Raw genomic sequence first — 144,179 nt, 5'->3', positions numbered from 1 at the left:
GCTAGCACAAACCGTGTTGGATTTAGAGTTCCAAATTCATCTATCAATATAGGAGAAAACAGAGTGAAACCTAAAAATTCAAACTGTTACTGCAGAGGAATGCTTCAAGCTATAAGAACGAAATTTGGTGAGTCAAGTGGGAATGGTGTACTGATCATTACCTCCAAGTATCATCAAGATTGGGTGAATTAACATTTGCTGAGATTTCAGGAAACTCGTAGTTTTTTGGAAGCTAGGCAACCCCTTTCAGACGAATTTGGTTTTCATCAGTCTCTGCTTAGGGCTACTTGAATAGGAAACAAACAGTACAGACAGAACTTAGAACTGCTTTATTTTGTCAAGTTTCAAGGAGCTAGCACAAACCGTGTTGGATTTAGAGTTCCAAATTCATCTATCAATATAGGAGAAAACAGAGTGAAACCTAAAAATTCAAACTGTTACTGTAGAGGAATGCTTCAAGCTATAAGAACGAAATTTGGTGAGTCAAGTGGGAATGGTGTACTGATCATTACCTCCAAGTATCATCAAGATTGGGTGAAATAACATTTGCTGAGATTCAGGAAACTCGTAGTTTTTTGGAACCTAGGCAACCCCTTTCAGACAAAAGTGGTTTTTCTCAGGCTGTGCTTAGGGTTACTTGAATAGGAAACAAACTGTATAGTTAGAACTTAGAACTACTTTATTGTGTCAAGTTTCAAGGAGCTAGCACAAACCGTGTTGGATTTAGAGTTCCAAATTCATCTATCAATATAGGAGAAAACAGAGTGAAACCTAAAAATTCAAACTGTTACTGCAGAGGAATGCTTCAAGCTATAAGAACGAAATTTGGTGAGTCAAGTGGGAATGATGTACTGATCATTACCTCTCAGTATCATCAAGATTGGGTGAAATAACATTTGCTGAGATTTCAGGAAACTCGTAGTTTTTTGGAAGCTAGGCAACCCCTTTCAGACGAATTTGGTTTTCATCAGTCTCTGCTTAGGGCTACTTGAATAGGAAACAAACAGTACAGACAGAACTTAGAAGTGCTTCATTTTGTCAAGTTTCAAGGAGCTAGCAGAAACCGTGTTGGATTTAGAGTTCCAAATTCATCTATCAATATAGGAGAAAACAGAGTGAAACCTAAAAATTCAAACTGTTACTGCAGAGGAATGCTTCAAGCTATAATAAAGAAATTTGGTGATTCAAGTGGCAATGGTGTACTGATCATTACCTCGAAGTATCTTCAAGATTGGGTGAAATAACATTTGCTGAGATTCAGGAAACTCGTAGTTTTTTCTAAGCTAGGCAACCCCTTTCAGACGAAAGTGGTTTTTCTCAGACTGTGCTTAGGGTTACTTGAATAGGAAATAACTGTATAGTTAGAACTTAGAACTGCTTTATTTTGTCAAGTTTCAAGGAGCTAGCACAAACCATGTTGGATTTCGAGTTCCAAATTCACCTATCAATATAGGAGAAAACAAAGTGAAACCTAAAAATTCAAACTGTTACTGCAGAGGAATGCTTCAAGCTATAAGAACGACATTTGGTGAGTCAAGTGGGAATGATGTACTGATCATTACCTCCAAGTATCATCAATATTAGGTGAAATTACTTTTGCTGAGATTTCAGGAAACTCGTAGTTTTTTGGAAGCTAGGCAACCCCTCTCAGACGAATTTGGTTTTCATCAGTCTCTGCTTAGGGCTACTTGAATAGGAAACAAACAGTACAGACAGAACTTAGAACTGCTTTATTCTGTCAAGTTTCAAGGAGCTAGCACAAACCGTGTTGGATTTAGAGTTCCAAATTCATCTATCAATATAGGAGAAAACAGAGTGAAACCTAAAAATTCAAACTGTTACTGCAGAGGAATGCTTCAAGCTATAAGAACGAAATTTGGTGAGTCAAGTGGGAATGGTGTAGTGATCATTACCTCCAAGTATCATCAAGATTGGGTGAAATAACATTTGCTGAGATTCAGGAAACTCGTAGTTTTTTGGAAGCTAGGCAACCCCTTTCAGATGAAAGTGGTTTTTCTCGGGCTGTGCTTAGGGTTACTTGAATAGGAAACAAACTGTACAGACAGATCTTAGAACTACTTTATTGTGTTAAGTTTCAAGGAGCTAGCACAAACCGTGTTGGATTTAGAGTTCCAAATTCATCTATCAATATAGGAGAAAACAGAGTGAAACCTAAAAATTCAAACTGTTACTGCAGAGGAATGCTTCAAGCTATAAGAACGAAATTTGGTGAGTCAAGTGGGAATGATGTACTGATCATTACCTCCAAGTATCATCAAGATTGGGTGAAATAACATTTGCTGAGATTTCAGGAATCTCGTAGTTTTTTGGAAGCTAGGCAACCCCTTTCAGATGAAAGTGGTTTTTCTCGGGCTGTGCTTAGGGTTACTTGAATAGGAAACAAACAGTACAGACAGAACTTAGAACTACTTTATTGTGTCAAGTTTCAAGGAGCATGCACATACCGTGTTGGATTTAGAGTTCCAAGTTCATCTATCAATATAGGAGAAAACAGAGTGAAACTTAAAAATTCAAACTGTTACTGCAGAGGAATGCTTCAAGCTATAAGTACGAAATTTGGTGAGTCAAGTGGGAATGATGTACTGATCATTACCTCCCAGTATCATCAAGATTGGGTGAAATAACATTTGCTGAGATTTCAGGAAACTCGTATTTGTTTGGAAGCTAGGCAACCCCTTTCAGACGAATTTGGTTTTCATCAGTCTCTGCTTAGAGCTACTTGAATAGGAAACAAACAGTACAGACAGAAGTTAGAAGTGCTTCATTTTGTCAAGTTTCAAGGAGCTAGCCCAAACCGTGTTGGATTTAGAGTTCCAAATTCATCTATCAATATAGGAGAAAACAGAGTGAAACCTAAAAATTCAAACTGTTACTGCAGAGGAATGCTTCAAGCTATAAGAAAGAAATTTGGTGATTCAAGTGGGAATGGTGTACTGATCATTACCTCCAAGTATCTTCAAGATTGGGTGAAATAACATTTGCTGAGATTCAGGAAACTCGTAGTTTTTTCTAAGCTAGGCAACCCCTTTCAGACGAAAGTGGTTTTTCTCAGACTGTGCTTAGGTTTACTTGAATAGGAAATAAACTGTATAGTTAGAACTTAGAACTGCTTTATTTTGTCAAGTTTCAAGGAGCTAGCACAAACCGTGTTGGATTTAGAGTTCCAAATTCAACTATCAATATAGGAGAAAACAGAGTGAAACCTAAAAATTCAAGCTGTTACTACAGAGGAATGCTTCAAGCTATAAGAACGACATTTGGTGAGTCAAGTGGGAATGATGTACTGATCATTATCTCCAAGTATCATCAATATTGGGTGAAATTACTTTTGCTGAGATTTCAGGAAACTCGTAGTTTTTTGGAAGCTAGGCAACCCCTTTCAGACGAATTTGGTTTTCATCAGTCTCTGCTTAGGGCTACTTGAATAGGAAACAAACAGGACAGACAGAACTTAGAACTGCTTTATTTTGTCAAGTTTCAAGGAGCTAGCACAAACCGTGTTGGATTTAGAGTTCCAAATTCATCTATCAATATAGGAGAAAACAGAGTGAAACCTAAAAATTCAAACTGTTACTGCAGAGGAATGCTTCAAGCTATAAGAACGAAATTTGGTGAGTCAAGTGGGAATGGTGTACTGATCATTACCTCCAAGTATCATCAAGATTGGGTGAAATAACATTTGCTGAGATTCAGGAAACTCGTAGTTTTTTGGAAGCTAGGCAACCCCTTTCAGATGAAAGTGGTTTTTCTCGGGCTGTGCTTAGGGTTACTTGAATAGGAAACAAACTGTACAGACAGATCTTAGAACTACTTTATTGTGTCAAGTTTCAAAGAGCTAGCACAAACCGTGTTGGATTTAGAGTTCCAAATTCATCTGTCAATATAGGAGAAAACAGAGTGAAACCTAAAAATTCCAACTGTTACTGCAGAGGAATGCTTCAAGCTATATGAACGAAATTTGGTGAGTCAAGTGGGAATGATGTACTGATCATTACCTCCAAGTATCATCAAGATTGGGTGAAATATCATTTGCTGAGATTTCAGGAATCTCGTAGATTTTTGGAAGCTAGGCAACCCCTTTCAGATGACAGTGGTTTTTCTCGGGCTGTGCTTAGGGTTACTTGAATAGGAAACAAACAGTACAGACAGAACTTAGAACTACTTTATTGTGTCAAGTTTCAAGGAGCTTGCACAAACCGTGTTGGATTTAGAATTCCAAGTTCATCTATCAATATAGGAGAAAACAGAGTGAAACTTAAAAATTCAAACTGTTACTGCAGAGGAATGCTTCAAGCTATAAGAACGAAATTTGGTGAGTCAAGTGGGAATGATGTACTGATCATTACCTCCCAGTATCATCAAGATTGGGTGAAATAACATTTGCTGAGATGTGAGGAAACTCGTAGTTTTTTGGAAGCTAGGCAACCCCTTTCAGACGAAAGTGGTTTTTCTAAGGCTGTGCTTAGGGCTACTTGAATAGGAAACAAACAGTACAGACAGAAGTTAGAAGTGCTTCATTTTGTCAAGGTTCAAGGAGCTAGCACAAACCGTGTTGGATTTAGAGTTCCAAATTCATTTATCAATATATGAGAAAACAGAGTGAAACCTAAAAATTCAAACTGTTACTCCAGAGGAATGCTTCAAGCTATAAGAACGAAATTTGGCGAGTCAAGTGGGAATGGTGTACTGATCATTACCTCCAAGTATCATCAAGATTGGGTGAAATAACATTTGCTGAGATATCAGGAATCTCGTAGTTTTTTGGAAGCTAGGCGACCACTTTAAATGAAAGTGGTTTTTCTCAGGCTGTGCTTAGGGTTACTTGAATAGAAAACAAACAGTACAGACAGAACTTAGAACTACTTTATTGTGTCAAGATTCAAGGAGCTAGCACAAACCGTGTTGGATTTAGAGTCCCAAATTCATCTATCAATATAGGAGAAAACAGAGTGAAACCTCAAAATTCAAACTGTTACTGCAGAGGAATGCTTCAAGCTATAAGACGAAATATGGTGAGTCAAGTGGGAATGGTGTACTGATCATTACCTCCAAGTATCATCAAGATTGGGTGAAATAACATTTGCTGAGATTCAGGAAACTCGTAGTTTTTTTGAAGCCAGGCAACCCCTTTTAGATGAAAGTGGTTTTTCTCAGGCTGTGCTTAGGGTTACTTGAATAGGAAACAAACTGTATAGTTAGAACTTAGAACTACTTTATTGTGTCAAGTTTCAAGGAGCTAGCACAAACCGTGTTGGATTTAGAGTTCCAAATTCATCTATCAATATAGGAGAAAACAGAGTGAAACCTAAAATTTCAGACTGTTACTGCAGAGGAATGCTTCAAGCTATAAGAACAAAATTGTGAGTCAAGTGGGAATGGTGTACTGATCATTACCTCCAAGTATCATCAAGATTGTGTGAAATAACATTTGCTGAGGTTTCAGTAATCTTGTAGTTTTTTGGAAGCTGGGCAACCCCTTTCAGTTGAAAGTGTTTTTCTCGGGCTGTGCTTAGGGTTACTTGAATAGGAAATGAACAGTACAGACAGAACTTAGAACTACTTTATTGTGTCAAGTTTCAAGGAGCTAGCACAAACCGTGTTGGATTTAGAGTTCCAAATTCATCTATCAATATAGGAGAAAACAGAGTGAAACCTAAAAATTCAAACTGTTACTGCAGAGGATTGCTTCAAGCTATAAGAACAAAATTTGGTGAGTCAAGTGGGAATGGTGTACTGATCATTACCTCAAAGTATCCTCAAGATTGGGTGAATTAAGATTTGCTGAGATTTCAGGAAACTCGTAGTTTTTTGGAAGCTAGGCAACCCCTTTGAGACGAATTTGGTTTTCATCAGTCTCTGCTTAGGGCTACATGAATAGGAAAAAAACAGTACAGACAGAACTTAGAACTGCTTTATTTTGTCAAGTTTCAAGGAGCTAGCACAAACCGTGTTGGATTTAGAGTTCCAAATTCATCTATCAATATAGGAGAAAACAGAGTGAAACCTAAAAATTCAAACTGTTACTGCAGAGGAATGCTTCAAGCTATAAGAACAAAATTTGGTGAGTCAAGTGGGAATGGTGTACTGATCCTTACCTCCAGGTATCATCAAGATTGGGTGAAATAACATTTGCTGAGATTTCAGGAATCTCGTAGTTTTTTGGAAGCTAGGCGACCCCTTTAAATGAAAGTGGTTTTTCTCAGGCTGTGCTTAGGGTTACTTGAATAGGAAACAAACAGTACAGACAGAACTTAGAACTACTTTATTGTGTCAAGATTCAAGGAGCTAGCACAAACCGTGTTGGATTTAGAGTTCCAAATTCATCTATCAATATAGGAGAAAACAGAGTGAAACCTCAAAATTCAAACTGTTACTGCAGAGGAATGCTTCAAGGTATAAGAACGAAATTTGGTGAGTCAAGTGGGAATGGTGTACTGATCATTACCTCCAAGTATCATCAAGATTGGGTGAAATAACATTTGCTGAGATTCAGGAAACTCCTAGTTTTTTTGAAGCTAGGCAACCCCTTTTAGATGAAAGTGGTTTTTCTCAGGCTGTGCTTAGGGTTACTTGAATAGGAAACAAACTGTATAGTTAGAACTTAGAACAACTTTATTGTGTCAAGTTTCAAGGAGCTAGCACAAACCGTGTTGGATTTAGAGTTCCAAATTCATCTATCAATATAGGAGAAAACAGAGTGAAACCTAAAATTTCAGACTGTTACTGCAGAGGAATGCTTCAAGCTATAAGAACAAAATTGTGAGTCAAGTGGGAATGGTGTACTGATCATTACCTCCAAGTATCATCAAGATTGTGTGAAATAACATTTGCTGAGATTTCAGTAATCTTGTAGTTTTTTGGAAGCTGGGCAACCCCTTTCAGATGAAAGTGTTTTTCTCGGGCTGTGCTTAGGGTTACTTGAATAGGAAACGAACAGTACAGACAGAACTTAGAACTACTTTATTGTGTCAAGATTCAAGGAGCTAGCACAAACCGTGTTGGATTTAGAGTTCCAAATTCATCTATCAATATAGGAGAAAACAGAGTGAAACCTAAAAAATTCAAACTGTTACTGCAGAGGAATGCTTCAAGCTATAAGAACGAAATTTGGTGAGTCAAGTGGGAATGATGTACTGATCATTACCTCCAAGTATCATCAATATTGGGTGAAATGACATTGGCTGAGATTTCAGGAAACTCGTAGTTTTTTGGAAGCTAGGCAACCCCTTTCAGATGAATTTGGTTTTCATCAGTCTCTGCTTAGGGCTACTTGAATAGGAAACAAACAGTACAGACAGAACTTAGAACTGCTTTATTTTGTCAAGTTTCGAGGAGCTAGCACAAACCGTGTTGGATTTAGAGTTCCAAATTCATCTATCAATATAGGATAAAACAGAGTGAAACCTAAAAATTCAAACTGTTACTGCAGAGGAATGCTTCAAGCTATAAGAACAAAATTTGGTGAGTCAAGTGGGAATGGTGTACTGATCATTACCTCCAAGTATCATCAAGATTGGGTGAAATAACATTTGCTGAGATTTCAGGAATCTGGTAGTTTTTTGGAAGCTAGGCAACCCCTTTCAGATGAAAGTGGTTTTTCTCGGGCTGTGCTTAGGGTTACTTGAATAGGAAACAAACAATACAGAGAGAACTTAGAACTACTTTATTGTGTCAAGTTTCAAGGACCTAGCACCAACCATGTTGGATTTAGAGTTCCAAATTCATCTATCAATATAGGAGAAAACAGAGTGAAACCTAAAAATTCAAACTGTTACTGCAGAGGAATGCTTCAAGCTATAAGAACAAAATTTGGTGAGTCAAGTGGGAATGGTGTACTGATCATTACCTCCAAGTATCATCAAGATTGGGTGAAATAACATTTGCTGAGATTCAGGAAATTCGTAGTTTTTTGGAAGCTAGGCAACCTCTTTCAGACGAAAGTGGTTTTTCTCAGGCTGTGCTTAGGGTTACTTGAATAGGAAACAAACTGTATAGTTAGAACTTAGAACTACTTTATTGTGTCAAGTTTCAAGGAGCTAGCACAAACCGTGTTGGATTTAGAGTTCCAAATTCATCTATCAGTATAGGAGAAAACAGAGTGAAACCTAAAAATTCAAACTGTTACTGCAGAGGAATGCTTCAAGCTATAAGAACGAAATTTGGTGAGTCAAGTGGGAATGATGTACTGATCATTACCTCCAAGTATCATCAAAATTGGGTGAAATAACATTTGCTGAGATTTCAGGAAACTCGTAGTTTTTTGGAAACTAGGCAACCCCTTTCGGACGAATTTGGTTTTCATCAGTCTCTGCCAAGGGCTACTTGAATAGGAAACAAACAGTACAGACAGAACTTAAAACTGCTTTATTTTGTCAACTTTCAAGGAGCTAGCACAAACCGTGTTGGATTTAGAGTTCCAAATTCATCTATCAGTATAGGAGAAAACAGAGTGAAACCTAAAAATTCAAACTGTTACTGCAGAGGAATGCTTCAAGCTATAAGAACGAAACTTGGTGAGCCAAGTGGGAATGGTGTACTGATCATTACCTTCAAGTATCATCAAGATTGGTAGAAATGACATTTGCTGAGATTTCAGGAAACTCGTAGTTTTTTGGAAGCTAGGCAACCCCTTTCATATGAAAGTGGTTTTTCTCAGGCTGTGCTTAGGGTTACTTGAATAGGAAACAAACTGTATAGTTAGAACTTAGAAGTACTTTATTGTGTCAAGTTTCAAGGAGCTAGCACAAACTGTGTTGGATTTAGAGTTCCAAATTCATCTATCTATATAGGAGAAAACAGAGTGAAACCTAAAAATTCAAACTGTTACTGCAGAGGAATGCTTCAAGCTATAAGAACGAAATTTGGTGAGTCAAGTGGGAGTGGTGTACTGATCATTACCTCCAACTATCATCAAGATTGGGTGAAATAACATTTGCTGAGATTTCAGGAAACTCGTAGTTTTTTGGAAGCTAGGCAACCCCTTTCAGACGAATTTGGTTTTCATCAGTCTCTGCTTATGGAACTTGAATAGGAAACAAACAGTACAGACAGAACTTAGAACTGCTTTATTTTGTCAAGTTTCAAGGAGCTAGCACAAACCGTGTTGGATTTAGAGTTCCAAATTCATCTATCAATATAGGTGAAAACAGAGTGAAACCTAAAAATTCAAACTGTTACTGCAGAGGAATGCTTCAAGCTATAAGAACGAAATTTGGTGAGTCAAGTGAGAATGGTGTACTGATCATTACCTCCAAGTATCATCAAGATTGGGTGAAATAACATTTGCTGAGATTTCAGAAAACTCGTAGTTTTTTGGAAGCTAGGCAACACCTTTCAGACTAATTTGGTTTTCATCAGTCTCTGGTTAGGGCTACTTGAATAGGAAACAAACAGTACAGACAGAACTTAGAACTGCTTTATTTTGTCAAGTTTCAAGGAGCTAGCACAAACCGTGTTGGATTTAAAGTTCCAAATTCATCTATCAATATAGGAGAAAACAGAGTGAAACCTAAAAATTCAAACTGATACTGCAGAGGAATGCTTCAAGCTATAAGAACGAAATTTGGTGAGTCAAGTGGGAATGGTGTACTGATCATTACCTCCAAGTATCATCAAGATTGGGTGAAATAACATTTGCTGAGATTTCAGGAAACTCGTAGTTTTTTGGAAGCTGGGCAACCCCTTTCTGACGAAAGTGGTTTTTCTCAGGCTGTGCTTAGGGTTACTTGAATAGGAAACAAACTGTATAGTTAGAACTTAGAACTACTTTATTGTGTCAAGTATCAAGGAGCTAGCACAAACCGTGTTGGATTTAGAGTTCCAAATTCATCTATCAATATAGGAGAAAACAGAGTGAAACCTAAAAATTCAAACTGTTACTGCAGAGGAATGCTTCAAACTATAAGAACGAAATTTGGTGAGTCAAGTGGAAATGGTGTACTGATCATTTCCTCCAAGTATCATCAAGATTGGGTGAAATAACATTTGCTGAGATTTCAGGAAACTCGTAGTTTTTTGGAAGCTAGGCAACCCCTTTCAGACGAATTTGGTTTTCATCAGTCTCTGCTTAGGGCTACTTGAATAGGAAACAAACAGTACAGACAGAACTTAGAACTGCTTTATTGTGTCAAGTTTCAAGGAGCTAGCACAAACCGTGTTGGATTTAGAGTTCCAAATTCATCTATCAATATAGGAGAAAACAGAGTGAAACCTAAAAATTCAAACTGTTACTGCAGAGGAATGCTTCAAGCTATAAGAACGAAATTTGGTGAGTCAAGTGGGAGTGGTGTACTGATCATTACCTCCAACTATCATCAAGATTGGGTGAAATAACATTTGCTGAGATTTCAGGAAACTCATAGTTTTTTGGAAGCTAGGCAACCCCTTTCAGACGAATTTGGTTTTCATCAGTCTCTGCTTATGGAACTTGAATAGGAAACAAACAGTACAGACAGAACTTAGAACTGCTTTATTTTGTCAAGTTTCAAGGAGCTAGCACAAACCGTGTTGGATTTAGAGTTCCAAATTCATCTATCAATATAGGTGAAAACAGAGTGAAACCTAAAAATTCAAACTGTTACTGCAGAGGAATGCTTCAAGCTATAAGAACGAAATTTGGTGAGTCAAGTGAGAATGGTGTACTGATCATTACCTCCAAGTATAATCAAGATTGGGTGAAATAACATTTGCTGAGATTTCAGAAAACTCGTAGTTTTTTGGAAGCTAGGCAACACCTTTCAGACGAATTTGGTTTTCATCAGTCTCTGGTTAGGGCTACTTGAATAGGAAACAAACAGTACAGACAGAACTTAGAACTGCTTTATTTTGTCAAGTTTCAAGGAGCTAGCACAAACCGTGTTGGATTTATAGTTCCAAATTCATCTATCAATATAGGAGAAAACAGAGTGAAACCTAAAAATTCAAACTGTTACTGCAGAGGAATGCTTCAAGCTATAAGAACGAAATTTGGTGAGTCAAGTGGGAATGGTGTACTGATCATTACCTCCAAGTATCATCAAGATTGGGTGAAATAACATTTGCTGAGATTTCAGGAAACTCGTAGTTTTTTGGAAGCTAGGCAACCCCTTTCTGACGAAAGTGGTTTTTCTCAGGCTGTGCTTAGGGTTACTTGAATAGGAAACAAACTGTATAGTTAGAACTTAGAACTACTTTATTGTGTCAAGTATCAAGGAGCTAGCACAAACCGTGTTGGATTTAGAGTTCCAAATTCATCTATCAATATAGGAGAAATCAGAGTGAAACCTAAAAATTCAAACTGTTACTGCAGAGGAATGCTTCAAACTATAAGAACGAAATTTGGTGAGTCAAGTGAAAATGGTGTTCTGATCATTACCTCCAAGTATCATCAAGATTGGTTGAAATAACATTTGCTGAGATTTCAGGAAACTCGTAGTTTTTTGGAAGCTAGGCAACCCCTTTCAAACGAATTTGGTTTTCATCAGTCTCTGCTTAGGGCTACTTGAATAGGAAACAAACAGTACAGACAGAACTTAGAACTGCTTTATTGTGTCAAGTTTCAAGGACCTAGCACAAACCGTGTTGGATTTAGAGTTCCAAATTCATCTATCAATATAGGAGTAAACAGAGTGAAACCTAAAAATTCAAACTGTTACTGCAGAGGAATGCTTCAAGCTATAAGAACGAAATTTGGTGAGTCAAGTGGGAATGGTGTACTGATCATTACCTCCTAGTATCATCAAGATTGGGTGAAATAACATTTGCTGAGATTTCAGGAAACTCGTAGTTTTTTGGAAGCTAGGCAACCCCTTTCTTACGAAAGTGGTTTTTCTCAGGCTGTGCTTAGGGTTACTTGAATAGGAAACAAACTGTATAGTTAGAACTTAGAAGAATTTTATTCTGTCAAGTTTCAAGGAGCTAGCACAAACTGTGTTGGATTTAGAGTTCCAAATTCATCTATCAATATAGGAGAAAACAGAGTTAAACTTAAAATTCAAACTGTTACTGCAGAGGAATGCTTCAAGCTATAAGAACGAAATTTGGTGAGTCAAGTGGGTATCGTGTACTGATCATTACCTCCAAGTATCATCAAGATTGGGTGAAATAACATTTGCTGAGATTTCAGGAAACTCGTAGTTGTTTGGAAGCTAGGCAACCCCTTTCAGAGGAATTTGGTTTTCATCAGTCTCTGCTTAGGGCTACTTGAATAGGAAACAAACTGTATAGTTAGAACTTAGAACTGCTTTATTGTGTCAAGTATCAAGGAGCTAGCACAAACCGTGTTGGATTTAGAGTTCCAAATTCATCTATCAATATAGGAGAAAACAGAGTGAAACCTAAAAATTCAAACTGTTACTGCAGAGGAATGCTTCAAACTATAAGAACGAAATTTGGTGAGTCAAGTGGAAATGGTGTACTGATCATTACCTCCAAGTATCATCAAGATTGGTTGAAATAACATTTGCTGAGATTTCAGGAAACTCGTAGTTTTTTGGAAGCTAGGCAACCCCTTTCAGACGAATTTGGTTTTCATCAGTCTCTGCTTAGGGCTACTTGAATAGGAAACAAACAGTACAGACAGAACTTAGAACTGCTTTATTTTGTCAAGTTTCAAGGAGCTAGCACAAACCGTGTTGGATTTAGAGTTCCAAATTCATCTATCAATATAGGACAAAACAGAGTAAAACCTAAAAATTAAAACTGTTACTGCAGAGGAATGCTTCAACCTATAAGAACGAAATCTGGTGAGTCAAGTGGGAATGGTGTATTTATAATTACCTCCTAGTATCATCAAGATTGGGTGAAATAACATTTGCTGAGATTTCAGGAAACTCGTAGTTTTTTGGAAGCTAGGCAACCCCTTTCTTATGAAAGTGGTTTTTCTCAGGCTGTGCTTAGGGTTACTTGAATAGGAAACAAACTGTATAGTTAGAACTTAGAAGTACTTTATTGTGTCAAGTTTCAAGTAGCTAGCACAAACTGTGTTGGATTTAGAGTTCCAAATTCATCTATGAATAGAGGAGAAAACAGAGTGAAACCTAAAAATTCAAACTGTTACTGCAGAGGAATGCTTCAAGCTATAAGAACGAAATTTGGTGAGTCAAGTGGGAATGGTGTACTGATCATTACCTCCAAGTATCATCAAGATTGGGTGAAATAACATTTGCCGAGATTTCAGGAAACTCGTAATTTTTTGGAAGCTAGAGAACCCCTTTCAGACTAATTTGGTTTTCATCAGTCTCCGCTTAGGGCTACTTGAATAGGAAACAAACTGTATAGTTAGAACGTAGAACTACTTTATTGTGTCAAGTTTCAAGGAGCTAGCACAAACTGTGTTGTATTTAGAGTTCCAAATTCATCTATGAATATAGGAGAAAACAGAGTGAAACCTAAAAATTCAAACTGTTACTGCAGAGGAATGCTTCAAGCTATAAGAACGAAATTTGGTGAGTCAAGTGGGAATCGTGTACTGATCATTACCTCCAAGTATCATCAAGATTGGGTGAAATAACATTTGCTGAGATTTCAGGAAACTCGTAGTTTTTTGGAAGCTAGGCAACCCCTTTCAGAGGAATTTGGTTTTCATCAGTCTCTGCTTAGGGCTACTTGAATAGGAAACAAACTGTATAGTTAGAACTTAGAACTACTTTATTGTGTCAACTATCAAGAGTCTAGCACAAACCGTGTTGGATTTAGAGTTCCAAATTCATCTATGAATAGAGGAGAAAACAGAGTGAAACCTAAAAATTCAAACTGTTACTGCAGAGGAATGCTTCAAGCTATAAGAATGAAATTTGGTGAGTCAAGTGGGAATGGTGTACTGATCATTACCTCCAAGTATCATCAAGATTGTGTGAAATAACATTTGCTGTGATTTCAGGAAACTCGTAGTTTTATGGAAGCTAGGCAACCTCTTTCAGTCGAAAGTGGTTTTTCTCAGGCTGTGCTTAGGGTTACTTGAATAGGAAACAAACTGTATAGTTAGAACTTAGAACTGCTTTATTTTGTCACCTTTCAAGGAGCTAGCACAAACCGTGTTGGATTTAGAGTTCCAAATTCATCTATCAATATAGGAGAAAACAGAGTGAAACCTAAAAATTCAAACTGTTACTGCAGAGGAATGCTTCAAGCTATAAGAACGAAATTTGGTGAGTCAAGTGGGAATGGGGTACTGATCATTTCTTCCAAGTATCATCAAGATTGGGTGAAATAACATTTGCTGAGATTTCAGGAAACTCGTAGTTTTTTGGAAGCTAGGCAACCCCTTTCTGTCGAAAGTGGTTTTTCTCAGGCTGTGCTTAGGGTTACTGGAATAGGAAACAAACTGTATAGTTAGAACTTAAAACTACTTTATTGTGTCAACTATCAAGGAGCTAGCACAAACCGAGTTGGATTTAGAGTTCCAAATTCATCTATCAATATAGGAGAAAACAGAGTGAAATCTAAATATTCAAACTGTTACTGCAGAGGAATGCTTCAAGCTATAAGAATGAAATTTGGTGAGTCAAGTGGGAATGGTGTACTGATCATTACCTCCAAGTATCATCAAGATTGGGTGAAATAACATTTGCTGAGATTTCAGGAAACTCGTAGTTTTTTGGAAGCTAGGCAACCCCTTTCAGAGGAATTTGGTTTTCATCAGTCTCTGCTTAGGGCTACTTGAATAGGAAACAAACTGTATAGTTAGAACTTAGAACTACCTTATTGTGTCAGGTATCAAGGAGCTAGCACAAACCATGTTGGATATAGAGTTCCAAATTCATCTAGCAATATAGGGGAAAACAGAGTGAAACCTAAAAATTCAAACTGTTACTGCAGAGGAATGATTCAAGCTATAAGAACGAAATTTGGTGAGTCAAGTGGGAATGGTGTACTGATCATTACCTCCAAGTATCATCAAGATTGGGTGAAATAACATTTGCTGAGATTTCAGGAAACTCGTAGTTTTTTGGAAGCTAGGCAACCCCTTTGAGACGAATTTGGTTTTCATCAGTCTCTGCTTATGGCTACTTGAATAGGAAACACACAGTACAGACAGAACTTAGAACTGCTTTATTTTGTCAAGTTCCAAGGAGCTAGCACAAACCGTGTTGGATTTAGAGTTCCAAATTCATCTATCAATATAGGAGAAAACAGAGTGAAACCTAAAAATTCAAACTGTTAATGCAGAGGAATGATTCAAGGTATAAGAACGAAATTTGGTGAGTCAAGTGGGAATGGTGTACTGATCATTACCTCCAAGTATCATCAAGATTGGGTGAAATAACATTTGCTGAGATTTCAGGAAACTCGTAGTTTTTTGGAAGCTAGGCAACCCCTTTCAGAGGAATTTGGTTTTCATCAGTCTCAGCTTAGGGCTACTTGAATAGGAAACAAACAGTACAGACAGAACTTAGAATTGCTTTATTTTGTCAAGTTTCAAGGAGCTAGCACAAACCTGTTGGATTTAGAGTTCCAAATTCATCTATGAATAGAGGAGAAAACAGAGTGAAACCTAAAAATTCAAACAGTTACTGCAGAGGAATGCTTCAAGCTATAAGAACGAAATTGGGTGAGTCAAGTGGGAATGGTGTACTGATCATTACCTCCAAGTATCATCAAGATTCTGTGAAATAACATTTGCTGAGATTTCAGGAAACTCGTAGTTTTATGGAAGCTAGGCAACCCCTTTCTGTCGAAAGTGGTTTTTCTCAGGCTGTGCTTAGGGTTACTTGAATAGGAAACAAACTGTATAGTTAGAACTTAGAACTGCTTTATTTTGTCACCTTTCAAGGAGCTAGCACAAACCGTGTTGGAGTTAGAGTTCAAAATTAATCTATCAATATAGGAGAAAACAGAGTGAAACCTAAAAATTCAAACTGTTACTGCAGAGGAATGCTTCAAGCTATAAGAACGAAATTTGGTGAGTCAAGTGGGAATGGTGTACTGATCATTTCCTCCAAGTATCATCAAGATTGGGTGAATAACATTTGCTGAGATTTCAGGAAACTCGTAGTTTTTTGGAAGCTAGGCAACCCCTTTCTGTCGAAAGTGGTTTTTCTCAGGCTGTGCTTAGGGTTACTTGAATAGGAAACAAACTGTATAGTTAGAACTTAAAACTACTTTATTGTGTCAACTATCAAGGAGCTAGCACAAACCGTGTTGGATTTAGAGTTCCAAATTCATCTATCAATCTAGGAGAAAACAGAGTGAAACCTAAAAATTCAAACTGTTACTGCAGAGGAATGCTTCAAGCTATAAGAACGAAATTTGGTGAGTCAAGTGGGAATGGTGTACTGATCATTACCTCCAAGTATCATCAAGATTGGGTGAAATAACATTTGCTAAGATTTCAGGAAACTCGTAGTTTTTTGGAAGCTAGGCAACCCCTTTCAGAGGAATTTGGTTTTCATCAGTCTCTGCTTAGGGCTACTTGAATAGGAAACAAACTGTATAGTTAGAACTTAGAACTAACTTATTGTGGCAGGTATCAAGGAGCTAGCACAAACCATGTTGGATTTTGAGTTCCAAATTCATCTATCAATATAGGAGAAAACAGAGTGAAACCTAAAAATTCAAACTGTTAATGCAGAGGAATGATTCAAGCTATAAGAACGAAATTTGGTGAGTCAAGTGGGAATGGTGTACTGATCATTACCTCCAAGTATCATCAAGATTGGGTGAAATAACATTTGCTGAGATTTCAGGAAACTCGTAGTTTTTTGGAAGCTAGGCAACCCCTTTCTGACGAAAGTGGTTTTCATCAGTCTCTGCTTATAACTACTTGAATAGGAAACACACAGTACAGACAGAACTTAGAACTGCTTTATTTTGTCAAGTTTCAAGGAGCTAGCAAAAACCTGTTGGATTTAGAGTTCCAAATTCATCTATGAATAGAGGAGAAAACAGAGTGAAACCTAAAAATTCAAACTGTTACTGCAGAGGAATGCTTCAAGCTATGAGAACGAAATTTGGTGAGTCAAGTGGGAATGGTGTACTGATCATTACCTCCAAGTATCATCAAGATTGTCTGATATAACATTTGCTGAGATTTCAGGAAACTCGTAGTTTTATGGAAGCTAGGCAACCCCTTTCTGTCGAAAGTGGTTTTTCTCAGGCTGTGCTTAGGGTTACTTGAATAGGAAACAAACTGTATAGTTAGAACTTAGAACTGCTTTATTTTGTCACCTTTCAAGGAGCTAGCACAAACCGTGTTGGATTTAGAGTTCCAAATTCATCTATCAATATAGGAGAAAACAGAGGGAAACCTAAAATTTCAAACTGTTACTGCAGAGGAATGCTTCAAGCTATAAGAACGAAATTTGGTGAGTCAAGTGGGAATGGTGTACTGATCATTACCTCCAAGTATCATCAAGATTGGGTGAAATAACATTTGCTGAGATTTCAGGAAACTCGTAGTTTTTTGGAAGCTAGGCAACCCCTTTCAGAGGAATTTGGTTTTCATCAGTCTCAGCTTAGGGCTACTTGAATAGGAAACAAACAGTACAGACAGAACTTAGAACTGCTTTATTTTGTCAAGTTTCAAGGAGCTAGCACAAACCTGTTGGATTTAGAGTTCCAAATTCATCTATGAATAGATGAGAAAACAGAGTGAAACCTAAAAATTCAAACTGTTACTGCAGAGGAATGCTTCAAGCTATGAGAACAAAATTTGGTGAGTCAAGTGGGAATGGTGTACTGATCATTACCTCCAAGTATCATCAAGATTGTGTGAAATAACATTTGCTGAGATTTCAGGAAACTCGTAGTTTTATGGAAGCTAGGCAACCCCTTTCTGTCGAAAGTGGTTTTTCTCAGGCTGTGCTTAGGGTTACTTGAATAGGAAACAAACTGTATAGTTAGAACTTAGAACTGCTTTATTTTGTCACCTTTCAAGGAGCTAGCACAAACCGTGTTGGATTTAGAGTTCCAAATTCATCTATCAATATAGGAGAAAACAGAGTGAAACCTAAAAATTCAAACTGTTACTGCAGAGGAATGCTTCAAGCTATAAGAACGAAATTTGGTGAGTCAAGTGGGAATGGTGTACTGATCATTACCTCCAAGTATCATCAAGATTGGGTGAAATAACATTTGCTGAGATTTCAGGAAACTCGTAGTTTTTTGGAAGCTAGGCAACCCCTTTCTGTCGAAAGTGGTTTTTCTCAGGCTGTGCTTAGGGTTACTTGAATAGGAAACAAACTGTATAGTTAGAACTTAAAACTACTTTATTGTGTCAACTATCAAGGAGCTAGCACAAACCGAGTTGGATTTAGAGTTCCAAATTCATCTATCAATATAGGAGAAAACAGAGTGAAACCTAAAAATTCAAACTGTTACTGCAGAGGAATGCTTCAAGCTATAAGAACGAAATTTGGTGAGTCAAGTGGGAATGGTGTACTGATCATTACCTCCAAGTATCATCAAGATTGGGTGAAATAACATTTGCTAAGATTTCAGGAAACTCGTAGTTTTTTGGAAGCTAGGCAACCCCTTTCAGAGGAATTTGGTTTTCATCAGTCTCTGCTTAGGGCTACTTGAATAGGAAACAAACTGTATAGTTAGAACTTAGAACTAACTTATTGTGGCAGGTATCAAGGAGCTAGCACAAACCATGTTGGATTTTGAGTTCCAAATTCATCTATCAATATAGGAGAAAACAGAGTGAAACCTAAAAATTCAAACTGTTAATGCAGAGGAATGATTCAAGCTATAAGAACGAAATTTGGTGAGTCAAGTGGGAATGGTGTACTGATCATTACCTCCAAGTATCATCAAGATTGGGTGAAATAACATTTGCTGAGATTTCAGGAAACTCGTAGTTTTTTGGAAGCTAGGCAACCCCTTTCTGACGAAAGTGGTTTTCATCAGTCTCTGCTTATAACTACTTGAATAGGAAACACACAGTACAGACAGAACTTAGAACTGCTTTATTTTGTCAAGTTTCAAGGAGCTAGCAAAAACCTGTTGGATTTAGAGTTCCAAATTCATCTATGAATAGAGGAGAAAACAGAGTGAAACCTAAAAATTCAAACTGTTACTGCAGAGGAATGCTTCAAGCTATGAGAACGAAATTTGGTGAGTCAAGTGGGAATGGTGTACTGATCATTACCTCCAAGTATCATCAAGATTGTCTGATATAACATTTGCTGAGATTTCAGGAAACTCGTAGTTTTATGGAAGCTAGGCAACCCCTTTCTGTCGAAAGTGGTTTTTCTCAGGCTGTGCTTAGGGTTACTTGAATAGGAAACAAACTGTATAGTTAGAACTTAGAACTGCTTTATTTTGTCACCTTTCAAGGAGCTAGCACAAACCGTGTTGGATTTAGAGTTCCAAATTCATCTATCAATATAGGAGAAAACAGAGGGAAACCTAAAATTTCAAACTGTTACTGCAGAGGAATGCTTCAAGCTATAAGAACGAAATTTGGTGAGTCAAGTGGGAATGGTGTACTGATCATTACCTCCAAGTATCATCAAGATTGGGTGAAATAACATTTGCTGAGATTTCAGGAAACTCGTAGTTTTTTGGAAGCTAGGCAACCCCTTTCAGAGGAATTTGGTTTTCATCAGTCTCAGCTTAGGGCTACTTGAATAGGAAACAAACAGTACAGACAGAACTTAGAACTGCTTTATTTTGTCAAGTTTCAAGGAGCTAGCACAAACCTGTTGGATTTAGAGTTCCAAATTCATCTATGAATAGATGAGAAAACAGAGTGAAACCTAAAAATTCAAACTGTTACTGCAGAGGAATGCTTCAAGCTATGAGAACAAAATTTGGTGAGTCAAGTGGGAATGGTGTACTGATCATTACCTCCAAGTATCATCAAGATTGTGTGAAATAACATTTGCTGAGATTTCAGGAAACTCGTAGTTTTATGGAAGCTAGGCAACCCCTTTCTGTCGAAAGTGGTTTTTCTCAGGCTGTGCTTAGGGTTACTTGAATAGGAAACAAACTGTATAGTTAGAACTTAGAACTGCTTTATTTTGTCACCTTTCAAGGAGCTAGCACAAACCGTGTTGGATTTAGAGTTCCAAATTCATCTATGAATATAGGAGAAAACAGAGTGAAACCTAAAAATTCAAACTGTTACTGCAGAGGAATGCTTCAAGCTATAAGAACGAAATTTGGTGAGTCAAGTGGGAATGGTGTACTGATCATTACCTCCAAGTATCATCAAGATTGGGTGAAATAACATTTGCTGAGATTTCAGGAAACTCGTAGTTTTTTGGAAGCTAGGCAACCCCTTTCTGTCGAAAGTGGTTTTTCTCAGGCTGTGCTTAGGGTTACTTGAATAGGAAACAAACTGTATAGTTAGAACTTAAAACTACTTTATTGTGTCAACTATCAAGGAGCTAGCACAAACCGAGTTGGATTTAGAGTTCCAAATTCATCTATCAATATAGGAGAAAACAGAGTGAAACCTAAAAATTCAAACTGTTACTGCAGAGGAATGCTTCAAGCTATAAGAACGAAATTTGGTGAGTCAAGTGGGAATGGTGTACTGATCATTACCTCCAAGTATCATCAAGATTGGGTGAAATAACATTTGCTGAGATTTCAGGAAACTCGTAGTTTTATGGAAGCTAGGCAACCCCTTTCAGAGGAATTTGGTTTTCATCAGTCTCTGCTTAGGGCTACTAGAATAGGAAACAAACTGTATAGTTAGAACTTAGAACTAACTTATTGTGTCAGGTATCAAGGAGCTAGCACAAACCATGTTGGATTTAGAGTTCCAAATTCATCTATCAATATAGGAGAAAACAGAGTGAAACCTAAAAATTCAAACTGTTACTGCAGAGGAATGATTCAAGCTATAAGAACAAAATTTGGTGAGTCAAGTGGGAATGGTGTACTGATCATTACCTCCAAGTATCATCAAGATTGGGTGAAATAACATTTGCTGAGATTTCAGGAAACTCGTAGTTTTTTGGAAGCTAGGCAACCCCTTTCTGACGAAAGTGGTTTTCATCAGTCTCTGCTTATGGCTACTTTAATAGGAAACACACAGTACAGACAGAACTTAGAACTGCTTTATTTTGTCAAGTTTCAAGGAGCTAGCAAAAACCTGTTGGATTTAGAGTTCCAAATTCATCTATGAATAGAGGAGAAAACAGAGTGAAACCTAAAAATTCAAACTGTTACTGCAGAGGAATTCTTCAAGCTATGAGAACAAAATTTGGTGAGTCAAGTGGGAATGGTGTACTGATCATTACCTCCAAGTATCATCAAGATTGTGTGAAATAACATTTGCTGAGATTTCAGGAAACTCGAAGTTTTTTGGAAGCTAGGCAACCCCTTTCTGTCGAAAGTGGTTTTTCTCAGGCTGTGCTTAGGGTTACGTGAATAGGAAACAAACTGTATAGTTAGAACTTAGAACTGCTTTATTTTGTCACCTTTCAAGGAGCTAGCACAAACCGTGTTGGATTTAGAGTTCCAAATTCATCTATCAATATAGGAGAAAACAGAGTGAAACCTAAAATTTCAAACTGTTACTGCAGAGGAATGCTTCAAGCTATAAGAACGAAATTTGGTGAGTCAAGTGGGAATTGTGTACTGATCATTACCTACAAGTATCATCAAGATTGGGTGAAATAACATTTGCTGAGATTTCAGGAAACTCGTAGTTTTTTGGAAGCTAGGCAACCCCTTTCAGAGGAATTTGGTTTTCATCAGTCTCAGCTTAGGGCTACTTGAATAGGAAACAAACAGTACAGACAGAACTTAGAACTGCTTTTTTTTGTCAAGTTTCATGGAGCTAGCACAAACCGTGTTGGATTTAGAGTTCCAAATTCATCTATGAATATAGGAGAAAACAGAGTGAAACCTAAAAATTCAAACTGTTACTGCAGAGGAATGCTTCAAGCTATAAGAACGAAATTTGGTGAGTCAAGTGGGAATGGTGTACTGATCATTACCTCCAAGTATCATCAAGATTGGGTGAAATAACATTTGCTGAGATTTCAGGAAACTTGTAGTTTTTTGGAAGCTAGGCAACCCCTTTCAGAGGAATTTGGTTTTCATCAGTCTCTGCTTAGGGCTACTTCAATAGGAAACAAACTGTATAGTTAGAACTTAGAACTACCTTATTGTGTCAGGTATCAAGGAGCTAGCACAAACCATGTTGGATTTAGAGTTCCAAATTCGTCTATCAATATAGGAGAAAACAGAGTGAAACCTAAAAATTCAAACTGTTACTGCAGAGGAATGATTCAAGCTATAAGAACGAAATTTGGTGAGTCAAGTGAGAATGGTGTACTGATCATTACCTCCAAGTATCATCAAGATTGGGTGAAATAACATTTGCTGAGATTTCAGGAAACTCGTAGTTTTTTGGAAGCTAGGCAACCCCTTTGAGACGAATTTGGTTTTCATCAGTCTCTGCTTATGGCTACTTGAATAGGAAACACACAGTACAGACAGAACTTAGAACTGCTTTATTTTGTCAAGTTTCAAGGAGCTAGCACAAACCGTGTTGGATTTAGAGTTCCAAATTCATCTATCAATATAGGAGAAAACAGAGTGAAACCTAAAAATTCAAACTGTTACTGCAGAGGAATGCTTCAAGCTATAAGAACGAAATTTGGTGAGTCAAGTGGGAATGGTGTACTGATCATTTCCTCCAAGTATCATCAAGATTGGGTGAAATAACATTTGCTGAGATTTCAGGAAACTCGTAGTTTTTTGGAAGCTAGGCAACCCCTTTCTGTCGAAAGTGGTTTTTCTCAGGCTGTGCTTAGGGTTACTGGAATAGGAAACAAACTGTATAGTTAGAACTTAAAACTACTTTATTGTATCAACTATCAAGGAGCTACCACAAACCGAGTTGGATTTACAGTTCCAAATTCATCTATCAATATAGGAGAAAACAGAGTGAAACCTAAAAATTCAAACTGTTACTGCAGAGGAATGCTTCAAGCTATAAGAACGAAATTTGGTGAGTCAAGTGGGAATGGTGTACTGATCATTACCTCCAAGTATCATCAAGATTGGGTGAAATAACATTTGCTGAGATTTCAGGAAACTCGTAGTTTTTTGGAAGCTAGGCAACCCCTTTCAGAGGAATTTGGTTTTCATCAGTCTCAGCTTAGGGCTACTTGAATAGGAAACAAACAGTACAGACAGAACTTAGAACTGCTTTATTTTGTCAAGTTTCAAGGAGCTAGCACAAACCTGTTGGATTTAGAGTTCCAAATTCATCTATGAATAGAGGAGAAAACAGAGTGAAACCTAAAAATTCAAACTGTTACTGCAGAGGAATGCTTCAAGCTATAAGAACGAAATTTGGTGAGTCAAGTGGGAATGGTGTACTGATCATTACCTCCAAGTATCATCAAGATTGTGTGAAATAACATTTGCTGAGATTTCAGGAAACTCGTAGTTTTATGGAAGCTGGGCAACCCCTTTCTGTTGAAAGTGGTTTTTCTCAGGCTGTGCTTAGGGTTACTGGAATAGGAAACAAACTGTATAGTTAGAACTTAGAACTGCTTTATTTTGTCACCTTTCAAGGAGCTAGGACAAACCGTGTTGGATTTAGAGTTCCAAATTCATCTAACAATATAGGAGAAAACAGAGTGAAACCTAAAAATTCAAACTGTTACTGCAGAGGAATGCTTCAAGCTATAAGAACGAAATTTGGTGAGTCAAGTGGGAATGGTGTACTGATCATTTCCTCCAAGTATCATCAATATTGTGTGAAATAACATTTGCTGAGATTTCAGGAAACTCGTAGTTTTTTGGAAGCTAGGCAACCCCTTTCTGTCGAAAGTGGTTTTTCTCAGGCTGTGCTTAGGGTTACTTGAATAGGAAACAAACTGTATAGTTAGAACTTAAAACTACTTTATTGTGTCAACTATCAAGGAGCTAGCACAAACCGATTTGGATTTAGAGTTCCAAATTCATCTATCAATATAGGAGAAAACAGAGTGAAACCTAAAAATTCAAACTGTTACTGCAGAGGAATGCTTCAAGCTATAAGAACGAAATTTGGTGAGTCAAGTGGGAATGGTGTACTGATCATTTCCTCCAAGTATCATCAAGATTGTGTGAAATAACATTTGCTGAGATTTCAGGAAACTCGTAGTTTTTTGGAAGCTAGGCAACCCCTTTCTGTCGAAAGTGGTTTTTCTCAGGCTGTGCTTAGGGTTACTTGAATAGGAAACAAACTGTATAGTTAGAACTTAAAACTACTTTATTGTGTCAACTATCAAGGAGCTAGCACAAACCGAGTTGGATTTAGAGTTCCAAATTCATCTATGAATATAGGAGAAAACAGAGTGAAACCTAAAAATTCAAACTGTTACTGCAGAGGAATGCTTCAAGCTATAAGAACGAAATTTGATGAGTCAAGTGGGAATGGTGTACTGATCATTACCTCCAAGTATCATCAAGATTGGGTGAAATAACATTTGCTGAGATTTCAGGAAACTCGTAATTTTTTGGAAGCTAGGCAACCCCTTTCTGTCGAAAGTGGTTTTTCTCAGGCTGTGCTTATGGCTACTTGAATAGGAAACAAACAGTACAGACAGAACTTAGAACTGCTTTATTTTGTCAAGTTTCAAGGAGCTAGCACAAACCGTGTTGGATTTAGAGTTCCAAATTCATCTATGAATATAGGAGAAAACAGAGTGAAACCTAAAAATTCAAACTGTTACTGCAGAGTAATGCTTCACGCTATAAGAACGAAATTTGGTGAGTCAAGTGGGAATGGTGTACTGATCATTACCTCCAAGTATCATCAAGATTGGGTGAAATAACATTTGCTGAGATTTCAGGAAACTTGTAGTTTTTTGGAAGCTAGGCAACCCCTTTCAGAGGAATTTGGTTTTCATCAGTCTCTGCTTAGGGCTACATGAATAGGAAACAAACTGTATAGTTAGAACTTAGAACTACCTTATTGTGTCAGGTATCAAGGAGCTAGCACAAACCATGTTGGATTTAGAGTTCCAAATTCATCTATCAATATAGGAGAAAACAGAGTGAAACCTAAAAATTCAAACTGTTACTGCAGAGGAATGATTCAAGCTATAAGAACGAAATTTGGTGAGTCAAGTGAGAATGGTGTACTGATCATTACCTCCAAGTATCATCAAGATTGGGTGAAATAACATTTGCTGAGATTTCAGGAAACTCGTAGTTTTTTGGAAGCTAGGCAACCCCTTTGAGACGAATTTGGTTTTCATCAGTCTCTGCTTATGGCTACTTGAATAGGAAACACACAGTACAGACAGAACTTAGAACTGCTTTATTTTGTCAAGTTTCAAGGAGCTAGCAAAAACCTGTTGGATTTAGAGTTCCAAATTCATCTATGAATAGAGGAGAAAATAGAGTGAAACCTAAAAATTCAAACTGTTACTGCAGAGGAATGCTTCAAGCTATGAGAACGAAATTTGGTGAGTCAAGTGGGAATGGTGTACTGATCATTACCTCCAAGTATCATCAAGATTGTGTGAAATAACATTTGCTGAGATTTCAGGAAACTCGTAGTTTTATGGAAGCTAGGCAACCCCTTTCTGTCGAAAGTGGTTTTTCTCAGGCTGTGCTTAGGGTTACTTGAAAAGGAAACAAACTGTATAGTTAGAACTTAGAACTGCTTTATTTTGTCACCTTTCAAGGAGCTAGCACAAACCGTGTTGGATTTAGAGTTCCAAATTCATCTATCAATATAGGAGAAAACAGAGTGAAACCTAAAATTTCAAACTGTTACTGCAGAGTAATGCTTCAAGCTATAAGAACGAAATTTGGTGAGTCAAGTGGGAATCGTGTACTGATCATTACCTCCAAGTATCATCAAGATTGGGTGAAATAACATTTGCTGAGATTTCAGGAAACTCGTAGTTTTTTGGAAGCTAGGCAACCCCTTTCAGAGGAATTTGGTTTTCATCAGTCTCAGCTTAGGGCTACTTGAATAGGAAACAAACAGTACAGACAGAACTTAGAACTGCTTTATTTTGTCAAGTTTCAAGGAGCTAGCAAAAACCTGTTGGATTTAGAGTTCCAAATTCATCTATGAATAGAGGAGAAAACAGAGTGAAACCTAAAAATTCAAACTGTTACTGCAGAGGAATGCTTCAAGCTATGAGAACGAAATTTGGTGAGTCAAGTGGGAATGGTGTACTGATCATTACCTCCAAGTATCATCAAGATTGGGTGAAATAACATTTGCTGAGATTTCAGGAAACTCGTAGTTTTTTGGAATCTAGGCAACCCCTTTCTGTCGAAAGTGGTTTTTCTCAGGCTGTGCTTAGGGTTACTTGAATAGGAAACAAACTGTATAGTTAGAACTTAAAACTACTTTATTGTATCAACTATCAAGGAGCTAGCACAAACCGAGTTGGATTTACAGTTCCAAATTCATCTATCAATATAGGAGAAAACAGAGTGAAACCTAAAAATTCAAACTGTTACTGCAGAGGAATGCTTCAAGCTATAAGAACGAAATTTGGTGAGTCAAGTGGGAATGGTGTACTGATCATTACCTCCAAGTATCATCAAGATTGGGTGAAATAACATTTGCTGAGATTTCAGGAAACTCGTAGTTTTTTGGAAGCTAGGCAACCCCTTTCAGAGGAATTTGGTTTTCATCAGTCTCAGCTTAGGGCTACTTGAATAGGAAACAAACAGTACAGACAGAACTTAGAACTGCTTTATTTTGTCAAGTTTCAAGGAGCTAGCACAAACCTGTTGGATTTAGAGTTCCAAATTCATCTATGAATAGAGGAGAAAACAGAGTGAAACCTAAAAATTCAAACTGTTACTGCAGAGGAATGCTTCAAGCTATAAGAACGAAATTTGGTGAGTCAAGTGGGAATGGTGTACTGATCATTACCTCCAAGTATCATCAAGATTGTGTGAAATAACATTTGCTGAGATTTCAGGAAACTCGTAGTTTTATGGAAGCTGGGCAACCCCTTTCTGTTGAAAGTGGTTTTTCTCAGGCTGTGCTTAGGGTTACTGGAATAGGAAACAAACTGTATAGTTAGAACTTAGAACTGCTTTATTTTGTCACCTTTCAAGGAGCTAGCACAAACCGTGTTGGATTTAGAGTTCCAAATTCATCTAACAATATAGGAGAAAACAGAGTGAAACCTAAAAATTCAAACTGTTACTGCAGAGGAATGCTTCAAGCTATAAGAACGAAATTTGATGAGTCAAGTGGGAATGGTGTACTGATCATTACCTCCAAGTATCATCAAGATTGGGTGAAATAACATTTGCTGAGATTTCAGGAAACTCGTAATTTTTTGGAAGCTAGGCAACCCCTTTCTGTCGAAAGTGGTTTTTCTCAGGCTGTGCTTATGGCTACTTGAATAGGAAACAAACAGTACAGACAGAACTTAGAACTGCTTTATTTTGTCAAGTTTCAAGGAGCTAGCACAAACCGTGTTGGATTTAGAGTTCCAAATTCATCTATGAATATAGGAGAAAACAGAGTGAAACCTAAAAATTCAAACTGTTACTGCAGAGTAATGCTTCACGCTATAAGAACGAAATTTGGTGAGTCAAGTGGGAACGGTGTACTGATCATTACCTCCAAGTATCATCAAGATTGGGTGAAATAACATTTGCTGAGATTTCAGGAAACTTGTAGTTTTTTGGAAGCTAGGCAACCCCTTTCAGAGGAATTTGGTTTTCATCAGTCTCTGCTTAGGGCTACTTGAATAGGAAACAAACTGTATAGTTAGAACTTAGAACTACCTTATTGTGTCAGGTATCAAGGAGCTAGCACAAACCATGTTGGATTTAGAGTTCCAAATTCATCTATCAATATAGGAGAAAACAGAGTGAAACCTAAAAATTCAAACTGTTACTGCAGAGGAATGATTCAAGCTATAAGAACGAAATTTGGTGAGTCAAGTGAGAATGGTGTACTGATCATTACCTCCAAGTATCATCAAGATTGGGTGAAATAACATTTGCTGAGATTTCAGGAAACTCGTAGTTTTTTGGAAGCTAGGCAACCCCTTTGAGACGAATTTGGTTTTCATCAGTCTCTGCTTATGGCTACTTGAATAGGAAACACACAGTACAGACAGAACTTAGAACTGCTTTATTTTGTCAAGTTTCAAGGAGCTAGCAAAAACCTGTTGGATTTAGAGTTCCAAATTCATCTATGAATAGAGGAGAAAATAGAGTGAAACCTAAAAATTCAAACTGTTACTGCAGAGGAATGCTTCAAGCTATGAGAACGAAATTTGGTGAGTCAAGTGGGAATGGTGTACTGATCATTACCTCCAAGTATCATCAAGATTGTGTGAAATAACATTTGCTGAGATTTCAGGAAACTCGTAGTTTTATGGAAGCTAGGCAACCCCTTTCTGTCGAAAGTGGTTTTTCTCAGGCTGTGCTTAGGGTTACTTGAAAAGGAAACAAACTGTATAGTTAGAACTTAGAACTGCTTTATTTTGTCACCTTTCAAGGAGCTAGCACAAACCGTGTTGGATTTAGAGTTCCAAATTCATCTAACAATATAGGAGAAAACAGAGTGAAACCTAAAAATTCAAACTGTTACTGCAGAGGAATGCTTCAAGCTATAAGAACGAAATTTGATGAGTCAAGTGGGAATGGTGTACTGATCATTACCTCCAAGTATCATCAAGATTGGGTGAAATAACATTTGCTGAGATTTCAGGAAACTCGTAATTTTTTGGAAGCTAGGCAACCCCTTTCTGTCGAAAGTGGTTTTTCTCAGGCTGTGCTTATGGCTACTTGAATAGGAAACAAACAGTACAGACAGAACTTAGAACTGCTTTATTTTGTCAAGTTTCAAGGAGCTAGCACAAACCGTGTTGGATTTAGAGTTCCAAATTCATCTATGAATATAGGAGAAAACAGAGTGAAACCTAAAAATTCAAACTGTTACTGCAGAGTAATGCTTCACGCTATAAGAACGAAATTTGGTGAGTCAAGTGGGAACGGTGTACTGATCATTACCTCCAAGTATCATCAAGATTGGGTGAAATAACATTTGCTGAGATTTCAGGAAACTTGTAGTTTTTTGGAAGCTAGGCAACCCCTTTCAGAGGAATTTGGTTTTCATCAGTCTCTGCTTAGGGCTACTTGAATAGGAAACAAACTGTATAGTTAGAACTTAGAACTACCTTATTGTGTCAGGTATCAAGGAGCTAGCACAAACCATGTTGGATTTAGAGTTCCAAATTCATCTATCAATATAGGAGAAAACAGAGTGAAACCTAAAAATTCAAACTGTTACTGCAGAGGAATGATTCAAGCTATAAGAACGAAATTTGGTGAGTCAAGTGAGAATGGTGTACTGATCATTACCTCCAAGTATCATCAAGATTGGGTGAAATAACATTTGCTGAGATTTCAGGAAACTCGTAGTTTTTTGGAAGCTAGGCAACCCCTTTGAGACGAATTTGGTTTTCATCAGTCTCTGCTTATGGCTACTTGAATAGGAAACACACAGTACAGACAGAACTTAGAACTGCTTTATTTTGTCAAGTTTCAAGGAGCTAGCAAAAACCTGTTGGATTTAGAGTTCCAAATTCATCTATGAATAGAGGAGAAAATAGAGTGAAACCTAAAAATTCAAACTGTTACTGCAGAGGAATGCTTCAAGCTATGAGAACGAAATTTGGTGAGTCAAGTGGGAATGGTGTACTGATCATTACCTCCAAGTATCATCAAGATTGTGTGAAATAACATTTGCTGAGATTTCAGGAAACTCGTAGTTTTATGGAAGCTAGGCAACCCCTTTCTGTTGAAAGTGGTTTTTCTCAGGCTGTGCTTAGGGTTACTTGAAAAGGAAACAAACTGTATAGTTAGAACTTAGAACTGCTTTATTTTGTCACCTTTCAAGGAGCTAGCACAAACCGTGTTGGATTTAGAGTTCCAAATTCATCTATCAATATAGGAGAAAACAGAGTGAAACCTAAAATTTCAAACTGTTACTGCAGAGGAATGCTTCAAGCTATAAGAACGAAATTTGGTGAGTCAAGTGGGAATCGTGTACTGATCATTACCTCCAAGTATCATCAAGATTGGGTGAAATAACATTTGCTGAGATTTCAGGAAACTCGTAGTTTTTTGGAAGCTAGGCAACCCCTTTCAGAGGAATTTGGTTTTCATCAGTCTCAGCTTAGGGCTACTTGAATAGGAAACAAACAGTACAGACAGAACTTAGAACTGCTTTATTTTGTCAAGTTTCAAGGAGCTAGCAAAAACCTGTTGGATTTAGAGTTCCAAATTCATCTATGAATAGAGGAGAAAACAGAGTGAAACCTAAAAATTCAAACTGTTACTGCAGAGGAATGCTTCAAGCTATGAGAACGAAATTTGGTGAGTCAAGTGGGAATGGTGTACTGATCATTACCTCCAAGTATCATCAAGATTGGGTGAAATAACATTTGCTGAGATTTCAGGAAACTCGTAGTTTTTTGGAAGCTAGGCAACCCCTTTGAGACGAATTTGGTTTTCATCAGTCTCTGCTTATGGCTACTTGAATAGGAAACACACAGTACAGACAGAACTTAGAACTGCTTTATTTTGTCAAATTTCAAAAATCTAGCACAAACCGTGTTGGATTTAGAGTTCCAAATTCATCTATCAATATAGGAGAAAACAGAGTGAAACCTAAAAATTCAAACTGTTACTGCAGAGGAATGCTTCAAGCTATAAGAACGAAATTTGGTGAGTCAAGTGGGAATGGTGTACTGATCATTACCTACAAGTATCATCAAGATTGGGTGAAATAACATTTGCTGAGATTTCAGGAAACTCGTAGTTTTTTGGAAGCTAGGCAACCCCTTTCAGAGGAATTTGGTTTTCATCAGTCTCAGTTTAGGGCTACTTGAATAGGAAACAAACAGTACAGACAGAACTTAGAACTGCTTTATTTTGTCAAGTTTCAAGGAGCTAGCACAAACCTGTTGGATTTAGAGTTCCAAATTCATCTATGAATAGAGGAGAAAACAGAGTGAAACCTAAAAATTGAAACTGTTACTGCAGAGGAATGCTTCAAGCTATAAGAACGAAATTTGGTGAGTCAAGTGGGAATGGTGTACTGATCATTACCTCCAAGTATCATCAAGATTGTGTGAAATAACATTTGCTGAGATTTCAGGAAACTCGTAGTTTTATGGAAGCTAGGCAACCCCTTTCTGTCGAAAGTGGTTTTTCTCAGGCTGTGCTTAGGGTTACTTGAATAGGAAACAAACTGTATAGTTAGAACTTAGTACTGCTTTATTTTGTCACCTTTCAAGGAGCTAGCACAAACCCTGTTGGATTTAGAGTTCCAAATTCATCTATCAATATAGGAGAAAACAGAGTGAAACCTAAAAATTCAAACTGTTACTGCAGAGGAATGCTTCAAGCTATAAGAACGAAATTTGGTGAGTCAAGTGGGAATGGAGTACTGATCATTTCCTCCAAGTATCATCAAGATTGGGTGAAATAACATTTGCTGAGATTTCAGGAAACTCGTAGTTTTTTGGAATCTAGGCAACCCCTTTCTGTCGAAAGTGGTTTTTCTCAGGCTGTGCTTAGGGTTACTTGAATAGGAAACAAACTGTATAGTTAGAACTTAAAACTACTTTATTGTGTCAACTATCAAGGAGCTAGCACAAACCGAGTTGGATTTAGAGTTCCAAATTCATCTATCAATCTAGGAGAAAACAGAGTGAAACCTAAAAATTCAAACTGTTACTGCAGAGGAATGCTTCAAGCTATAAGAACGAAATTTGGTGAGTCAAGTGGGAATGGTGTACTGATAATTACCTCCAAGTATCATCAAGATTGGGTGAAATAACATTTGCTGAGATTTCAGGAAACTGGTAGTTTTTTGGAAGCTAGGCAACCCCTTTCAGAGGAATTTGGTTTTCATCAGTCTCTGCTTAGGGCTACTTGAATAGGAAACAAACTGTATAGTTAGAACTTAGAACTAACTTATTGTGTCAGGTATCAAGGAGCTAGCACAAACCATGTTGGATTTAGAGTTCCAAATTCATCTATCAATATAGGAGATAACAGAGTGAAACCTAAAAATTCAAACTGTTACTGCAGAGGAATGATTCAAGCTATAAGAACGAAATTTGGTGAGTCAAGTGGGAATGGTGTCCTGATCATTACCTCCAAGTATCATCAAGATTGGGTGAAATAACATTTGCTGAGATTTCAGGAAACTCGTAGTTTTTTGGAAGCTAGGCAACCCCTTTCTGACGAAAGTGGTTTTCATCAGTCTCTGCTTATGGCTACTTGAATAGGAAACACACAGTACAGACAGAACTTAGAACTGCTTTATTTTGTCAAGTTTCAAGGAGCTAGCAAAAACCTGTTGGATTTAGAGTTCCAAATTCATCTATGAATAGAGGAGAAAATAGAGTGAAACCTAAAAATTCAAACTGTTACTGCAGAGGAATGCTTCAAGCTATGAGAACGAAATTTGGTGAGTCAAGTGGGAATGGTGTACTGATCATTACCTCCAAGTATCATCAAGATTGTGTGAAATAACATTTGCTGAGATTTCAGGAAACTCGTAGTTTTATGGAAGCTAGGCAACCCCTTTCTGTTGAAAGTGGTTTTTCTCAGGCTGTGCTTAGGGTTACTTGAAAAGGAAACAAACTGTATAGTTAGAACTTAGAACTGCTTTATTTTGTCACCTTTCAAGGAGCTAGCACAAACCGTGTTGGATTTAGAGTTCCAAATTCATCTATCAATATAGGAGAAAACAGAGTGAAACCTAAAATTTCAAACTGTTACTGCAGAGGAATGCTTCAAGCTATAAGAACGAAATTTGGTGAGTCAAGTGGGAATCGTGTACTGATCATTACCTCCAAGTATCATCAAGATTGGGTGAAATAACATTTGCTGAGATTTCAGGAAACTCGTAGTTTTTTGGAAGCTAGGCAACCCCTTTCAGAGGAATTTGGTTTTCATCAGTCTCAGCTTAGGGCTACTTGAATAGGAAACAAACAGTACAGACAGAACTTAGAACTGCTTTATTTTGTCAAGTTTCAAGGAGCTAGCAAAAACCTGTAGGATTTAGAGTTCCAAATTCATCTATGAATAGAGGAGAAAACAGAGTGAAACCTAAAAATTCAAACTGTTACTGCAGAGGAATGCTTCAAGCTATGAGAACGAAATTTGGTGAGTCAAGTGGGAATGGTGTACTGATCATTACCTCCAAGTATCATCAAGATTGGGTGAAATAACATTTGCTGAGATTTCAGGAAACTCGTAGTTTTTTGGAAGCTAGGCAACCCCTTTGAGACGAATTTGGTTTTCATCAGTCTCTGCTTATGGCTACTTGAATAGGAAACACACAGTACAGACAGAACTTAGAACTGCTTTATTTTGTCAAATTTCAAAAATCTAGCACAAACCGTGTTGGATTTAGAGTTCCAAATTCATCTATCAATATAGGAGAAAACAGAGTGAAACCTAAAAATTCAAACTGTTACTGCAGAGGAATGCTTCAAGCTATAAGAACGAAATTTGGTGAGTCAAGTGGGAATGGTGTACTGATCATTACCTACAAGTATCATCAAGATTGGGTGAAATAACATTTGCTGAGATTTCAGGAAACTCGTAGTTTTTTGGAAGCTAGGCAACCCCTTTCAGAGGAATTTGGTTTTCATCAGTCTCAGCTTAGGGCTACTTGAATAGGAAACAAACAGTACAGACAGAACTTAGTACTGCTTTATTTTGTCAAGTTTCAAGGAGCTAGCACAAACCTGTTGGATTTAGAGTTCCAAATTCATCTATGAATAGAGGAGAAAACAGAGTGAAACCTAAAAATTGAAACTGTTACTGCAGAGGAATGCTTCAAGCTATAAGAACGAAATTTGGTGAGTCAAGTGGGAATGGTGTACTGATCATTACCTCCAAGTATCATCAAGATTGTGTGAAATAACATTTGCTGAGATTTCAGGAAACTCGTAGTTTTATGGAAGCTAGGCAACCCCTTTCTGTCGAAAGTGGTTTTTCTCAGGCTGTGCTTAGGGTTACTTGAATAGGAAACAAACTGTATAGTTAGAACTTAGTACTGCTTTTTTTGTCACCTTTCAAGGAGCTAGCACAAACCCTGTTGGATTTAGAGTTCCAAATTCATCTATCAATATAGGAGAAAACAGAGTGAAACCTAAAAATTCAAACTGTTACTGCAGAGGAATGCTTCAAGCTATAAGAACGAAATTTGGTGAGTCAAGTGGGAATGGAGTACTGATCATTTCCTCCAAGTATCATCAAGATTGGGTGAAATAACATTTGCTGAGATTTCAGGAATCTCGTAGTTTTTTGGAATCTAGGCAACCCCTTTCTGTCGAAAGTGGTTTTTCTCAGGCTGTGCTTAGGGTTACTTGAATAGGAAACAAACTGTATAGTTAGAACTTAAAACTACTTTATTGTGTCAACTATCAAGGAGCTAGCACAAACCGAGTTGGATTTAGAGTTCCAAATTCATCTATCAATCTAGGAGAAAACAGAGTGAAACCTAAAAATTCAAACTGTTACTGCAGAGGAATGCTTCAAGCTATAAGAACGAAATTTGGTGAGTCAAGTGGGAATGGTGTACTGATAATTACCTCCAAGTATCATCAAGATTGGGTGAAATAACTTTTGCTGAGATTTCAGGAAACTGGTAGTTTTTTGGAAGCTAGGCAACCCCTTTCAGAGGAATTTGGTTTTCATCAGTCTCTGCTTAGGGCTACTTGAATAGGAAACAAACTGTATAGTTAGAACTTAGAACTAACTTATTGTGTCAGGTATCAAGGAGCTAGCACAAACCATGTTGGATTTAGAGTTCCAAATTCATCTATCAATATAGGAGAAAACAGAGTGAAACCTAAAAATTCAAACTGTTACTGCAGAGGAATCATTCAAGCTATAAGAACGAAATTTGGTGAGTCAAGTGGGAATGGTGTACTGATCATTACCTCCAAGTATCATCAAGATTGGGTGAAATAACATTTGCTGAGATTTCAGGAAACTCGTAGTTTTTTGGAAGCTAGGCAACCCCTTTCTGACGAAAGTGGTTTTCATCAGTCTCTGCTTATGGCTACTTGAATAGGAAACACACAGTACAGACAGAACTTAGAACTGCTTTATTTTGTCAAGTTTCAAGGAGCTAGCAAAAACCTGTTGGATTTAGAGTTCCAAATTCATCTATGAATAGAGGAGAAAATAGAGTGAAACCTAAAAATTCAAACTGTTACTGCAGAGGAATGCTTCAAGCTATGAGAACGAAATTTGGTGAGTCAAGTGGGAATGGTGTACTGATCATTACCTCCAAGTATCATCAAGATTGTGTGAAATAACATTTGCTGAGATTTCAGGAAACTCGTAGTTTTATGGAAGCTAGGCAACCCCTTTCTGTCGAAAGTGGTTTTTCTCAGGCTGTGCTTAGGGTTACTTGAAAAGGAAACAAACTGTATAGTTAGAACTTAGAACTGCTTTATTTTGTCACCTTTCAAGGAGCTAGCACAAACCGTGTTGGATTTAGAGTTCCAAATTCATCTATCAATATAGGAGAAAACAGAGTGAAACCTAAAATTTCAAACTGTTACTGCAGAGGAATGCTTCAAGCTATAAGAACGAAATTTGGTGAGTCAAGTGGGAATCGTGTACTGATCATTACCTCCAAGTATCATCAAGATTGGGTGAAATAACATTTGCTGAGATTTCAGGAAACTCGTAGTTTTTTGGAAGCTAGGCAACCCCTTTCAGAGGAATTTGGTTTTCATCAGTCTCAGCTTAGGGCTACTTGAATAGGAAACAAACAGTACAGACAGAACATAGAACTGCTTTATTTTGTCAAGTTTCAAGGAGCTAGCACAAACCTGTTGGATTTAGAGTTCCAAATTCATCTATGAATAGAGGAGAAAACAGAGTGAAACCTAAAAATTCAAACTGTTACTGCAGAGGAATGCTTCAAGCTATGAGAACGAAATTTGGTGAGTCAAGTGGGAATGGTGTACTGATCATTACCTCCAAGTATCATCAAGATTGTGTGAAATAACATTTGCTGAGATTTCAGGAAACTCGTAGTTTTATGGAAGCTAGGCAACCCCTTTCTGTCGAAAGTGGTTTTTCTCAGGCTGTGCTTAGGGTTACTTGAATAGGAAACAAACTGTATAGTTAGAACTTAGAACTGCTTTATTTTGTCACCTTTCAACAGCTAGCACAAACCGTGTTGGATTTAGAGTTCCAAATTCATCTATCAATATAGGAGAAAACAGAGTGAAACCTAAAATTTCACACTGTTACTGCAGAGGAATGCTTCAAGCTATAAGAACGAAATTTGGTGAGTCAAGTGGGAATGGTGTGCTGATCATTACCTCCAAGTATCATCAAGATTGGGTGAAATAACATTTGCTGAGATTTCAGGAAACTCGTAGTTTTTTGGAAGCTAGGGAACCCCTTTCAGACGAATTTGGTTTTCATCAGTCTCTGCTTAGGGCTACTTGAATAGGAAACAAACTGTATAGTTAGAACTTAGAACTACTTTATTGTGTCAAGTATCAAGGAGCTAGCACAAACCATGTTGGATTTAGAGTTCCAAATTCATCTATCAATATAGGAGAAAACAGAGTGAAACCTAAAAATTCAAACTGTTACTGCAGAGGAATGCTTCAAGCTATAAGAACGAAATTTGGTGAGTCAAGTGGGAATGGTGTACTGATCATTTCCTCCAAGTATCATCAAGATTGGGTGAAATAACATTTGCTGAGATTTCAGGAAACTCGTAGTTTTTTGGAAGCTAGGCAACCCCTTTCTGTCAAAAGTGGTTTTTCTCAGGCTGTGCTTAGGGTTACTGGAATAGGAAACAAACTGTATAGTTAGAACTTAAAACTACTTTATTGTATCAACTATCAAGGAGCTAGCACAAACCGAGTTGGATTTACAGTTCCAAATTCATCTATCAATATAGGAGAAAACAGAGTGAAACCTAAAAATTCAAACTGTTACTGCAGAGGAATGCTTCAAGCTATAAGAACGAAATTTGGTGAGTCAAGTGGGAATGGTGTACTGATCATTACCTCCAAGTATCATCAAGATTGGGTGAAATAACATTTGCTGAGATTTCAGGAAACTCGTAGTTTTTTGGAAGCTAGGCAACCCCTTTCAGAGGTATTTGGTTTTCATCAGTCTCAGCTTAGGGCTACTTGAATAGGAAACAAACAGTACAGACAGAACTTAGAACTGCTTTATTTTGTCAAGTTTCAAGGAGCTAGCACAAACCTGTTGGATTTAGAGTTCCAAATTCATCTATGAATAGAGGAGAAAACAGAGTGAAACCTAAAAATTCAAACTGTTACTGCAGAGGAATGCTTCAAGCTATGAGAACGAAATTTGGTGAGTCAAGTGGGAATGGTGTACTGATCATTACCTCCAAGTATCATCAAGATTGTGTGAAATAACATTTGCTGAGATTTCAGGAAACTCGTAGTTTTATGGAAGCTAGGCAACCCCTTTCTGTCGAAAGTGGTTTTTCTCAGGCTGTGCTTAGGGTTACTTGAAAAGGAAACAAACTGTATAGTTAGAACTTAGAACTGCTTTATTTTGTCACCTTTCAAGGAGCTAGCACAAACCGTGTTGGATTTAGAGTTCCAAATTCATCTATCAATATAGGAGAAAACAGAGTGAAACCTAAAATTTCAAACTGTTACTGCAGAGGAATGCTTCAAGCTATAAGAACGAAATTTGGTGAGTCAGGTGGGAATCGTGTACTGATCATTACCTCCAAGTATCATCAAGATTGGGTGAAATAACATTTGCTGAGATTTCAGGAAACTCGTAGTTTTTTGGAAGCTAGGCAACCCCTTTCAGAGGAATTTGGTTTTCATCAGTCTCAGCTTAGGGCTACTTGAATAGGAAACAAACAGTACAGACAGAACTTAGAACTGCTTTATTTTGTCAAGTTTCAAGGAGCTAGCAAAAACCTGTTGGATTTAGAGTTCCAAATTCATCTATGAATAGAGGAGAAAACAGAGTGAAACCTAAAAATTCAAACTGTTACTGCAGAGGAATGCTTCAAGCTATGAGAACGAAATTTGGTGAGTCAAGTGGGAATGGTTTACTGATCATTACCTCCAAGTATCATCAAGATTGTGTGAAATAACATTTGCTGAGATTTCAGGAAACTCGTAGTTTTATGGAAGCTAGGCAACCCCTTTCTGTCGAAAGTGGTTTTTCTCAGGCTGTGCTTAGGGTTACTTGAATAGGAAACAAACTGTATAGTTAGAACTTAGAACTGCTTTATTTTGTCACCTTTCAACAGCTAGCACAAACCGTGTTGGATTTAGAGTTCCAAATTCATCTATCAATATAGGAGAAAACAGAGTGAAACCTAAAATTTCACACTGTTACTGCAGAGGAATGCTTCAAGCTATAAGAACGAAATTTGGTGAGTCAAGTGGGAATGGTGTGCTGATCATTACCTCCAAGTATCATCAAGATTGGGTGAAATAACATTTGCTGAGATTTCAGGAAACTCGTAGTTTTTTGGAAGCTAGGGAACCCCTTTCAGACGAATTTGGTTTTCATCAGTCTCTGCTTAGGGCTACTTGAATAGGAAACAAACTGTATAGTTAGAACTTAGAACTACTTTATTGTGTCAAGTATCAAGGAGCTAGCACAAACCATGTTGGATTTAGAGTTCCAAATTCATCTATCAATATAGGAGAAAACAGAGTGAAACCTAAAAATTCAAACTGTTACTGCAGAGGAATGCTTCAAGCTATAAGAACGAAATTTGGTGAGTCAAGTGGGAATGGTGTACTGATCATTTCCTCCAAGTATCATCAAGATTGGGTGAAATAACATTTGCTGAGATTTCAGGAAACTCGTAGTTTTTTGGAAGCTAGGCAACCCCTTTCTGTCGAAAGTGGTTTTTCTCAGGCTGTGCTTAGGGTTACTGGAATAGGAAACAAACTGTATAGTTAGAACTTAAAACTACTTTATTGTATCAACTATCAAGGAGCTAGCACAAACCGAGTTGGATTTACAGTTCCAAATTAATCTATCAATATAGGAGAAAACAGAGTGAAACCTAAAAATTCAAACTGTTACTGCAGAGGAATGCTTCAAGCTATAAGAACGAAATTTGGTGAGTCAAGTGGGAATGGTGTACTGATCATTACCTCCAAGTATCATCAAGATTGGGTGAAATAACATTTGCTGAGATTTCAGGAAACTCGTAGTTTTTTGGAAGCTAGGCAACCCCTTTCAGAGGAATTTGGTTTTCATCAGTCTCAGCTTAGGGCTACTTGAATAGGAAACAAACAGTACAGACAGAACTTAGAACTGCTTTATTTTGTCAAGTTTCAAGGAGCTAGCACAAACCTGTTGGATTTAGAGTTCCAAATTCATCTATGAATAGAGGAGAAAACAGAGTGAAACCTAAAAATTCAAACTGTTACTGCAGAGGAATGCTTCAAGCTATAAGAACGAAATTTGGTGAGTCAAGTGGGAATGGTGTACTGATCATTACCTCCAAGTATCATCAAGATTGTGTGAAATAACATTTGCTGAGATTTCAGGAAACTCGTAGTTTTATGGAAGCTAGGCAACCCCTTTCTGTTGAAAGTGGTTTTTCTCAGGCTGTGCTTAGGGTTACTGGAATAGGAAACAAACTGTATAGTTAGAACTTAGAACTGCTTTATTTTGTCACCTTTCAAGGAGCTAGCACAAACCGTGTTGGATTTAGAGTTCCAAATTCATCTAACAATATAGGAGAAAACAGAGTGAAACCTAAAAATTCAAACTGTTACTGCAGAGGAATGCTTCAAGCTATAAGAACGAAATTTGGTGAGTCAAGTGGGAATGGTGTACTGATCATTTCCTCCAAGTATCATCAAGATTGTGTGAAATAACATTTGCTGAGATTTCAGGAAACTCGTAGTTTTTTGGAAGCTAGGCAACCCCTTTCTGTCGAAAGTGGTTTTTCTCAGGCTGTGCTTAGGGTTACTTGAATAGGAAACAAACTGTATAGTTAGAACTTAAAACTACTTTATTGTGTCAACTATCAAGGAGCTAGCACAAACCGAGTTGGATTTAGAGTTCCAAATTCATCTATCAATATAGGAGAAAACAGAGTGAAACCTAAAAATTCAAACTGTTACTGCAGAGGAATGCTTCAAGCTATAAGAACGAAATTTGGTGAGTCAAGTGGGAATGGTGTACTGATCATTACCTCCAAGTATCATCAAGATTGTGTGAAATAACATTTGCTGAGATTTCAGGAAACTCGTAGTTTTATGGAAGCTAGGCAACCCCTTTCTGTCGAAAGTGGTTTTTCTCAGGCTGTGCTTAGGGTTACTTGAAAAGGAAACAAACTGTATAGTTAGAACTTAGAACTGCTTTATTTTGTCACCTTTCAAGGAGCTAGCACAAACCGTGTTGGATTTAGAGTTCCAAATTCATCTATCAATATAGGAGAAAACAGAGTGAAACCTAAAATTTCAAACTGTTACTGCAGAGGAATGCTTCAAGCTATAAGAACGAAATTTGGTGAGTCAGGTGGGAATCGTGTACTGATCATTACCTCCAAGTATCATCAAGATTGGGTGAAATAACATTTGCTGAGATTTCAGGAAACTCGTAGTTTTTTGGAAGCTAGGCAACCCCTTTCAGAGGAATTTGGTTTTCATCAGTCTCAGCTTAGGGCTACTTGAATAGGAAACAAACAGTACAGACAGAACTTAGAACTGCTTTATTTTGTCAAGTTTCAAGGAGCTAGCAAAAACCTGTTGGATTTAGAGTTCCAAATTCATCTATGAATAGAGGAGAAAACAGAGTGAAACCTAAAAATTCAAACTGTTACTGCAGAGGAATGCTTCAAGCTATGAGAACGAAATTTGGTGAGTCAAGTGGGAATGGTTTACTGATCATTACCTCCAAGTATCATCAAGATTGTGTGAAATAACATTTGCTGAGATTTCAGGAAACTCGTAGTTTTATGGAAGCTAGGCAACCCCTTTCTGTCGAAAGTGGTTTTTCTCAGGCTGTGCTTAGGGTTACTTGAATAGGAAACAAACTGTATAGTTAGAACTTAGAACTGCTTTATTTTGTCACCTTTCAACAGCTAGCACAAACCGTGTTGGATTTAGAGTTCCAAATTCATCTATCAATATAGGAGAAAACAGAGTGAAACCTAAAATTTCACACTGTTACTGCAGAGGAATGCTTCAAGCTATAAGAACGAAATTTGGTGAGTCAAGTGGGAATGGTGTGCTGATCATTACCTCCAAGTATCATCAAGATTGGGTGAAATAACATTTGCTGAGATTTCAGGAAACTCGTAGTTTTTTGGAAGCTAGGGAACCCCTTTCAGACGAATTTGGTTTTCATCAGTCTCTGCTTAGGGCTACTTGAATAGGAAACAAACTGTATAGTTAGAACTTAGAACTACTTTATTGTGTCAAGTATCAAGGAGCTAGCACAAACCATGTTGGATTTAGAGTTCCAAATTCATCTATCAATATAGGAGAAAACAGAGTGAAACCTAAAAATTCAAACTGTTACTGCAGAGGAATGCTTCAAGCTATAAGAACGAAATTTGGTGAGTCAAGTGGGAATGGTGTACTGATCATTTCCTCCAAGTATCATCAAGATTGGGTGAAATAACATTTGCTGAGATTTCAGGAAACTCGTAGTTTTTTGGAAGCTAGGCAACCCCTTTCTGTCGAAAGTGGTTTTTCTCAGGCTGTGCTTAGGGTTACTGGAATAGGAAACAAACTGTATAGTTAGAACTTAAAACTACTTTATTGTATCAACTATCAAGGAGCTAGCACAAACCGAGTTGGATTTACAGTTCCAAATTAATCTATCAATATAGGAGAAAACAGAGTGAAACCTAAAAATTCAAACTGTTACTGCAGAGGAATGCTTCAAGCTATAAGAACGAAATTTGGTGAGTCAAGTGGGAATGGTGTACTGATCATTACCTCCAAGTATCATCAAGATTGGGTGAAATAACATTTGCTGAGATTTCAGGAAACTCGTAGTTTTTTGGAAGCTAGGCAACCCCTTTCAGAGGAATTTGGTTTTCATCAGTCTCAGCTTAGGGCTACTTGAATAGGAAACAAACAGTACAGACAGAACTTAGAACTGCTTTATTTTGTCAAGTTTCAAGGAGCTAGCACAAACCTGTTGGATTTAGAGTTCCAAATTCATCTATGAATAGAGGAGAAAACAGAGTGAAACCTAAAAATTCAAACTGTTACTGCAGAGGAATGCTTCAAGCTATAAGAACGAAATTTGGTGAGTCAAGTGGGAATGGTGTACTGATCATTACCTCCAAGTATCATCAAGATTGTGTGAAATAACATTTGCTGAGATTTCAGGAAACTCGTAGTTTTATGGAAGCTAGGCAACCCCTTTCTGTTGAAAGTGGTTTTTCTCAGGCTGTGCTTAGGGTTACTGGAATAGGAAACAAACTGTATAGTTAGAACTTAGAACTGCTTTATTTTGTCACCTTTCAAGGAGCTAGCACAAACCGTGTTGGATTTAGAGTTCCAAATTCATCTAACAATATAGGAGAAAACAGAGTGAAACCTAAAAATTCAAACTGTTACTGCAGAGGAATGCTTCAAGCTATAAGAACGAAATTTGGTGAGTCAAGTGGGAATGGTGTACTGATCATTTCCTCCAAGTATCATCAAGATTGTGTGAAATAACATTTGCTGAGATTTCAGGAAACTCGTAGTTTTTTGGAAGCTAGGCAACCCCTTTCTGTCGAAAGTGGTTTTTCTCAGGCTGTGCTTAGGGTTACTTGAATAGGAAACAAACTGTATAGTTAGAACTTAAAACTACTTTATTGTGTCAACTATCAAGGAGCTAGCACAAACCGAGTTGGATTTAGAGTTCCAAATTCATCTATCAATATAGGAGAAAACAGAGTGAAACCTAAAAATTCAAACTGTTACTGCAGAGGAATGCTTCAAGCTATAAGAACGAAATTTGGTGAGTCAAGTGGGAATGGTGTACTGATCATTACCTCCAAGTATCATCAAGATTGGGTGAAATAACATTTGCTGAGATTTCAGGAAACTCGTAGTTTTTTGGAAGCTAGGCAACCCCTTTCAGAGGAATTTGGTTTTCATCAGTCTCTGCTTAGGGCTACTTGAATAGGAAACAAACTGTATAGTTAGAACTTAGAACTACCTTATTGTGTCAGGTATCAAGGAGCTAGCACAAACCATGTTGGATTTAGAGTTCCAAATTCATCTATCAATATAGGAGAAAACAGAGTGAAACCTAAAAATTCAAACTGTTACTGCAGAGGAATGATTCAAGCTATAAGAACGAAATTTGGTGAGTCAAGTGGGAATGGTGTACTGATCATTACCTCCAAGTATCATCAAGATTGGGTGAAATAACATTTGCTGAGATTTCAGGAAACTCGTAGTTTTTTGGAAGCTAGGCAACCCCTTTGAGACGAATTTGGTTTTCATCAGTCTCTGCTTATGGCTACTTGAATAGGAAACACACAGTACAGACAGAACTTAGAACTGCTTTATTTTGTCAAATTTCAAAAATCTAGCACAAACCGTGTTGGATTTAGAGTTCCAAATTCATCTATCAATATAGGAGAAAACAGAGTGAAACCTAAAAATTCAAACTGTTACTGCAGAGGAATGCTTCAAGCTATAAGAACGAAATTTGGTGAGTCAAGTGGGAATGGTGTACTGATCATTACCTACAAGTATCATCAAGATTGGGTGAAATAACATTTGCTGAGATTTCAGGAAACTCGTAGTTTTTTGGAAGCTAGGCAACCCCTTTCAGAGGAATTTGGTTTTCATCAGTCTCAGCTTAGGGCTACTTGAATAGGAAACAAACAGTACAGACAGAACTTAGAACTGCTTTATTTTGTCAAGTTTCAAGGAGCTAGCACAAACCTGTTGGATTTAGAGTTCCAAATTCATCTATGAATAGAGGAGAAAACAGAGTGAAACCTAAAAATTGAAACTGTTACTGCAGAGGAATGCTTCAAGCTATAAGAACGAAATTTGGTGAGTCAAGTGGGAATGGTGTACTGATCATTTCCTCCAAGTATCATCAAGATTGTGTGAAATAACATTTGCTGAGATTTCAGGAAACTCGTAGTTTTATGGAAGCTAGGCAACCACTTTCTGTCGAAAGTGGTTTTTCTCAGGCTGTGCTTAGGGTTACTTGAATAGGAAACAAACTGTATAGTTAGAACTTAGAACTGCTTTATTTTGTCACCTTTCAAGGAGCTAGCACAAACCGTGTTGGATTTAGAGTTCCAAATTCATCTATCAATATAGGAGAAAACAGAGTGAAACCTAAAAATTCAAACTGTTACTGCAGAGGAATGCTTCAAGCTATAAGAACGAAATTTGGTGAGTCAAGTGGGAATGGTGTACTGATCATTACCTCCAAGTATCATCAAGATTGGGTGAAATAACATTTGCTGAGATTTCAGGAAACTCGTAGTTTTTTGGAAGCTAGGCAACCCCTTTTAGACGAATTTGGTTTTCATCAGTCTCTGCTTATGGCTACTTGAATAGGAAACACACAGTACAGACAGAACTTAGAACTGCTTTTTTTTGTCAAGTTTCAAGGAGCTAGCACAAACCGTGTTGGATTTAGAGTTCCAAATTCATCTATCAATATAGGAGAAAACAGAGTGAAACCTAAAAATTCAAACTGTTACTGCAGAAGAATGCTTCAAGCTATAAGAACGAAATTTGGTGAGTCAAGTGGGAATGGTGTACTGATCATTACCTCCAAGTATCATCAAGATTGGGTGAAATAACATTTGCTGAGATTTCAGGAAACTCGTAGTTTTTTGGAAGCTAGGCAACCCCTTTCTGTCGAAAGTGGTTTTTCTCAGGCTGTGCTTAGGGTTACTTGAATAGGAAACAAACTGTATAGTTAGAACTTAAAACTACTTTATTGTGTCAACTATCAAGGAGCTAGCACAAACCGAGTTGGATTTAGAGTTCCAAATTCATCTATGAATATAGGAGAAAACACAGTGAAACCTAAAAATTCAAACTGTTACTGCAGAGGAATGCTTCAAGCTATAAGAACGAAATTTGATGAGTCAAGTGGGAATGGTGTACTGATCATTACCTCCAAGTATCATCAAGATTGGGTGAAATAACATTTGCAGAGATTCAGGAAACTCGTAGTTTTATGGAAGCTAGGCAACCCCTTTCAGACGAAAGTGGTTTTTCTCAGGCTGTGCTTAGGTTTACTTCAATAGGAAACAAACTGTATAGTTAGAACTTAGAACTACTTTATTGTGTCAACTATCAAGGAGCTAGCACAAACCGTGTTGGATTTAGAGTTCCAAATTCATCTATCAATATAGGAGAAAAAAGAGTGAAACCTAAAAATTCAAACTGTTACTGCAGAGGAATGCTTCAAGCTATAAGAACGAAATTTGGTGAGTCAAGTGGGAATGGTGTACTGATCATTACCTACAAGTATCATCAAGATTGGGTGAAATAACATTTGCTGAGATTTCAGGAAACTCTTAGTTTTTTGGAAGCTAGGCAACCCCTTTCAGACGAATTTGGTTTTCATCAGTCTCAGCTTAGGGCTACTTGAATAGGAAACAAACAGTACAGACAGAACTTAGAACTGCTTATTTTGTCAAGTTTCATGGAGCTAGCACAAACCGTGTTGGATTTAGAGTTCCAAATTCATCTATGAATATAGGAGAAAACAGAGTGAAACCTAAAAATTCAAACTGTTACTGCAGAGGAATGCTTCAAGCGATAAGAACGAAATTTGGTGAGTCAAGTGGGAATGGTGTACTAATCATTACCTCCAAGTATCATCAAGATTGGGTGAAATAACATTTGCTGAGATTTCAGGAAACTCGTAGTTTTTTGGAAGCTAGGCAACCCCTTTGAGACGAATTTGGTTTTCATCAGTCTCTGCTTAGGGCTACTTGAATAGGAAACAAACAGTACAGACAGAACTTAGAACTGCTTTATTTTGTCAAGTTTCAAGGAGCTAGCAAAAACCGTGTTGGATTTAGAGTTCCAAATCCATCTATCAATATAGGAGAAAACAGAGTGAAACCTAAAAATTCAAACTGTTACTGCAGAGGAATGCTTCAAACTATTAGAACGAAAATTGGTGAGTCAAGTGGTAATGGTGTACTGATCATTACCTCCAAGTATCATCAAGATTGGTTGAAATAACATTTGCTGAGATTTCAGGAAACTCGTAGTTTTTTGGAAGCTAGGCAACCCCTTTCAGATGAAAGTGGTTTTTCTCGGGCTGTGCTTAGGGTTACTTGAATAGGAAACAATCAGTACAGACAGAACTTAGAACTACTTTATTGTGGCAAGTTTCAAGGAGCTAGCACAAACCGTGTTGGATTTAGAGTTCCAAATTCATGTATCAATATAGGAGAAAACAGAGTGAAACCTAAAAATTCCAACTGTTACTGCAGAGGAATGCTTCAAGCTATAAGAACGAAATTTGGTGAGTCAAGTGGGAATGGTGTACTGATCATTACCTCCAAGTATCATCAAGATTGGGTGAAATAACATTTGCTGAGATTTCAGGAAACTCGTAGTTTTTTGGAAGCTAGGCAACCCCTTTCAGACTAATTTGGTTTTCATCAGTCTCTGCTTAGGGCTACTTGAATAGGAAACAAACAGTACAGACAGAACTTAGAACTGCTTTATTTTGTCAAGTTTCAAGGAGCTAGCACAAACCGTGTTGGATTTAGAGTTCCAAATTCATCTATCAATATAGGAGAAAACAGAGTGAAACCTAAAAATTAAAACTGTTACTGCAGAGGAATGCTTCAAGCTATAAGAACGAAATTTGGTGAGTCAAGTGGGAATGGTGTACTGATCATTACCTCCAAGTATCATCAAGATTGGGTGAAATAACATTTGCTGAGATTTTAGGAAACTCGTATTTGTTTGGATGCGAGGCAACCCCTTTCAGATGAACGTGGTTTTTCTCAGGCTGTGCTTAGGGTTACTTGAATAGGAAACAAACTGTATTGTTAGAACTTTGAACTACTTTATTGTGTCAAGTTTCAAGGAGCTAGCACAAACCGTGTTGGATTTAGAGTTCCAAATTCATCTATCAATATAGGAGAAAGCAGAGTGAAACCTAAAAATTCAAACTGTTACTGCAGAGGAATGCTTCAAGCTATAAGAACGAAATTTGGTGAGTCAAGTGGGAATGGTGGACTGATCATTACCTCCAAGTATCATCAAGATTGGGTGAAATAACATTTGCTGAGATTTCAGGAATCTCGTAGTTTTTTGGAAGCTAGGCAACCCCTTTCAGATGAAAGTGTTTTTTCTCGGGCTGTGCTTAGGGTTACTTGAATAGGAAACAAACAATACAGACAGAACTTAGAACTACTTTATTGTGTCAAGTTTCAAGGAGCTAGCAAAAACCGTGTTGGATTTAGAGTTCCAAATTCATCTATCAATATAGGAGAAAACAGAGTGAAACCTAAAAATTCAAACTGTTACTGCAGAGGAATGCTTCAAGCTATAAGAACGAAATTTGGTGAGTCAAGTGGGAATGGTGTACTGATCATTACCTCCAAGTATCATCAAGATTGGTTGAAATAACATTTGTTGAGATTTCAGGAATCTCGTAGTTTTTTGGAAGCTAGGCAACCCCTTTCAGATGAAAGTGGTTTTTCTCGGGCTGTGCTTAGGGTTACTTGAATAGGAAACAAAAAATACAGAAAGAACTTAGAACTACTTTATTGTGTCAAGTTTCAAGGAGCTAGCACAAACCGTGTTGGATTTAGAGTTCCAAATTCATCTATCAATATAGGAGAAAACAGAGTGAAACCTAAAAATTCAAATTGTTACTGCAGAGGAATGCTTCAAGCTATAAGAACGAAATTTGGTGAGTCAAGTGGGAATGGTGTACTGATCATTACCTCCAAGTATCATCAAGATTGGGTGAAATAACATTTGCTGAGATTTCAGGAATCTCGTAGTTTTTTGGAAGCTAGGCAACCCCTTTCAGATGAAAGTGGTTTTTCTGGGGCTGTGCTTAGGGTTACCTGAATAGGAAACAAACAGTAGAGACAGAACGTAGAACTACTTTATTGTGTCAAGTTTCAAGGAGCTAGCACAAACCGTGTTGGATTTAGAGTTCCAGATTCATCTATCAATATATGAGAAAACAGAGTGAAACCTAAAAATTCAAACTGTTACTGCAGAGGAATGCTTCAAGCTATAAGAACGAAATTTGGTGAGTCAAGTGGGAATGGTGTACTGATCATTACCTCCAAGTATCATCAAGATTGGGTGAAATAACATTTGCTGAGATTTTAGGAAACTCGTATTTGTTTGGATGCGAGGCAACCCCTTTCAGATGAACGTGGTTTTTCTCAGGCTGTGCTTAGGGTTACTTGAATAGGAAACAAACTGTATTGTTAGAACTTTGAACTACTTTATTGTGTCAAGTTTCAAGGAGCTAGCACAAACCGTGTTGGATTTAGAGTTCCAAATTCATCTATCAATATAGGAGAAAGCAGAGTGAAACCTAAAAATTCAAACTGTTACTGCAGAGGAATGCTTCAAGCTATAAGAACGAAATTTGGTGTGTCAAGTGGGAATGGTGGACTGATCATTACCTCCAAGTATCATCAAGATTGGGTGAAATAACATTTGCTGAGATTTCAGGAAACTCGTAGTTTTTTGGAAGCTAGGCAACCCCTTTCAGAGGAATTTGGTTTTCATCAGTCTCTGCTTAGGGCTACTTGAATAGGAAACAAACTGTACAGACAGAACTTAGAACCTCTTTATTTTGTCAAGTTTCAAGGAGCTAGTACAAACCTTGTTGGATTTAGAGTTCCAAATTTATCTATCAGTATAGGAGAAAACAGAATGAAACCTAAAATTCAAACTGTTACTGCAGAGGAATGCTTCAAGCTATAAGAATGAAGTTTGGTGAGTCTAATGGGAATGGTGTACTGATCATTACATGCAAGTATCATCAAGATTGGGTGAAATAACATTTGCTGAGATTTCAGGAATCTCGTAGTTTTTTGGAAGCTAGGCAACTTCTTTCAGATGAAAGTGGTTTTTCTGGGGCTGTGCTTAGGGTTACTTGAATAGGAAACAAACAGTACAGACAGAACTTAGAACTACTTTATTGTGTCAAGTTTCAAGCAGCTAGCACAAACCGTGTTGGATTTAGAGTTCCAAATTCATCTATCAATATAGGAGAAAACAGAGTGAAACTTAAAAATTCAAACTGTTACTGAAGAGGAATGCTTCAAGCTATAAGAACGAAATTTGGAAAGTCAAGTGGGAATGGTGTACTGATCATTACCTCCAAGTATCATCAAGATTGGGTGAAATAACATTTGCTGAGATTCAGGAAACTCGTAGTTTTTTGGAAGCTAGGCAACCTCTTTCAGACGAAAGTGGTTTTTCTCAGGCTGTGCTTAGGGTTACTTTAATAGGAAACAAACTGTAGAGTTAGAACTTAGAAATAATTTATTGTGTCAAGTTTCAAGGAGCTAGCACAAACCGTGTTGGATTTAGAGTTCCAAATTCATCTATCAATATAGGAGAAAACAGAGTGAAACCTAAAAATTCAAACTGTTACTGCAGAGGAATGCTTCAAGCTATAAGAACGAAATTTGGAGAGTCAAGTGGGAATGGTGTACTGATCATTACCTCCAAGTATCATCAAGATTGGGTGAAATAACATTTGCTGAGATTTAAGGAAACTCGTAGTTTTTTGGAAGCTAGGCAACCCCTTTCAGACGCATTTTGTTTTCATCAGTCTCTGCTTAGGGCTACTTGAATAGGAAACAAACAGTACAGACAGAACTTAGAACTGCTTTATTTTGTCAAGTTTCAAGGAGCTAGCAGAAACCTTGTTGGATTTAGAGTTCCAAATTCATCAATCAATATAGGAGAAAACAGAGTGAAACCTAAAAATTCAAACTGTTACTGCAGAGGAATGCTTCAAGGTATAAGAACGAAATTTGGTGAGTCAAGTCGGAATGGTGTACTGATCATTACCTCCAAGTATCATCAAGATTGGGTGAAATAACATTTGCTGAGATTTCAGGAATCTCGTAGTTTTTTGGAAGCTAGGCAACCCCTTTCAGATGAAAGTGTTTTTTCTCGGGCTGTGCTTAGGGTTACTTGAATAGGAAGCAAACAATACAGACAGAACTTAGAACTACTTTATTGTGTCAAGTTTCAAGGAGCTAGCAAAAACCGTGTTGGATTTAGAGTTCCAAATTCATCTATCAATATAGGAGAAAACAGAGTGAAACCTAAAAATTCAAACTGTTACTGCAGAGGAATGCTTCAAGCTATGAGAACGAAATTTAGTGAGTCAAGTGGGAATGGTGTACTGATCATTACCTCCAAGTATCATCAAGATTGGTTGAAATAACATTTGTTGAGATTTCAGGAATCTCGTAGTTTTTTGGAAGCTAGGCAACCCCTTTCAGATGAAAGTGGTTTTTCTCGGGCTGTGCTTAGGGTTACTTGAATAGGAAACAAAAAATACAGAAAGAACTTAGAACTACTTTATTGTGTCAAGTTTCAAGGAGCTAGCACAAACCGTGTTGGATTTAGAGTTCCAAATTCATCTATCAATATAGGAGAAAACAGAGTGAAACCTAAAAATTCAAATTGTTACTGCAGAGGAATGCTTCAAGCTATAAGAACGAAATTTGGTGAGTCAAGTGGGAATGGTGTACTGATCATTACCTCCAAGTATCATCAAGATTGGGTGAAATAACATTTGCTGAGATTTCAGGAATCTCGTAGTTTTTTGGAAGCTAGGCAACCCCTTTCAGATGAAAGTGGTTTTTCTGGGGCTGTGCTTAGGGTTACCTGAATAGGAAACAAACAGTAGAGACAGAACGTAGAACTACTTTATTGTGTCAAGTTTCAAGGAGCTAGCACAAACCGTGTTGGATTTGGAGTTCCAGATTCATCTATCAATATATGAGAAAACAGAGTGAAACCTAAAAATTCAAACTGTTACTGCAGAGGAATGCTTCAAGCTATAAGAACAATATTTGGTGAGTCAAGTGGGAATGGTGTACTGATCATTACCTCCAAGTATCATCAAGATTGGGTGAAATAACATTTGCTGAGATTTCAGGAAACTCGTATTTGTTTGGAAGCTAGGCAACCCCTTTCAGACGAATTAGGTTTTCATCAGTCTCTGCTTCGGGCTACTTGAATCGGAAACAAACAGTTCAGACAGAACTTAGAATTGCTTTATTTTGTGATGTTTCAAGGAGCTAGCACAAACCGTGTTGGATTTAGAGTTCCAAATTCATCTATCAATATAGGAGAAAACAGAGTGAAACCTAAAAATTCAAACTGTTACTGCAGAGGAATGCTTCAAGATATAAGAAAGAAATTTGGTGAGTCAAGTGGGAATGGTGTACTGATAATTACCTCCAAGTATCATCAAGATTGGGTGAAATAACATTTGCTGAGATTTCATGAAACTCATAGTTTTTTGGAAGCTAGGCAACCCCTTTCAGACGAATTTGGTTTTCATCAGTCTCTGCTTAGGGCTACTTGAATAGGAAACAAACAGTCCAGACAGAACTTAGAACTGCTTTATTTTGTCAAGTTTCAAGGAGCTAGCAGAAACCGTGTTGGATTTAGAGTTCCAAATTCATCAATCAATATAGGAGAAAACAGAGTGAAACCTAAAAATTCAAACTGTTACTGCAGAGCAATGCTTCAAGGTATAAGAACCAAATTTTTTGAGTCAAGTAGGAATGGTGTACTAATCATTACCTCCAAGTATCATCAAGATTGGGTGAAATAACATTTGCTGTGATTTCAGGAATCTCGTAGTTTTTTGGAAGCTAGGCAACCCCTTTCAGATGAAAGTGGTTTTTCTCGGGCTGTGCTTAGGGTTACTTGAATAGGAAACAAATACTACAGACAGAACTTAGAACTACTTTATTGTGTCAAGTTTCAAGGAGCTAGCACAAACCGTGTTGGATTTAGAATTCCAGACTCATCTATCAATATATGAGAAAACAGAGTGAAACCTAAAAATTCAAACTGTTACTGCAATGGAATCCTTCAAGCTATTATAACAAAATTTGGTGAGTCAGGAGGGAATGGTGTACTGATCATTACCTCCAAGTATCATCTAGATTGGGTGAAATGACATTGGCTGAGATTTCAGGAAACTCGTAGTTTTTTGGAAGCTAGGCAACCCCTTTCAGACGAATTTGGTTTTCATCAGTCTCTGCTTAGGGCTACTTGAATAGGAAACAAACAGTACAGACAGAACTTAGAACTTCTTTATTTTGTCAAGTTTCAAGGAGCTAGCAGAAACCGTGTTGGATTTAGAGTTCCAAATTCATCAATCAATATAGGAGAAAACAGAGTGAAACCTAAAAATTCAAACTGTTACTACAGAGGAATGCTTCAAGCTATAAGAACGAAATTTGGTGAGTCAAGTGAGAATGGTGTCCTGATCATTACCTCCAAGTATCATCAAGATTGGGTGAAATAACATTTGCTGAGATTTCAGGAAACTCATAGTTTTTTGGAAGCTAGGCAACCCCTTTCAGACGAATTTGGTTTTCATCAGTCTCTGCTTAGGGATACTTGAATAAGAAACAAACAGTACAGACAGAACTTAGAACTGCTTTATTTTGTCAAGTTTCAAGGAGCTAGCACAAACCTTTTTGGATTTAGAGTTCCAAATTCATCAATTTATATAGGAGAAAACAGAGTGAAACCTAAAAATTCAAACTGTTACTGCAGAGGAATGCTTCAAGCTATAAGAACGAAATTTGGTGAGTCAAGTGGGAATGGTGTACTGATCATTACCTCCAAGTATCATCAAGATTGGGTGAAATAACATTTGCTGAGATTTCAGGAATCTGGTAGTTTTTTGGAAGCTAGGCAACCCCTTTCAGATGAAAGTGGTTTTTCTCGGGCTGTGCTTAGGGTTACTTGAATAGGAAACAAACAATACAGAGAGAACTTAGAACTACTTTATTGTGTCAAGTTTCAAGGAGCTAGCACAAACCGTGTTGGATTTAGAGTTCCAAATTCATCTATCAATATAGGAGAAAACAGAGTGAAACCTAAAAATTCAAACTGTTACTGCAGAGGAATGCTTCAAGCTATAAGAACAAAATTTGGTGAGTCAAGTGGGAATGGTGTACTGATCATTACCTCCAAGTATCATCAAGATTGGGTGAAATAACATTTGCTGAGATTCAGGAAACTCGTAGTTTTTTGGAAGCTAGGCAACCTCTATCAGACGAAAGTGGTTTTTCTCAGGCTGTTCTTAGGGTTACTTGAATAGGAAACAAAACGTATAGTTAGAACTTAGAACTACTTTATTGTGTCAAGTTTCAAGGAGCTAGCACAAACCGTGTTGGATTTAGAGTTCCAGATTCATCTATCAATATATGAGAAAACAGAGTGAAACGTAAAAATTCAAACTGTTACTGCAGAGGAATGCTTCAAGCTATAAGAAAGAAATTTGGTGAGTCAAGTGGGAATGGTGTCCTGATCATTACCTCCAAGTATCATCAAGATTGTGTGAAATAACATTTGCTGAGATTTCAGGAATCTTGTTGTTTTTTGGAAGCTACGCAACCCCTTTCAGATGAAAGTGGTTTTTCTCGGGCTGTGGTTAGGGTTACTTGAATAGGAAACAAACAGTACAGACAGAACTTACAACTACTTTATTGTGTCAAGTTTCAAGGAGCTAGCACAAACCGTGTTGGATTTAGAGTTCCAAATTCATCTATCATTATAGGAGAAAACAGAGTGAAACCTAAAAATTCAAACTGTTACTGCAGAGGAATGCTTCAAGCTATAAGAACGAAATTTGGTGAGTCAAGTGGGAATGGTGTACTGATCATTACCTCCAAGTATCATCAAGATTGGTTGAAATAACATTTGTTGAGATTTCAGGAATCTCGTAGTTTTTTGGAAGCTAGGCAACCCCTTTCAGATGAAAGTGGTTTTTCTCGGGCTGTGCTTAGGGTTACTTGAATAGGAAACAAAAAATACAGAAAGAACTTAGAACTACTTTATTGTGTCAAGTTTCAAGGAGCTAGCACAAACTGTGTTGGATTTAGAGTTCCAAATTCATCTATCAATATAGGAGAAAACAGAGTGAAACCTAAAAATTCAAATTGTTACTGCAGAGGAATGCTTCAAGCTATAAGAACGAAATTTGGTGAGTCAAGTGGGAATGGTGTACTGATCATTACCTCCAAGTATCATCAAGATTGGGTGAAATAACATTTGCTGAGATTTCAGGAATCTCGTAGTTTTTTGGAAGCTAGGCAACCCCTTTCAGATGAAAGTGGTTTTTCTGGGGCTGTGCTTAGGTTTACCTGAATAGGAAACAAACAGTAGAGACAGAACGTAGAACTACTTTATTGTGTCAAGTTTCAAGGAGCTAGCACAAACCGTGTTGGATTTAGAGTTCCAGATTCATCTATCAATATATGAGAAAACAGAGTGAAACCTAAAAATTCAAACTGTTACTGCAGAGGAATGCTTCAAGCTATAAGAACAAAATTTGGTGAGTCAAGTGGGAATGGTGTACTGATCATTACCTCCAAGTATCATCAAGATTGGGTGAAATAACATTTGCTGAGATTTCTGGAAACTCATATTTGTTTGGAAGCTAGGCAACCCCTTTCAGACGAATTAGGTTTTCATCAGTCTCTGCTTCGGGCTACTTGAATCGGAAACAAACAGTTCAGACAGAACTTAGAATTGCTTTATTTTGTGATGTTTCAAGGAGCTAGCACAAACCGTGTTGGATTTAGAGTTCCAAATTCATCTATCAATATAGGAGAAAACAGAGTGAAACCTAAAAATTCAAACTGTTACTGCAGAGGAATGCTTCAAGATATAAGAAAGAAATTTGGTGAGTCAAGTGGGAATGGTGTACTGATAATTACCTCCAAGTATCATCAAGATTGGGTGAAATAACATTTGCTGAGATTTCATGAAACTCATAGTTTTTTGGAAGCTAGGCAACCCCTTTCAGACGAATTTGGTTTTCATCAGTCTCTGCTTAGGGCTACTTGAATAGGAAACAAACAGTCCAGACAGAACTTAGAACTGCTTTATTTTGTCAAGTTTCAAGGAGCTAGCAGAAACCGTGTTGGATTTAGAGTTCCAAATTCATCAATCAATATAGGAGAAAACAGAGTGAAACCTAAAAATTCAAACTGTTACTGCAGAGCAATGCTTCAAGGTATAAGAACCAAATTTTTTGAGTCAAGTAGGAATGGTGTACTAATCATTACCTCCAAGTATCATCAAGATTGGGTGAAATAACATTTGCTGTGATTTCAGGAATCTCGTAGTTTTTTGGAAGCTAGGCAACCCCTTTCAGATGAAAGTGGTTTTTCTCGGGCTGTGCTTAGGGTTACTTGAATAGGAAACAAATACTACAGACAGAACTTAGAACTACTTTATTGTGTCAAGTTTCAAGGAGCTAGCACAAACCGTGTTGGATTTAGAATTCCAGACTCATCTATCAATATATGAGAAAACAGAGTGAAACCTAAAAATTCAAACTGTTACTGCAATGGAATCCTTCAAGCTATTATAACAAAATTTGGTGAGTCAGGAGGGAATGGTGTACTGATCATTACCTCCAAGTATCATCTAGATTGGGTGAAATGACATTGGCTGAGATTTCAGGAAACCTGTAGTTTTTTGGAAGCTAGGCAACCCCTTTCAGACGAATTTGGTTTTCATCAGTCTCTGCTTAGGGCTACTTGAATAGGAAACAAACAGTACAGACAGAACTTAGAACTTCTTTATTTTGTCAAGTTTCAAGGAGCTAGCAGAAACCGTGTTGGATTTAGAGTTCCAAATTCATCAATCAATATAGGAGAAAACAGAGTGAAACCTAAAAATTCAAACTGTTACTGCAGAGGAATGCTTCAAGCTATAAGAACGAAATTTGGTGAGTCAAGTGAGAATGGTGTCCTGATCATTACCTCCAAGTATCATCAAGATTGGGTGAAATAACATTTGCTGAGATTTCAGGAAACTCATAGTTTTTTGGAAGCTAGGCAACCCCTTTCAGACGAATTTGGTTTTCATCAGTCTCTGCTTAGGGATACTTGAATAAGAAACAAACAGTACAGACAGAACTTAGAACTGCTTTATTTTGTCAAGTTTCAAGGAGCTAGCACAAACCTTGTTGGATTTAGAGTTCCAAATTCTTCAATTTATATAGGAGAAAACAGAGTGAAACCTAAAAATTCAAACTGTTACTGCAGAGGAATGCTTCAAGCTATAAGAACGAAATTTGGTGAGTCAAGTGGGAATGGTGTACTGATCATTACCTCCAAGTATCATCAAGATTGGGTGAAATAACATTTGCTGAGATTTCAGGAATCTGGTAGTTTTTTGGAAGCTAGGCAACCCCTTTCAGATGAAAGTGGTTTTTCTCGGGCTGTGCTTAGGGTTACTTGAATAGGAAACAAACAATACAGAGAGAACTTAGAACTACTTTATTGTGTCAAGTTTCAAGGAGCTAGCACAAACCGTGTTGGATTTAGAGTTCCAAATTCATCTATCAATATAGGAGAAAACAGAGTGAAACCTAAAAATTCAAACTGTTACTGCAGAGGAATGCTTCAAGCTATAAGAACAAAATTTGGTGAGTCAAGTGGGAATGGTGTACTGATCATTACCTCCAAGTATCATCAAGATTGGGTGAAATAACATTTGCTGAGATTCAGGAAACTCGTAGTTTTTTGGAAGCTAGGCAACCTCTATCAGACGAAAGTGGTTTTTCTCAGGCTGTTCTTAGGGTTACTTGAATAGGAAACAAAACGTATAGTTAGAACTTAGAACTACTTTATTGTGTCAAGTTTCAAGGAGCTAGCACAAACCGTGTTGGATTTAGAGTTCCAGATTCATCTATCAATATATGAGAAAACAGAGTGAAACGTAAAAATTCAAACTGTTACTGCAGAGGAATGCTTCAAGCTATAAGAAAGAAATTTGGTGAGTCAAGTGGGAATGGTGTCCTGATCATTACCTCCAAGTATCATCAAGATTGTGTGAAATAACATTTGCTGAGATTTCAGGAATCTTGTTGTTTTTTGGAAGCTACGCAACCCCTTTAAGATGAAAGTGGTTTTTCTCGGGCTGTGGTTAGGGTTACTTGAATAGGAAACAAACAGTACAGACAGAACTTACAACTACTTTATTGTGTCAAGTTTCAAGGAGCTAGCACAAACCGTGTTGGATTTAGAGTTCCAAATTCATCTATCATTATAGGAGAAAAGAGAGTGAAACCTAAAAATTCAAACTGTTACTGCAGAGGAATGCTTCAAGGTATAAGAACGAAATTTGGTGAGTCTAGTGGTTTTGGTGTACTGATCATTACCTCCAAGTATCATCAAGATTGAGTGAAATAACATTTGCTGAGATTTCAGGAAACTCGTAGTTTTTTGGAAGCTAGGCAACCCCTTTCAGACGCATTTTGTTTTCATCAGTCTCTACTTAGGGCTACTTGAATAGGAAACAAACAGTACAGACAGAACTTAGAACTGCTTTATTTTGTGATGTTTCAAGGAGCTAGCACAAACCGTGTTGGATTTAGAGTTCCAAATTCATCTATCAATATAGGAGAAAACAGAGTGAAACCTAAAAATTCAAACTGTTACTGCAGAGGAATGCTTCAAGCTATAAGAACGAAATTTGGTGAGTCTAGTGGGAATGGTGTACTGATCATTACCTCCAAGTATCATCAAGATTGGGTGAAATAACATTTGCTGAGATTCAGGAAACTCGTAGTTTTTTGGAAGCTAGGCAACCCCTTTCAGACGAATTAGGTTTTCATCAATCTCTGCTTAGGGCTACTTGAATTGGAAACAAACAGTTCAGACTGAACTTAGAATTGCTTTATTTTGTGATGTTTCAAGGAGCTAGCACAAACCGTGTTGGATTTAGAGTTCCAAATTCATCTATCAATATAGGAGAAAACAGAGTGAAACCTAAAAATTCAAACTGTTACTGCAGAGGAATGCTTCAAGATATAAGAATTAAATTTGGTGAGTCAAGTGGGAATGGTGTACTGATAATTACCTCCAAGTATCATCAAGATTGGGTGAAATAACATTTGCTGAGATTTCATGAAACTCGTAGTTTTTTGGAAGCTAGGCAACCCCTTTCAGACGAATTTGGTTTTCATCAGTCTCTGCTTAGGGCTACTTGAATAGGAAACAAACAGTCCAGACAGAACTTAGAACTGCTTTATTTTGTCAAGTTTCAAGGAGCTAGCAGAAACCGTGTTGGATTTAGAGTTCCAAATTCATCAATCAATATAGGAGAAAACAGAGTGAAACCTAAAAATTCAAACTGTTACTGCAGAGCAATGCTTCAAGGTATAAGAACCAAATTTTTTCAGTCAAGTAGGAATGGTGTACTAATCATTACCTCCAAGTATCATCAAGATTGGGTGAAATAACATTTGCTGTGATTTCAGGAATCTCGTAGTTTTTTGGAAGCTAGGCAACCACTTTCAGATGAAAGTGGTTTTTCTCGGGCTGTGCTTAGGGTTACTTGAATAGGAAACAAATACTACAGACAGAACTTAGAACTACTTTATTGTGTCAAGTTTCAAGGAGCTAGCACAAACCGTGTTGGATTTAGAATTCCAGACACATCTATCAATATATGAGAAAACAGAGTGAAACCTAAAAATTCAAACTGTTACTGCAATGGAATCCTTCAAGCTATTATAACAAAATTTGGTGAGTCAGGTGGGAATGGTGTACTGATCATTACCTCCAAGTATCATCTAGATTGGGTGAAATGACATTGGCTGAGATTTCAGGAAACTCGTAGTTTTTTGGAAGCTAGGCAACCCCTTTCAGACGAATTTGGTTTTCATCAGTCTCTGCTTAGGGCTACTTGAATAGGAAACAAACAGTACAGACAGAACTTAGAACTTCTTTATTTTGTCAAGTTTCAAGGAGCTAGCAGAAACCGTGTTGGATTTAGAGTTCCAAATTCATCAATCAATATAGGAGAAAACAGAGTGAAACCTAAAAATTCAAACTGTTACTGCAGAGGAATGCTTCAAGCTATAAGAACGAAATTTGGTGAGTCAAGTGAGAATGGTGTCCTGATCATTACCTCCAAGTATCATCAAGATTGGGTGAAATAACATTTGCTGAGATTTCAGGAATCTGGTAGTTTTTTGGAAGCTAGGCAACCCCTTTCAGATGAAAGTGGTTTTTCTCGGGCTGTGCTTAGGGTTACTTGAATAGGAAACAAACAATACAGAGAGAACTTAGAACTACTTTATTGTGTCAAGTTTCAAGGAGCTAGCACAAACCGTGTTGGATTTAGAGTTCCAAATTCATCTATCAATATAGGAGAAAACAGAGTGAAACCTAAAAATTCAAACTGTTACTGCAGAGGAATGCTTCAAGCTATAAGAACAAAATTTGGTGAGTCAAGTGGGAATGGTGTACTGATCATTACCTCCAAGTATCATCAAGATTGGGTGAAATAACATTTGCTGAGATTCAGGAAACTCGTAGTTTTTTGGAAGCTAGGCAACCTCTATCAGACGAAAGTGGTTTTTCTCCGGCTGTGCTTAGGGTTACTTGAATAGGAAACAAAACGTATAGTTAGAACTTAGAACTACTTTATTGTGTCAAGTTTCAAGGAGCTAGCACAAACTGTGTTGGATTTAGAGTTCCAAATTCATCTATCAATATAGGAGAAAACAGAGTGAAACCAAAAAATTCAAACTGTTACTGCAGAGGAATGCTTCAAGCTATAAGAAAGAAATTTGGTGAGTCAAGTGGAAATGGTGTCCTGATCATTACCTCCAAGTATCATCAAGATTCTGTGAAATAACATTTGCTGAGATTTCAGGAATCTTGTTGTTTTTTGGAAGCTAGGCAACCCCTTTCAGATGAAAGTGGTTTTTCTCGGGCTGTGGTTAGGGTTACTTGAATAGGAAACAAACAGTACAGACAGAACTTACAACTACTTTATTGTGTCAAGTTTCAAGGAGCTAGCACAAACCGTGTTGGATTTAGAGTTCCAAATTCATCTATCATTATAGGAGAAAAGAGAGTGAAACCTAAAAATTCAAACTGTTACTGCAGAGGAATGCTTCAAGGTATAAGAACGAAATTTGGTGAGTCTAGTGGTTTTGGTGTACTGATCATTACCTCCAAGTATCATCAAGATTGGGTGAAATAACATTTGCTGAGATTTCAGGAAACTCGTAGTTTTTTGGAAGCTAGGCAACCCCTTTCAGACGAATTAGGTTTTCATCAGTCTCTGCTTAGGGCTACTTGAATAGGAAACAAACAGTACAGACAGAACTTAGAATTGCTTTATTTTGTGATGTTTCAAGGAGCTAGCACAAACCGTGTTGGATTTAGAGTTCCAAATTCATCTATCAATATAGGAGAAAACAGAGTGAAACCTAAAAATTCAAAGTGTTACTGCAGAGGAATGCTTCAAGCTATAAGAAAGAAATTTGGTGAGTCAAGTGGGAATGGTGTCCTGATCATTACCTCCAAGTATCATCAAGATTGGGTGAAATAACATTTGCTGAGATTTCAGGAAACTCGTAGTTTTTTGGAAGCTAGGCAACCCCTTTCAGACGAATTTGGTTTTCCTCAGTCTCTGCTTAGGGCTACTTGAATAGGAAACAAACAGTACAGACAGAACTTAGAACTGCGTTATTTTGTCAAGTTTCAAGGAGCTAGCACAAACCGTGTTGGATTTAGAGTTCCAAATTCATCAATCAATATAGGAGAAAACAGAGTGAAATCTAAAAATTCAAACTGTTACTGCAGAGGAATGCTTCAAGCTATAGGAACGAAATTTGGTGAGTCAAGTGGGAATGGTGTACTGATCATTACCTCCAAGTATCATCAAGATTGGGTGAAATAACATTTGCTGAGATTTCAGGAAGCTCGTAGTTTTTTTGAAGCTAGGCAACCCCTTTCAGATGAATGTGGTTTTTCTCGGGCTGTGCTTAGTGTTACTTGAATAGGAAACAAACAGTACAGACAGAACTTAGAACTACTTTATTGTGTCAAGTTTCAAGGAGCTAGCACAAACCGTGTTGGATTTAGAGTTCCAAATTCATCTATCAATATATGAGAAAACAGAGTGAAACCTAAAAATTCAACCTGTTACTGCAGAGGAATGCTTCAAGCTATAAGAACAAAATTTGGTGAGTCCAGTGGGAATGGTGTACTGATCATTACCTATACGTATCATCAAGATTGGGTGAAATAATATTTGCTGAGATTCAGGAAACTCGTAGTTTTTTGGAAGCTAGGCAACCCCTTTCAGACGAAAGTGGTTTTTCTCAGGCTGTGCTAAGGGTTACTTGAATAGGAAACAAACTGTATAGTTAGAACTTAGAACTACTTTATTGTGTCAAGTTTCAAGGAGCTAGCACAAACCGTGTTGGATTTACAGTTCCAAATTCATCTGTCAATATAGGAGAAAACAGAGTGAAACCTAAAAATTCAAACTGTTACTGCAGAGGAATGCTTCAAGCTATAAGAACGAAATTTGGTGAGTCAAGTGGGAATGATGTACTGATCATTACCTCCAAGTATCATCAAGATTGGGTGAAATAACATTTGCTGAGATTTCAGGAAACTCGTAGTTTTTTGGAAGCTAGGCAACCCCTTTCAGACGAATTTGGTTTTCATCAGTCTCTGCTTAGGGCTACTTGAATAGGAAACAAACAGTACACACAGAACTTAGAACTGCTTTATTTTGTCAAGTTTCAAGGAGCTAGCACAAACCGTGTTGGATTTAGAGTTCCAAATTCATCTATCAATATAGGAGAAAACAGAGTGAAACCTAAAAATTCGAACTGTTACTGCAGAGGAATGCTTCAAGCTATAAGAACGAAATTTGGTGAGTGAAGTGGGAATGGTGTACTGATCATTACCTCCAAGTATCATCAAGATTGTGTGAAATAACATTTGCTGAGATTTCAGGAATCTTGTAGTTTTTTGGAAGCTAGGCAACCCCTTTCAGATGAAAGAGGTTTTTCTCGGGCTGTGGTTAGGGTTACTTGAATAGGAAACAAACAGTACGGACAGAACTTAGAACTACTTTATTGTGTCAAGTTTCAAGGAGCTAGCACAAACCGTGTTGGATTTAGAGTTCCAAATTCATCTATCAATATAGGAGAAAACAGAGTGAAACCTAAAAATTCAAACTGTTACTGCAGAGGAATGCTTCAAGCTATAAGAACGAAATTTGGTGAGTCAAGTGGGAATGGTGTACTGATCATTACCTGCAAGTATCATCAAGATTGGGTGAAATAACATTTGCTGAGATTCAGGAAACTCGTAGTTTTTTGGAAGCTAGGCAACCCCTTTCAGATGAAAGTGGTTTTTCTCAGGCTGTGCTTTGGGTTACTGAATAGGAAAGAAACTGTATAGTTAGAACTTAGAACTACTTTATTGTGTCAAGTTTCAAGGAGCTAGCACAAACCATGTTGGATTTCGAGTTCCAAATTCATCTATCAATATATGAGAAAACAGAGTGAAACCTAAAAATTCAAACTGTTACTGCAGAGGAATGCTTCAAGCTATAAGAACAAAATTTGGTGAGTCAAGTGGGAATGGTGTACTGATCATTACCTCCAAGTATCATCAAGATTGGGTGAAATAACATTTGCTGAGATTCTGGAAACTCATAGTTTTTTGGAAGCTAGGCAACCCCTTTCAGACGAATTTGGTTTTCATCAGTCTCTGCTTAAGGCTACTTGAATAGGAAACAAACAGTACAGATAGAACTTAGAACTACTTTATTTTGTCAAGTTTCAAGGAGCTAGCAGAAACCGTGTTGGATTTAGAGTTCCAAATTCATCAATCAATATAGGAGAAAACAGAGTGAAACCTAAAAATTCAAACTGTTACTGCAGAGGAATGCTTCAAGGTATAAGAACGAAATTTGGTGAGTCAAGTGGGAATGGTGTACTGATCATTACCTCCAAGTATAATCAAGATTGGGTGAAATAACATTTGCTGAGATTCAGGAAACTCGTAGTTTTTTGGAAGCTAGGCAACTTCTTTCAGACGAAAGTGGTTTTTCTCAGGCTGTGCTTAGGGTTACATGAATAGGAAACAAACTGTAGAGTTAGAACTTAGAACTTATTTATTGTGTCAAGTTTCAAGGAGCTAGCCCAAACCGTGTTGGATTTAGAGTTCCAAATTCATCTATCAATATAGGAGAAAACAGAGTGAAACCTAAAAATTCAAACTGTTACTGCAGAGGAATGCTTCAAGCTATAAGAACGAAATTTGGTGAGTCAAGTGGGAATGGTGTACTGATCATTACCTCCAAGTATCATCAAGATTGGGTGAAATAACAGTTGCTGAGATTTCAGGAAACTCGTAGTTTTTTGGAAGCTAGGCAACCCCTTTCAGAGGAATTTGGTTTTCATCAGTCTCTGCTTAGGGCTACTTGAATAGGAAACAAACAGTATAGACAGAACTTAGAACTATTTTATTTTGTCAAGATTCAAGGAGCTAGCACAAACCGTGTTGGATTTAGAGTTCCAAATTCATCTATCAATATAGGAGAAAACAGAGTGAAACCTAAAAATTCAAACTGTTACTGCAGAGGAATGCTTCAAGCTATAAGAAAGAAATTTGGTGAGTCAAGTGGGAATGGTGTACTGATCCTTACCTCCAAGTATCATCAAGATTGGGTGAAATGACATTGGCTGAGATTTCAGGAAACTCGTAGTTTTTTGGAAGCTAGGCAACCCATTCAGACGAATTTGGTTTTCATCAGTCTCTGCTTAGGGCTACTTGAATAGGAAACAAAGAGTCCAGACAGAACTTAGAACTGCTTTATTTTGTCAAGTTTCAAGGAGCTAGCAGAAACCGTGTTGGATTTAGAGTTCCAAATTCATCAATCATTATACGAGAAAACAGAATGAAACCTAAAAATTCAAACTGTTACTACAGAGGAATGCTTCAAGCTATAAGAACGAAATTTGGTGAGTCAACTGGGAATGGTGTACTGATCATTACCTCCCAGAATCATCAAGATTGGGTGAAATAACATTTGCTGAGATTTCAGGAATCTCGTAGTTTTTTTTAAGCTAGGCAACCCGTTTCAGATAAAAGTGTTATTTCTCGGGCTGTGCTTAGGTTTACTTGAATAGGAAACAAACAGTACAGACAGAACATAGAACTACTTTATTGTGTCAAGTTTCATGGAGCTAGCACAAACCGTGTTGGATTTAGAGTTCCAGATTCATCTATCAATATATGAGAAAACAGAGTGAAATCTAAAAATTCAAACTGTTACTGCAGAGGAATGCTTCAAGCTATAAGAACGAAATTTGGTGAGTCAAGTGGGAATGGTGTACTGATCATTACCTCCAAGTATCATCAAGATTGGGTGAAATAACATTTGCTGAGATTTTAGGAAACTCGTATTTGTTTGGAAGCGAGGCAACCCCTTTCAGATGAACGTGGTTTTTCTCAGGCTGTGCTTAGGGTTACTTGAATAGGAAACAAACTGTATAGTTAGAACTTAGAACTACTTTATTGTGTCAAGTTTCATGGAGCTAGCACAAACCATGTTGGATTTCGAGTTCCAAATTCATCTATCAATATAGGAGAAAACAGAGTGAAACCTAAAAATTCAAACTGTTACTGCAGAGGAATGCTTCAAGGTATAAGAACAAAATTTGGTGCGTCAAGTGGGAATGGTGGACTGATCATTACCTCCAAGTATCATCAAGATTGGGTGAAATAACATTTGCTGAGATTTCAGGAAACTCGTATTTGTTTGGAAGCTAGGCAACCCCTTTCAGACGAATTAGGTTGTCATCAGTCTCTGCTTAGGGCTACTTGAATAGGAAACAAACAGTACAGACAGAACTTAGAATTGCTTTATTTTGTGAAGTTTCAAGGAGCTAGCACAAACCGTGTTGGATTTAGAGTTCCAAATTCATCTATCAATATAGGAGAAAACAGAGTGAAACCTAAAAATTCAAACTGTTACTGCAGAGGAATGCTTCAAGCTATAAGAACGAAATTTGGTGAGTGAAATGGGAATGGTGTACTGATCATTACCTCCAAGTATCATCAAGATTGGGTGAAATGACATTTGCTGAGATTTCAGCAATCTCTTAGTTTTTTGGAAGCTAGGCAACCCCTTTCAGATGAAAGTGGTTTTTCTCGGGCTGTGCTTTGGGTTACTTGAATAGGAAACAAACAGTACAGACAGATGTTAGAACTACTTTATTGTGTCAAGTTTCAAGGAGCTAGCACAAACCGTGTTGGATTTAGAGTTCCAAATTCATCTATCAATATAGGAGAAAACAGAGTGAAACCTAAAAATTCAAACTGTTACTGCAGAGGAATGCTTCAAGCTATAAGAAAGAAATTTGGTGAGTCAAGTGGGAATGGTGTACTGATCATTACCTCCAAGTATCATCAAGATTGGGTGAAATAACATTTGCTGAGATTTCAGGAAACTCGTAGTTTTTTGGATGCTAGGCAACCCTTACAGACGAATTTGGTTTTCATCAGTCTCTGCTTAGGGCTACTTGAATAGGAAACAAACAGTCCAGACAGAACTTAGAACTGCTTTATTTTGTCAAGTTTCAAGGAGCTAGCAGAAACCGTGTTGGATTTAGAGTTCCAAATTCATCAATTAATATAGGAGAAAACAGAGTGAAACCTAAAAATTCAAACTGTTACTGCAGAGCAATGCTTCAAGCTATAAGAACGAAATTTTTTGAGTCAAGTAGGAATTGTGTACTGATCATTACCTCCAAGTATCATCAAGATTGGGTGAAATAACATTTGCTGAGATTTCAGGAATCTCGTAGTTTTTTGGAAGCTAGGCAACCCCTTTCAGATGAAAGTGGTTTTTCTCGGGCTGTGCTTAGGGTTACTTGAATAGGAAACAAACACTACAGACATAACTTAGAACTACTTTATTCTGTCAAGTTTCAAGGAGCTAGCACAAACCGTGTTGGATTTTGAGTTCCAGATTCATCTATCAATATATGAGAAAACAGAGTGAAACCTAAAAATTCAAACTGTTACTGCAGAGGAATGCTTCAAGGTATAAGAACGAAATTTGGTGAATCTAGTGGGAATGGTGTACTGATCATTACCTCCAAGTATCATCAAGATTGGGTGAAATAACATTTGCTGAGATTTCAGGAAACTCGTATTTGTTTGGAAGCTAGGCAACCCCTTTCAGACGAATTAGGTTTTCATCAGTCTCTGCTTAGGGCTACTTGAATCGGAAACAAACAGTACAGACAGAACTTAGAATTGCTTTATTTTGTGATGTTTCAAGGAGCTAGCACAAACCGTGTTGGATTTAGAGTTCCAAATTCATCTATCAATATAGGAGAAAACAGAGTGAAACCTAAAAATTCAAACTGTTACTGCAGAGGAATGCTTCAAGATATAAGAAAGAAATTTGGTGAGTCAAGTGGGAATGGTGTACTGATAATTACCTCCAAGTATCATCAAGATTGGGTGAAATAACATTTGCTGAGATTTCATGAAACTCGTAGTTTTTTGGAAGCTAGGCAACCCCTTTCAGACGAATTTGGTTTTCATCAGTCTCTGCTTAGGGCTACTTGAATAGGAAACAAACAGTACAGACAGAACTTAGAACTGCTTTATTTTGTCAAGTTTCAAGGAGCTAGCAGAAACCGTGTTGGATTTAGAGTTCCAAATTCATCAATCATTATAGGAGAAAACAGAATGAAACCTAAAAATTCAAACTGTTACTACAGAGGAATGCTTCAAGCTATAAGAACGAAATTTGGTGAGTCAACTGGGAATGGTGTACTGATCATTACCTCCCAGAATCATCAAGATTGGGTGAAATAACATTTGCTGAGATTTCAGGAATCTCGTAGTTTTTTTTAAGCTAGGCAACCCGTTTCAGATAAAAGTGTTATTTCTCGGGCTGTGCTTAGGTTTACTTGAATAGGAAACAAACAGTACAGACAGAACATAGAACTACTTTATTGTGTCAAGTTTCATGGAGCTAGCACAAACCGTGTTGGATTTAGAGTTCCAGATTCATCTATCAATATATGAGAAAACAGAGTGAAATCTAAAAATTCAAACTGTTACTGCAGAGGAATGCTTCAAGCTATAAGAACGAAATTTGGTGAGTCAAGTGGGAATGGTGTACTGATCATTACCTCCAAGTATCATCAAGATTGGGTGAAATAACATTTGCTGAGATTTTAGGAAACTCGTATTTGTTTGGAAGCGAGGCAACCCCTTTCAGATGAACGTGGTTTTTCTCAGGCTGTGCTTAGGGTTACTTGAATAGGAAACAAACTGTATAGTTAGAACTTAGAACTACTTTATTGTGTCAAGTTTCATGGAGCTAGCACAAACCATGTTGGATTTCGAGTTCCAAATTCATCTATCAATATAGGAGAAAACAGAGTGAAACCTAAAAATTCAAACTGTTACTGCAGAGGAATGCTTCAAGGTATAAGAACAAAATTTGGTGCGTCAAGTGGGAATGGTGGACTGATCATTACCTCCAAGTATCAGAAAGATTGGGTGAAATAACATTTGCTGAGATTTCAGGAAACTCGTATTTGTTTGGAAGCTAGGCAACCCCTTTCAGACGAATTAGGTTGTCATCAGTCTCTGCTTAGGGCTACTTGAATAGGAAACAAACAGTACAGACAGAACTTAGAATTGCTTTATTTTGTGAAGTTTCAAGGAGCTAGCACAAACCGTGTTGGATTTAGAGTTCCAAATTCATCTATCAATATAGGAGAAAACAGAGTGAAACCTAAAAATTCAAACTGTTACTGCAGAGGAATGCTTCAAGCTATAAGAACGAAATTTGGTGAGTGAAATGGGAATGGTGTACTGATCATTACCTCCAAGTATCATCAAGATTGGGTGAAATGACATTTGCTGAGATTTCAGCAATCTCTTAGTTTTTTGGAAGCTAGGCAACCCCTTTCAGATGAAAGTGGTTTTTCTCGGGCTGTGCTTTGGGTTACTTGAATAGGAAACAAACAGTACAGACAGATGTTAGAACTACTTTATTGTGTCAAGTTTCAAGGAGCTAGCACAAACCGTGTTGGATTTAGAGTTCCAAATTCATCAATCAATATAGGAGAAAACAGAGTGAAAACTAAAAATTCAAACTGTTACTGCAGAGAATGCTTCAAGGTATAAGAACCAAATTTTTTGAGTCAAGTAGGAATGGTGTACTAATCATTACCTCCAAGTATCATCAAGATTGGGTGAAATAACATTTGCTGTGATTTCAGGAATCTCGTAGTTTTTTGGAAGCTAGGCAACCCCTTTCAGATGAAAGTGGTTTTTCTCGGGCTGTGCTTAGGGTTACTTGAATAGGAAACAAATACTGCAGACAGAACTTAGAACTACTTTATTGTGTCAAGTTTCAAGGAGCTAGCACAAACCGTGTTGGATTTAGAATTCCAGACTCATCTATCAATATATGAGAAAACAGAATGAAACCTAAAAATTCAAACTGTTACTGCAATGGAATCCTTCAAGCTATTATAACAAAATTTGGTGAGTCAGGTGGGAATGGTGTACTGATCATTACCTCCAAGTATCATCTAGATTGGGTGAAATGACATTGGCTGAGATTTCAGGAAACTCGTAGTTTTTGGAAGCTAGGCAACCCCTTTCAGACGAATTTGGTTTTCATCAGTCTCTGCTTAGGGCTACTTGAATAGGAAACAAACAGTACAGACAGAACTTAGAACTTCTTTATTTTGTCAAGTTTCAAGGAGCTAGCAGAAACCGTGTTGGATTTAGAGTTCCAGATTCATCTATCAATATAGGAGAAAACAGAGTGAAACCTAAAAATTCAAACTATTACTGCAGAGGAATCCTTCAAGGTATAAGAACAAAATTTGGTGAGTCAAGTGGGAATGGTGTACTGATCATTACCTCCAAGTATCATCAAGATTGGGTGAAATGACATTGGCTGAGATTTCAGGAAACTCGTAGTTTTTTGGAAGCTAGGCAACCCCTTTCAGACGAATTTGGTTTTCATCAGTCTCTGCTTAGGGCTACTTGAATAGGAGACAACCAGTACAGACAGAACATAGAACTGCTTTATTTTGTCAAGTTTCAAGGAGCTAGCAGAAACCGTGTTGGATTTAGAGTTCCAAATTCATCAATCAATATAGGAGAAAACAGAGTGAAACCTAAAAATTCAAACTGTTACTGCAGAGAATGCTTCTAGGTATAAGAACGAAATTTGGTGAGTCAAGTGAGAATGGTGTCCTGATCATTACCTCCAAGTATCATCAAGATTGGGTGAAATAACATTTGCTGATATTTCAGGAACCTCGTAGTTTTTTGGAAGCTAGGCAACCTCTTTCAGACGAATTTGGTTTTCATCAGTCTCTGCTTAGGGCTACTTGAATAAGAAACAAACAGTACAGACAGAACTTAGAACTGCTTTATTTTGTCAAGTTTCAAGGAGCTAGCACAAACCTTGTTGGATTTAGAGTTCCAAATTCATCAATTTATATAGGAGAAAACAGAGTGAAACCTAAAAATTCAAACTGTTACTGCAGAGGAATGCTTCAAGCTATAAGAACGAAATTTGGTGAGTCAAGTGGGAATGGTGTACTGATCATTACCTCCAAGTATCATCAAGGTTGGGTGAAATAACATTTGCTGAGATTTCAGGAATCTGGTAGTTTTTTGGAAGCTAGGCAACCCCTTTCAGATGAAAGTGGTTTTTCTCGGGCTGTGCTTAGGGTTACTTGAATAGGAAACAAACAATACAGAGAGAACTTAGAACTACTTTATTGTGTCAAGTTTCAAGGAGCTAGCACAAACCGTGTTGGATTTAGAGTTCCAAATTCATCTATCAATATAGGAGAAAACAGAGTGAAACCTAAAAATTCAAACTGTTACTGCAGAGGAATGCTTCAAGCTATAAGAACAAAATTTGGTGAGTCAAGTGGGAATGGTGTACTGATCATTACCTCCAAGTATCATCAAGATTGGGTGAAATAACATTTGCTGAGATTCAGGAAACTCGTAGTTTTTTGGAAGCTAGGCAACCTCTATCAGATGAAAGTGGTTTTTCTCAGGCTGTGCTTAGGGTTACTTGAATAGGAAAAAAAACGTATAGTTAGAACTTAGAACTACTTTATTGTGTCAAGTTTCAAGGAGCTAGCACAAACCGTGTTGGATTTAGAGTTCCAAATTCATCTATCAATATAGGAGAAAACAGAGTGAAACCTAAAAATTCAAACTGTTACTGCAGAGGAATGCTTCAAGCTATAAGAAAGAAATTTGGTGAGTCAAGTGGGAATGGTGTCCTGATCATTACCTCCAAGTATCATCAAGATTGTGTGAAATAACATTTGCTGAGATTTCAGGAATCTTGTTGTTTTTTGGAAGCTAGGCAACCCCTTTCAGATGAAAGTGGTTTTTCTCGGGCTGTGGTTAGGGTTACTTGAATAGGAAACAAACAGTACAGACAGAACTTACAACTACTTTATTGTGTCAAGTTTCAAGGAGCTAGCACAAACCGTGTTGGATTTAGAGTTCCAAATTCATCTATCATTATAGGAGAAAAGAGAGTGAAACCTAAAAATTCAAACTGTTACTGCAGAGGAATGCTTCAAGGTATAAGAACGAAATTTGGTGAGTCTAGTGGTTTTGGTGTACTGATCATTACCTCCAAGTATCATCAAGATTGGGTGAAATAACATTTGCTGAGATTTCAGGAAACTCGTAGTTTTTTGGAAGCTAGGCAACCCCTTTCAGACGAATTAGGTTTTCATCAGTCTCTGCTTAGGGCTACTTGAATAGGAAACAAACAGTACAGACAGAACTTAGAATTGCTTTATTTTGTGAAGTTTCAAGGAGCTAGCACAAACCGTGTTGGATTTAGAGTTCCAAATTCATCTATCAATATAGGAGAAAACAGAGTGAAACCTAAAAATTCAAACTGTTACTGCAGAGGAATGCTTCAAGCTATAAGAACGAAATTTGGTGAGTGAAATGGGAATGGTGTACTGATAATTACCTCCAAGTATCATCAAGATTGGGTGAAATAACATTTGCTGAGATTTCAGGAATCTCTTAGTTTTTTGGAAGCTAGGCAACCCCTTTCAGATGAAAGTGGTTTTTCTCGGGCTGTGCTTAGGGTTACTTGAATAGGAAACAAACACTACAGACATAACTTAGAACTACTTTATTCTGTCAAGTTTCAAGGAGCTAGCACAAACCGTGTTGGATTTTGAGTTCCAGATTCATCTATCAATATATGAGAAAACAGAGTGAAACCTAAAAATTCAAACTGTTACTGCAGAGGAATGCTTCAAGGTATAAGAACGAAATTTGGTGAATCTAGTGGGAATGGTGTACTGATCATTACCTCCAAGTATCATCAAGATTGGGTGAAATAACATTTGCTGAGATTTCAGGAAACTCGTATTTGTTTGGAAGCTAGGCAACCCCTTTCAGACGAATTAGGTTTTCATCAGTCTCTGCTTAGGGCTACTTGAATCGGAAACAAACAGTACAGACAGAACTTAGAATTGCTTTATTTTGTGATGTTTCAAGGAGCTAGCACAAACCGTGTTGGATTTAGAGTTCCAAATTCATCTATCAATATAGGAGAAAACAGAGTGAAACCTAAAAATTTAAACTGTTACTGCAGAGGAATGCTTCAAGATATAAGAAAGAAATTTGGTGAGTCAAGTGGGAATGGTGTACTGATAATTACCTCCAAGTATCATCAAGATTGGGTGAAATAACATTTGCTGAGATTTCATGAAACTCGTAGTTTTTTGGAAGCTAGGCAACCCCTTTCAGACGAATTTGGTTTTCATCAGTCTCTGCTTAGGGCTACTTGAATAGGAAACAAACAGTCCAGTCAGAACTTAGAACTGCTTTATTTTGTCAAGTTTCAAGGAGCTAGCAGAAACCGTGTTGGATTTAGAGTTCCAAATTCATCAATCAATATAGGAGAAAACAGAGTGAAACCTAAAAATTCAAACTGTTACTGCAGAGCAATGCTTCAAGGTATAAGAACCAAATTTTTTGAGTCAAGTAGGAATGGTGTACTAATCATTACCTCCATGTATCATCAAGATTGGGTGAAATAACATTTGCTGTGATTTCAGGAATCTCGTAGTTTTTTGGAAGCTAGGCAACCCCTTTCAGATGAAAGTGGTTTTTCTCGGGCTGTGCTTAGGGTTACTTGAATAGGAAACAAATACTACAGACAGAACTTAGAACTACTTTATTGTGTCAAGTTTCAAGGAGCTAGCACAAACCGTGTTGGATTTAGAATTCCAGACTCATCTATCAATATATGAGAAAACAGAGTGAAACCTAAAAATTCAAACTGTTACTGCAATGGAATCCTTCAAGCTATTATAACAAAATTTGGTGAGTCAGGTGGGAATGGTGTACTGATCATTACCTCCAAGTATCATCTAGATTGGGTGAAATGACATTGGCTGAGATTTCAGGAAACTCGTAGTTTTTTGGAAGCTAGGCAACCCCTTTCAGACGAATTTGGTTTTCATCAGTCTCTGCTTAGGGCTACTTGAATAGGAAACAAACAGTACAGACAGAACTTAGAACTTCTTTATTTTGTCAAGTTTCAAGGAGCTAGCAGAAACCGTGTTGGATTTAGAGTTCCAAATTCATCAATCAATATAGGAGAAAACAGAGTGAAACCTAAAAATTCAAACTGTTACTGCAGAGCAATGCTTCAAGGTATAAGAACGAAATTTTTTGAGTAAAGTAGGAATGGTGTACTGATCATTACCACCAAGTATCATCAAGATTGGGTGAAATAACATTTGCTGAGATTTCAGGAATCTCGTAGTTTTTTGGAAGCTAGGCAACCCCTTTCAGATGAAAGTGGTTTTTCTCGGGCTGTGGTTAGGGTTACTTGAATAGGAAACAAACACTACAGACAGAACTTAGAACTACTTTATTGTGTCAAGTTTCAAGGAGCTAGCAGAAACCGTGTTGGATTTAGAGTTCCAGATTCATCTATCAATATAGGAGAAAACAGAGTGAAACCTAAAAATTCAAAGTGTTACTGCAGAGGAATCCTTCAAGGTATAAGAACAAAATTTGGTGAGTCAAGTGGGAATGGTGTACTGATCATTACCTCCAAGTATCATCTAGATTGGGTGAAATGACATTGGCTGAGATTTCAGGAAACTCGTAGTTTTTTGGAAGCTAGGCAACCCCTTTCAGACTAATTTGGTTTTCATCAGTCTCTGCTTAGGACTACTGAATAGGAGACAATCAGTACAGACAGAACATAGAACTGCTTTATTTTGTCAAGTTTCAAGGAGCTAGCAGAAACCGTGTTGGATTTAGAGTTCCAAATTCATCAATCAATATAGGAGAAAACAGAGTGAAACCTAAAAATTCAAACTGTTACTGCAGAGAATGCTTCAAGCTATAAGAACGAAATTTGGTGAGTCAAGTGAGAATGGTGTCCTGATCATTACCTCCAAGTATCATCAAGATTGGGTGAAATAACATTTGCTGATATTTCAGGAAACTCGTAGTTTTTTGGAAGCTAGGCAACCTCTTTCAGACGAATTTGGTTTTCATCAGTCTCTGCTTAGGGCTACTTGAATAAGAAACAAACAGTACAGACAGAACTTAGAACTGCTTTATTTTGTCAAGTTTCAAGGAGCTAGCACAAACCTTGTTGGATTTAGAGTTCCAAATTCATCAATTTATATAGGAGAAAACAGAGTGAAACCTAAAAATTCAAACTGTTACTGCAGAGGAATGCTTCAAGGTATAAGAACGAAATTTGGTGAGTCTAGTGGTTTTGGTGTACTGATCATTACCTCCAAGTATCATCAAGATTGGGTGAAATAACATTTGCTGAGATTTCAGGAAACTCGTAGTTTTTTGGAAGCTAGGCAACCCCTTTCAGACGAATTAGGTTTTCATCAGTCTCTGCTTAGGGCTACTTGAATAGGAAACAAACAGTACAGACAGAACTTAGAATTGCTTTATTTTGTGAAGTTTCAAGGAGCTAGCACAAACCGTGTTGGATTTAGAGTTCCAAATTCATCTATCAATATAGGAGAAAACAGAGTGAAACCTAAAAATTCAAACTGTTACTGCAGAGGAATGCTTCAAGCTATAAGAACGAAATTTGGTGAGTGAAATGGGAATGGTGTACTGATCATTACCTCCAAGTATCATCAAGATTGGGTGAAATAACATTTGCTGAGATTTCAGGAATCTCTTAGTTTTTTGAAAGCTAGGCAAACCCTTTCAGATGAAAGTGGTTTTTCTCGGGCTGTGCTTAGGGTTACTTGAATAGGAAACAAACACTACAGACATAACTTAGAACTACTTTATTCTGTCAAGTTTCAAGGAGCTAGCACAAACCGTGTTGGATTTTGAGTTCCAGATTCATCTATCAATATATGAGAAAACAGAGTGAAACCTAAAAATTCAAACTGTTACTGCAGAGGAATGCTTCAAGGTATAAGAACGAAATTTGGTGAATCTAGTGGGAATGGTGTACTGATCATTACCTCCAAGTATCATCAAGATTGGGTGAAATAACATTTGCTGAGATTTCAGGAAACTCGTATTTGTTTGGAAGCTAGGCAACCCCTTTCAGACGAATTAGGTTTTCATCAGTCTCTGCTTAGGGCTACTTGAATCGGAAACAAACAGTACAGACAGAACTTAGAATTGCTTTATTTTGTGATGTTTCAAGGAGCTAGCACAAACCGTGTTGGATTTAGAGTTCCAAATTCATCTATCAATATAGGAGAAAACAGAGTGAAACCTAAAAATTCAAACTGTTACTGCAGAGGAATGCTTCAAGATATAAGAAAGAAATTTGGTGAGTCAAGTGGGAATGGTGTACTGATAATTACCTCCAAGTATCATCAAGATTGGGTGAAATAACATTTGCTGAGATTTCATGAAACTCGTAGTTTTTTGGAAGCTAGGCAACCCCTTTCAGACGAATTTGGTTTTCATCAGTCTCTGCTTAGGGCTACTTGAATAGGAAACAAACAGTCCAGACAGAACTTAGAACTGCTTTATTTTGTCAAGTTTCAAGGAGCTAGCAGAAACCGTGTTGGATTTAGAGTTCCAAATTCATCAATCAATATAGGAGAAAACAGAGTGAAACCTAAAAATTCAAACTGTTACTGCAGAGCAATGCTTCAAGGTATAAGAACCAAATTTTTTGAGTCAAGTAGGAATGGTGTACTAATCATTACCTCCAAGTATCATCAAGATTGGGTGAAATAACATTTGCTGTGATTTCAGGAATCTCGTAGTTTTTTGGAAGCTAGGCAACCCCTTTCAGATGAAAGTGGTTTTTCTCGGGCTGTGCTTAGGGTTACTTGAATAGGAAACAAATACTACAGACAGAACTTAGAACTACTTTATTGTGTCAAGTTTCAAGGAGCTAGCACAAACCGTGTTGGATTTAGAATTCCAGACTCATCTATCAATATATGAGAAAACAGAGTGAAACCTAAAAATTCAAACTGTTACTGCAATGGAATCCTTCAAGCTATTATAACAAAATTTGGTGAGTCAGGTGGGAATGGTGTACTGATCATTACCTCCAAGTATCATCTAGATTGGGTGAAATGACATTGGCTGAGATTTCAGGAAACTCGTAGTTTTTTGGAAGCTAGGCAACCCCTTTCAGACGAATTTGGTTTTCATCAGTCTCTGCTTAGGGCTACTTGAATAGGAAACAAACAGTACAGACAGAACTTAGAACTTCTTTATTTTGTCAAGTTTCAAGGAGCTAGCAGAAACCGTGTTGGATTTAGAGTTCCAAATTCATCAATCAATATAGGAGAAAACAGAGTGAAACCTAAAAATTCAAACTGTTACTGCAGAGCAATGCTTCAAGCTATAAGAACGAAATTTTTTGAGTAAAGTAGGAATGGTGTACTGATCATTACCACCAAGTATCATCAAGATTGGGTGAAATAACATTTGCTGAGATTTCAGGAATCTCGTAGTTTTTTGGAAGCTAGGCAACCCCTTTCAGATGAAAGTGGTTTTTCTCGGGCTGTGGTTAGGGTTACTTGAATAGGAAACAAACACTACAGACAGAACTTAGAACTACTTTATTGTGTCAAGTTTCAAGGAGCTAGCAGAAACCTTGTTGGATTTAGAGTTCCAGATTCATCTATCAATATAGGAGAAAACAGAGTGAAACCTAAAAATTCAAACTGTTACTGCAGAGGAATCCTTCAAGGTATAAGAACAAAATTTGGTGAGTCAAGTGGGAATGGTGTACTGATCATTACCTCCAAGTATCATCTAGATTGGGTGAAATGACATTGGCTGAGATTTCAGGAAACTCGTAGTTTTTTGGAAGCTAGGCAACCCCTTTCAGACTAATTTGGTTTTCATCAGTCTCTGCTTAGGACTACTGAATAGGAGACAATCAGTACAGACAGAACATAGAACTGCTTTATTTTGTCAAGTTTCAAGGAGCTAGCAGAAACCGTGTTGGATTTAGAGTTCCAAATTCATCAATCAATATAGGAGAAAACAGAGTGAAACCTAAAAATTCAAACTGTTACTGCAGAGAATGCTTCAAGCTATAAGAACGAAATTTGGTGAGTCAAGTGAGAATGGTGTCCTGATCATTACCTCCAAGTATCATCAAGATTGGGTGAAATAACATTTGCTGATATTTCAGGAAACTCGTAGTTTTTTGGAAGCTAGGCAACCTCTTTCAGACGAATTTGGTTTTCATCAGTCTCTGCTTAGGGATACTTGAATAAGAAACAAACAGTACAGACAGAACTTAGAACTGCTTTATTTTGTCAAGTTTCAAGGAGCTAGCACAAACCTTGTTGGATTTAGAGTTCCAAATTCATCAATTTATATAGGAGAAAACAGAGTGAAACCTAAAAATTCAAACTGTTACTGCAGAGGAATGCTTCAAGCTATAAGAACGAAATTTGGTGAGTCAAGTGGGAATGGTGTACTGATCATTACCTCCAAGTATCATCAAGATTGGGTGAAATAACATTTGCTGAGATTTCAGGAATCTGGTAGTTTTTTGGAAGCTAGGCAACCCCTTTCAGATGAAAGTGGTTTTTCTCGGGCTGTGCTTAGGGTTACTTGAATAGGAAACAAACAATACAGAGAGAACTTAGAACTGCTTTATTTTGTCAAGTTTCAAGGAGCTAGCACAAACCGTGTTGGATTTAGAGTTCCAAATTCATCTATCAATATAGGAGAAAACAGAGTGAAACCTAAAAATTCAAACTGTTACTGCAGAGGAATGCTTCAAGCTATAAGAACAAAATTTGGTGAGTCAAGTGGGAATGGTGTACTGATCATTACCTCCAAGTATCATCAAGATTGGGTGAAATAACATTTGCTGAGATTCAGGAAACTCGTAGTTTTTTGGAAGCTAGGCAACCTCTATCAGACGAAAGTGGTTTTTCTCAGGCTGTGCTTAGGGTTACTTGAATAGGAAAAAAAACGTATAGTTAGAACTTAGAACTACTTTATTGTGTCAAGTTTCAAGGAGCTAGCACAAACTGTGTTGGATTTAGAGTTCCAAATTCATCTATCAATATAGGAGAAAACAGAGTGAAACCTAAAAATTCAAACTGTTACTGCAGAGGAATGCTTCAAGCTATAAGAAAGAAATTTGGTGAGTCAAGTGGGAATGGTGTCCTGATCATTACCTCCAAGTATCATCAAGATTGTGTGAAATAACATTTGCTGAGATTTCAGGAATCTTGTTGTTTTTTGGAAGCTAGGCAACCCCTTTCAGATGAAAGTGGTTTTTCTCGGGCTGTGGTTAGGGTTACTTGAATAGGAAACAAACAGTACAGACAGAACTTACAACTACTTTATTGTGTCAAGTTTCAAGGAGCTAGCACAAACCGTGTTGGATTTAGAGTTCCAAATTCATCTATCATTATAGGAGAAAAGAGAGTGAAATCTAAAAATTCAAACTGTTACTGCAGAGGAATGCTTCAAGGTATAAGAACGAAATTTGGTGAGTCTAGTGGTTTTGGTGTACTGATCATTACCTCCAAGTATCATCAAGATTGGGTGAAATAACATTTGCTGAGATTTCAGGAAACTCGTAGTTTTTTGGAAGCTAGGCAACCCCTTTCAGACGAATTAGGTTTTCATCAGTCTCTGCTTAGGGCTACTTGAATAGGAAACAAACAGTACAGACAGAACTTAGAATTGCTTTATTTTGTGAAGTTTCAAGGAGCTAGCACAAACCGTGTTGGATTTAGAGTTCCAAATTCATCTATCAATATAGGAGAAAACAGAGTGAAACCTAAAAATTCAAACTGTTACTGCAGAGGAATGCTTCAAGCTATAAGAACGAAATTTGGTGAGTGAAATGGGAATGGTGTACTGATCATTACCTCCAAGTATCATCAAGATTGGGTGAAATAACATTTGCTGAGATTTCAGGAAACTCTTAGTTTTTTGGAAGCTAGGCAACCCCTTTCAGATGAAAGTGGTTTTTCTCGGGCTGTGCTTAGGGTTACTTGAATAGGAAACAAACAGTACAGACAGAACTTAGAACTACTTTATTGTGTCAAGTTTCAAGGAGCTAGCACAAACCGTGTTGGATTTAGAGTTCCAAATTCATATATCAATATAGGAGAAAACAGAGTGAAACCTAAAAATTCAAACTGTTACTCCAAAGGAATGCTTCAAGCTATAAGAAAGAAATTTGGTGAGTCAAGTGGGAATGGTGTACTGATCATTATCTCCAAGTATCATCAAGATTGGGTGAAATAACATTTGCTGAGATTTCAGGAAACTCGTAGTTTTTTGGAAGCTAGGCAACCCCTTTCAGACGAATTTCGTTTTCATCAGTCTCGGCTTATGGCTACTTGAATAGGAAACAAACAGTACAGACAGAACTTAGAACTGCTTTATTTTGTCAAGTTTCAAGGAGCTAGCACAAATCTTGTTGGATTTAGAGTTTCATATTTATCTATCAGTATAAGAGAAAACGGAGTGAAACCTAAAAATTCAAACTGTTACTACAGAGGAATGCTTCAAGCTATAAGAATGAAATTTGGTGAGTCTAGTGGGAATGGTGTACTGATCATTACCTCCAAGTATCATGAAGATTGGGTGAAATGACATTTGCTGAGATTTCAGGAATCTCTTAGTTTTTTGGAAGCTAGGCAACCCCTTTCAGATGAAAGTGGTTTTTCTCGGGCTGTGCTTCGGGTTACTTGAATAGGAAACAAACAGTACAGACAGATGTTAGAACTACTTTATTGTGTCAAGTTTCAAGGAGCTAGCACAAACCGTGTTGGATTTAGAGTTCCAAATTCATCTATCAATATAGGAGAAAACAGAGTGAAACCTAAAAATTCAAACTGTTACTGCAGAGGAATGCTTCAAGCTATAAGAAAGAAATTTGGTGAGTCAAGTGGGAATGGTGTACTGATCATTACATCCAAGTATCATCAAGATTGGGTGAAATAACATTTGCTGAGATTTCAGGAAACTCGTAGTTTTTTGGATGCTAGGCAACCCCTTTCAGACGAATTTGGTTTTCATCAGTCTCTGCTTAGGGCTACTTGAATAGGAAACAAACAGTCCAGACAGAACTTAGAACTGCTTTATTTTGTCAAGTTTCAAGGAGCTAGCAGAAACCGTGTTGGATTTAGAGTTCCAAATTCATCAATCAATATAGGAGAAAACAGAGTGAAACCTAAAAATTCAAACTGTTACTGCAGAGCAATGCTTCAATCTATAAGAACGAAATTTTTTGAGTCAAGTAGGAATGGTGTACTAATCATTACCTCCAAGTATCATCAAGATTGGGTGAAATAACATTTGCTGAGATTTCAGGAATCTCGTAGTTTTTTGGAAGCTAGGCAACCCCTTTCAGATGAAAGTGGTTTTTCTCGGGCTGTGCTTAGGGTTACTTGAATAGGAAACAAATACTACAGACAGAACTTAGAACTACTTTATTGTGTCAAGTTTCAAGGAGCTAGCACAAACCGTGTTGGATTTAGAGTTCCAGATTCATCTATCAATATAGGAGAAAACAGAGTGAAACCTAAAAATTCAAACTGTTACTGCAATGGAATCCTTCAAGCTATAAGAACAAAATTTGGTGAGTCAGGTGGGAATGGTGTACTGATCATTACCTCCAAGTATCATCTAGATTGGGTGAAATGACATTGGCTGATATTTCAGGAAACTCGTAGTTTTTTGGAAGCTAGGCAACCCCTTTCAGACGAATTTGGTTTTCATCAGTCTCTGCTTAGGGCTACTTGAATAGGAAACAAACAGTACAGACAGAACTTAGAACTTCTTTATTTTGTCAAGTTTAAAGGAGCTAGCAGAAACCGTGTTGGATTTAGAGTTCCAAATTCATCAATCAATATAGGAGAAAACAGAGTGAAACCTAAAAATTCAAACTGTTACTGCAGAGCAATGCTTCAAGCTATAAGAACGAAATTTTTTGAGTAAAGTAGGAATGGTGTACTGATCATTACCACCAAGTATCATCAAGATTGGGTGAAATAACATTTGCTGAGATTTCAGGAATCTCGTAGTTTTTTGGAAGCTAGGCAACCCCTTTCAGATGAAAGTGGTTTTTCTCGGGCTGTGGTTAGGGTTACTTGAATAGGAAACAAACACTACAGACAGAACTTAGAACTACTTTATTGTTTCAAGTTTCAAGGAGCTAGCAGAAACCGTGTTGGATTTAGAGTTCCAGATTCATCTATCAATATAGGAGAAAACAGAGTGAAACCTAAAAATTCAAACTGTTACTGCAGAGGAATCCTTCAAGGTATAAGAACAAAATTTGGTGAGTCAAGTGGGAATGGTGTACTGATCATTACCTCCAAGTATCATCTAGATTGGGTGAAATGACATTGGCTGAGATTTCAGGAAACTCGTAGTTTTTTGGAAGCTAGGCAACCCCTTTCAGACGAATTTGGTTTTCATCAGTCTCTGCTTAGGGCTACTTGAATAGGAGACAATCAGTACAGACAGAACTTAGAACTGCTTTATTTTGTCAAGTTTCAAGGAGCTAGCACAAACCTTGTTGGATTTAGAGTTCCAAATTCATCAATTTATATAGGAGAAAACAGAGTGAAACCTAAAAATTCAAACTGTTACTGCAGAGGAATGCTTCAAGCTATAAGAACGAAATTTGGTGAGTCAAGTGGGAATGGTGTACTGATCATTACCTCCAAGTATCATCAAGATTGGGTGAAATAACATTTGCTGAGATTTCAGGAATCTGGTAGTTTTTTGGAAGCTAGGCAACCCCTTTCAGATGAAAGTGGTTTTTCTCGGGCTGTGCTTAGGGTTACTTGAATAGGAAACAAACAATACAGAGAGAACTTAGAACTACTTTATTGTGTCAAGTTTCAAGGAGGTAGCACAAACCGTGTTGGATTTAGAGTTCTAAATTCATCTATCAATATAGGAGAAAACAGAGTGAAACCTAAAAATTCAAACTGTTACTGCAGAGGAATGCTTCAAGCTATAAGAACAAAATTTGTTGAGTCAAGTGGGAATGGTGTACTGATCATTACCTCCAAGTATCATCAAGATTGGGTGAAATAACATTTGCTGAGATTCAGGAAACTCTTAGTTTTTTGGAAGCTAGGCAACCTCTATCAGACGAAAGTGGTTTTTCTCAGGCTGTGCTTAGGGTTACTTGAATAGGAAACAAAACATATAGTTAGAACTTAGAACTACTTTATTGTGTCAAGTTTCAAGGAGCTAGCACAAACTGTGTTGGATTTAGAGTTCCAAATTCATCTATCAATATAGGAGAAAACAGAGTGAAACCTAAAAATTCAAACTGTTACTGCAGAGGAATGCTTCAAGCTATAAGAAAGAAATTTGGTGAGTCAAGTGGGAATGGTGTCCTGATCATTACCTCCAAGTATCATCAAGATTGTGTGAAATAACATTTGCTGAGATTTCAGGAATCTTGTTGTTTTTTGGAAGCTAGGCAACCCCTTTCAGATGAAAGTGGTTTTTCTCGGGCTGTGTTTAGGGTTACTTGAATAGGAAACAAACAGTACAGACAGAACTTACAACTACTTTATTGTGTCAAGTTTCAAGGAGCTAGCACAAACCGTGTTGGATTTAGAGTTCCAAATTCATCTATCATTATAGGAGAAAAGAGAGTGAAACCTAAAAATTCAAACTGTTACTGCAGAGGAATGCTTCAAGGTATAAGAACGAAATTTGTTGAGTCTAGTGGTTTTGGTGTACTGATCATTACCTCCAAGTATCATCAAGATTGGGTGAAATAAAATTTGCTGAGATTTCAGGAATCTCGTAGTTTTTTGGAAGCTAGGCAACCCCTTTCAGACGAATTAGGTTTTCATCAGTCTCTGCTTAGGGCTACTTGAATAGGAAACAAACAGTACAGACAGAACTTAGAATTGCTTTATTTTGTGATGTTTCAAGGAGCTAGCACAAACCGTGTTGGATTTAGAGTTCCAAATTCATCTATCAATATAGGAGAAAACAGAGTGAAACCTAAAAATTCAAACTGTTACTGCAGAGGAATGCTTCAAGCTCTAAGAAAGAAATTTGGTGAGTCAAGTGGGAATGGTGTCCTGATCATTACCTCCAAGTATCATCAAGATTGGGTGAAATAACATTTGCTGAGATTTCAGGAAACTCGTAGTTTTTTGGAAGCTAGGCAACCCCTTTCAGACGAATTTGGTTTTCCTCAGTCTCTGCTTAGGGCTACTTGAATAGGAAACAAACAGTACAGACAGAACTTAGAACTGCGTTATTTTGTCAAGTTTCAAGGAGCTAGCACAAACCGTGTTGGATTTAGAGTTCCAAATTCATCAATCAATATAGGAGAAAACAGAGTGAAATCTAAAAATTCAAACTGTTACTGAAGAGGAATGCTTCAAGCTATAGGAACGAAATTTGGTGAGTCAAGTGGGAATGGTGTACTGATCATTACCTCCAAGTATCATCAAGATTGGGTGAAATAACATTTGCTGAGATTTCAGGAAGCTCGTAGTTTTTTTGAAGCTAGGCAACCCCTTTCAGATGAATGTGCTTTTTCTCGGGCTGTGCTTAGTGTTACTTGAATAGGAAACAAACAGTACAGACAGAACTTAGAACTACTTTATTGTGTCAAGTTTCAAGGAGCTAGCACAAACCGTGTTGGATTTAGAGTTCCAAATTCATCTATCAATATATGAGAAAACAGAGTGAAACCTAAAAATTCAACCTGTTACTGCAGAGGAATGCTTCAAGCTATAAGAACAAAATTTGGTGAGTCCAGTGGGAATGGTGTACTGATCATTACCTATACGTATCATCAAGATTGGGTGAAATAATATTTGCTGAGATTCAGGAAACTCGTAGTTTTTTGGAAGCTAGGCAACCCCTTTCAGACGAAAGTGGTTTTTCTCAGGCTGTGCTAAGGGTTACTTGAATAGGAAACAAACTGTATAGTTAGAACTTAGAACTACTTTATTGTGTCAAGTTTCAAGGAGCTAGCACAAACCGTGTTGGATTTACAGTTCCAAATTCATCTGTCAATATAGGAGAAAACAGAGTGAAACCTAAAAATTCAAACTGTTACTGCAGAGGAATGCTTCAAGCTATAAGAACGAAATTTGGTGAGTCAAGTGGGAATGATGTACTGATCATTACCTCCAAGTATCATCAAGATTGGGTGAAATAACATTTGCTGAGATTTCAGGAAACTCGTAGTTTTTTGGAAGCTAGGCAACCCCTTTCAGACGAATTTGGTTTTCATCAGTCTCTGCTTAGGGCTACTTGCATAGGAAACAAACAGTACACACAGAACTTAGAACTGCTTTATTTTGTCAAGTTTCAAGGAGCTAGCACAAACCGTGTTGGATTTAGAGTTCCAAATTCATCTATCAATATAGGAGAAAACAGAGTGAAACCTAAAAATTCAAACTGTTACTGCAGAGGAATGCTTCAAGCTATAAGAACGAAATTTGGTGAGTGAAGTGGGAATGGTGTACTGATCATTACCTCCAAGTATCATCAAGATTGTGTGAAATAACATTTGCTGAGATTTCAGTAATCTTGTAGTTTTTTGGAAGCTAGGCAACCCCTTTCAGATGAAAGAGGTTTTTCTCGGGCTGTGGTTAGGGTTACTTGAATAGGAAACAAACAGTACGGACAGAACTTAGAACTACTTTATTGTGTCAAGTTTCAAGGAGCTAGCACAAACCCTGTTGGATTTAGAGTTCCAAATTCATCTATCAATATAGGAGAAAACAGAGTGAAACCTAAAAATTCAAACTGTTACTGCAGAGGAATGCTTCAAGCTATAAGAACAAAATTTGGTGATTCAAGTGGGATGGTGTACTGATCATTACCTCCAAGTATCATCAAGATTGGGTGAAATAACATTTGCTGAGTTTTCAGGAATCTCGTAGTTTTTTGGAAGCTAGGCAACCCCATTCAGATGAAAGTGGTTTTTCTTGGGCTGTGTTTAGGGTTACTTGAATAGGAAACAAACAGTACAGACAGATCTTAGAACTACTTTATTGTGTCAAGTTTCAAGGAGCTATCACAAACCATGTTGGATTTAGAGTTCCAAATTCATCTATCAATATATGAGAAAACAGAGTGAAACCTAAAAATTCCAACTGTTACTGTAGAGGAATGCTTCAAGCTATAAGAACGAAATTTGGTGAGTCAAGTGGGAATGATGTACTGATCATTACCTCCAAGTATCATCAAGATTGGGTGAAATAACATTTGCTGAGATTTCAGGAATCTCGTAGTTTTTTGGAAGCTAGGCAACCCCTTTCAGATGAAAGAGGTTTTTCTCGGGCTGTGGTTAGGGCTACTTGAATAGGAAACAAACAGTACAGACAGAACTTAGAACTGCTTTATTTTGTCAAGTTTCAAGGAGCTAGCACAAACCGTGTTGGATTTAGAGTTCCAAATTCATCTATCAATATAGGAGAAAACAGAGTGAAACCTAAAAATTCAAACTGTTACTGCAGAGGAATGCTTCAAGCTATAAAAACAAAATTTGGTGATTCAAGTGGGAATGGTGTACTGATCATTACCTCCAAGTATCATCAAGATTGTGTGAAATAACATTTGCTGAGATTTCAGGAATCTTGTAGCTTTTTGGAAGCTAGGCAACTTCTTTCAGATGAAAGTGGTTTTTCTCGGGCTGTGTTTAGGGTTACTTGAATAGGAAACAAACAGTACAGACAGATCTTAGAACTACTTTATTGTGTCAAGTTTCAAGGAGCTATCACAAACCATGTTGGATTTAGAGTTCCAAATTCATCTATCAATATAGGAGAAAACAGAGTGAAACCTAAAAATTCAAACTGTTACTGCAGAGGAATGCTTCAAGCTATAAGAACGACATTTGGTGTGTCAAGTGAAAATGATGTACTGATCATTACCTCCAAGTATCATCAATATTGGGTGAAATTACTTTTGCTGAGATTTCAGGAAAGTCGTAGTTTTTTGGAAGCTAGGCAACCCCTTTCAGAGGAATTTGGTTTTCATCAGTCTCTGCTTAGGGCTACTTGAATAGGAAACAAACAGTACAGACAGAACTTAGAACTGCTTTATTTTGTCAAGTTTCAAGGAGCTAGCACAAACCGTGTTGGATTTAGAGTTCCAAATTCATCTATCAATATAGGAGAAAACAGAGTGAAACCTAAAAATTCAAACTGTTACTGCAGAGGAATGCTTCAAGCTATAAAAACGAAATTTGGTGAGTCAAGTGGGAATGGTGTACTGATCACTACCTCCCAGTATCATCAAGATTGGGTGAAATAACATTTGCTGAGATTCAGGAAACTCCTAGTTTTTTGGAAGCTAGGCAAACCCTTTCAGATGAAAGTGTTTTTCTCGGGCTGTGCTTAGTGTTACTTGAACAGGAAACAAACTGTATAGTTAGAACTTAGAAGTACTTTATTGTGTCAAGTTTCAAGGAGCTAGCACAAACCATGTTGGATTTAGAGTTCCAAATTCATCTATCAATATAGGAGAAAACAGAGTGAAACCTCAAAATTCAAACTGTTACTGCAGAGGAATGCTTCAAGCTATAAGAACGAAATTTGGTGAGTCAAGTGGGAATGGTGTAGTGATCATTACCTCCAAGTATCATCAAGATTGTGTGAAATAACATTTGCTGAGATTTCAGGAATCTCGTAGTTTTTTGGAAGCTAGGCGACCCCTTTCAGATGAAAGTGGTTTTTCTCGGGCTGTGCTTAGGGTTACTTGAATAGGAAACAAAGAGTACAGACAGAACTTAGAACTACTTTATTGTGTCAAGATTCAAGGAGCTAGCACAAACCGTGTTGGATTTAGAGTTCCAAATTCATCTATCAATATAGGAGAAAACAGAGTGAAACCTAAAAATTCAAACTGTTACTGCAGAGGAATGCTTCAAGCTATAAGAACGAAATTTGGGGTGTCAAGTGGGAATTGTGTACTGATCATTTCCTCCAAGTATCATCAAGATTGGGTGAAATAACATTTGCTGAGATTTCAGGAAATTCGTAGTTTTTTGGAAGCTAGGCAACCCCTTTCAGATGAATTTGGTATTCATCAGTCTCTGCTTAGGGCTACTTGAATAGGAAACAAACAGTACAGACAGAACTTAGAACTGCTTTATTGTGTCAAGTTTCAAGGAGCTAGCACAAACCATGTTGGATTTAGAGCTCCAAATTCATCTATCAATATAGGAGAAAACAGAGTGAAACTTAAAAATTCAAACTGTTACTGCAGAGGAATGCTTCAAGCTATAAAAACAAAATTTGGTGATTCAAGTGGGAATGGTGTACTGATCATTACTTCCAAGTATCATCAAGATTGTGTGAAATAACATTTGCTGAGATTTCAGGAATCTTGTAGTTTTTTGGAAGCTAGGCAACCCCTTTCAGATGAAAGTGGTTTTTCTCGGGCTGTGTTTAGGGTTACTTGAATAGGAAACAAACAGTACAGACAGATCTTAGAACTACTTTATTGTGTCAAGTTTCAAGGAGCTATCACAAACCATGTTGGATTTAGAGTTCCAAATTCATCTATCAATATAGGAGAAAACAGAGTGAAACCTCAAAATTCAAACTGTTACTGCAGAGGAATGCTTCAAGGTATAAGAACGAAATTTGGTGAGTCTAGTGGGAATGGTGTACTGATCATTACTTCCAAGTATCATCAAGATTGGGTGAAATAACATTTGCTGAGATTTCAGGAAACTAGTTTTTGTTTGGAAGCTAGGCAACCCCTTTCAGACCAATTAGGTTTTCATCAGTCTCTGCTTAGGGCTACTTGAATAGGAAACAAACAGTACAGAGAGAATTTAGAATTGATTTATTTTGTGATGTTTCAAGGAGCTAGCACAAACCGTGTTGGATTTACAGTTCCAAATTCATCTATCAATATAGGAGAAAACAGAGTGAAACCTAAAAATTCAAACTGTTACTGCAGAGGAATGCTTCAAGCTATAAGAACGAAATTTGGTGAGTGAAATGGGAATGGTGTACTGATCATTACCTTCAAGTATCATCAAGATTGGGTGAAATACATTTGCTGAGATTTCAGGAATCTCGTAGTTTTTTGGAAGCTAGGCAACCCCTTTCAGATGAAAGTGGTTTTTCTCGGGCTGTGCTTAGGGTTACTTGAATAGGAAACAAACAGTACAGACAGATCTTAGAACTACTTTATTGTGTCACGTGTAAAGGAGCTAGCACAAACCATGTTGGATTTAGAGTTCCAAATTCATCTATCAATATAGGAGAAAACAGAGTGAAACCTAAAAATTCAAACTGTTACTGCAGAGGAATGCTTTAAGCTATAAGAAAGAAATTTGGTGAGTCAAGTGGGAATGGTGTACTGATCCTTACCTCCAAGTATCATCAAGATTGGGTGAAATAACATTTGCTGAGATTTCAGGAATCTCGTAGTTTTTTGGAAGCTAGGCGACCCCTTTAAATGAAAGTGGATTTTCTTGGGCTGTGCTTAGGGTAACTTGCATAGGAAACAAACAGTACAGACAGATCTTAGAACTACTTTATTGTGTCAAGATTCAAGGAGCTAGCACAAACCGTGTTGGATTTAGAGTTCCAAATTCATCTATCAATATAGGAGAAAACAGAGTGAAACCTAAAAATTCAAACTGTTACTGCAGAGGAATGCTTCAAGCTATAAGAACGAAATTTGGTGAGTCACGTGGGAATGGTGTACTGATCATTACCTCCAAGTATCATCAAGATTGGGTGAAATAACATTTGCTGAGATTCAGGAAACTCGTAGTTTTTTGGAAGCTAGGCAACCCCTTTCAGAAGCAAGTTGTTTTTCTCAGGCTGTGCTAAGGGTTACTTGAATAGGAAAGAAACTGTATAGTTAGAACTTAGAACTACTTTATTGTGTCAAGTTTCAAGGAGCTAGCACAAACCGTGTTGGATTTAGAGTTCCAAATTCATCTATCAATATAGGAGAAAACAGAGTGAAACCTAAAAATTCAAACTGTTACTGCAGAGGAATGCTTCAAGCTATAAGAATGAAATTTGGTGAGTCAAGTGGGAATGGTGTACTGATCATTACCTCCCAGTATCATCAAGATTGGGTGAAATATCATTTGCTGAGATTCAGGAAACTCCTAGTTTTTTGGAAGCTACGCAACCCCTTTCAGATGAAAGTGGTTTTTCTCGGGCTGTGCTTAGGGTTACTTGAATAGGAAACAAACTGTATAGTTAGAACTTAGAAGTACTTTATTGTGTCAAGTTTCAAGGAGCTAGCACAAACCATGTTGGATTTAGAGTTCCAAATTCATCTATCAATATAGGAGAAAACAGAGTGAAACCTAAAATCAAACTGTTACTGCAGAGGAATGCTTCAAGCTATAAGAACGAAATTTGGTGACTCAAGTGGGAATGGTGTACTGATCATTACCTCCAAGTATCATCAAGATAGGGTGAAATAACATTTGCTGAGATTTCAGGAATCTCGTAGTTTTTTGGAAGCTAGGCGACCCCTTTCAGATGAAAGTGGTTTTTCTCGGGCTGTGCTTAGGGTTACTTGAATAGGAAACAAAGAGTACAGACAGAACTTAGAACTACTTTATTGTGTCAAGATTCAAGGAGCTAGCACAAACCGTGTTGGATTTAGAGTTCCAAATTCATATATCAATATACGAGAAAACAGAGTGAAACCTAAAAATTCAAACTGTTACTGCAGAGGAATGCTTCAAGCTTAAGAACGAAATTTGGTGTGTCAAGTGGGAATTGTGTACTGATCATTTCCTCCAAGTATCATCAAGATTGGGTGAAATAATATTTGCTGAGATTTCAGGAAATTCGTAGTTTTTTGGAAGCTAGGCAACCCCTTTCAGATGAATTTGGTATTCATCAGTCTCTGCTTAGGGCTACTTGAATAGGAAACAAACAGTACAGACAGAACTTAGAACTGCTTTATTGTGTCAAGTTTCAAGGAGCTAGCACAAACCGTGTTGGATTTAGAGTTCCAAATTCATCTACCAATATAGGAGAAAACAGAGTGAAACCTAAAAATTCAAACTGTTAATGCAGAGGAATGCTTCAAGCTATAAGAACAAAATTTGGTGATTGAAGTGGGAATGGTGTACTGATCATTACCTCCAAGTATCATCAAGATTGTGTGAAATAACATTTGCTGAGATTTCAGGAATCTTGTAGTTTTTTGGAAGCTAGGCAACCCCTTTCAGATGAAAGTGGTTTTTCTCGGGCTGTGGTTAGGGTTACTGGAATAGGAAACAAACAGTACAGACAGAACTTAGAACTACTTTATTGTGTCAAGATTCAAGGAGCTAGCACAATCCGTGTTGGATTTAGAGTTCCAAATTCATATATCAATATACGAGAAAACAGAGTGAAACCTAAAAATTCAAACTGTTACTGCAGAGGAATGCTTCAAGCTATAAGAACGAAATTTGGTGTGTCAAGTGGGAATTGTGTACTGATCATTTCCTCCAAGTATCATCAAGATTGGGTGAAATAACATTTGCTGAGATTTCAGGAAATTCGTAGTTTTTTGGAAGCTAGGCAACCCCTTTCAGATGAATTTGGTATTCATCAGTCTCTGCTTAGGGCTACTTGAATAGGAAACAAACAGTACAGACAGAACTTAGAACTGCTTTATTTTGTCAAGTTTCAAGGAGCTAGCACAAACCGTGTTGGATTTAGAGTTCCAAATTCATCTATCAATATAGGAGAAAACAGAGTGAAACCTAAAAATTCAAACTGTTACTGCAGAGGAATGCTTCAAGCTATAAGAACGAAATTTGGTGAGTCAAGTGGGAATGGTGTACTGATCATTACCTCCCAGTATCATCAAGATTGGGTGAAATAACATTTGCTGAGATTCAGGAAACTCCTAGTTTTTTGGAAGCTACGCAACCCCTTTCAGATGAAAGTGGTTTTTCTCGGACTGTGCTTAGGGTTACTTGAATAGGAAACAAACTGTATAGTTAGAACTTAGAAGTACTTTATTGTGTCAAGTTTCAAGGAGCTAGCACAAACCATGTTGGATTTAGAGTTCCAAATTCATCTATCAATATAGGAGAAAACAGAGTGAAACCTAAAATCAAACTGTTACTGCAGAGGAATGCTTCAAGCCATAAGAACGAAATTTGGTGACTCAAGTGGGAATGGTGTACTGATCATTACCTCCAAGTATCATCAAGATAGGGTGAAATAACATTTGCTGAGATTTCAGGAATCTCGTAGTTTTTTGGAAGCTAGGCGACCCCTTTCAGATGAAAGTGGTTTTTCTCAGGCTGTGCTTAGGGTTACTTGAATAGGAAACAAAGAGTACAGACAGAACTTAGAACTACTTTATTGTGTCAAGATTCAAGGAGCTAGCACAAACCGTGTTGGATTTAGAGTTCCAAATTCATATATCAATATACGAGAAAACAGAGTGAAACCTAAAAATTCAAACTGTTACTGCAGAGGAATGCTTCAAGCTTAAGAACGAAATTTGGTGTGTCAAGTGGGAATTGTGTACTGATCATTTCCTCCAAGTATCATCAAGATTGGGTGAAATAATATTTGCTGAGATTTCAGGAAATTCGTAGTTTTTTGGAAGCTAGGCAAACCCTTTCAGATGAATTTGGTATTCATCAGTCTCTGCTTAGGGCTACTTGAATAGGAAACAAACAGTACAGACAGAACTTAGAACTGCTTTATTTTGTCAAGTTTCAAGGAGCTAGCACAAACCGTGTTGGATTTAGAGTTCCAAATTCATCTATCAATATAGGAGAAAACAGAGTGAAACCTAAAAATTCAAACTGTTACTGCAGAGGAATGCTTCAAGCTATAAGAACAAAATTTGGTGATTGAAGTGGGAATGGTGTACTGATCATTACCTCCAAGTATCATCAAGATTGTGTGAAATAACATTTGCTGAGATTTCAGGAATCTTGTAGTTTTTTGGAAGCTAGGCAACCCCTTTCAGATGAAAGTGGTTTTTCTCGGGCTGTGGTTAGGGTTACTGGAATAGGAAACAAACAGTACAGACAGAACTTAGAACTACTTTATTGTGTCAAGATTCAAGGAGCTAGCACAAACCGTGTTGGATTTAGAGTTCCAAATTCATATATCAATATACGAGAAAACAGAGTGAAACCTAAAAATTCAAACTGTTACTGCAGAGGAATGCTTCAAGCTATAAGAACGAAATTTGGTGTGTCAAGTGGGAATTGTGTACTGATCATTTCCTCCAAGTATCATCAAGATTGGGTGAAATAACATTTGCTGAGATTTCAGGAAATTCGTAGTTTTTTGGAAGCTAGGCAACCCCTTTCAGATGAATTTGGTATTCATCAGTCTCTGCTTAGGGCTACTTGAATAGGAAACAAACAGTACAGACAGAACTTAGAACTGCTTTATTTTGTCAAGTTTCAAGGAGCTAGCACAAACCGTGTTGGATTTAGAGTTCCAAATTCATCTATCAATATAGGAGAAAACAGAGTGAAACCTAAAAATTCAAACTGTTACTGCAGAGGAATGCTTCAAGCTATAAGAACGAAATTTGGTGAGTCAAGTGGGAATGGTGTACTGATCACTACCTCCCAGTATCATCAAGATTGGGTGAAATAACATTTGCTGAGATTCAGGAAACTCCTAGTTTTTTGGAAGCTAGGCAAACCCTTTCAGATGAAAGTGGTTTTTCTCGGGCTGTGCTTAGTGTTACTTGAACAGGAAACAAACTGTATAGTTAGAACTTAGAAGTACTTTATTGTGTCAAGTTTCAAGGAACTAGCACAAACCATGTTGGATTTAGAGTTCCAAATTCATCTATCAATATAGGAGAAAACAGAGTGAAACCTCAAAATTCAAACTGTTACTGCAGAGGAATGCTTCAAGCTATAAGAACGAAATTTGGTGAGTCAAGTGGGAATGGTGTAGTGATCATTACCTCCAAGTATCATCAAGATTGTGTGAAATAACATTTGCTGAGATTTCAGGAATCTCGTAGTTTTTTGGAAGCTAGGCGACCCCTTTCAGATGAAAGTGGTTTTTCTCAGGCTGTGCTTAGGTTTACTTGAATAGGAAACAAAGAGTACAGACAGAACTTAGAACTACTTTATTGTGTCAAGATTCAAGGAGCTAGCACAAACCGTGTTGGATTTAGAGTTCCAAATTCATATTTCAATATACGAGAAAACAGAGTGAAACCTAAAAATTCAAACTGTTACTGCAGAGGAATGCTTCAAGCTATAAGAACGAAATTTGGTGTGTCAAGTGGGAATTGTGTACTGATCATTTCCTCCAAGTATCATCAAGATTGGGTGAAATAACATTTGCTGAGATTTCAGGAAATTCGTAGTTTTTTGGAAGCTAGGCAACCCCTTTCAGATGAATTTGGTATTCATCAGTCTCTGCTTAGGGCTACTTGAATAGGAAACAAACAGTACAGACAGAACTTAGAACTGCTTTATTTTGTCAAGTTTCAAGGAGCTAGCACAAACCGTGTTGGATTTAGAGTTCCAAATTCATCTATCAATATAGGAGAAAACAGAGTGAAACCTAAAAATTCAAACTGTTACTGCAGAGGAATGCTTCAAGCTATAAGAACGAAATTTGGTGAGTCAAGTGGGAATGGTGTACTGATCATTACCTCCCAGTATCATCAAGATTGGGTGAAATAACATTTGCTGAGATTTCAGGAATCTCGTAGTTTTTTGGAAGCTAGGCGACCCCTTTCAGATGAAAGTGGTTTTTCTCGGGCTGTGCTTAGGGTTACTTGAATAGGAAACAAAGAGTACAGACAGAACTTAGAACTACTTTATTGTGTCAAGATTCAAGGAGCTAGCACAAACCGTGTTGGATTTAGAGTTCCAAATTCATATATCAATATACGAGAAAACAGAGTGAAACCTAAAAATTCAAACTGTTACTGCAGAGGAATGCTTCAAGCTTAAGAACGAAATTTGGTGTGTCAAGTGGGAATTGTGTACTGATCATTTCCTCCAAGTATCATCAAGATTGGGTGAAATAATATTTGCTGAGATTTCAGGAAATTCGTAGTTTTTTGGAAGCTAGGCAACCCCTTTCAGATGAATTTGGTATTCATCAGTCTCTGCTTAGGGCTACTTGAATAGGAAACAAACAGTACAGACAGAACTTAGAACTGCTTTATTTTGTCAAGTTTCAAGGAGCTAGCACAAACCGTGTTGGATTTAGAGTTCCAAATTCATCTATCAATATAGGAGAAAACAGAGTGAAACCTAAAAATTCAAACTGTTACTGCAGAGGAATGCTTCAAGCTATAAGAACGAAATTTGGTGAGTCAAGTGGGAATGGTGTACTGATCATTACCTCCCAGTATCATCAAGATTGGGTGAAATAACATTTGCTGAGATTCAGGAAACTCCTAGTTTTTTGGAAGCTACGCAACCCCTTTCAGATGAAAGTGGTTTTTCTCGGGCTGTGCTTAGTGTTACTTGAATAGGAAACAAACTGTATAGTTAGAACTTAGAAGTACTTTATTGTGTCAAGTTTCAAGGAGCTAGCACAAACCATGTTGGATTTAGAGTTCCAAATTCATCTATCAATATAGGAGAAAACAGAGTGAAACCTAAAATCAAACTGTTACTGCAGAGGAATGCTTCAAGCTATAAGAACGAAATTTGGTGACTCAAGTGGGAATGGTGTACTGATCATTACCTCCAAGTATCATCAAGATAGGGTGAAATAACATTTGCTGAGATTTCAGGAATCTCGTAGTTTTTTGGAAGCTAGGCGACCCCTTTCAGATGAAAGTGGTTTTTCTCGGGCTGTGCTTAGGGTTACTTGAATAGGAAACAAAGAGTACAGACAGAACTTAGAACTACTTTATTGTGTCAAGATTCAAGGAGCTAGCACAAACCATGTTGGATTTAGAGTTCCAAATTCATATATCAATATACGAGAAAACAGAGTGAAACCTAAAAATTCAAACTGTTACTGCAGAGGAATGCTTCAAGCTTAAGAACGAAATTTGGTGTGTCAAGTGGGAATTGTGTACTGATCATTTCCTCCAAGTATCATCAAGATTGGGTGAAATAATATTTGCTGAGATTTCAGGAAATTCGTAGTTTTTTGGAAGCTAGGCAACCCCTTTCAGATGAATTTGGTATTCATCAGTCTCTGCTTAGGGCTACTTGAATAGGAAACAAACAGTACAGACAGAACTTAGAACTGCTTTATTGTGTCAAGTTTCAAGGAGCTAGCACAAACCGTGTTGGATTTAGAGTTCCAAATTCATCTATCAATATAGGAGAAAACAGAGTGAAACCTAAAAATTCAAACTGTTACTGCAGAGGAATGCTTCAAGCTATAAGAACAAAATTTGGTGATTGAAGTGGGAATGGTGTACTGATCATTACCTCCAAGTATCATCAAGATTGTGTGAAATAACATTTGCTGAGATTTCAGGAATCTTGTAGTTTTTTGGAAGCTAGGCAACCCCTTTCAGATGAAAGTGGTTTTTCTCGGGCTGTGGTTAGGGTTACTGGAATAGGAAACAAACAGTACAGACAGAACTTAGAACTACTTTATTGTGTCAAGATTCAAGGAGCTAGCACAAACCGTGTTGGATTTAGAGTTCCAAATTCATCTATCAATATAGGAGAAAACAGAGTGAAACCTAAAAATTCAAACTGTTACTGCAGAGGAATGCTTCAAGCTATAAGAACGAAATTTGGTGAGTCAAGTGGGAATGGTGTACTGATCATTACCTCCCAGTATCATCAAGATTGGGTGAAATAACATTTGCTGAGATTCAGGAAACTCCTAGTTTTTTGGAAGCTACGCAACCCCTTTCAGATGAAAGTGGTTTTTCTCGGGCTGTGCTTAGGGTTACTTGAATAGGAAACAAACTGTATAGTTAGAACTTAGAAGTACTTTATTGTGTCAAGTTTCAAGGAGCTAGCACAAACCATGTTGGATTTAGAGTTCCAAATTCATCTATCAATATAGGAGAAAACAGAGTGAAACCTAAAATCAAACTGTTACTGCAGAGGAATGCTTCAAGCTATAAGAACGAAATTTGGTGACTCAAGTGGGAATGGTGTACTGATCATTACCTCCAAGTATCATCAAGATAGGGTGAAATAACATTTGCTGAGATTTCAGGAATCTCGTAGTTTTTTGGAAGCTAGGCGACCCCATTCAGATGAAAGTGGTTTTTCTCGGGCTGTGCTTAGGGTTACTTGAACAGGAAACAAACTGTATAGTTACAACTTAGAAGTACTTTACTGTGTCAAGTTTCAAGGAGCTAGCACAAACCATGTTGGATTTAGAGTTCCAAATTCATCTATCAATATAGGAGAAAACAGAGTGAAACCTCAAAATTCAAACTGTTACTGCAGAGGAATGCTTCAAGCTATAAGAACGAAATTTGGTGAGTCAAGTGGGAATGGTGTAGTGATCATTACCTCCAAGTATCATCAAGATTGTGTGAAATAACATTTGCTGAGATTTCAGGAATCTCGTAGTTTTTTGGAAGCTAGGAGACCCCTTTCAGATGAAAGTGGTTTTTCTCGGGCTGTGCTTAGGGTTACTTTAATAGGAAACAAAGAGTACAGACAGAACTTAGAACTACTTTATTGTGTCAAGATTCAAGGAGCTAGCACAAACCGTGTTGGATTTAGAGTTCCAAATTCATATTTCAATATACGAGAAAACAGAGTGAAACCTAAAAATTCAAACTGTTACTGCAGAGGAATGCTTCAAGCTATAAGAACGAAATTTGGTGTGTCAAGTGGGAATTGTGTACTGATCATTTCCTCCAAGTATCATCAAGATTGGGTGAAATAACATTTGCTGAGATTTCAGGAAATTCGTAGTTTTTTGGAAGCTAGGCAACCCCTTTCAGATGAATTTGGTATTCATCAGTCTCTGCTTAGGGCTACTTGAATAGGAAACAAACAGTACAGACAGAACTTAGAACTGCTTTATTGTGTCAAGTTTCAAGGAGCTAGCACAAACCATGTTGGATTTAGAGTTCCAAATTCATCTATCAATATAGGAGAAAACAGAGTGAAACTTAAAAATTCAAACTGTTACTGCAGAGGAATGCTTCAAGCTATAAAAACAAAATTTGGTGATTCAAGTGGGAATGGTGTACTGATCATTACCTCCAAGTATCATCAAGATTGTGTGAAATAACATTTGCTGAGATTTCAGGAATCTTGTAGTTTTTTGGAAGCTAGGCAACCCCTTTCAGATGAAAGTGGTTTTTCTCGGGCTGTGTTTAGGGTTACTTGAATAGGAAACAAACAGCACAGACAGATCTTAGAACTACTTTATTGTGTCAAGTTTCAAGGAGCTATCACAAACCATGTTGGATTTAGAGTTCCAAATTCATCTATCAATATAGGAGAAAACAGAGTGAAACCTAAAAATTCAAACTGTTACTGCAGAGGAATGCTTCAAGCTATAAGAACGACATTTGGGGAGTCAAGTGAAAATGATGTACTGATCATTAATCCAAGTATCATCAATATTGGGTGAAATTACTTTTGCTGAGATTTCAGGAAAGTTGTAGTTTTTTGGAAGCTAGGCAACCCCTTTCAGAGGAATTTGGTTTTCATCAGTCTCTGCTTAGGGCTACTTGAATAGGAAACAAACAGTACAGACAGAACTTAGAAGTGCTTTATTTTGTCAAGTTTCAAGGAGCTAGCACAAACCGTGTTGGATTTAGAGTTCCAAATTCATCTATCAATATAGGAGAAAACAGAGTGAAACCTAAAAATTCAAACTGTTACTGCAGAGGAATGCTTCAAGGTATAAGAACGAAATTTGGTGAGTCTAGTGGGAATGGTGTACTGATCATTACTTCCAAGTATCATCAAGATTGGGTGAAATAACATTTGCTGAGATTTCAGGAAACTCGTTTTTTTTTTGGTTGGAAGCTAGGCAACGCCTTTCAGACCAATTAGGTTTTCATCAGTCTCTGCTTAGGGCTACTTGAATAGGAAACAAACAGTACAGAGAGAATTTAGAATTGCTTTATATTGTGATGTTTCAAGGAGCTAGCACAAACCGTGTTGGATTTACAGTTCCAAATTCATCTATCAATATAGGAGAAAACAGAGTGAAACCTAAAAATTCAAACTGTTACTGCAGAGGAATGCTTCAAGCTATAAGAACGAAATTTGGTGAGTGAAATGGGAATGGTGTACTGATCATTACCTCCAAGTATCATCAAGATTGGGTGAAATACATTTGCTGAGATTTCAGGAATCTCGTAGTTTTTTGGAAGCTAGGCGACCCCTTTCAGATGAAAGTGGTTTTTCTCGGGCTGTGCTTAGGGTTACTTGAATAGGAAACAAACAGTACAGACAGATCTTAGAACTACTTTATTGTGTCAAGTGTAAAGGAGCTAGCACAAACCATGTTGGATTTAGAGTTCCAAATTCATCTATCAATATAGGAGAAAACAGAGTGAAACCTAAAAATTCAAACAGTTACTGCAGAGGAATGCTTTAAGCTATAAGAACGAAATTTGGTGAGTCAAGTGGGAATGGTGTAGTGATCATTTCCTCCAAGTATCATCAAGATTGGGTGAAATAACAGTTGCTGAGATTTCAGGAAATTCGTAGTTTTTTGGAAGCTAGGCAACCCCTTTCAGACGAATTTGGTATTCATCAGTCTCTGCTTAGGGCTACTTGAATAGGAAACAAACAGTACAGACAGAACTTAGAACTGCTTTATTGTGTCAAGTTTCAAGGAGCTAGCACAAACCGTGTTGGATTTAGAGTTCCAAATTCATCTATCAATATAGGAGAAAACAGAGTGAAACCTAAAATCAAACTGTTACTGCAGAGGAATGCTTCAAGCTATAAGAACGAAATTTGGTGACTCAAGTGGGAATGGTGTACTGATCATTACCTCCAAGTATCATCAAGATAGGGTGAAATAACATTTGCTGAGATTTCAGGAATCTCGTAGTTTTTTGGAAGCTAGGCGACCCCATTCAGATGAAAGTGGTTTTTCTCGGGCTGTGCTTAGGGTTACTTGAACAGGAAACAAACTGTATAGTTACAACTTAGAAGTACTTTACTGTGTCAAGTTTCAAGGAGCTAGCACAAACCATGTTGGATTTAGAGTTCCAAATTCATCTATCAATATAGGAGAAAACAGAGTGAAACCTCAAAATTCAAACTGTTACTGCAGAGGAATGCTTCAAGCTATAAGAACGAAATTTGGTGAGTCAAGTGGGAATGGTGTAGTGATCATTACCTCCAAGTATCATCAAGATTGTGTGAAATAACATTTGCTGAGATTTCAGGAATCTCGTAGTTTTTTGGAAGCTAGGAGACCCCTTTCAGATGAAAGTGGTTTTTCTCGGGCTGTGCTTAGGGTTACTTTAATAGGAAACAAAGAGTACAGACAGAACTTAGAACTACTTTATTGTGTCAAGATTCAAGGAGCTAGCACAAACCGTGTTGGATTTAGAGTTCCAAATTCATATTTCAATATACGAGAAAACAGAGTGAAACCTAAAAATTCAAACTGTTACTGCAGAGGAATGCTTCAAGCTATAAGAACGAAATTTGGTGTGTCAAGTGGGAATTGTGTACTGATCATTTCCTCCAAGTATCATCAAGATTGGGTGAAATAACATTTGCTGAGATTTCAGGAAATTCGTAGTTTTTTGGAAGCTAGGCAACCCCTTTCAGATGAATTTGGTATTCATCAGTCTCTGCTTAGGGCTACTTGAATAGGAAACAAACAGTACAGACAGAACTTAGAACTGCTTTATTGTGTCAAGTTTCAAGGAGCTAGCACAAACCATGTTGGATTTAGAGTTCCAAATTCATCTATCAATATAGGAGAAAACAGAGTGAAACTTAAAAATTCAAACTGTTACTGCAGAGGAATGCTTCAAGCTATAAAAACAAAATTTGGTGATTCAAGTGGGAATGGTGTACTGATCATTACCTCCAAGTATCATCAAGATTGTGTGAAATAACATTTGCTGAGATTTCAGGAATCTTGTAGTTTTTTGGAAGCTAGGCAACCCCTTTCAGATGAAAGTGGTTTTTCTCGGGCTGTGTTTAGGGTTACTTGAATAGGAAACAAACAGTACAGACAGATCTTAGAACTACTTTATTGTGTCAAGTTTCAAGGAGCTATCACAAACCATGTTGGATTTAGAGTTCCAAATTCATCTATCAATATAGGAGAAAACAGAGTGAAACCTAAAAATTCAAACTGTTACTGCAGAGGAATGCTTCAAGCTATAAGAACGACATTTGGGGAGTCAAGTGAAAATGATGTACTGATCATTAATCCAAGTATCATCAATATTGGGTGAAATTACTTTTGCTGAGATTTCAGGAAAGTTGTAGTTTTTTGGAAGCTAGGCAACCCCTTTCAGAGGAATTTGGTTTTCATCAGTCTCTGCTTAGGGCTACTTGAATAGGAAACAAACAGTACAGACAGAACTTAGAAGTGCTTTATTTTGTCAAGTTTCAAGGAGCTAGCACAAACCGTGTTGGATTTAGAGTTCCAAATTCATCTATCAATATAGGAGAAAACAGAGTGAAACCTAAAAATTCAAACTGTTACTGCAGAGGAATGCTTCAAGGTATAAGAACGAAATTTGGTGAGTCTAGTGGGAATGGTGTACTGATCATTACTTCCAAGTATCATCAAGATTGGGTGAAATAACATTTGCTGAGATTTCAGGAAACTCGTTTTTTTTTTGGTTGGAAGCTAGGCAACCCCTTTCAGACCAATTAGGTTTTCATCAGTCTCTGCTTAGGGCTACTTGAATAGGAAACAAACAGTACAGAGAGAATTTAGAATTGCTTTATATTGTGATGTTTCAAGGAGCTAGCACAAACCGTGTTGGATTTACAGTTCCAAATTCATCTATCAATATAGGAGAAAACAGAGTGAAACCTAAAAATTCAAACTGTTACTGCAGAGGAATGCTTCAAGCTATAAGAACGAAATTTGGTGAGTGAAATGGGAATGGTGTACTGATCATTACCTCCAAGTATCATCAAGATTGGGTGAAATACATTTGCTGAGATTTCAGGAATCTCGTAGTTTTTTGGAAGCTAGGCGACCCCTTTCAGATGAAAGTGGTTTTTCTCGGGCTGTGCTTAGGGTTACTTGAATAGGAAACAAACAGTACAGACAGATCTTAGAACTACTTTATTGTGTCAAGTGTAAAGGATCTAGCACAAACCATGTTGGATTTAGAGTTCCAAATTCATCTATCAATATAGGAGAAAACAGAGTGAAACCTAAAAATTCAAACAGTTACTGCAGAGGAATGCTTTAAGCTATAAGAACGAAATTTGGTGAGTCAAGTGGGAATGGTGTAGTGATCATTTCCTCCAAGTATCATCAAGATTGGGTGAAATAACAGTTGCTGAGATTTCAGGAAATTCGTAGTTTTTTGGAAGCTAGGCAACCCCTTTCAGACGAATTTGGTATTCATCAGTCTCTGCTTAGGGCTACTTGAATAGGAAACAAACAGTACAGACAGAACTTAGAACTGCTTTATTGTGTCAAGTTTCAAGGAGCTAGCACAAACCGTGTTGGATTTAGAGTTCCAAATTCATCTATCAATATAGGAGAAAACAGAGTGAAACCTAAAAATTCAAACTGTTACTGCAGAGGAATTCTTCAAGCTATAAGAAAGAAATTTGGTGAGTCAAGTGGGAATGGTGTACTGATCCTTACCTCCAAGTATCATCAAGATTGGGTGAAATAACATTTGCTGAGATTTCAGGAATCTCGTAGTTTTTTGGAAGCTAGGCGACCCCTTTAAATGAAAGTGGTTTTTCTTGGGCTGTGCTTAGGGTTACTTGCATAGGAAACAAACAGTACAGACAGATCTTAGAACTACTTTATTGTGTCAAGATTCAAGGAGCTAGAACAAACCGTGTTGGATTTAGAGTTCCAAATTCATCTATCAATATAGGAGAAAACAGAGTGAAACCTAAAAATTCAAACAGTTACTACAGAGGAATGCTTCAAGCTATAAGAACGAAATTTGGTGAGTCACGTGGGAATGGTGTACTGATCATTACCTCCAAGTATCATCAAGATTGGGTGAAATAACATTTGCTGAGATTCAGGAAACTCGTAGTTTTTTGGAAGCTAGGCAACCCCTTTCAGACGAAAGTTGTTTTTCTCAGGCTGTGGTTAGGGTTACTGGAATAGGAAACAAACAGTACAGACAGAACTTAGAACTACTTTATTGTGTCAAGTTTCAAGGAGCTAGCACAAACCGTGTTGGATTTAGAGTTCCAAATTCATCTATCAATAATGGAGAAAACAGAGTGAAACCAAAAAATTCAAACTGTTACTGCAGAGGAATGCTTCAAGCCATAAGAACGAAATTTGGTGAGTCTAGTGGGTTGGGTGTACTGATCATTACCTCCAAGTATCATCAAGATTGGGTGAAATAACATTTGCTGAGATTTCAGGAATCTCGTAGTTTTTTGGAAGCTAGGCAACACCATTCAGATGAAAGTGGTTTTTCTCGGGCTGTGCTTAGGGTTACTTGAATAGGAAACAAACAGTACAGACAGTACTTAGAACTACTTTATTGTGTCAAGTGTCAAGGAGCTAGCACAAACCATGTTGGATTTAGAGTTAAAAATTCATCTATCAATATAGGAGAAAACAGAGTGAAACCTAAAAATTCCAACTGTTACTGCAGAGGAATGCTTCAAGCTATAAGAACGAAATTTGGTGAGTCAAGTGGGAATGATGTACTGATCATTACCTCCAAGTATCATCAAGATTGGGTGAAATAACATTTGCTGAGATTTTAGGAATCTCGTATTTTTCTGGAAGCTAGGCAACCCCTTTCAGATGAAAGTGGTTTTTCTCGGGCTGTGCTTAGGGTTACTTGAATAGGAAACAAACAGTACAGACAGAACTTAGAACTACTTTATTGTGTCAAGTTTCAAGGAGCTTGCACAAACCGTGTTGGATTTAGAGTTCCAAGTTCATCTATCAATATAGGAGAAAACAGAGTGAAACTTAAAAATTCAAACTGTTACTGAAGAGGAATGCTTCAAGGTATAAGAACGAAATTTGGTGTGTCAAGTGCGAATGGTGTACTGATCATTACCTCCAAGTATCATCAAGATTGGGTGAAATAACATTTGCTGAGATTCAGGAAACTCGTAGTTTTTTGGAAGCTAGGAAACCCCTTTCAGACGAATTTGGTTTTCATCAGTCTCTGCTTAGGGCTACTTGAATAGGAAACAAACTGTACAGACAGAACTTAGAACTGCTTTATTTTGTCAAGTTTCAAGGAGCTAGCACAAACCGTGTTGGATTTAGAGTTCCAAATTCATCAAACAATATAGGAGAAAACAGAGTGAAACCTAAAAATTCAAACTGTTACTGCAGAGGAATGCTTCAAGCTATAAGAACGTAATTTGGTGAGTCAAGTGGGAATGGTGTACTGATCATTACCTCCAAGTATCATCAAGATTGGGTGAAATAACATTTGCTGAGATTCAGGAATCTCGTAGTTTTTTGGAAGCTAGGCAACCCCTTTCAGACGAATTTGGTTTTCATCAGTCTCTGCTTAGGGCTACTTGAATAGGAAACAAACAGTAAAGACAGATCTTAGAACTACTTGGTTGTGTCAAGTTTCAAGGAGCTAGCACAAACCATGTTGGATTTAGAGTTCCAAATTCATCTATCAAAATAGGAGAAAACAGAGTGAAACCAAAAAATTCAAACTGTTACTGCAGAGGAATGCTTCAAGCTAAAAGAACGAAATTTGGTGTGTCAAGTGGGAATTGTGTACTGATCATTTCCTCCAAGTATCATCAAGATTGGGTGAAATAACATTTGCTGAGATTTCAGGAAATTCGTAGTTTTTTGGAAGCTAGGCAACCCCTTTCAGACGAATTTGGTATTCATCAGTCTCTGCTTAGGGCTACTTGAATAGGAAACAAACAGTACAGACAGAACTTAGAACTGCTTTATTGTGTCAAGTTTCAAGGAGCTAGCACAAACCGTGTTGGATTTAGAGTTCCAAATTCATCTATCAATATAGGAGAAAACAGAGTGAAACCTAAAAATTCAAACTGTTACTGCAGAGGAATGCTTCAAGCTATAAGAACGAAATTTGGTGAGTGAAATGGGAATGGTGTACTGATCATTACCTCCAAGTATCATCAAGATTGGGTGAAATAACATTTGCTGAGATTTCAGGAAACTCGTAGTTTTTTGGAAGCTAGGCAACTTCTTTCAGGTGAAATTGGTTTTTCTCGGGCTGTGCTTAGGGTTACTTGAATAGGAAACAAACAGTACAGACAGATCTTAGAACTACTTTATTGTGTCAAGTGTCAAGGAGCTAGCACAAACCATGTTGGATTTAGAGTTCCAAATTCATCTATCAATATAGGAGAAAACAGAGTGAAACCTAAAAATTCAAACTGTTACTGCAGAGGAATGCTTCAAGCTATAAGAACGAAATTTGGTGAGTCAAGTGGGAATGATGTACTGATCATTACCTCCAAGTATCATCAAGTTTGGGTGAAATAACATTTGCTGAGATTTCAGGAATCTCGTATTTTTTTGGAAGCTAGGCAACCCCTTTCAGATGAAAGTGGTTTTTCTCGGGCTGTGCTTAGGGTTACTTGAATAGGAAACAAACAGTACAGACAGAACTTAGAACTACTTTATTCTGTCAAGTTTCAAGGAGCTTGCACAAACCGTGTTGGATTTAGAGTTCCAAGTTCATCTATCAATATAGGAGAAAACAGAGTGAAACTTAAAAATTCAAACTGTTACTGAAGAGGAATGCTTCAAGGTATAAGAACGAAATTTGGTGAGTCAAGTGCGAATGGTGTACTGATCATTACCTCCAAGTATCATCAAGATTGGGTGAAATAACATTTGCTGAGATTCAGGACTCATAGTTTTTTCTAAGCTAGGCAACCCCTTTCAGACGAAAGTGCTTTTTCTCAGACTGTGCTTAGGGTTACTTGAATAGGAAATAAACTGTATAGTTAGAACTTAGAACTGCTTTATTTTGTCAAGTTTCAAGGAGCTAGCACAAACGGTGTTGGATTTACAGTTCCAAATTCATCTATCAATATAGGAGAAAACAGACTGAAACCTAAAAATTCAAACTGTTACTGCAGAGGAATGCTTCAAGCTATAAGAACGAAATTTGGTGAGTCAAGTGGGAATGGTGTACTGATCATTACCTCCAAGTATCATCAAGATTGGGTGAAATAACATTTGCTGAGATTTCAGGAAACTCGTAGTTTTTTGGAAGCTAGGCAACCCCTTTCAGACGAATTTGGTTTTCATCAGTCTCTGCTTAGGGCTACTTAAATAGGAAACAAACTGTATAGTTAGAACTTAGAACTACTTTATTGTGTCAAGTTTCAAGGAGCTAGCACAAACCGTGTTGGCCAAATTCATCTATCAATATAGGAGAAAACAGAGTGAAACCTAGAAATTCAAACTGTTACTGCAGAGGAATGCTTCAAGCTGTATGAACCAACTTTGGTGAGTCAAGTGGGAATGGTGTACTGATCATTACCTCCAGGTATCATCAAGATTGGGTGAAATAACATTTGCTGAGATTTCAGGAATCTCGTAGTTTTTTGGAAGCTAGGCAACCCCTTTAAGAGGAATTTGGTTTTCATCATTCTCTGCTTAGGGATACTTGAATAGGAAACAAACAGTACAGACAGAACGTAGAACTGCTTTATTTTGTCAAGTTTCAAGGAGCTAGCACAAACCGTGTTGGATTTAGAGTTCCAAATTCATCTATCAATATAGGAGAAAACAGAGTGAAACCTAAAAATTCAAACTGTTACTGCAGAGGAATGCTTCAAGCTATAAGAACGAAATTTGGTGAGTCAAGTGGGAATGGTGTACTGATCATTACCTCCAAGTATCATCAAGATTGGGTGAAATAACATTTGCTGAGATTCAGGAAACTCGTAGTTTTTTGGAAGCTAGGCAACCCCTTTCAGACGAAAGTGGTTTTTCTCAGGCTGTGCTTAGGCTTACTTGAATAGGAAACAAACTGTATAGTTAGAACTTAGAACTACATTATTGTGTCAAGTTTCATGGAGCTAGCACAAACCGTGTTGGATTTAGAGTTCCAAATTCATCTATCAATATAGGAGAAAACAGAGTGAAACCTAAAAATTCCAACTGTTACTGCAGAGGAATGCTTCAAGCTATAAGAACGAAATTTGGTGAGTCAAGTAGGAATGATGTACTGATCATTACCTCCAAGTATCATCAAGATTGGGTGAAATAACATTTGCTGAGATTTCAGGAATCTCATATTTTTTTGGAAGCTAGGCAACCCCTTTCAGATGAAAGTGGTTTTTCTCGGGCTGTGCTTAGGGTTACTTGAATAGGAAACAAACAGTACAGACAGAACTTAGAACTACATTATTGTGTCAAGTTTCAAGGAGCTTGCACAAACCGTGTTGGATTTAGAGTTCCAAGTTCATCTATCAATATAGGAGAAAACAGAGTGAAACTTAAAAATTCAAACTGTTACTGAAGAGGAATGCTTCAAGGTATAAGAACGAAATTTGGTGAGTCAAGTGGGAATGGTGTACTGATCATTACCTCCAAATATCATCAAGATTGGGTGAAATAACATTTGCTGAGATTCAGGACTCCTAGTTTTTTCTAAGCTAGGCAACCCCTTTCAGACGAAAGTGGTTTTTCTCAGACTGTGCTTGGGGTTACTTGAATAGGAAATAAACTGTATAGTTAGAACTTAGAACTGCTTTATTTTGTCAAGTTTCAAGGAGCTAGCACAAACCGTGTTGGATTTACAGTTCCAAATTCATCTATCAATATAGGAGAAAACAGACTGAAACCTAAAAATTCAAACTGTTACTGCAGAGGAATGCTTCAAGCTATAAGAACGAAATTTGGTGAGTCAAGTGGGAATGGTGTACTGATCATTACCTCCAAGAATCATCAATATTGGGTGAAATAACATTTGCTGAGATTTCAGGTAACTCGTAGTTTTTTGGAAGCTAGGCTACCCCTTTCAGACGAATTTGGTTTTCATCAGTCTTTGCTTAGGGCTACTTGAATAGGAAACAAACAGTACAGACAGAACTTAGAACTGCTTTATTTTGTGAAGTTTCAAGGAGCTAGCACAAACCGTGTTGGATTTAGAGTTCCAAATTCATCTATCAATATAGGAGAAAACAGAGTGAAACCCAGAAATTCAAACTGTTGCTGCAGAGGAATGCTTCAAGCTGTAAGAACCAAATTTGGTGAGTCAAGTGGGAATGGTGTACTGATCATTACCTCCAGGTATCATCAAGATTGGGTGAAATAACATTTGCTGAGATTTCAGGAATCTCGTAGTTTTTTGGAATCTAGGCAACCCCTTTAAGAGGAATTTGGTTTTCATCATTCTCTGCTTAGGGATACTTGAATAGGAAACAAACAGTACAGACAGAACTTAGAACTGCTTTATTTTGTCAAGTTTCAAGGAGCTAGCACAAACCGTGTTGGATTTAGAGATCCAAATTCATCTATCAATATAGGAGAAAACAGAGTGAAACCTAAAAATTCAAACTGTTACTGCAGAGGAATGCTTCAAGCTATAAGATCGAAATTTGGTGAGTCAAGTGGGAATGGTGTACTGATCATTACCTCCAAGTATCATCAAGATTGGGTGAAATAACATTTGCTGAGATTCAGGAAACTCGTAGTTTTTTGGAAGCTAGGCAACCCCTTTCAGAGGAAAGTGGTTTTTCTCAGGCTGTGCTTAGGCTTACTTGAATAGGAAACAACTGTATAGTTAGAACTTAGAACTACTTTATTGTGTCAAGTTTCAAGGAGCTAGCACAAACCGTGTTGGATTTAGAGTTCCAAATTCATCTATCAATATAGGAGAAAACAGAGTGAAACCTAAAAATTCAAACTGTTACTGCAGAGGAATGCTTCAAGCTATAAGAACGAAATTTGGTGAGTCAAGTGGGAATGGTGTACTGATCATTACCTCCCAGTATCATCAAGATTGGGTGAAATAACATTTGCTGAGATTCAGGAAACTCCTAGTTTTTTGGAAGCTAGGCAACCCCTTTCAGATGAAAGTGGTTTTTCTCGGGCTGTGCTTAGGGTTACTTGAACAGGAAACAAACTGTAAAGACAGATCTTAGAACTACTTTATTGTGTCAAGTTTCAAGGAGCTAGCACAAACCATGTTGGATTTAGAGTTCCAAATTCATCTATCAATATAGGAGAAAACAGAGTGAAACCTAAAAATTCAAACTGTTACTGCAGAGGAATGCTTCAAGCTATAAGAACGAAATTTGGTGAGTCAAGTGGGAATGGTGTACTGATCATTACCTCCAAGTATCATCAAGATAGGGTGAAATAACATTTGCTGAGATTTCAGGAATCTCATAGTTTTTTGGAAGCTAGGCGACCCCTTTCAGATGAAAGTGGTATATCTCGGGGTGTGCTTAGGGTTACTTGAATAGGAAACAAAGAGTACAGACAGAAATTAGAACTACTTTATTGTGTCAAGATTCAAGGAGCTAGCACAAACCGTGTTGGATTTAGAGTTCCAAATCCATATATCAATATAGGAGAAAACAGAGTGAAACCTAAAAATTCAAACTGTTACTGCAGAGGAATGCTTCAAGCTATAAGAACGAAATTTGGTGAGTCAAGTGGGAATGGTGTACTGATCATTACCTCCCAGTATCATCAAGATTGGGTGAAATAACATTTGCTGAGATTCAGGAAACTCGGAGTTTTTTTGAAGCTAGGCAACCCCTTTTAGACGAAAGTGGTTTTTCTCAGGCTGTGCTTAGGGTTACTTGAATAGGAAACAAACTGTATAGTTAGAACTTAGAACTACTTTATTGTGTCAAGTTTCAAGGAGCTAGCACAAACCTTGTTGGATTTTGAGTTCCAAACTCATCTATCAATATAGGAGAAAACAGACTGAAACCTAAAAATTCAAACTGTTACTGCAGAGGAATGCTTCAAGCTATAAGATCGAAATTTGGTGAGTCAAGTGGGAATGGTGTACTGATCATTACCTCCAAGTATCATCAAGATTGGGTGAAATAACATTTGCTGAGATTTCAGGAATCTCATAGTTTTTTGGAAGCTAGGCAACCCCTTTCAGATGAAAGTGGTTTTTCTCGGGCTGTGCTTAGTGTTACTTGAATAGGAAACAAACAGTACAGACAGAACTTAGAAGTACTTTATTGTGTCAAGTTACAAGGAGCTAGCACAAACCGTGTTGGATTTAGAGTTCCAAATTCATCTATCAATATATGAGAAAACAGAGTGAAACCTAAAAATTCAAACTGTTACTGCAGAGGAATGCTTCAAGCTATAAGAACAAAATTTGGTGATTCAAGTGGGATGGTGTACTGATCATTACCTCCACGTATCATCAAGATTGGGTGAAATAACATTTGCTGAGATTTCAGGAAACTCGTAGTTTTTTGGAAGCTAGGCAACCCCTTTCAGACGAATTTGGTTTTCATCAGTCTCTGCTTAGGGCTACTTGAATAGGAAACAAACTGTATAGTTAGAACTTAGAAGTACTTTATTGTGTCAAGTTTCAAGGAGCTAGCACAAACCGTGTTGGATTTAGAGTTCCAAATTCATCTATCAATATAGGAGAAAACAGAGTGAAACCTAAAAATTCAAACTGTTACTGTAGAGGAATGCTTCAATCTATAAGAACGAAATTTGGTGAGTCAAGTGGGAATGGTGTACTGATCATTACCTCCAAGTATCATCAAGATTGGGTGAAATAACATTTGCTGAGATTCAGGAAACTCGTAGTTTTTTGGAAGCTAGGAAACCCCTTTCAGACGAATTTGGTTTTCATCAGTCTCTGCTTAGGGCTACTTGAATAGGAAACAAACAGTAAAGACAGATCTTAGAACTACTTTATTGTGTCAAGTTTCAAGGAGCTAGCACAAACCATGTTGGATTTAGAGTTCCAAATTCATCTATCAATATAGGAGAAAACAGAGTGAAACCAAAAAATTCAAACTGTTACTGCAGAGGAATGCTTCAAGCTAAAAGAACGAAATTTGGTGGGTCAAGTGGGAATTGTGTACTGATCATTTCGTCCAAGTATCATCAAGATTGGGTGAAATAACATTTGCTGAGATTTCAGGAAATTCGTAGTTTTTTGGAAGCTAGGCAACCCCTTTCAGACGAATTTGGTATTCATCAGTCTCTGCTTAGGGCTACTTCAATAGGAAACAAACAGTACAGACAGAACTTAGAACTGCTTTATTGTGTCAAGTTTCAAGGAGCTAGCACAAACCGTGTTGGATTTAGAGTTCCAAATTCATCTATCAATATAGGAGAAAACAGAGTGAAACCTAAAAATTCAAACTGTTACTGCAGAGGAATGCTTCAAGCTATAAGAACAAAATTTGGTGATTGAAGTGGGAATGGTGTACTGATCATTACCTCCAAGTATCATCAAGATTGTGTGAAATAACATTTGCTGAGATTCAGGAAACTCGTATTTGTTTGGAAGCTAGGCAACCCCTTTCAGACGAATTAGGTTTTCATCAGTCTCTGCTTAGGGCTACTTGAATAGGAAACAAACAGTACAGACAGAACTTAGAATTGCTTTATTTTGTGATGTTTCAAGGAGCTAGCACAAACCTTGTTGGATTTTGAGTTCCAAATTCATCTATCAATATAGGAGAAAACAGAGTGAAACCTAAAAATTCAAACTGTTACTGCAGAGGAATGCTTCAAGCTATATGAAAGAAATTTGGTGAGTCAAGTGGGAATGGTGTCCTGATCATTACCTCCAAGTATCATCAAGATTGGGTGAAATAACATTTGCTGAGATTTCAGGAAACTCGTAGTTTTTTGGAAGCTAGGCAACCCCTTTCAGACGAATTTGGTTTTCATCAGTCTCTGCTTAGGGCTACTTGAATAGGAAACAAACAGTACAGACAGAACTTAGACCTGCTTTATTTTGTCAAGTTTCAAGGAGCTAGCACAAACCGTGTTGGATTTAGAGTTCCAAATTCATCAATCAATATAGGACAAAACAGAGTGAAACCTAAAAATTCAAACTGTTACTGCAGAGGAATGCTTCAAGCTATAAGAACGAAATTTGGTGAGTCAAGTGGGAATGGTGTACTGATCATTACCTCCAAGTATCATCAAGATAGGGTGAAATAACATTTGCTGAGATTTCAGGAATCTCGTAGTTTTTTGGAAGCTAGGCAACCCCTTTCAGATGAAAGTGGTTTTTCTCGGGCTGTGCTCAGTGTTACTTGAATAGGAAACAAACAGTACAGACAGAACTTAGAAGTACTTTATTGTGTCAAGTTTCAAGGAGCTAGCACAAACCATGTTGGATTTAGAGTTCCATATTCATCTATCAATATATGAGAAAACAGAGTGAAACCTAAAAATTCAAACTGTTACTGCAGAGGAATGCTTCAAGCTATAAGAACAAAATTTGGTGATTCAAGTGGGATGGTGTACTGATCATTACCTCCACGTATCATCAAGATTGGGTGAAATAACATTTGCTGAGATTCAGGAAACTCGTAGTTTTTTGGAAGCTAGCCAACCCCTTTCAGACGAAAGTGGTTTTTCTCAGGCTGTGCTTAGGGTTACTTGAATAGGAAACAAACTGTATAGTTAGAACTTAGAACTACTTTATTGTGTCAACTTTCAAGGAGCTAGCACAAACCCTGTTGGATTTACAGTTCCAAATTCATCTATCAATATAGGAGAAAACAGAGTGAAACCTAAAAATTCAAACTGTTCCTGCAGAGGAATGCTTCAAGCTATAAGAACGAAATTTGGTGAGTCAAGTGGGAATGATGTACTGATCATTACCTCCAAGTATCATCAAGATTGGGTGAAATAACATTTGCTGAGATTTCAGGAAACTCGTAGTTTTTTGGAAGCTAGGCAACCCCTTTCAGATGAAAGTGGTTTTTCTCGGGCTGTGCTTAGGGTTACTTGAATAGGAAGCAAACAGTACAGACAGATCTTAGAACTACTTTATTGTGTCAAGTGTCAAGGAGCTAGCACAAACCATGTTGGATTTAGAGTTCCAAATTCATCTATCAATATAGGAGAAAACAGAGTGAAACCTAAAAATTCCAACTGTTACTGCAGAGGAATGCTTCAAGCTATAAGAACGAAATTTGGTGAGTCAAGTGGGAATGATGTACTGATCATTACCTCCAAGTATCATCAAGATTGGGTGAAATAACATTTGCTGAGATTTCAGGAATCTCGTATTTTTTTGGAAGCTAGGCAACCCCTTTCAGATGAAAGTGGTTTTTCTCCGGCTGTGCTTAGGGTTACTTGAATAGGAAACAAACAGTACAGACAGAACTTAGAACTACTTTATTGTGTCAAGTTTCAAGGAGCTTGCACAAACCGTGTTGGATTTAGAGTTCCAAGTTCATCTATCAATATAGGAGAAAACAGAGTGAAACTTAAAAATTCAAACTGTTACTGAAGAGGAATGCTTCAAGGTATAAGAATGAAACTTGGTGAGTCAAGTGGGAATGGTGTACTGATCATTACCTCCAAGTATCATAAAGATTGGGTGAAATAACATTTGCTGAGATTCAGGACTCGTAGTTTTTTCTAAGCTAGGCAACCCCTTTCAGACGAAAGTGGTTTTTCTCAGACTGTGCTTAGGGTTACTTGAATAGGAAATAAACTGTATAGTTAGAACTCAGAACTGCTTTATTTTGTCAAGTTTCAAGGAGCTAGCACAAACCGTGTTGGATTTACAGTTCCAAATTCATCTATCAATATAGGAGAAAACAGACTGAAACCTAAAAATTCAAACTGTTACTGCAGAGGAATGCTTCAAGCTATAAGAACGAAATTTGGTGAGTCAAGTGGGAATGGTGTACTGATCATTACCTCCAAGTATCATCAAGATTGGGTGAAATAACATTTGCTGAGATTTCAGGAAACTCGTAGTTTTTTGGAAGCTAGGCAACCCCTTTCAGACGAATTTGGTTTTCATCAGTCTCTGCTTAGGGCTACTTGAATAGGAAACAAACTGTATAGTTAGAACTTAGAAGTACTTTATTGTGTCAAGTTTCAAGGTGCTAGCACAAACCGTGTTGGATTTAGAGTTCCAAATTCATCTATCAATATAGGAGAAAACAGAGTGAAACCTAAAAATTCAAACTGTTACTGCAGAGGAATGCTTCAAGCTATAAGAACGAAATTTGGTGAGTCAAGTGGGAATGGTGTACTGATCATTACCTCCAAGTATCATCAAGATTGGGTGAAATAACATTTGCTGAGATTTCAGGAATCTCGTAGTTTTTTGGAAGCTAGGCAACCCCTTTCAGATGAAAGTGGTTTTTCTCGGGCTGTGCTCAGTGTTACTTGAATAGGAAACAAACAGTACAGACAGAACTTAGAAGTACTTTATTGTGTCAAGTTTCAAGGTGCTAGCACAAACCATGTTGGATTTAGAGTTCCATATTCATCTATCAATATATGAGAAAACAGAGTGAAACCTAAAAATTCAAACTGTTACTGCAGAGGAATGCTTCAAGCTATAAGAACAAAATTTGGTGATTCAAGTGGGATGGTGTACTGATCATTACCTCCACGTATCATCAAGATTGGGTGAAATAACATTTGCTGAGATTCAGGAAACTCGTAGTTTTTTGGAAGCTAGGCAACCCCTTTCAGACGAAAGTGGTTTTTCTCAGGCTGTGCTTAGGGTTACTTGAATAGGAAACAAACTGTATAGTTAGAACTTAGAACTACTTTATTGTGTCAACTTTCAAGGAGCTAGCACAAACCCTGTTGGATTTACAGTTCCAAATTCATCTATCAATATAGGAGAAAACAGAGTGAAACCTAAAAATTCAAACTGTTACTGCAGAGGAATGCTTCAAGCTATAAGAACGAAATTTGGTGAGTCAAGTGGGAATGATGTACTGATCATTACCTCCAAGTATCATCAAGATTGGGTGAAATAACATTTGCTGAGATTTCAGGAAACTCGTAGTTTTTTGGAAGCTAGGCAACCCCTTTCAGATGAAAGTGGTTTTTCTCGGGCTGTGCTTAGGGTTACTTGAATAGGAAACAAACAGTACAGACAGATCTTAGAACTACTTTATTGTGTCAAGTTTCAAGGAGCTAGCACAAACCGTGTTGGATTTAGAGTTCCAAATTCATCTATCAATATAGGAGAAAACAGAGTGAAACCTAAAAATTCCAACTGTTACTGCAGAGGAATGCTTCAAGCTATAAGAACGAAATTTGGTGAGTCAAGTGGGAATGATGTACTGATCATTACCTCCAAGTATCATCAAGATTGGGTGAAATAACATTTGCTGAGATTTCAGGAATCTCGTATTTTTTTGGAAGCTAGGCAACCCCTTTCAGATGAAAGTGGTTTTTCTCCGGCTGTGCTTAGGGTTACTTGAATAGGAAACAAACAGTACAGACAGAACTTAGAACTACTTTATTGTGTCAAGTTTCAAGGAGCTTGCACAAACCGTGTTGGATTTAGAGTTCCAAGTTCATCTATCAATATAGGAGAAAACAGAGTGAAACTTAAAAATTCAAACTGTTACTGAAGAGGAATGCTTCAAGGTATAAGAATGAAATTTGGTGAGTCAAGTGGGAATGGTGTACTGATCATTACCTCCAAGTATCATAAAGATTGGGTGAAATAACATTTGCTGAGATTCAGGATTCGTAGTTTTTTCTAAGCTAGGCAACCCCTTTCAGACGAAAGTGGTTTTTCTCAGACTGTGCTTAGGGTTACTTGAATAGGAAATAAACTGTATAGTTAGAACTTAGAACTGCTTTATTTTGTCAAGTTTCAAGGAGCTAGCACAAACCGTGTTGGATTTACAGTTCCAAATTCATCTATCAATATAGGAGAAAACAGACTGAAACCTAAAAATTCAAACTGTTACTGCAGAGGAATGCTTCAAGCTATAAGAACGAAATTTGGTGAGTCAAGTGGGAATGGTGTACTGATCATTACCTCCAAGTATCATCAAGATTGGGTGAAATAACATTTGCTGAGATTTCAGGAAACTCGTAGTTTTTTGGAAGCTAGGCAACCCCTTTCAGACGAATTTGGTTTTCATCAGTCTCTGCTTAGGGCTACTTGAATAGGAAACAAACTGTATAGTTAGAACTTTGAAGTACTTTATTGTGTCAAGTTTCAAGGAGCTAGCACAAACCGTGTTGGATTTAGAGTTCCAAATTCATCTATCAATATAGGAGAAAACAGAGTGAAACCTAAAAATTCAAACTGTTACTGCAGAGGAATGCTTCAAGCTATAAGAACGAAATTTGGTGAGTCAAGTGGGAATGGTGTACTGATCATTACCTCCAAGTATCATCAAGATTGGGTGAAATAACATTTGCTGAGATTCAGGAAACTCGTAGTTTTTTGGAAGCTAGGAAACCCCTTTCAGACGAATTTGGTTTTCATCAGTCTCTGCTTAGGGCTACTTGAATAGGAAACAAACAGTAAAGACAGATCTTAGAACTACTTTATTGTGTCAAGTTTCAAGGAGCTAGCACAAACCATGTTGGATTTAGAGTTCCAAATTCATCTATCAATATAGGAGAAAACAGAGTGAAACCAAAAAATTCAAACTGTTACTGCAGAGGAATGCTTCAAGCTAAAAGAACGAAATTTGGTGTGTCAAGTGGGAATTGTGTACTTATCATTTCCTCCAAGTATCATCAAGATTGGGTGAAATAACATTTGCTGAGATTTCAGGAAATTCGTAGTTTTTTGGAAGCTAGGCAACCCCTTTCAGACGAATTTGGTATTCATCAGTCTCTGCTTAGGGCTACTTGAATAGGAAACAAACAGTACAGACAGAACTTAGAACTGCTTTATTGTGTCAAGTTTCAAGGAGCTAGCACAAACCGTGTTGGATTTAGAGTTCCAAATTCATCTATCAATATAGGAGAAAACAGAGTGAAACCTAAAAATTCAAACTGTTACTGCAGAGGAATGCTTCAAGCTATAAGAACAAAATTTGGTGATTGAAGTGGGAATGGTGTACTGATCATTACCTCCAAGTATCATCAAGATTGTGTGAAATAACATTTGCTGAGATTCAGGAAACTCGTATTTGTTTGGAAGCTAGGCAACCCCTTTCAGACGAATTAGGTTTTCATCAGTCTCTGCTTAGGGCTACTTGAATAGGAAACAAACAGTACAGACAGAACTTAGAATTGCTTTATTTTGTGATGTTTCAAGGAGCTAGCACAAACCTTGTTGGATTTAGAGTTCCAAATTCATCTATCAATATAGGAGAAAACAGAGTGAAACCTAAAAATTCAAACTGTTACTGCAGAGGAATGCTTCAAGCTATATGAAAGAAATTTGGTGAGTCAAGTGGGAATGGTGTCCTGATCATTACCTCCAAGTATCATCAAGATTGGGTGAAATAACATTTGCTGAGATTTCAGGAAACTCGTAGTTTTTTGGAAGCTAGGCAACCCCTTTCAGACGAATTTGGTTTTCATCAGTCTCTGCTTAGGGCTACTTGAATAGGAAACAAACTGTATAGTTAGAACGTAGAAGTACTTTATTGTGTCAAGTTTCAAGGTGCTAGCACAAACCGTGTTGGATTTAGAGTTCCAAATTCATCTATCAATATAGGAGAAAACAGAGTGAAACCTAAAAATTCAAACTGTTACTGCAGAGGAATGCTTCAAGCTATAAGAACGAAATTTGGTGAGTCAAGTGGGAATGATGTACTGATCATTACCTCCAAGTATCATCAAGATTGGGTGAAATAACATTTGCTGAGATTTCAGGAAACTCGTAGTTTTTTGGAAGCTAGGCAACCCCTTTCAGATGAAAGTGGTTTTTCTCGGGCTGTGCTTAGGGTTACTTGAATAGGAAACAAACAGTACAGACAGATCTTAGAACTACTTTATTGTGTCAAGTGTCAAGGAGCTAGCACAAACCATGTTGGATTTAGAGTTCCAAATTCATCTATCAATATAGGAGAAAACAGAGTGAAACCTAAAAATTCCAACTGTTACTGCAGAGGAATGCTTCAAGCTATAAGAACGAAATTTGGTGAGTCAAGTGGGAATGATGTACTGATCATTACCTCCAAGTATCATCAAGATTGGGTGAAATAACATTTGCTGAGATTTCAGGAATCTCGTATTTTTTCGGAAGCTAGGCAACCCCTTTCAGATGAAAGTGGTTTTTCTCCGGCTGTGCTTAGGGTTACTTGAATAGGAAACAAACAGTACAGACAGAACTTAGAACTACTTTATTGTGTCAAGTTTCAAGGAGCTTGCACAAACCGTGTTGGATTTAGAGTTCCAAGTTCATCTATCAATATAGGAGAAAACAGAGTGAAACTTAAAAATTCAAACTGTTACTGAAGAGGAATGCTTCAAGGTATAAGAATGAAATTTGGTGAGTCAAGTGGGAATGGTGTACTGATCATTACCTCCAAGTATCATAAAGATTGGGTGAAATAACATATGCTGAGATTCAGGACTCGTAGTTTTTTCTAAGCTAGGCAACCCCTTTCAGACGAAAGTGGTTTTTCTCAGACTGTGCTTAGGGTTACTTGAATAGGAAATAAACTGTATAGTTAGAACTTAGAACTGCTTTATTTTGTCAAGTTTCAAGGAGCTAGCACAAACCGTGTTGGATTTAGAGTTCCAAATTCATCTATCAATATAGGAGAAAACAGAGTGAAACCTAGAAATTCAAACTGTTACTGCAGAGGAATGCTTCAAGCTATAACAACCAAATTTGGTGAGTCAAGTGGGAATGGTGTACTGATCATTACCTCCAGGTATCATCAAGATTGGGTGAAGTAACATTTGCTGAGATTTCAGGAATCTCGTAGTTTTTTGGAAGCTAGGCAACCCCTTTAAGAGGAATTTGGTTTTCATCATTCTCTGCTTAGGGATACTTGAATAGGAAACAAACAGTACAGACAGAACTTAGAACTGCTTTATTTTGTCAAGTTTCAAGGAGCTAGCACAAACCGTGTTGGATTTAGAGTTCCAAATTCATCTATCAATATAGGAGAAAACAGAGTGAAACCTAAAAATTCAAACTGTTACTGCAGAGGAATGCTTCAAGCTATAAGAACGAAATTTGGTGAGTCAAGTGGGAATGGTGTACTGATCATTACCTCCAAGTATCATCAAGATTGGGTGAAATAACATTTGCTGAGATTCAGGAAACTCCTAGTTTTTTGGAAGCTAGGCAACCCCTTTCAGATGAAAGTGGTTTTTCTCGGGCTGTGCTTAGGGTTACTTGAACAGGAAACAAACTATATAGTTAGAACTTAGAACTACTTTATTGTGTCAAGTTTCAAGGAGCTAGCACAAACCATGTTGGATTTAGAGTTCCAAATACATCTATCAATATAGGAGAAAACAGAGTGAAACCTAAAAATTCAAACTGTTACTGCAGAGGAATGCTTCAAGCTATAAGAACGAAATTTGGTGAGTCAAGTGGGAATGGTGTACTGATCCTTACCTCCAAGTATCATCAAGATAGGGTGAAATAACATTTCCTGAGATTTCAGGAATCTCGTAGTTTTTTTGAAGCTAGGCGACCCCTTTCAGATGAAAGTGGTATTTCTCGGGCTGTGCTTAGGGTTACTTGAATAGGAAACAAAGAGTACAGACAGAACTTAGAACTACTTTATTGTGTCAAGATTCAAGGAGCTAGCACAAACCGTGTTGGATTTAGAGTTCCAAATTCATCTATCCATATAGGAGAAAACAGAGTGAAACCTAAAAATTCAAACTGTTACTGCAGAGGAATGCTTCAAGCTATAAGAACGAAATTTGGTGAGTCAAGTGGGAATGGTGTACTGATCATTACCTCCCAGTATCATCAAGATTGGGTGAAATAACATTTGCTGAGATTCAGGAAACTCGGAGTTTTTTTGAAGCTAGGCAACCCCTTTCAGACGAAAGTGGTTTTTCTCAGGCTGTGCTTAGGGTTACTTGAATAGGAAACCAACTGTATAGTTAGAACTTAGAACTACTTTATTGTGTCAAGTTTCAAGGAGCTAGCACAAACCGTGTTGGATTTAGAGTTCCAAATTCATCTATCAATATAGGAGAAAACAGAGTGAAACCTAAAAATTCAAACTGTTACTGCAGAGGAATGCTTCAAGCTATAAGAACGAAATTTGGTGAGTCAAGTAGGAATGATGTACTGATCATTACCTCCAAGTATCATCAAGATTGGGTGAAATAACATTTGCTGAGATTTCAGGAATCTCATATTTTTTTGGAAGCTAGGCAACCCCTTTCAGATGAAAGTGGTTTTTCTCGGGCTGTGCTTAGGGTTACTTGAATAGGAAACAAACAGTACAGACAGAACTTAGAACTACATTATTGTGTCAAGTTTCAAGGAGCTTGCACAAACCGTGTTGGATTTAGAGTTCCAAGTTCATCTATCAATATAGGAGAAAACAGAGTGAAACTTAAAAATTCAAACTGTTACTGAAGAGGAATGCTTCAAGGTATAAGAACGAAATTTGGTGAGTCAAGTGGGAATGGTGTACTGATCATTACCTCCAAATATCATCAAGATTGGGTGAAATAACATTTGCTGAGATTCAGGACTCCTAGTTTTTTCTAAGCTAGGCAACCCCTTTCAGACGAAAGTGGTTTTTCTCAGACTGTGCTTGGGGTTACTTGAATAGGAAATAAACTGTATAGTTAGAACTTAGAACTGCTTTATTTTGTCAAGTTTCAAGGAGCTAGCACAAACCGTGTTGGATTTACAGTTCCAAATTCATCTATCAATATAGGAGAAAACAGACTGAAACCTAAAAATTCAAACTGTTACTGCAGAGGAATGCTTCAAGCTATAAGAACGAAATTTGGTGAGTCAAGTGGGAATGGTGTACTGATCATTACCTCCAAGAATCATCAATATTGGGTGAAATAACATTTGCTGAGATTTCAGGTAACTCGTAGTTTTTTGGAAGCTAGGCTACCCCTTTCAGACGAATTTGGTTTTCATCAGTCTTTGCTTAGGGCTACTTGAATAGGAAACAAACAGTACAGACAGAACTTAGAACTGCTTTATTTTGTGAAGTTTCAAGGAGCTAGCACAAACCGTGTTGGATTTAGAGTTCCAAATTCATCTATCAATATAGGAGAAAACAGAGTGAAACCCAGAAATTCAAACTGTTGCTGCAGAGGAATGCTTCAAGCTGTAAGAACCAAATTTGGTGAGTCAAGTGGGAATGGTGTACTGATCATTACCTCCAGGTATCATCAAGATTGGGTGAAATAACATTTGCTGAGATTTCAGGAATCTCGTAGTTTTTTGGAATCTAGGCAACCCCTTTAAGAGGAATTTGGTTTTCATCATTCTCTGCTTAGGGATACTTGAATAGGAAACAAACAGTACAGACAGAACTTAGAACTGCTTTATTTTGTCAAGTTTCAAGGAGCTAGCACAAACCGTGTTGGATTTAGAGATCCAAATTCATCTATCAATATAGGAGAAAACAGAGTGAAACCTAAAAATTCAAACTGTTACTGCAGAGGAATGCTTCAAGCTATAAGATCGAAATTTGGTGAGTCAAGTGGGAATGGTGTACTGATCATTACCTCCAAGTATCATCAAGATTGGGTGAAATAACATTTGCTGAGATTCAGGAAACTCGTAGTTTTTTGGAAGCTAGGCAACCCCTTTCAGACGAAAGTGGTTTTTCTCAGGCTGTGCTTAGGCTTACTTGAATAGGAAACAACTGTATAGTTAGAACTTAGAACTACTTTATTGTGTCAAGTTTCAAGGAGCTAGCACAAACCGTGTTGGATTTAGAGTTCCAAATTCATCTATCAATATAGGAGAAAACAGAGTGAAACCTAAAAATTCAAACTGTTACTGCAGAGGAATGCTTCAAGCTATAAGAACGAAATTTGGTGAGTCAAGTGGGAATGGTGTACTGATCATTACCTCCCAGTATCATCAAGATTGGGTGAAATAACATTTGCTGAGATTCAGGAAACTCCTAGTTTTTTGGAAGCTAGGCAACCCCTTTCAGATGAAAGTGGTTTTTCTCGGGCTGTGCTTAGGGTTACTTGAACAGGAAACAAACTGTATACTTAGAACTTAGAACTACTTTATTGTGTCAAGTTTCAAGGAGCTAGCACAAACCATGTTGGATTTAGAGTTCCAAATTCATCTATCAATATAGGAGAAAACAGAGTGAAACCTAAAAATTCAAACTGTTACTGCAGAGGAATGCTTCAAGCTATAAGAACGAAATTTGGTGAGTCAAGTGGGAATGGTGTACTGATCATTACCTCCAAGTATCATCAAGATAGGGTGAAATAACATTTGCTGAGATTTCAGGAATCTCATAGTTTTTTGGAAGCTAGGCGACCCCTTTCAGATGAAAGTGGTATATCTCGGGGTGTGCTTAGGGTTACTTGAATAGGAAACAAAGAGTACAGACAGAACTTAGAACTACTTTATTGTGTCAAGATTCAAGGAGCTAGCACAAACCGTGTTGGATTTAGAGTTCCAAATCCATATATCAATATAGGAGAAAACAGAGTGAAACCTAAAAATTCAAACTGTTACTGCAGAGGAATGCTTCAAGCTATAAGAACGAAATTTGGTGAGTCAAGTGGGAATGGTGTACTGATCATTACCTCCCAGTATCATCAAGATTGGGTGAAATAACATTTGCTGAGATTCAGGAAACTCGGAGTTTTTTTGAAGCTAGGCAACCCCTTTTAGACGAAAGTGGTTTTTCTCAGGCTGTGCTTAGGGTTACTTGAATAGGAAACAAACTGTATAGTTAGAACTTAGAACTACTTTATTGTGTCAAGTTTCAAGGAGCTAGAACAAACCCTGTTGGATTTACAGTTCCAAACTCATCTATCAATATAGGAGAAAACAGACTGAAACCTAAAAATTCAAACTGTTACTGCAGAGGAATGCTTCAAGCTATAAGATCGAAATTTGGTGAGTCAAGTGGGAATGGTGTACTGATCATTACCTCCAAGTATCATCAAGATTGGGTGAAATAACATTTGCTGAGATTTCAGGAATCTCGTAGTTTTTTGGAAGCTAGGCAACCCCTTTCAGATGAAAGTGGTTTTTCTCGGGCTGTGCTTAGTGTTACTTGAATAGGAAACAAACAGTACAGACAGAACTTAGAAGTACTTTATTGTGTCAAGTTACAAGGAGCTAGCACAAACCGTGTTGGATTTAGAGTTCCAAATTCATCTATCAATATATGAGAAAACAGAGTGAAACCTAAAAATTCAAACTGTTACTGCAGAGGAATGCTTCAAGCTATAAGAACAAAATTTGGTGATTCAAGTGGGATGGTGTACTGATCATTACCTCCACGTATCATCAAGATTGGGTGAAATAACATTTGCTGAGATTTCAGGAAACTCGTAGTTTTTTGGAAGCTAGGCAACCCCTTTCAGACGAATTTGGTTTTCATCAGTCTCTGCTTAGGGCTACTTGAATAGGAAACAAACTGTATAGTTAGAACTTAGAAGTACTTTATTGTGTCAAGTTTCAAGGAGCTAGCACAAACCGTGTTGGATTTAGAGTTCCAAATTCATCTATCAATATAGGAGAAAACAGAGTGAAACCTAAAAATTCAAACTGTTACTGTAGAGGAATGCTTCAATCTATAAGAACGAAATTTGGTGAGTCAAGTGGGAATGGTGTACTGATCATTACCTCCAAGTATCATCAAGATTGGGTGAAATAACATTTGCTGAGATTCAGGAAACTCGTAGTTTTTTGGAAGCTAGGAAACCCCTTTCAGACGAATTTGGTTTTCATCAGTCTCTGCTTAGGGCTACTTGAATAGGAAACAAACAGTAAAGACAGATCTTAGAACTACTTTATTGTGTCAAGTTTCAAGGAGCTAGCACAAACCATGTTGGATTTAGAGTTCCAAATTCATCTATCAATATAGGAGAAAACAGAGTGAAACCAAAAAATTCAAACTGTTACTGCAGAGGAATGCTTCAAGCTAAAAGAACGAAATTTGGTGGGTCAAGTGGGAATTGTGTACTGATCATTTCGTCCAAGTATCATCAAGATTGGGTGAAATAACATTTGCTGAGATTTCAGGAAATTCGTAGTTTTTTGGAAGCTAGGCAACCCCTTTCAGACGAATTTGGTATTCATCAGTCTCTGCTTAGGGCTACTTGAATAGGAAACAAACAGTACAGACAGAACTTAGAACTGCTTTATTGTGTCAAGTTTCAAGGAGCTAGCACAAACCGTGTTGGATTTAGAGTTCCAAATTCATCTATCAATATAGGAGAAAACAGAGTGAAACCTAAAAATTCAAACTGTTACTGCAGAGGAATGCTTCAAGCTATAAGAACAAAATTTGGTGATTGAAGTGGGAATGGTGTACTGATCATTACCTCCAAGTATCATCAAGATTGTGTGAAATAACATTTGCTGAGATTCAGGAAACTCGTATTTGTTTGGAAGCTAGGCAACCCCTTTCAGACGAATTAGGTTTTCATCAGTCTCTGCTTAGGGCTACTTGAATAGGAAACAAACAGTACAGACAGAACTTAGAATTGCTTTATTTTGTGATGTTTCAAGGAGCTAGCACAAACCTTGTTGGATTTTGAGTTCCAAATTCATCTATCAATATAGGAGAAAACAGAGTGAAACCTAAAAATTCAAACTGTTACTGCAGAGGAATGCTTCAAGCTATATGAAAGAAATTTGGTGAGTCAAGTGGGAATGGTGTCCTGATCATTACCTCCAAGTATCATCAAGATTGGGTGAAATAACATTTGCTGAGATTTCAGGAAACTCGTAGTTTTTTGGAAGCTAGGCAACCCCTTTCAGACGAATTTGGTTTTCATCAGTCTCTGCTTAGGGCTACTTGAATAGGAAACAAACAGTACAGACAGAACTTAGAACTGCTTTATTTTGTCAAGTTTCAAGGAGCTAGCACAAACCGTGTTGGATTTAGAGTTCCAAATTCATCAATCAATATAGGACAAAACAGAGTGAAACCTAAAAATTCAAACTGTTACTGCAGAGGAATGCTTCAAGCTATAAGAACGAAATTTGGTGAGTCAAGTGGGAATGGTGTACTGATCATTACCTCCAAGTATCATCAAGATTGGGTGAAATAACATTTGCTGAGATTTCAGGAATCTCGTAGTTTTTTGGAAGCTAGGCAACCCCTTTCAGATGAAAGTGGTTTTTCTCGGGCTGTGCTCAGTGTTACTTGAATAGGAAACAAACAGTACAGACAGAACTTAGAAGTACTTTATTGTGTCAAGTTTCAAGGTGCTAGCACAAACCATGTTGGATTTAGAGTTCCATATTCATCTATCAATATATGAGAAAACAGAGTGAAACCTAAAAATTCAAACTGTTACTGCAGAGGAATGCTTCAAGCTATAAGAACAAAATTTGGTGATTCAAGTGGGATGGTGTACTGATCATTACCTCCATGTATCATCAAGATTGGGTGAAATAACATTTGCTGAGATTTCAGGAAACTCGTAGTTTTTTGGAAGCTAGGCAACCCCTTTCAGATGAAAGTGGTTTTTCTCGGGCTGTGCTTAGGGTTACTTGAATAGGAAGCAAACAGTACAGACAGATCTTAGAACTACTTTATTGTGTCAAGTGTCAAGGAGCTAGCACAAACCATGTTGGATTTAGAGTTCCAAATTCATCTATCAATATAGGAGAAAACAGAGTGAAACCTAAAAATTCCAACTGTTACTGCAGAGGAATGCTTCAAGCTATAAGAACGAAATTTGGTGAGTCAAGTGGGAATGATGTACTGATCATTACCTCCAAGTATCATCAAGATTGGGTGAAATAACATTTGCTGAGATTTCAGGAATCTCGTATTTTTTTGGAAGCTAGGCAACCCCTTTCAGATGAAAGTGGTTTTTCTCCGGCTGTGCTTAGGGTTACTTGAATAGGAAACAAACAGTACAGACAGAACTTAGAACTACTTTATTGTGTCAAGTTTCAAGGAGCTTGCACAAACCGTGTTGGATTTAGAGTTCCAAGTTCATCTATCAATATAGGAGAAAACAGAGTGAAACTTAAAAATTCATACTGTTACTGAAGAGGAATGCTTCAAGGTATAAGAATGAAATTTGGTGAGTCAAGTGGAAATGGTGTACTGATCATTACCTCCAAGTATCATAAAGATTGGGTGAAATAACATTTGCTGAGATTCAGGACTCGTAGTTTTTTCTAAGCTAGGCAACCCCTTTCAGACGAAAGTGGTTTTTCTCAGACTGTGCTTAGGGTTACTTGAATAGGAAATAAACTGTATAGTTAGAACTCAGAACTGCTTTATTTTGTCAAGTTTCAAGGAGCTAGCACAAACCGTGTTGGATTTACAGTTCCAAATTCATCTATCAATATAGGAGAAAACAGACTGAAACCTAAAAATTCAAACTGTTACTGCAGAGGAATGCTTCAAGCTATAAGAACGAAATTTGGTGAGTCAAGTGGGAATGGTGTACTGATCATTACCTCCAAGTATCATCAAGATTGGGTGAAATAACATTTGCTGAGATTTCAGGAAACTCGTAGTTTTTTGGAAGCTAGGCAACCCCTTTCAGACGAATTTGGTTTTCATCAGTCTCTGCTTAGGGCTACTTGAACAGGAAACAAACTGTATAGTTAGAACTTAGAAGTACTTTATTGTGTCAAGTTTCAAGGTGCTAGCACAAACCGTGTTGGATTTAGAGTTCCAAATTCATCTATCAATATAGGAGAAAACAGAGTGAAACCTAAAAATTCAAACTGTTACTGCAGAGGAATGCTTCAAGCTATAAGAACGAAATTTGGTGAGTCAAGTGGGAATGGTGTACTGATCATTACCTCCCAGTATCATCAAGATTGGGTGAAATAACATTTGCTGAGATTCAGGAAACTCCTAGTTTTTTGGAAGCTAGGCAACCCCTTTCAGATGAAAGTGGTTTTTCTCGGGCTGTGCTTAGGGTTACTTGAACAGGAAACAAACTGTATAGTTAGAACTTAGAACTACTTTATTGTGTCAAGTTTCAAGGAGCTAGCACAAACCGTGTTGGATTTAGAGTTCCAAATTCATCTATCAATATAGGAGAAAACAGAGTGAAACCTAAAAATTCAAACTGTTACTGCAGAGGAATGCTTCAAGCTATAAGAACGAAATTTGGTGAGTCAAGTGGGAATGGTGTACTGATCATTACCTCCAAGTATCATCAAGATTGGGTGAAATAACATTTGCTGAGATTTCAGGAATCTCATAGTTTTTTGGAAGCTAGGCAACCCCTTTCAGATGAAAGTGGTTTTTCTCAGGCTGTGCTCAGTGTTACTTGAATAGGAAACAAACAGTACAGACAGAACTTAGAAGTACTTTATTGTGTCAAGTTTCAAGGTGCTAGCACAAACCATGTTGGATTTAGAGTTCCATATTCATCTATCAATATATGAGAAAACAGAGTGAAACCTAAAAATTCAAACTGTTACTGCAGAGGAATGCTTCAAGCTATAAGAACAAAATTTGGTGATTCAAGTGGGATGGTGTACTGATCATTACCTCTATGTATCATCAAGATTGGGTGAAATAACATTTGCTGAGATTCAGGAAACTCGTAGTTTTTTGGAAGCTAGGCAACCCCTTTCAGACGAAAGTGGTTTTTCTCAGGCTGTGCTTAGGGTTACTTGAATAGGAAACAAACTGTATAGTTAGAACTTAGAACTACTTTATTGTGTCAACTTTCAAGGAGCTAGCACAAACCCTGTTGGATTTACAGTTCCAAATTCATCTATCAATATAGGAGAAAACAGAGTGAAACCTAAAAATTCAAACTGTTACTGCAGAGGAATGCTTCAAGCTATAAGAACGAAATTTGGTGAGTCAAGTGGGAATGATGTACTGATCATTACCTCCAAGTATCATCAAGATTGGGTGAAATAACATTTGCTGAGATTTCAGGAAACTCGTAGTTTTTTGGAAGCTAGGCAACCCCTTTCAGATGAAAGTGGTTTTTCTCGGGCTGTGCTTAGGGTTACTTGAATAGGAAACAAACAGTACAGACAGATCTTAGAACTACTTTATTGTGTCAAGTGTCAAGGAGCTAGCACAAACCATGTTGGATTTAGAGTTCCAAATTCATCTATCAATATAGGAGAAAACAGAGTGAAACCTAAAAATTCCAACTGTTACTGCAGAGGAATGCTTCAAGCTATAAGAACGAAATTTGGTGAGTCAAGTGGGAATGATGTACTGATCATTACCTCCAAGTATCATCAAGATTGGGTGAAATAACATTTGCTGAGATTTCAGGAATCTCGTATTTTTTCGGAAGCTAGGCAACCCCTTTCAGATGAAAGTGGTTTTTCTCCGGCTGTGCTTAGGGTTACTTGAATAGGAAACAAACAGTACAGACAGAACTTAGAACTACTTTATTGTGTCAAGTTTCAAGGAGCTTGCACAAACCGTGTTGGATTTAGAGTTCCAAGTTCATCTATCAATATAGGAGAAAACAGAGTGAAACTTAAAAATTCAAACTGTTACTGAAGAGGAATGCTTCAAGGTATAAGAATGAAATTTGGTGAGTCAAGTGGGAATGGTGTACTGATCATTACCTCCAAGTATCATAAAGATTGGGTGAAATAACATTTGCTGAGATTCAGGACTCGTAGTTTTTTCTAAGCTAGGCAACCCCTTTCAGACGAAAGTGGTTTTTCTCAGACTGTGCTTAGGGTTACTTGAATAGGAAATAAACTGTATAGTTAGAACTTAGAACTGCTTTATTTTGTCAAGTTTCAAGGAGCTAGCACAAACCGTGTTGGATTTACAGTTCCAAATTCATCTATCAATATAGGAGAAAACAGACTGAAACCTAAAAATTCAAACTGTTACTGCAGAGGAATGCTTCAAGCTATAAGAACGAAATTTGGTGAGTCAAGTGGGAATGGTGTACTGATCATTACCTCCAAGTATCATCAAGATTGGGTGAAATAACATTTGCTGAGATTTCAGGAAACTCGTAGTTTTTTGGAAGCTAGGCAACCCCTTTCAGACGAATTTGGTTTTCATCAGTCTCTGCTTAGGGCTACTTGAATAGGAAACAAACTGTATAGTTAGAACTTAGAAGTACTTTATTGTGTCAAGTTTCAAGGAGCTAGCACAAACCGTGTTGGATTTAGAGTTCCAAATTCATCTATCAATATAGGAGAAAACAGAGTGAAACCTAAAAATTCAAACTGTTACTGCAGAGGAATGCTTCAAGCTATAAGAACGAAATTTGGTGAGTCAAGTGGGAATGGTGTACTGATCATTACCTCCAAGTATCATCAAGATTGGGTGAAATAACATTTGCTGAGATTCAGGAAACTCGTAGTTTTTTGGAAGCTAGGAAACCCCTTTCAGACGAATTTGGTTTTCATCAGTCTCTGCTTAGGGCTACTTGAATAGGAAACAAACAGTAAAGACAGATCTTAGAACTACTTTATTGTGTCAAGTTTCAAGGAGCTAGCACAAACCATGTTGGATTTAGAGTTCCAAATTCATCTATCAATATAGGAGAAAACAGAGTGAAACCAAAAAATTCAAACTGTTACTGCAGAGGAATGCTTCAAGCTAAAAGAACGAAATTTGGTGTGTCAAGTGGGAATTGTGTACTGATCATTTCCTCCAAGTATCATCAAGATTGGGTGAAATAACATTTGCTGAGATTTCAGGAAATTCGTAGTTTTTTGGAAGCTAGGCAACCCCTTTCAGACGAATTTGGTATTCATCAGTCTCTGCTTAGGGCTACTTGAATAGGAAACAAACAGTACAGACAGAACTTAGAACTGCTTTATTGTGTCAAGTTTCAAGGAGCTAGCACAAACCGTGTTGGATTTAGAGTTCCAAATTCATCTATCAATATAGGAGAAAACAGAGTGAAACCTAAAAATTCAAACTGTTACTGCAGAGGAATGCTTCAAGCTATAAGAACAAAATTTGGTGATTGAAGTGGGAATGGTGTACTGATCATTACCTCCAAGTATCATCAAGATTGTGTGAAATAACATTTGCTGAGATTCAGGAAACTCGTATTTGTTTGGAAGCTAGGCAACCCCTTTCAGACGAATTAGGTTTTCATCAGTCTCTGCTTAGGGCTACTTGAATAGGAAACAAACAGTACAGACAGAACTTAGAATTGCTTTATTTTGTGATGTTTCAAGGAGCTAGCACAAACCTTGTTGGATTTAGAGTTCCAAATTCATCTATCAATATAGGAGAAAACAGAGTGAAACCTAAAAATTCAAACTGTTACTGCAGAGGAATGCTTCAAGCTATAAGAACGAAATTTGGTGAGTCAAGTGGGAATGGTGTACTGATCATTACCTCCAAGTATCATCAAGATTGGGTGAAATAACATTTGCTGAGATTTCAGGAATCCCGTAGTTTTTTGGAAGCTAGGCAACCCCTTTCAGATGAAAGTGGTTTTTCTCGGGCTGTGCTCAGTGTTACTTGAATAGGAAACAAACAGTACAGACAGAACTTAGAAGTACTTTATTGTGTCAAGTTTCAAGGAGCTAGCACAAACCATGTTGGATTTAGAGTTCCATATTCATCTATCAATATATGAGAAAACAGAGTGAAACCTAAAAATTCAAACTGTTACTGCAGAGGAATGCTTCAAGCTATAAGAACAAAATTTGGTGATTCAAGTGGGATGGTGTACTGATCATTACCTCCACGTATCATCAAGATTGGGTGAAATAACATTTCCTGAGATTCAGGAAACTCGTAGTTTTTTGGAAGCTAGGCAACCCCTTTCAGATGAAAGTGGTTTTTCTCAGGCTGTGCTTAGGGTTACTTGAATAGGAAACAAACTGTATAGTTAGAACTTAGAACTACTTTATTGTGTCAACTTTCAAGGAGCTAGCACAAACCCTGTTGGATTTACAGTTCCAAATTCATCTATCAATATAGGAGAAAACAGAGTGAAACCTAAAAATTCAAACTGTTACTGCAGAGGAATGCTTCAAGCTATAAGAACGAAATTTGGTGAGTCAAGTGGGAATGATGTACTGATCATTACCTCCAAGTATCATCAAGATTGGGTGAAATAACATTTGCTGAGATTTCAGGAATCTCGTATTTTTTTGGAAGCTAGGCAACCCCTTTCAGATGAAAGTGGTTTTTCTCCGGCTGTGCTTAGGGTTACTTGAATAGGAAACAAACAGTACAGACAGAACTTAGAACTACTTTATTGTGTCAAGTTTCAAGGAGCTTGCACAAACCGTGTTGGATTTAGAGTTCCAAGTTCATCTATCAATATAGGAGAAAACAGAGTGAAACTTAAAAATTCAAACTGTTACTGAAGAGGAATGCTTCAGGGTATAAGAATGAAATTTGGTGAGTCAAGTGGGAATGGTGTACTGATCATTACCTCCAAGTATCATAAAGATTGGGTGAAATAACATTTGCTGAGATTCAGGACTCGTAGTTTTTTCTAAGCTAGGCAACCCCTTAGAGACGAAAGTGGTTTTTCTCAGACTGTGCTTAGGGTTACTTGAATAGGAAATAAACTGTATAGTTAGAACTTAGAACTGCTTTATTTTGTCAAGTTTCAAGGAGCTAGCACAAACCGTGTTGGATATAAGTTCCAAATTCATCTACCAATATAGGAGAAAACAGAGTGAAACCTAAAAATTCAAACTGTTACTGCAGAGGAATGCTTCAAGCTATAAGAACGAAATTTGGTGAGTCAAGTGGGAATGGTGTACTGATCATTACCTCCAAGTATCATCAAGATTGGGTGAAATAACATTTGCTGAGATTTCAGGAATCTCGTAGTTTTTTGGAAGCTAGGCAACCCCTTTCAGATGAAAGTGGTTTTTCTCGGGCTGTGCTTAGGGTTACTTGAACAGGAAACAAAGAGTAGAGACAGAACTTAGAACTACTTTATTGTGTCAAGATTCAAGGAGCTAGCACAAACCGAGTTGGATTTAGAGTTCCAAATTCATCTATCAATATAGGAGAAAAGAGAGTGAAACCTAAAAATTCAAACTGTTACTGCAGAGGAATGCTTCAAGCTATGGGAACGAAAATTTGTGAGTCAAGTGGGAATGGTGTACTGATCCTTACCTCCAAGTATCATCAAGATTGGGTGAAATAACTTTTGCTGAGATTTCAGGAATCTCGTAGGTTTTTGGAAGCTAGGTGACCTCTTTAGATGAAAGTGTTTTTTCTCAGGCTGTGCTTAGGGTTACTAGAATAGGAAACAAACTGTATAGTTAGAACTTAGAACTACTTTATTGTGTCAAGTTTCAAGGAGCTAGCACAAACCGTGTTGGATTTAGAGTTCCAAATTCATCTATCAATATAGGAGAAAACAGAGTGAAACCTAAAAATTCAAACTGTTACTGCAGAGGAATGCTTCAAGCTATAAGAACGAAATTTGGTGAGTCAAGTGGGAATGATTTACTGATCATTACCTCCAGGTATCATCAAGATTGGGTGAAATAACATTTGCTGAGATTTCAGGAAACTCGTAGTTTTTTGGAAGCTAGGCAACCCCTTTCAGATGAAAGTGGTTTTTCTCGGGCTGTGCTTAGGGTTACTTGAATAGGAAACAAACAGTACAGACAGAACTTAGAACTACTTTATTGTGTCAAATTTCAAAAAGCTAGCACAAACTGTGTTGGATTTAGAGTTCCAACTTCATCTATCAATATAGGAGAAAACAGAGTGAAACCTAAAAATTCAAACTGTTACTGCAGAGGAATGCTTCAAGCTATAAGAACGAAATTTGGTGAGTCAAGTGGGAATGGTGTACTGATCATTACCGGCAAGTATCATCAAGATTGGGTGAAATAACATTTGCTGAGATTTCAGGAAACTCGTATTTGTTTGGAAGCTAGGCAACCCCTTTCAGACTTATAAGGTTTTCATAAGTCTCTGCTTAGGGCTACTTGAATAGGAAACAAACAGTACAGAGAGAACTTAGAACTTCTTTATTTTGTCAAGTTTCAAGGAGCTAGCACAAACCGTGTTGGATATAAGTTCCAAATTCATCTACCAATATAGGAGAAAACAGAGTGAAACCTAAAAATTCAAACTGTTACTGCAGAGGAATGCTTCAAGCTATAAGAACGAAATTTGGTGAGTCAAGTGGGAATGGTGTACTGATCATTACCTCCAAGTATCATCAAGATTGGGTGAAATAACATTTGCTGAGATTTCAGGAATCTCGTAGTTTTTTGGAAGCTAGGCAACCCCTTTCAGATGAAAGTGGTTTTTCTCGGGCTGTGCTTAGGGTTACTTGAACAGGAAACAAAGAGTACAGACAGAACTTAGAACTACTTTATTGTGTCAAGATTCAAGGAGCTAGCACAAACCGAGTTGGATTTAGAGTTCCAAATTCATCTATCAATATAGGAGAAAAGAGAGTGAAACCTAAAAATTCAAACTGTTACTGCAGAGGAATGCTTCAAGCTATGGGAACGAAAATTTGTGAGTCAAGTGGGAATGGTGTACTGATCCTTACCTCCAAGTATCATAAAGATTGGGTGAAATAACATTTGCTGAGATTTCAGGAATCTCGTAGGTTTTTGGAAGCTAGGTGACCCCTTCAGATGAAAGTGTTTTTTCTCAGGCTGTGCTTAGGGTTACTAGAATAGGAAACAAACTGTATAGTTAGAACTTAGAACTACTTTATTGTGTCAAGTTTCAAGGAGCTAGCACAAACCGTGTTGGATTTAGAGTTCCAAATTCATCTATCCATATAGGAGAAAACAGAGTGAAACCTAAAAATTCAGACTGTTACTGCAGAGGAATGCTTCAAGCTATAAGAACGAAATTTGGTGAGTTAAATGGGAATGGTGCAATGATCATTACTTCCAAGTATCATCAAGATTGGGTGAAATAACATTTGCTGAGATTTCAGGAATCTCGTAGTTTTTTGGAAGCTAGGCAACCCCTTTCAGAGGAATTTGGTTTTCATCAGTCTCTGCTTAGGGCTAATTGAATAGGAAACAAACAGTACAGACAGAACTTAGAACTGCTTTATTTTGTCAAGTTTCAAGAAGCTAGCCCAAACCGTGTTGGATTTAGAGTTCCAAATTCATCTATCCATATAGGAGAAAACAGAGTGAAACCTAAAAATTCAAAATGTTACTGCAGAGGAATGCTTCAAGCTATAAGATCGAAATTTGGTGAGTCAAGTGGGAATGGTGTACTGATCTTTACCTCCAAGTATCATCAAGATTGGGTGAAATAACATTTGCTGAGATTTCAGGAATCTCGTAGTTTTTTGGAAGATAGGCAACCCCTTTCAGATGAAAGTGGTTTTTCTCGGGCTGTGCTTAGTGTTACTTGAATAGGAAACAAACAGTACAGACAGAACGTAGAAGTACTTTCTTGTGTCAAGTTTCAAGGAGCTAGCACAAACCGTGTTGGATTTAGAGTTCCAAATTCATCTATCAATATAGGAGAAAACAGAGTGAAACCTAGAAATTCAAACTGTTACTGCAGAGGAATGCTTCAAGCTATAACAACCAAATTTGGTGAGTCAAGTGGGAATGGTGTACTGATCATTACCTCCAGGTATCATCAAGATTGGGTGAAATAACATTTGCTGAGATTTCAGGAATCTCGTAGTTTTTTGGAAGCTAGGCAACCCCTTTAAGAGGAATTTGGTTTTCATCATTCTCTGCTTAGGGATACTTGAATAGGAAACAAACAGTACAGACAGAACTTAGAACTGCTTTATTTTGTCAAGTTTCATGGAGCTAGCACAAACCGTGTTGGATTTAGAGTTCCAAATTCATCTATCAATATAGGAGAAAACAGAGTGAAACCTAAAAACTCAAACTGTTACTGCAGAGGAATGCTTCAAGCTATAAGAACGAAATTTGGTGAGTCAAGTGGGAATGGTGTACTGATCATTACCTCCAAGTATCATCAAGATTGGGTGAAATAACATTTGCTGAGATTCAGAAAACTCGTAGTTTTTTGGAAGCTAGGCAACCCCTTTCAGACGAAAGTGGTTTTTCTCAGGCTGTGCTTAGGCTTACGTGAATAGGAAACAAACTGTATAGTTAGAACTTAGAACTACTTTATTGTGTCAAGTTTCAAGGAGCTAGCACAAACCGTGTTGGATTTAGAGTTCCAAATTCATCTATCAATATAGGAGAAAACAGAGTGAAACCTAAAAATTCAAACTGTTACTGCAGAGGAATGCTTCAAGCTATAAGAACGAAATTTGGTGAGTCAAGTGGGAATGGTGTACTGATCATTACCTCCCAGTATCATCAAGATTGGGTGAAATAACATTTGCTGAGATTCAGGAAACTCGGAGTTTTTTTGAAGCTAGGCAACCCCTTTCAGACGAAAGTGGTTTTTCTCAGGCTGTGCTTAGGGTTACTTGAATAGGAAACAAACTGTATAGTTAGAACTTAGAACTACTTTATTGTGTCAAGTTTCAAGGAGCTAGCACAAACCGTGTTGGATTTAGTGTTCCAAATTCATCTATCAATATAGGAGAAAACAGAGTGAAACCTAAAAATTCAAACTGTTACTGCAGAGGAATGCTTCAAGCTATAAGAACCAAATTTGGTGAGTCAAGTGGGAATGGTGTACTGATCATTACCTCCAGGTATCATCAAGATTGGGTGAAATAACCTTTGCTGAGATTTCAGGAATCTCGTAGTTTTTTGGAAGCTAGGCAACCCCTTTAAGAGGAATTTGGTTTTCATCATTCTCTGCTTAGGGATACTTGAATAGGAAACAAACTGTATAGTTAGAACTTAGAACTACTTTATTGTGTCAAGTTTCAAGGAGCTAGCACAAACCGTGTTGGATTTAGAGTTCCAAATTCATCTATCAATATAGGAGAAAACAGAGTGAAACCTAAAAATTCAAACTGTTACTGCAGAGGAATGCTTCAAGCTATAAGAACGAAATTTGGTGAGTCAAGTGGGAATGGTGTACTGATCATTACCTCCAAGTATCATCAAGATTGGGTGAAATAACATTTGCTGAGATTCAGGAAACTCCTAGTTTTTTGGAAGCTAGGCAACCCCTTTCAGATGAAAGTGGTTTTTCTCGGGCTGTGCTTAGGGTTACTTGAACAGGAAACAAACTATATAGTTAGAACTTAGAACTACTTTATTGTGTCAAGTTTCAAGGAGCTAGCACAAACCATGTTGGATTTAGAGTTCCAAATACATCTATCAATATAGGAGAAAACAGAGTGAAACCTAAAAATTCAAACTGTTACTGCAGAGGAATGCTTCAAGCTATAAGAACGAAATTTGGTGAGTCAAGTGGGAATGGTGTACTGATCCTTACCTCCAAGTATCATCAAGATAGGGTGAAATAACATTTCCTGAGATTTCAGGAATCTCGTAGTTTTTTTGAAGCTAGGCGACCCCTTTCAGATGAAAGTGGTATTTCTCGGGCTGTGCTTAGGGTTACTTGAATAGGAAACAAAGAGTACAGACAGAACTTAGAACTACTTTATTGTGTCAAGATTCAAGGAGCTAGCTCAAACCGTGTTGGATTTAGAGTTCCAAATTCATCTATCCATATAGGAGAAAACAGAGTGAAACCTAAAAATTCAAACTGTTACTGCAGAGGAATGCTTCAAGCTATAAGAACGAAATTTGGTGAGTCAAGTGGGAATGGTGTACTGATCATTACCTCCCAGTATCATCAAGATTGGGTGAAATAACATTTGCTGAGATTCAGGAAACTCGGAGTTTTTTTGAAGCTAGGCAACCCCTTTCAGACGAAAGTGGTTTTTCTCAGGCTGTGCTTAGGGTTACTTGAATAGGAAACAAACTGTATAGTTAGAACTTAGAACTACTTTATTGTGTCAAGTTTCAAGGAGCTAGCACAAACCGTGTTGGATTTAGAGTTCCAAATTCATCTATCAATATAGGAGAAAACAGAGTGAAACCTAAAAATTCAAACTGTTACTGCAGAGGAATGCTTCAAGCTATAAGAACGAAATTTGGTGAGTCAAGTGGGAATGGTGTACTGATCATTACCTCCAAGTATCATCAAGATTGGGTGAAATAACATTTGCTGAGATTCAGGAAACTCGAAGTTTTTCTAAGCTAGGCAACCCCTTTCAGACGAAAGTGGTTTTTCTCAGACTGTGCTTAGGGTTACTTGAATAGGAAATAAACTGTATAGTTAGAACTTAGAACTGCTTTATTTTGTCAAGTTTCAAGGAGCTAGCACAAACCATGTTGGATTTAGAGTTCCAAATTCATCTATCAATATAGGAGAAAACAGACTGAAACCTAAAAATTCAAACTGTTACTGCAGAGGAATGCTTCAAGCTATAAGAACGAAATTTGGTGAGTCAAGTGGGAATGGTGTACTGATCATTACCTCCAAGTATCATCAAGATTGGTTAAAATACCTTTGCTGAGATTTCAGGTAACTCGTAGTTTTTTGGAAGCTAGGCAACCCCTTTCAGACGAATTTGGTTTTCATCAGTCTCTGCTTAGGGCTACTTGAATAGGAAACAAACAGTACAGACAGAACTTAGAACTGCTTTATTTTGTCAATTTTCAAGGAGCTAGCGCAAACCGTGTTGGATTTAGAGTTCCAAATTCATCTATCAATATAGGAGAAAACAGAGTGAAACCTAAAAATTCAAACTGTTACTGCAGAGGAATGCTTCAAGCTATAAGACCGAAATTTGGTGAGTCAAGTGGGAATGGTGTACTGATCATTACCTCCAAGTATCATCAAGATTGGGTGAAATAACATTTGCTGAGATTCAGGAAACTCCTAGTTTTTTGGAAGATAGGCAACCCCTTTCAGATGAAAGTGGTTTTTCTCGGGCTGTGCTTAGTGTTACTTGAATAGGAAACAAACAGTACAGACAGAACGTAGAAGTACTTTCTTGTGTCAAGTTTCAAGGAGCTAGCACAAACCGTGTTGGATTTAGAGTTCCAAATTCATCTATCAATATAGGAGAAAACAGAGTGAAACCTAGAAATTCAAACTGTTACTGCAGAGGAATGCTTCAAGCTATAACAACCAAATTTGGTGAGTCAAGTGGGAATGGTGTACTGATCATTACCTCCAGGTATCATCAAGATTGGGTGAAATAACATTTGCTGAGATTTCAGGAATCTCGTAGTTTTTTGGAAGCTAGGCAACCCCTTTAAGAGGAATTTGGTTTTCATCATTCTCTGCTTAGGGATACTTGAATAGGGAACAAACAGTACAGACAGAACTTAGAACTGCTTTATTTTGTCAAGTTTCATGGAGCTAGCACAAACCGTGTTGGATTTAGAGTTCCAAATTCATCTATCAATATAGGAGAAAACAGAGTGAAACCTAAAAACTCAAACTGTTACTGCAGAGGAATGCTTCAAGCTATAAGAACGAAATTTGGTGAGTCAAGTGGGAATGGTGTACTGATCATTACCTCCAAGTATCATCAAGATTGGGTGAAATAACATTTGCTGAGATTCAGAAAACTCGTAGTTTTTTGGAAGCTAGGCAACCCCTTTCAGACGAAAGTGGTTTTTCTCAGGCTGTGCTTAGGCTTACGTGAATAGGAAACAAACTGTATAGTTAGAACTTAGAACTACTTTATTGTGTCAAGTTTCAAGGAGCTAGCACAAACCGTGTTGGATTTAGAGTTCCAAATTCATCTATCAATATAGGAGAAAACAGAGTGAAACCTAAAAATTCAAACTGTTACTGCAGAGGAATGCTTCAAGCTATAAGAACGAAATTTGGTGAGTCAAGTGGGAATGGTGTACTGATCATTACCTCCCAGTATCATCAAGATTGGGTGAAATAACATTTGCTGAGATTCAGGAAACTCGGAGTTTTTTTGAAGCTAGGCAACCCCTTTCAGACGAAAGTGGTTTTTCTCAGGCTGTGCTTAGGGTTACTTGAATAGGAAACAAACTGTATAGTTAGAACTTAGAACTACTTTATTGTGTCAAGTTTCAAGGAGCTAGCACAAACCGTGTTGGATTTAGTGTTCCAAATTCATCTATCAATATAGGAGAAAACAGAGTGAAACCTAAAAATTCAAACTGTTACTGCAGAGGAATGCTTCAAGCTATAAGAACCAAATTTGGTGAGTCAAGTGGGAATGGTGTACTGATCATTACCTCCAGGTATCATCAAGATTGGGTGAAATAACCTTTGCTGAGATTTCAGGAATCTCGTAGTTTTTTGGAAGCTAGGCAACCCCTTTAAGAGGAATTTGGTTTTCATCATTCTCTGCTTAGGGATACTTGAATAGGAAACAAACTGTATAGTTAGAACTTAGAACTACTTTATTGTGTCAAGTTTCAAGGAGCTAGCACAAACCGTGTTGGATTTAGAGTTCCAAATTCATCTATCAATATAGGAGAAAACAGAGTGAAACCTAAAAATTCAAACTGTTACTGCAGAGGAATGCTTCAAGCTATAAGAACGAAATTTGGTGAGTCAAGTGGGAATGGTGTACTGATCATTACCTCCAAGTATCATCAAGATTGGGTGAAATAACATTTGCTGAGATTCAGGAAACTCCTAGTTTTTTGGAAGCTAGGCAACCCCTTTCAGATGAAAGTGGTTTTTCTCGGGCTGTGCTTAGGGTTACTTGAACAGGAAACAAACTATATAGTTAGAACTTAGAACTACTTTATTGTGTCAAGTTTCAAGGAGCTAGCACAAACCATGTTGGATTTAGAGTTCCAAATACATCTATCAATATAGGAGAAAACAGAGTGAAACCTAAAAATTCAAACTGTTACTGCAGAGGAATGCTTCAAGCTATAAGAACGAAATTTGGTGAGTCAAGTGGGAATGGTGTACTGATCCTTACCTCCAAGTATCATCAAGATAGGGTGAAATAACATTTCCTGAGATTTCAGGAATCTCGTAGTTTTTTTGAAGCTAGGCGACCCCTTTCAGATGAAAGTGGTATTTCTCGGGCTGTGCTTAGGGTTACTTGAATAGGAAACAAAGAGTACAGACAGAACTTAGAACTACTTTATTGTGTCAAGATTCAAGGAGCTAGCACAAACCGTGTTGGATTTAGAGTTCCAAATTCATCTATCCATATAGGAGAAAACAGAGTGAAACCTAAAAATTCAAACTGTTACTGCAGAGGAATGCTTCAAGCTATAAGAACGAAATTTGGTGAGTCAAGTGGGAATGGTGTACTGATCATTACCTCCCAGTATCATCAAGATTGGGTGAAATAACATTTGCTGAGATTCAGGAAACTCGGAGTTTTTTTGAAGCTAGGCAACCCCTTTCAGACGAAAGTGGTTTTTCTCAGGCTGTGCTTAGGGTTACTTGAATAGGAAACAAACTGTATAGTTAGAACTTAGAACTACTTTATTGTGTCAAGTTTCAAGGAGCTAGCACAAACCGTGTTGGATTTAGAGTTCCAAATTCATCTATCAATATAGGAGAAAACAGAGTGAAACCTAAAAATTCAAACTGTTACTGCAGAGGAATGCTTCAAGCTATAAGAACGAAATTTGGTGAGTCAAGTGGGAATGGTGTACTGATCATTACCTCCAAGTATCATCAAGATTGGGTGAAATAACATTTGCTGAGATTCAGGAAACTCGAAGTTTTTCTAAGCTAGGCAACCCCTTTCAGACGAAAGTGGTTTTTCTCAGACTGTGCTTAGGGTTACTTGAATAGGAAATAAACTGTATAGTTAGAACTTAGAACTGCTTTATTTTGTCAAGTTTCAAGGAGCTAGCACAAACCATGTTGGATTTAGAGTTCCAAATTCATCTATCAATATAGGAGAAAACAGACTGAAACCTAAAAATTCAAACTGTTACTGCAGAGGAATGCTTCAAGCTATAAGAACGAAATTTGGTGAGTCAAGTGGGAATGGTGTACTGATCATTACCTCCAAGTATCATCAAGATTGGTTAAAATACCTTTGCTGAGATTTCAGGTAACTCGTAGTTTTTTGGAAGCTAGGCAACCCCTTTCAGACGAATTTGGTTTTCATCAGTCTCTGCTTAGGGCTACTTGAATAGGAAACAAACAGTACAGACAGAACTTAGAACTGCTTTATTTTGTCAATTTTCAAGGAGCTAGCGCAAACCGTGTTGGATTTAGAGTTCCAAATTCATCTATCAATATAGGAGAAAACAGAGTGAAACCTAAAAATTCAAACTGTTACTGCAGAGGAATGCTTCAAGCTATAAGACCGAAATTTGGTGAGTCAAGTGGGAATGGTGTACTGATCATTACCTCCAAGTATCATCAAGATTGGGTGAAATAACATTTGCTGAGATTCAGGAAACTCCTAGTTTTTTGGAAGCTAGGCAACCCCTTTCAGATGAAAGTGTTTTTCTCGGGCTGTGCTTAGGGTTACTTGAACAGGAAACAAACAGTACAGAGAGAACTTAGAACTACTTTATTGTGTCAAGTTTCAAGGAGCTAGCACAAACCGTGTTGGATTTAGAGTTCCAAATTCATCTATCAATATAGGAGAAAACAGAGTGAAACCTAAAAATTCAAACTGTTACTGCAGAGGAATGCTTCAAGCTATAAGAACGAAATTTGGTGAGTCAAGTGGGAATGGTGTACTGATCATTACCTCCAAGTATCATCAAGATTGGGTGAAATAACATTTGCTGACATTTCAGGAATCTCGTAGTTTTTTTGGAAGCTAGGCAACCCCTTTCAGATGAAAGTGGTTTTTCTTGGGCTGTGCTTAGGGTTACTTGAATAGGAATCAAACTGTATAGTTAGAACTTAGAACTACTTTATTGTGTCAAGTTTCAAGGAGCTAGCACAAACCGTGTTGGATTTAGAGTTCCAAATTCATCTATCCATATAGAAGAAAACAGAGTGAAACGTAAAAATTCAAACTGTTACTGCAGAGGAATGCTTCAAGCTATAAGAACGAAATTTGGTGAGTCAAGTGGGAATGGTGCACTGATCATTACTTCCAAGTATCATCAAGATTGGGTGAAATAACCTTTGCTGAGATTTCAGGAATCTCGTAGGTTTTGGAAGCTAGGCAACCCCTTTCAGACGAATTTGGTTTTCATCAGTCTCTGCTTAGGGCTACTTGAATAGGAAACAAACAGTACAGACAGAACTTAGAACTGCTTTATTTTGTCAAGTTTCAAGAAGCTAGCCCAAACCGTGTTGGATTTAGAGTTCCAAATTCATCTATCAATATAGGAGAAAACAGAGTGAAACCTAAAAATTCAAACTGTTACTGCAGAGGAATGCTTCAAGCTATAAGAACGAAATTTGGTGAGTCAAGTGGGAATGATTTACTGATCATTACCTCCAGGTATCATCAAGATTGGGTGAAATAACATTTGCTGAGATTTCAGGAAACTCGTAGTGTTTTGGAAGCTAGGCAACCCCTTTCAGGTGAAAGTGGTTTTTCTAGGGCTGTGCTTAGGGTTACTTGAATAGGAAACAAACAGTACAGACAGAAGTTAGAACTACTTTATTGTGTCAAATTTCAAAAAGCTAGCACAAACTGTGTTGGATTTAGAGTTCCAACTTCATCTATCAATATAGGAGAAAACAGAGTGAAACCTAAAAATTCAAACTGTTACTGCAGAGGAATGCTTCAAGCTATAAGAACGAAATTTGGTGAGTCAAGTGGGAATGGTGTACTGATCATTACCTGCAAGTATCATCAAGATTGGGTGAAATAACATTTGCTGAGATTTCAGGAATCTCGTATTTTTTTGGAAGCTATTCAACCCCTTTCAGATGAAAGTGGTTTTTCTCGGGCTGTGCTTAGGGTTACTTGAACAGGAAACAAAGAGTACAGACAGAACTTAGAACTACTTTATTGTGTCAAGATTCAAGGAGCTAGCACAAACCGAGTTGGATTTAGAGTTCCAAATTCATCTATCAATATAGGAGAAAAGAGAGTGAAACCTAAAAATTCAAACTGTTACTGCAGAGGAATGCTTCAAGCTATGGGAACGAAAATTTGTGAGTCAAGTGGGAATGGTGTACTGATCCTTACCTCCAAGTATCATCAAGATTGGGTGAAATAACATTTGCTGAGATTTCAGGAATCTCGTAGGTTTTTGGAAGCTAGGTGACCCCTTCAGATGAAAGTGTTTTTTCTCAGGCTGTGCTTAGGGTTACTAGAATAGGAAACAAACTGTATAGTTAGAACTTAGAACTACTTTATTGTGTCAAGTTTCAAGGAGCTAGCACAAACCGTGTTGGATTTAGAGTTCCAAATTCATCTATCAATATAGGAGAAAACAGAGTGAAACCTAAAAATTCAAACTGTTACTGCAGAGGAATGCTTCAAGCTATAAGAACGAAATTTGGTGAGTCAAGTGGGAATGGTGTACTGATCATTACCTCCAAGTATCATCAAGATTGGGTGAAATAACATTTGCTGAGATTTCAGGAAACTCGTATTTTTTTGGAAGCTAGGCAACCCCTTTCAGACGAATTAGGTTTTCATCAGTCTCCGCTTAGGGCTACTTGAATAGGAAACAAACAGTACAGAGAGAACTTAGAACTGCTTTATTTTGTCAAGTTTCAAGGAGCTAGCACAAACCATGTTGGATTTAGAGTTCCAAATTCATCTATCCATATAGGAGAAAACAGAGTGAAACCTAAAAATTCAAACTGTTACTGCAGAGGAATGCTTCAAGCTATAAGAACGAAATTTGGTGAGTCAAGTGGGAATGGTGTACTGATCATTACCTCCAAGTATCATCAAGATTGGGTGAAATAACATTTGCTGAGATTCAGGAAACTCCTAGTTTTTTGGAAGCTAGGCAACCCCTTTCAGATGAAAGTGGTTTTTCTCGGGCTGTGCTTAGGGTTACTTGAACAGGAAACAAACAGTACAGAGAGAACTTAGAACTACTTTATTGTGTCAAGTTTCAAGGAGCTAGCACAAACCGTGTTGGATTTAGAGTTCCAAATTCATCTATCAATATAGGAGAAAACAGAGTGAAACCTAAAAATTCAAACTGTTACTGCAGAGGAATGCTTCAAGCTATAAGAACGAAATTTGGTGAGTCAAGTGGGAATGGTGTACTGATCATTACCTCCAAGTATCATCAAGATTGGGTGAAATAACATTTGCTGACATTTCAGGAATCTCGTAGTTTTTTTGGAGAAACGTAAAAATTCAAACTGTTACTGCAGAGGAATGCTTCAAGCTATAAGAACGAAATTTGGTGAGTCAAGTGGGAATGGTGCACTGATCATTACTTCCAAGTATCATCAAGATTGGGTGAAATAACCTTTGCTGAGATTTCAGGAATCTCGTAGGTTTTGGAAGCTAGGCAACCCCTTTCAGACGAATTTGGTTTTCATCAGTCTCTGCTTAGGGCTACTTGAATAGGAAACAAACAGTACAGACAGAACTTAGAACTGCTTTATTTTGTCAAGTTTCAAGAAGCTAGCCCAAACCGTGTTGGATTTAGAGTTCCAAATTCATCTATCAATATAGGAGAAAACAGAGTGAAACCTAAAAATTCAAACTGTTACTGCAGAGGAATGCTTCAAGCTATAAGAACGAAATTTGGTGAGTCAAGTGGGAATGATTTACTGATCATTACCTCCAGGTATCATCAAGATTGGGTGAAATAACATTTGCTGAGATTTCAGGAAACTCGTAGTGTTTTGGAAGCTAGGCAACCCCTTTCAGATGAAAGTGGTTTTTCTCGGGCTGTGCTTAGGGTTACTTGAATAGGAAACAAACAGTACAGACAGAACTTAGAACTACTTTATTGTGTCAAATTTCAAAAAGCTAGCACAAACTGTGTTGGATTTAGAGTTCCAAATTCATCTATCAATATAGGAGAAAACAGAGTGAAACCTAAAAATTCAAACTGTTACTGCAGAGGAATGCTTCAAGCTATAAGAACGAAATTTGGTGAGTCAAGTGGGAATGGTGTACTGATCATTACCGGCAAGTATCATCAAGATTGGGTGAAATAACATTTGCTGAGATTTCAGGAAACTCGTATTTGTTTGGAAGCTAGGCAACCCCTTTCAGACTTATTAGGTTTTCATAAGTCTCTGCTTAGGGCTACTTGAATAGGAAACAAACAGTACAGAGAGAACTTAGAACTTCTTTATTTTGTCAAGTTTCAAGGAGCTAGCACAAACCGTGTTGGATATAAGTTCCAAATTCATCTACCAATATAGGAGAAAACAGAGTGAAACCTAAAAATTCAAACTGTTACTGCAGAGGAATGCTTCAAGCTATAAGAACGAAATTTGGTGAGTCAAGTGGGAATGGTGTACTGATCATTACCTCCAAGTATCATCAAGATTGGGTGAAATAACATTTGCTGAGATTTCAGGAATCTCGTAGTTTTTTGGAAGCTAGGCAACCCCTTTCAGATGAAAGTGGTTTTTCTCGGGCTGTGCTTAGGGTTACTTGAACAGGAAACAAAGAGTACCGACAGAACTTAGAACTACTTTATTGTGTCAAGATTCAAGGAGCTAGCACAAACCGAGTTGGATTTAGAGTTCCAAATTCATCTATCAATATAGGAGAAAAGAGAGTGAAACCTAAAAATTCAAACTGTTACTGCAGAGGAATGCTTCAAGCTATGGGAACGAAAATTTGTGAGTCAAGTGGGAATGGTGTACTGATCCTTACCTCCAAGTATCATCAAGATTGGGTGAAATAACATTCGCTGAGATTTCAGGAATCTCGTAGGTTTTTGGAAGCTAGGTGACCCCTTCAGATGAAAGTGTTTTTTCTCAGGCTGTGCTTAGGGTTACTAGAATAGG

The sequence above is a fragment of the Spermophilus citellus genome (assembly GCF_964194105.1).
Source record: "Spermophilus citellus genome assembly, chromosome: 18".
NCBI classification, from domain to species: Eukaryota; Metazoa; Chordata; class Mammalia; order Rodentia; family Sciuridae; genus Spermophilus; species Spermophilus citellus.
Note: the sequence above shows the minus strand (reverse complement) of the source record.